Source organism: Desmodus rotundus, chromosome 12 (assembly GCF_022682495.2).
Source record: "Desmodus rotundus isolate HL8 chromosome 12, HLdesRot8A.1, whole genome shotgun sequence".
Lineage (NCBI taxonomy): Eukaryota > Metazoa > Chordata > Mammalia > Chiroptera > Phyllostomidae > Desmodus > Desmodus rotundus.
The window spans coordinates 99,525,959-99,664,615 of record NC_071398.1 but is presented as its reverse complement, the minus strand read 5'-3'; the positions used below and the strand labels follow the sequence as shown (position 1 = coordinate 99,664,615).

Below are 138,657 nucleotides of genomic sequence, written 5' to 3'. Positions count from 1 at the left end.
GGGACAGGAGGGATTCATCCGCCACCGTCTGAGCTCCTCCTGCCGACGGTGGCCGTGGCCAGCAGAAGCCCAAGGGAAGGGAGCTGAGCAAGGCAGCCACCGGGCAGGGCAGAGGAGAGTGGACAGTGGACGTGGGAGCGAGGCGGCTGCTGGCAGAGAGTGACCAGCACGAAGACTGTCCTCCGCAGAGCGTGGCACTTCACCGAGCCGAGGCCTCGGCGAAAACGTGCGTGGTAGGCAGGAACGTGGACTTGGAGGACTGCTCCTCCATGAGCCTTCCTGTTCAGAGTGTCTTTTCCGCTTTGGCCTGAGTGGCTCGGGGGTGAGCTGGCCGTCCGGCGGGCCCCTGGGCTCTACCTGCGAGGCAGAGTTTGAGGCCGTTGCTTCAGCTCCTGGACCACGCCAGGGGCTGGGAGGAGAAAATACAAATGGCTTGCCAACTCCCAGGTTCCTGTTCCTCATCTTCAAGCCTCTCCTTCCCCCGTTCTTCCTTCCTTTCCTTTTTCCTTTTTTTTTTCTCCCGAGATCGATCTTCTCCGTGGACTAATTGCTGGCGTGCAGCCTACCTCTCATGTCTCTGCTCGGTGACAGCCAGCCAGCGTGCTTCCCTCTCCAGCACCTCACATCCGAGCCGACACCACAGACGAGCTCATCAAAGAGCCAGTTGTCACCTGAAGCAAACACCTTCGGCTAATGAAGCCTGGCTTCTCCGTGGTCCGCCTGGGGCTGCCTGCGCTTAAGGGGAAAGCCCTGAAGGCAGCCAGATCACCCTGCCGAGGAGGATTCGGGAGACTGGTGCAGGCGGGCCCCCGTGGGGGACGCTGAGAAGGCAGGCTGGCAGGAGAAGCCGTCTGTGCATTCATTTTCCCATTCATTTGACAGCACCGGGCAGGGTGACGTGTACTGTGCTCGCTGCCGGGCTTGTGAGGGTGAAAAAGACCCCTCCCGGAGGTTTACATGGGCCACACACACACACACGTTAGCTGTAGGTATTTTGGTAGATTTTATTTATCAAGTGCAGGACATCCCCTTCCGTTCCTACTCTACCAAGAGTTTTCCCTGTGAACGGGGAATACATTCTTGCCGCGTGCTTTTTCTGCGTCTGTTGAGATGGCTTTTCTTCCTCCGTCTATAGGTGTGGAGGACTCGATTGCCTGATTTTTCAAAGGCTGACCCTGTTTTGCATTCCTGGGGCAAACGCCTCTCGATCGCTGTATAATGTCCTTTTCCTAGATCCCCGGAATTGATTTGCTAATATTTTGCTGAGGATTATTTTTGTGTCTGGTCATGAGGTATCTTAGCCTGTAGTTTCTTCTCTTATAATACTTTCGCCTGGTTTTGATGGCGATATACAGCTGGCCTCATGCCCTGAGTCCGACCGTTCCTGCTTCAGGTTTCTAAAAGAGGTTATTAATAAAGAGTTGTCATGAGGCTTTCACTGGCTGCGAGAACTCACCAAGTGGGCCGTCTGGTCTCGGGGCTTCTTGGTTGGAAAGGTGGTAACGAGACATCCAATTTCTTTCACAATGATAGGATCTGCTGGCTTTGGATGAGTTTTGGTAGTCTGCCTCCTTCAAATGCTTGGTTCCTTTCATCTAAGATTTCGAAGTGATGGGCATAAAGTTGTCACCGTTTCCCTCATCACCCTTTTAGGGTGCCCGGGATGCGGGGGGTGTACCCCGCCAACTCCCGACTGTTGGCAATTTGTGTTTCCTTTTTCATTGTGTTTGGTCGGTGTGGCTACAGGCTTGTCAGATTGATGGATTTTTTGAAAGAAAAATCAATCGTGTTCGGTCTCACTGATACTTTCTGTTGTTTTTCTCATTCCATTTCCTTTCATTTCTACTTTTATCTCTAATTTCCTCCCTTTCGCTTTGGATTCAGTTTGCTCTTTTTCTGGTTTCTTCAGGGGGAAGCATACATAACATGAGACTTTCCTTCTTTTCTATATGTGCGTTTAACACTTCAAGTTTCCCGGAAGCCTGGCTCTCAGCGCCTCGCACACATTTTGGTGGGTGGTTTCCTCCGCCAGCCTCTGCCATCGGCCCTCGCTGCCCCCTTCCGCGGTGGGGCCACCCCAGAGGTGCAGCCGACAGACAAACTTGGACAAATTTCCCAGAAGCTCTCCCAGCCTCTTCCAGGTGGTTCTTCACCTTCTGACCTCCGACCCAGTCTGGGTGCTGATGGGAGCTTGTCAGGGTCCTTGGGGCGCTGGCTTTGTGCTGTGCCCCGAGTTTTTATTGCCACTGGTCGGAGGGGCGGGCTCAGCTGGGCGACTTCCCCAGGGCCTGACATCCTGCCTGACCTCAGTAGGCCCCGGCCAGGACCTGAGAGGTGAAAGGGCTCATCCTCCTGGGTCGGAACCTCGCTTCTGCTTCCCCATTGCCTCTGCCGTGGCCCACCCCAGGATGGGAAATGAGTCTTGGGCCCTGTCCTCTGTTCCCAAAGGAAAGTACCTGCTGCTCCCACTCTCAAAAGGGACAGAAGTCCCCAGGCCACCTGCAGACGAGGACAATGACACGGTGCTGGCTTCTGCTGATGCTGGAGAAGCTCTGGCCCGAGAGTGAAGCAAGCTCCTCGGAGCAAGCGCGGCGTGACTGTGGACACCCCGCTCCCACAGAGAGCTCGCCTTTCCTCACTCTTTTCCTCTTGCTCTCTCCTTACTCCTCATGTTCCAGATAGCGGTCTCACAGCTCTTTAGGGCATGTCTCTATCGTTAAAAATAATTCTGAGCCCTGGCTGGTGTGGCTCAGTGGATTGAGCACTAGCCTGCAAACCAAAGGGTCACAGGTTTGACTCCCAGTCAGGGCACATGCCTGGGTTGCAGGCCAGGTCCCCAGTAGGGGGCTCATGAGAGGCAACCTCACATTGATGTTTCTCTCCCTGTCTTTCTCCCTCCTTTCCCCTCTCTCTAAAAATAAATAAATTAAATCTTTTAAAAAATAATAGATAATTTTGAGCACTCACCAAACACACATACACAATTACATAATTATAGCAAACCCATGTGTAAGGCTTACCGTGTGTGATGGGCATCCTTCTAGGCCTAGATGATGAGACGGATGAACTACTGTGAATCTATCACATAAATACGAATTAAGCTTAATTTCGTTCTTATTTTTAGGTAACAAGTACATGTCAATAGAAATTCTAGTCTTTCCTCTCTCACCCCTGGGAGGCTCTGTGCCCGCCAACTTCTGAGGCCTCTGATTCGTCCCCCCATTTGGCCCCCAGGGACAATCAGCCTTGTATTGTGTGTTGAGACGCTCCGAAGTGCCGGGTGCCCCTTTGGCACAGACAGAAACCGAGATTCAGGAAAAGACGGAGTGACACGCTATTAAATTACTGGACCGACGTGATCACCCTGGTAGGAAATGCCAGCCACCCAGTCATCCAATCCTCTTACCCAAATTCCCCAGAAATGGCATTTTCCACATCCAATCAGGGTCCTGTTAACAGAGACGTGGGGTGTGTGTGTTAAATGGTGGGGGGGGGGGCGGCAGGAATTCGGCTGGCGGCTCTCAGAGGGGGCAGCCGCTCCAGACCCGTCAGCGGCAGGAATGTCAGCTCTCTCTCCCTGAAGCCGACACCTCCGTCTCCCCTCCCCACGTGGACCCGAGGGACAGGTGGCCTCCTCTCCCCTTTCCTCCCTGCCAACACCTATCAGCTCCCAGCAGCCTCCCCAGCTCCAAGCTGTTCCTTGCAGCCCGCTAATGAAATCCCTGCCCCTTTTGTAATTGCATTTTGACATGGTTCATGCTCCAATACCAACCGCACATCCAGCTCTTTGCAGAAAGCCCATCACAGGGTGACAAGCTCCTTTCTGCGCGTCTCATTACCGATACATTTATTCGGGCTTCCTGGATGACGGGAACGTCTGCCTTCGAGCAAGCGATGACTTAATCCATGGCGACCAGAGGGTTTTAATTTCCTCTCCTGGTGCTGCCCCTGCAGCCCCTGCCCGACTTGCTTGCTCCCTTTCTGCGGATGCCCGGCTGTGGTGGGCTGCTGGGGCGTCACGTGGGCCCAGACGTGAGGAGACCTGTTCCAGCCTCAGGGCCTGGGGCACAGGCCCTGGGAGGAGCCTTGAGCCTGAACCCGAGTGGTCTGTCTTGCTGATTCCCGTCTGGCTGGTTTCCCATCATCGACCCGCCCTCTCCAAAGACAGCTAAACACACGATGGAAAAGAGAGCACTCAGAGAGAGGAGGCCGTGAGTGGCAGCTGCATCTCCCTGGGGGTCCACCCAAGGGACCTGCAGCCAGGACCTGTGTTCGGCAGTCCAGGAAGATGCTGGTCTCATCAGGGGGCTCAGACTTGAGGCCTGGGGGTGACACAGGAAATACAGAATTCTGGACCAAGCCTTCACACTGGTGTTTTTTTAAATCCTCACCTGAGGACATGTTTACTGACTTGAAAGAGGGAGAGAGGAAGGGAGAAAGAGAGAGAGAAACATCAATCAGTTGCCTACCGTAGGCACTTGGACTGGGAATCGAACCTGCAACCTTTGGGTGTACAGGACCACACTCCAACCAACTGAGCCACCCAGTCAGGGCAACGGTGGGTTTTTGAGAAGGGCACTTATCCAGAGATGATATAACACGACACCAAAGGGGACTTTTCTTTTCATTCTGGAATGAGCAAGTGGGACTCGAAGAAGGTGACAGAAGACCGAGTGTCCACACATTCTAAAAGGAGCCCCAAGCACCTGGACCAGACAGCTCTGAGGCGTCCTAAGAGGCAGACTGACCTTGCCCAAATGTTGCACATTTGCTGAATAATTTGAACTCAGAGACATAAAAACATCAAACAAATTTCTTCCTAATCATTGCCTCTAACTCGACTCTGTAGAGTCTCCCTTTCTTCCCCTTTATTGACCCCCCGCCCCGGGGAGAACCCAATAGTTTTCCAGTCCTTTTCAGGCCAGTCCAGGGTGAGACGCCCATCTCTCCTCCCGTCTGCAGCTCAGCCCTGACTACAGCCCCCGGAACCTGCAGGGGGAGGGGCCCTTTCGCTCTTCCATCCAGTGTAATCCGGATGGGCATCGGAATGAGGGAGTGGTTGCTGGTCACTGCGCACAGAATGACCCTGGAGGTGGTGACTATGGACAGACCAAGACATAAGAGATACCCAGAGTTCCACTGGATGGCAATGAATGAACTCATGTGATTATCTCTTATGGACGTTAAGAGTTTTATGGTCTAAGAAGAAGGCAGTCAGAAATGCCTAGAACTATCCTAAGGGCCAAAGAAACAGGAGCCCAGTCCAGCAAGGAAGCAGCCGTGGGGGGCAGGGGATTTGGGCTCCGGTGGGTGGCCGGGGCCCCGGGTGGTGGGGGCCCAGAGGCGACGTGTGCTTGCCTCGATCTGATCACCTTTCGACCGTAGCAGCTGAGAAGGGCTCGATGGTTGCAGCGGTGAGGAGATCCACGTGCAGCCCCAGAAGGCTTAGGACCCTACATACAACTGCATGATGGAATTGAACCCGTTGTATAAAATCTTTCTAAGGAGTCCGACGTAGCGACTGTGTGTTTTAAGTTTAAGCTGTCGAGTGATACATTTACATGTTGCAATACGATCAACGTGTATCATGTTGCATGATTATTGTTTCTTTTTTTGTAGTGGGAACAATTTAGAGCTAGTCTCTTAGCAACTTTGGCGTCTGTAATTGTGTAATTGTCGTATGTTGTATGTGAATTCTATTCTATTATATAAATTATATTAATCATAGTTATTAATTCTATGTTAGCTTTAATAATTGTCTTATCATTACAGTCAGCACTGTTGACTTTAACCGCCAGGCTGTGTACCAACTCTCTGGGAGGGAGTCCTCAACCTGAGCCCCTGGGCCCTTCCACTCGCTAGCTGTGATCATGGGCAAATTTCTTAACCCCTCTGCTTCTGTCTCCTTAGTTGTAAATTGTGGATCAACCCTTAGGGATGTTGGGAGGGCTCAGTATGCACATAAAGTACTTGGAACAGAGCCTGGCGTACAGTAAATAGTTTGTACTTAGGTTGCTTTTATTCTCGTTAAAATCACAGTGGTACGGCCTCTGAAAATCCTGATCTGTTCTGGAATCATCTGTCTGATAGTGCGGGCACGCGCTAAGGCTGATGTCGGAGTGTCCACTTCTGCTGGGAGACTTCAGACTTTTGGGGGGCTTCCGTCTCAGGGCCTCCGCAAGGCGAGGTTCAGAGACCAAACGCTCCCCCGATGCACTTGGTTACTCAAAGCTACGGCGCCCTCTAGTGGCCGAGGGGCGCGGATGCTCTCAGGTCTCCCAGCGTCTCAGAAAGTCTGCACATCCCCCGACCCGGGAAACCTTGTCCAGAATTGACCTCTTCAGATCCAGGCGGAGACCCCAGTGTGCGTCTAAGATCCTGAACTCTTCGCCGCTAGCCGTCGCTGTGGCTGGGTCTCAAAATGAGGGGCGAGGGGGAAATGGAGCGCTCAGGGGCTAGATTTGGAGGCCCCTGAGCTCAGCGCTTTGCTGGAACGGCCCAGCTGCACCAGCGTTTCTCTGGGCCCTGGAGCCCGGAGCCTAGAGCTTATTTTGGCGGCTGTCACCGCCATAGGCCGACAGGCTGAGGGCGTCCTCCTGGCTCCCCAGATGTGTTAAGCAGGCTGGCTTGTGAGCAGCCGTTTATTCTGCTCTGCACTGAAAGCTTGACGCGTGGCTGCCGTTGCCGGTGGCTGCACAAGGCGGAGCCAGATCGAGCACGGGGCTCGGGTGGCGCTTCGAGAAGAGAGGGGTCCTCACGGGCTGGACCGCGGAGACACCTGCTGGGGGTGAGTCCCCTGGCGCCCCCTTCTGCCGTCCCTCCTCCGGTCACATATCCCTTAGCCAGTACTGCTTCCTCCCGTCCCCAAGGTCTCTGCTTCCTTCCACGCCTCTTTCTACATTTAAAAAATAGTAACACCTAGGTGACCGTAACGATGAGGGGCTGAAAGCTGGGGTGCTGGTCTTCTGAGAACAAGACTCCGGGCCCCTCCGCGGGGACCTGGCATGGACTCACCGACTCTGCCACGTGCCCACGCACCCCCAGCGGACCTGGGCCTCACCCGCGCTTTTATTGATGTGATCTTCGTGGATGTGACCAAGGATGCTGACGGTCTCAAAAGTTGACTTCTAAAACGTGTTTCTCTTAAAGGTTCTTGAAACACACTTTTGAGAATTCAAGTGTTAGTCCAGGAAGAGATAGGATGTTTCTGTCTTACTGAGCCCAGTGTTTGATGCAGCTATGGGGGGGGGGGGGGCTCAAAAAAACAGAATTATTGTCTGGAGGGCAGGCCCTTTGCAGTTCAAGCTCCCCCGCCCCCCCCCCCCCCGCCAGGTGAGTGTTCTAGGAACCCATTGGGATCTGTGCGTCAGTTGGCGTTATTGTGAGAGGCTGCGTTTGGCTCCAGTGGGGGTTTTTTGTTTGGGGGGGTGTATTTTTTTTGAAGACCTTTTCAACGTGTTCACCCATTTCATGACGGGTGATTTATGAGCACACCTGCCCACCCTGTACCTAGTGTTGAGCAGTTTTTGACCAAAAATAGCACCCCCATGCCCCACCCTCCTGTTCACCCGATCTCACCCTGAGCGGCTTTTTTGTTGGCTTGTTTCCCAGAATGAAAACGTCCTCCAAGGGAAACATCTTGCCAATGTGGATGAGGAGACACAAAAACGGCAGAAACACTAAGAGGCATCAAAGTCGCCGAGGTCAGAAACTGTTTTGAGGAGTGGAGAAAACTTCTCAACAGGTGTATTGCATCAGATGGCGAGTACCTTGAAGGTGACTGGAGTTTCAGCATGTAAGAATGAATAAACAATTTTTTTGTAAATAAATTCCGGGGCATTTTGGGGTCCCCCTTGTACGCTTGTGTGAAAATCAGGACACAGTGTGTTGTTCCCGTGACTCTCTGACCCTGAGGGGCTTCACTAGAGCGGCCATCGGGGTCCTTAGAAGGTCCCTTTGAAAATGGCTAATCCTAACATTGAGCTCATAGTTACATTTTTTTAAAGGAGGAAGAAGAAGAAAAATATTAGAAAGTTTCTTCTCTCTATGGCATCACGGTCTCAAATGCATCCAATTTGGGCAAATACCACACAGACGCCATCGTCCGTGCAACATTCCTTCCACAGCAGCCTTGTCCCCTCCCCTGGGGCCTGACCCCACCCCCAGCACGGGCTTCCCACCGGAGCGCCTTCCTCTGCTTTTCTCTCGGGCGCGTGGCCAGGACATGGGGCATCTTAAAGAAACATACTTGCTCTTGAGTGTAACTCCTGGGGTGGACATGTTCTGGGTCTCACTGGGGCGTTCTTGAAACCACGGTGGACACGGGATCCGCACTGGTACCTGGACAAGACATGGGGGTCGAGACACCAAGACCCTGAGTCTGGTCCTGGTGCCTCTTGTCGTGAGTGACATGCTTGTGGGTCAGTCACTTCGCTCCGTTGGCCTTTGGTTTCCCCCTTTGAAAACAGGGAAATCTCTGCCTGCCTTTCCTGACCTTTTCTGAGGGTCTCATGCAGTCCGTGAAAGCGACGTATAAACCGAAGTGGTAACCGAGTTAACGAGGGGCTTTCCGTGTTCTGTGGGCTTCTGCGCGCCCCCCCGCCAATGCCGCAGCTTCTTCACCTCGCTTCTGTCCCTGTCACTTCCTAGGGAGAGACACCCGTCACCTCTAGGAGCAAGCATGAGCATCCAGAAACTCCCACCTTAACCCGGGTCCTTTCAGCCTCTTTTATCAAGAGCAGATTTTAATTCTGAACAGCCCAGTCCCAGGGAGAAGAAAGGGTCTCGTGTGTCTCTGAGTCTCCTTTCTGGAGAGTTGAGACTCAGCTGCCCCGAAGTGGGAATTTAGGACCTGAGATCTCAGAGTCTCAGCCTCCCTGGAGGGACGACCCCCTGTCCCTTCCCCGGGGCCCCCTGGCCTCCACGACCGGAGGGACTGAAAATGAGCCTGCGTGAGGTACTTGCCGAGCGGGGTTCTCTGAACCGTCAGGGCCGGAGGTTCCCCGTTCAGCGTGCCGGGAGCTACTGTGATGTAACATTTATTTTAATGGCCCCAGAGACACACGGAGCAAGAGGGCAGAGAGCTAACAGCGGCTCCCTGTCCGCCTGAGACCGTCGGGCCCTTCGAGCTACATTTGGTCGTTACAATTGTTTTGGGAGCCAACTTGCTGCAACCACTGTCGAGTAAGGAGAGGGCACACGGACCCTAACGCGCCTGATCCTTTCGAGACGCCCAGCTTACCTCCCTGCTCCCTGGAGGGAGAAGAGGAGGAATATTTATCTGACTGTCTCTTCTTCTTCTTTTTTGTTTTGACTCTCTTTCGACTACCGGGGAAAGTGGCAAATTCAGGAGGGTGAACAAGAAATAAGAGAGATTCTGCTATTCTGGAACAAAAGCTCACTGTAGAGACGGAGGCTCCCTTTGGTCGTTGGGGCTTGTAAGCACTTCACCCACTGCAGACTGCACTTGACCTTCCAAAGCCTTAGAACACCTGAAGTCCATCCCAGCCCAGCCTGAGAGGGGGAGCTGCCTTCTGAGGGGGTTAAACCCTCAGCAGCTTCCCTTGGGGAGATGGCACCAGGAAAATGAAAAATAACAGAGGACCCGTTCCCCTTCCCACACTTCTGCCTGCGCCCTGCCCACCACTCACTTCCAGTGTTGGTGTGATTGAACCCCTCTGCAGAGAAGCCCCCAGTTTGCCATGAAGATCTCGTCCTGTGGACACTACTCACATCCCTTCTGAATGCTGGCGCAGAACCTCCCTCATAGAGAAGAGCCAGAGCGGCTAATGTTGCTGGGCGCTCACTCTGTGTCAGGGGCTTGGCTACGCGCGCTCCCTGGGTGGCTGATGGATTCAGTCCCAACCAGGAGCCTGCGGGGAGGTCCCGCCACTGTCTCCACCTCACAGATCCCGGGACCGGGGCTCAGAGACGTTAGGCTCCGCACTCAAGGTCACTTGGCCAGCGGGTCATATGTAGAACCAGGATGTGAACCCAGTTCTGTCCTCAAAGCCACTGTGTTTAAAAAAAAAAAAAAAAAAAAAAAAAAGGTTAGCATGTGAAAAAACAAACCAAAAAATTACTAGCACACAGACGTTGCCCCCACAAAGCCGCTCGCTGCTGCAGGGTGTATAATGGCGAAGGGCGCAAATAATACGCCCAGTCCTCCAGGAGGGGTCGAGCCCGTTGTGTGAAACTCAGGGCCACCCAAGTCCTTGAGTAAGGGACATCTCAGCATGCAGTCCAGGAGAGCAGGGTAGCTCCTGTGTCTGGTGTCGGGCAGCGAGCGTCTCTGAGACATCCGTACCTGTGTGCGCCTTGATCGGGGAAGGACAGGTCCCAAAATCTCCACAGAGCTCCATGCCCCAGTGGTGGGGCGGTGGGTGACTGTGCCGTCTCTTTTCCCATCTGTAATTTCCCAGCTTGCACAGCGGCCGTCCACACAGTGAGCCCCTGCCACATGCACGGGCCGATGTGATGCGTGCTCTGTCCGGGGTACCCCTCCTATTGTCACTAGCATCCCCCAGGGGCGGGAGTGTGCTGCTAGCACCTCCCTGCCGTTCACTGTGGGTCCTGTTTCCCAGCAGGCGTCCTGGTTAACACCAGCCGGATGCTAATGAACAAGGAATGAGCCAGGCTGGCGTTCCCCCTAAGCCCGGGGCTCTGTCACTCGGACCCCACGCACACGGCCTGGCCCCTGCAGACAGTGGGAGCAAGGGGCTTGGGGTCCAGTCTTTAACCGTGCTCGTGGCCTCTAATCCCAGCTGACACTGGGTGTCACCCATGGAACCCCAGGACAGTGACAAGGCTGTCAGGCTTTTCCGGGGGGCAATTGTTCAGGCTCTCCTGGGGGTGATTGGCCCTCTCCAAATCTGGCTTTTCCCCTCCTGTTGCTCAACAGCTGTCTCCACAAGCAGGGGTGTCTGCGACTTGCCTGAAGCTCTCGTTACCATTTTGGGTGGTGCAAATGGGTGACACTAACATGGGGGCCCCCAGGACCTGACTCTGTCACATGAGGTACCCCCTTGTTGGCTGTGGAGAGCCCTATCACCCTGTAATTTCTACAAGCCAGGATCGTAACGAAGCGTTAGAATATGCTTTCCTCGGGTTAGTTAGATTTTTTTGCTTCTGTCCAAAGTCCGCTGAGACAAATAAATGGGCGAAGTGTGACGTCTGGAATAAGGAGCAGACAGACCATAGCGAGTTCCTTCGCGTGGAGACACCTGGTGTCTCCGAAGGAGTTACATCAGAGGAAGCAGCTGCTGAACACGCAGCTCTGCTGGCACAATGGCAGAAGCTAGAAGTGATTTCAGCTTTTACTTCTCAAACACCCCATTTTAATGATGTCATAACCTTGGTGGCATGTTCAGCAGCAAGCTTTGCTGGACTGTATTTAAGTCGTCAGGCACTTCCCGAGCCCTGTGATGGGCACGGTGCTCTGCTGAGCGTTGCAGGGGGTACAATGCGGGAGTAAGAAGGGATCCCGCCCTTGGGAGGGGCGGTCACAGAACAGTGACCTGCACTCACAGGTTTATAAGCAGCTGTAGGTCAAGGCTGAAACTGTTAAACCCTGTAACAGCAAAAAATGTAAAGTGCAGGGGAAGCAGAGAGGAGGGCGGCGAGATCTGCACTGCGCTAGGACTCTGTGGGGGGCAGGCGTTCATAGCCCCCGTGTGCGTGGCAGGAGGCAGACAGGAGGGAACAGTGGGACGTGTCCCTCAAGTAGCGAGGAGCCGGTTAGACCAGAGCAGCTGCCTTGAGTGGGCAGAGAAAGCAACACATCTGGAAGGGCGCATTAAAGCAAGACTGTTGAGAGCTTTAAACACGCAGTAAGGAATCTAAACTTTTCCATAGGCATAGCCTGTGGATTGGGGTGGGAGGGGGAGTTTTTCAACAAAAGTAAGGGCAGAGAAATTCTCTCCCCAAATGGATAGAAATCAGCAGGTGATTACAGTGGGTGAAGGTAAAGGCATGAGACTGGACTGGGAGGAAGCTCTGAAGGCAAAGGGACATTGGCAAGGGCACAGTCCCCAACGAGAGCTGCTAGAATTACCCCAAAACCTTCTGGCATGAGCCCCAAACCCAGGTGGTCCTGCAGACAGATCGGCAGCTTAGAAAACACGGGCTCTGGAACCAGAGCCCACTGGGCGGGATGCACTTCCGTGCCAAGGGTTTTCCACAGCAGAGATGAGGAAAGGAGTGCTCTTCTTTTCAGAAATGAGAACAGAAATAATATCAACTGGGCAAACAGAAAATTATCTTTCTCGGTTTCACTGAGTAAGCAGATCACCCCAGAAGCAAGGACCCTTCCCCTGCAGCTCCCACCCGCACCCCCAGCGGGACCTCCCCCCAAAAGGAGTTAAAAACAGGGAAGAGACAGGATGTCACACTTTCTTTTGAGCCTAAGACAATGTGTCTCTGACCACAGCAGCCTTTGAAACAAATTACTTTGTTAACCTGAATTAGTGAGGTTATTTGCCCCTAAATGTTTTGAGAGCATCTTCAACAATAACCCACAGGAAAATTGCTTTAGCAAAAATCGAGCATGTGGATTCAAGAAAACAAGACTTGCTCTCTGAAAAAACAAAACAAAACAAAACAAAAAACCATAAAACTGTGTGTCTGTGTGTGTGAGCATCCCAGAATCCCCAGAATCACCGAAGCTGGGGAAGTCGTGCCCTGGGGAGAGAATAATCTCCCGAGGTCTGCACCTTCAGACCGGCGACTGAGGGTGGACTCGGCATAGCACCTCGGTGAAGGCTTCTTTTCATCATTGTAGCTATTGTCTACTTTTTCCAGAGCAAGCATTTACTGTCTTCTGTGAACCTGTATCTCACGGTGTGGTCTCCTAGTCAGGAAAAAATACATGTGTGGCTCGGTAGGTGGGACAGCGACCCAGCTTTGGGTGATGCATCTCACGACTGCATGCATTCCTAGCAATGGTTTCTCGGCTTGCCTTGACTTTGAAACCTGCAGACTGTTCCAGGGGAAAGTTTCCGCAGCTGACGGGGAGGTGAGATCTGTCCATCACCCACTGGCTGCCATCACAGTGGTGCACCCGCGTCACTCCCCACAGCTGGTGGCTCACCGTCGCTCACCCCCACACACTCTTTCCTGACCGGTTTCCTGCACATACGCCCTGCTGCGATGGGCCTCTGCCCCCCATCCCCCCAGCTGGGTCTGCGGCCCTAAAGGTGCTGGATCAATAGGAGGCTGTTAATGTACTTTTCCTGACTGTTTCATTAAAGGTTTGCAGCCACAGTGTGAAGACGAGGTGGGACGTAATCTCTTCCCAGGGTTTGTTCTGGGGGAAGTGCTTCCAGGGGAGGGCGAGGATCTGCACCAGCGCAGGTGGGGAGGGGGGTTTCATGAAATAAAGGAGCTTCAGTTCCAGAGGTTTTTAGGGGGCGCTTTCTTTCTCGGGGGTGAGCAGTAGCGAGGCAGGGGTTGATAGCCTCCGCAGGGGTTGATAGCCTCCGCCAGGCGCCATGTACCTGGGGAAGCCTGGTCCGCACCTGAGCAGTGACTTCTCTGCGTGAGGCGAGGCTGAGATCCGCGAGTGCGTGCCCAGGCACGTCACTGGTGTGCGCCTTGTCCAGTTTCAGGGAGGTGCACAAAATGTTAACCGCAGTGGCTTCTCTGGGGATGAGGGGTGTGTGTGTGTGTGTGTGTGTGTAAATGCAGTGAAATAAAATAGGCAGCAGCTCGAGTCGTTAATTCAGACCATCGCTCTGCGAGCCCGGCAGGCGTGATTTAGAAGTGTCTCTACGACCTGCAAAGATTTAGGGGGATTCGCCGTGTTTGGATGGGAGACTTAAATGCTGCAAAATTTCCAGTTATTTAATGCGCCACTCACTTTGAGGTCTGTGAACATCTGTACATGTGTGGAGCTGTGCCTATTTAGGGTGATCGACAAGGCGTAAATAGATCATTTGTTGGAAATTGCATCGTAATCAAGTCATGCTCGGAGGGGGAAGCAAACACACCGGGGAGGTCAGGTTCGCCAATGTCCAGTCTTGCCCTCTGCTGGCCATTCTGGGAAAATCGCAGCTGTTTTAAAACAATTGTATCCACTGCGGTCCAGGTCATTCACTCATTCATTTCCAGAGTATTTCTTCATCACCTGCCATGTGACAAGTGCATATATGTATCATCATACATGACACTGTATATCTGTTGTATGATTTTGGTTTACTTTTTGTACGTTTAACACATTTCCTCATTAAAAATATCCAATGTAGACAGGGAAAATGTCAGAAAAATAATATGATAAACCAATTTTCTACTTTAAAGAAATTCCGATAGTTCTTTGGGCCAATTAAATGAGGGAAAAGCATGTCATAGATAAAGTACCATGAATTTTAGGACTGGGGATGGCTTTAATTCAACCCTTTTGTTTTAGAACCAAGAAAACTTGGGTTCAGAGAGAGCCAGTGTGAAGGCGAGCAGGAAATTAGGGGGAAAGGCCAGCACTAAAATTCAGATCGCCTTCCTAGTGGATTTGCCACATTTTCAATCTAAGAATAAAGTTGTGTGTGTGTGTGGGGGGTTAATCTATGATGACGGGTTTCACAAAGGAAACATGTAGGACCTAACTTAGACTGTTTGGGTAGAGCTGTATATTTAGGGTTCATCCACTATGACGTCAGAGAATGGATGAGAAGGCCTGGGATTGAAGGAGGAAGTAAAAACGAAGAGAACTGATGTTTTTCTGGAGTTTACATACTGGAGTATTTAAAGCCCTACCAGTGTAACATGAATTTTCTTTACTGCTGATTGCTGGCTGAAGCAAGCAGATCGTTACCCCGGACGTAGGCGGAAGATGTGCTTTCTCTAACAGCGCCGATAAATATTTAAACAGAATGCCTTGTAATAGTTTCTTCCTTCCGGATCGTTTACAAATTGCATATTACAATGATGTGAAGCCAGAAACATTTTCAATCAGACTGTGTTTTCTCACATGGAAATGTTTATCATCTCAGTCCATTTAAACTATTTGAGTAAAAGACTGTATATTTTAAAGAATTTTCCATTGGAAGCCTTTCCTTGGATGATTAGTATGGTATATATCATCAACTCCCAATTTCTGGATTGAATTTCCTTGCCCCCTTTGAAATTAGGCCCGGCCACGTGACTTGCTTTGGCCAAATGAATGCAAGTAGAGTGATATATTTAACTCCCGGGCAGAATCTTCAAGACCTGTGCCAACCGCATCTTTCCTGTGCTGAGGCCCAGATCGCTGAAGAAGCAGGCGGGGAGACGGCCCCTCCTCCAGCCTGGGCCCCTGCGTGGTGACGGGGAGCATGCTTCCTGATCACGTAGCAGGGCTGCTGTGTGAGTCACTGACTGGCAGGGATGGTCTGTGACTGTAGCAAAACTGAGCTTATCTGACTCACACGCGGCGATGGTTTCCGTTTCGTGCTGTTCCCATCACGCTTTATCTACACACATGCGCAGAATCGCAGCACGCAGATACTTCCCTTCGTTCAGCGCTTTCCCAAACACCTGGTAAACGTTTTCTCAGCTTTTTCGTGATTATCAAATTTATAATCGTAAGAGCTGTGTAATAGCCTGTCATAGCAACATGTAACAGTGTATCAACTGGTGCCGTAGGATTCAAGCTGTTCCTGTGTTTTCCCATCACAAATAATTCAGATATAAGTATCTTTGCACATACAGTTTTTCATTTGCTCAAAATTATTTTCTTGGGTAAAGAAAAGAGTTGTTTCTTTTCTGTCTCGTGGTAAGTATTTTACAGTCCAACTCACAGTACCTTTTCTTACAATCGGTGCAGGAATTTCAGTACAGATGAAATGGAGGAAATGGGTGGCCGCGTTTTGCCCTTTATTCTGCCACGCGTTGAAATTATAGTGCTAATCGGTTCAAGAAATGATGCCCAAGACATTCTGAAACCATGTCCAAAAAGAGATCCCTTTGAAACACCAGGATTATCTAACCCTGACACCCTGATAAAATAAACTACCGATCATACAATCTCCTACTTACTGTAACTGGCCTGAAGGCTTAGGAGTTCGCCCTACGGCCCTGAATTTCTCTGCCGAGATTGCATCGGCCACGTTTCTTCCCGCTGCTGCAGCAGGGAAGCGGTATTTCCACACACTCTTTCTTTCGTGGCAAACTTGTCCACCCGGCATTAATCCTTCAGAAACCCAGACAGCTCACCCTGCCGGGAAGCGAAAAACCCTGCTCTCCTCCCTCCACACGGATCATTTTGATGAATAAAGCAATTTGCTGTTTTCTAAGGCATAGGCCGTATATCTGAGATTTTCAGGAGTTTACAATCTGAGATTGTCTTCCCCTGTTACGTCCCCAGGGTTTTATATTTCTCTAACGGTGTTTCCAAGGCATTCCGAGGGCTTCTGAGACACTGCCCGCGAACCCTGTGCAGAATGACGACGTCAGCTCCTTACACGCACGCGGAAAACCTGCAGAGCAACGGTGTGTGAAACTGTCCAAGTGGCTGAGGTTTCTCCTCCTTCGCACCTCCTCTTTCCTTTCTCTCCTCTCACCACGTGCCTCCTTTTTCGTCTTCTCTTCCGTTACCGAGGCGAAGAGATAAAAACCCCATAAACGACACCGACAGGAAGGGTGAGGGCCACACGGAGAGGTGGCAGGCCGTCACTGCCTGAAACCTGCTGGTTTCACTTCGTGGAAGAGAGGATCGGCGTGGTCGGCGTGGGAAACTCCGCCGTGGACATCGCGGTGGAGCCCAGCCACAAGGCAGAGCAGGTGTGTCTGTTAGAAAACCGCCACTTTCCCTAGTGGGAGCCTCGGCAGTGTGGGGGGGGCATGCGGACCGCAGGAGGGGCCGGAAAAGGAAGCGAAGCCTGGGGCCCTGGCCTCGACATGCTTAAATTCGTGGCAAGCAGAGAAGTGGGAATGAAATGCCTCATATTCACTGTGGAAAACACATGCCAACAAACTATACCTCACCGAGCTGATGAAGTAAAACAGGAGCTAAAACCACAGGTAAATAATTAATCTGACTTTTCTTGCTACCGCCATAGCTCCTGGTTCCCGAAACAACTTCAAATGGTGATAAAAACAAGAAGCTGGGGGCCCATCTGGGATCAGTAGGTTTTCGTGGTAGAATTAAAGAACAGGAAAAAGTAGAGAATCGTAATAAAGATCATAAGTAATAGGATCCTCTTTCACTGGGAGTACTGAAATGTATCTATACTGATGGAGGAAGGTAGGGGGGAATACCTCCTGTTGTAGGCACATTTCATGTCATAAAAAAGCAAGTTATTCAAGAACTTTTTCTGCTTAATTAGCAGACAAAGCCAGCTGAAACACAACCCTACTCGGAACACCAAAGAAGTGCTTCTGTTTCAACACAGTGTAGCAGAATTTCCCATTCAGGGAATTTCTCTCATTCATTTATTCATTTATTCATCGGGGCAACAAAGGCAGCCTGAGCCCCAGGCACAGCAGGGAGCAAGCAAGCCACTTCCCGCCCCTGCGGAGCCACCTCGTCTCGGGCAGGCCGATACTCAACCGATATAAACAGCCAAGAAAGAAAGGGAGTAGAAAGTGTGTTTGTGCATGAATACCCAAACAATTTTCTGCAAAAAACGGGAACAAACCATATCTACTTGGTTGTAAATTCCATCCTTTATTTCGGTAACCCACCAACTGTTGGAATTCAGTTTGTTTCAACAGATCGGAACTTAGAAACATAACTGACCAAAAAAAAGCGACAGATAAGGTGGTAATAAGGAAGACTTTCCGTCACTGCAAAGCCAACCGGGGGGAAGGTGTCCACGGTTCATCCCCTGACCTGTTTTCTCCGAGCCAGTCACTGCGGGTCGCTCAGAACCCTCACAGTGACCTCGGGTCCCTCAGGACCTCCCCGCACCTGCAGGCCCCGCCATCACCTCCACAGTCGGTCCTTACCTGGAGAGGCTACCAGCCCGCCCGACACGCAGGAACTCATGCAAAGCTGTTCTTGGCCTCGGGAGCGAGAAGGGCCATCTGAGCAAGAAACACGACCAGCCTCCCTCTTTAAACGGATCCCTCGCTGACCACAGCCCCTTCCTAACTCCCCGGGCACTCTGCCTCTACGTACCTCTTCCTCCACGGGGGTCTACCCTGCCCACGCGCTCGCTGCGCCCCAGCCTTGCCAAGGAGAGGGCGACCCAGACAGGTGGCAGGAGGGTACGAATTCCTGCGGGAACACAGCCCACGGATTCCTGAGATGATGGGAGAGCATGAGCTGCAGAAAGACCCCGGGGCCCAGCCACGGCATCGCCGCCCCCCACCCCCGGCCCCGGCCCAGGGGTTCCGGGCTCTTCAGAGGAGCCGGGCCCTGAGGAGCGCGCCTCTCCACACGCCGTCCGTCCCCAGGTCTCAGCCTCTGCCACGCGTGTTCCTTGACCCTCGCGTACAGCCCCGAGCCCGTGTGCGGTTTCCTTAGGCGCCCTCCGGTTCGGGTGCCCTTCAAACCCTCCTGGTTATTTCGAACACTCGCTTTCTAGCAAAGTTTTATTCTGTTCATTCATCCCCACCCCCCGCAAAAAAAAAAAAAAAAAGCTCAAAACTTCATAAAATACAGCTTTCTGAGTCGTTTTAGGTAGGGATGGGCAGCCGAAAGGTCAACTAAACATATAAACCTTTTCAAAGTTTAAAATAAACTTACAAACAATATAAACCAGAACGTAATTGTTCGATTTAAACATATCTGAGAATCGATTTCTGTAGGTGTGCTGAATACGAATCGTTAAATTCAAGTAATCTGGATAAAAAGCGTTTTCCTTTTTTTCCCAGAATGGGGACGTCTGTGACCTGGGAAGCTGAAGACTTCATTCCAAGTTGGAAAGAGCTGGAAAGAGAAAACCAGGGAGGCAGCAGATAGGAGGAACGGCCCTGTAGGAATCATTCTGGAAACTCGGTTGCACTGCTAAGGCGCGCACACCACCGCCACCTGGCGGCAGAATTCTGACTCGCAGAGGCAGTTTTACAAAGTAACAAAGTCCCTTTGATAACTGTATCTGCAAAATTCAGGTTATGAGATGAACCCTCTTCATGCCATCTAATTACATCTCCTAGGAGAAATCTAGGGCGGATGAGTAACAGCAAACCATACGGACAGAAACTGGGACGAGACACAGCCGACTTAGAACTTCCTGAGATGACAGAACGCCATCAACCCAGCCTCCGAGTTATCCACTCGCACGTGTCCGTCTGTGCTCCGGGCACACGCCGACCCCAGAGTGGCCCGCGGGACTGGAGCAACACGGCCGGGCAACGCGCACATCTGCGTGGCCGCGTCCAGTAAAATCCTCACTCCAGACACGTGACTGAGTGGACTTCAGATAAACAATAAATTACATAATCTCCAAAAAGAGCCTAATTTTTTCCAGCTATTCTTAGGATGAACAAACAATAGTAATAAACCAGGACTGCAACCAGGAACTGATACAAACATGATGGAATGAGGTCTCTCTAACACCGCCGCCAGGCAATGCTCTTAGATGACGTCATGAAGGGAGGTGAGTGACGTAAGCCTGGTAACCTCAGGCTTCTGGGCACGCGGGAACTGCCAGCATCACCGCTCCAATGCTTTGGGGCCCCTGAGACGTGAGGCCGTGGTGACTGGAGCCCAAGCCCCGTGACGCTGCCTCCTTCCAGCTGACGCCAGAGGCTCTTTTGTGACCGCGGGGCGGGGCGTCCAGAGCCGGAGACAGACAGGGGAGGGGTCACGTCCGGGCGGGAGCAGGACTGGCAGGATTTCCCCTCCGCTCAGCACGCGGGACCTCGGGTCAGTGGTTTATTGCTGGGGTTCTGTGTGGTGTTCTCGGACCCTGGCTGACCAGCGTCACTGAAACTGTGGAAAGCAAAGTCACAGGTAAATCACCCAGAAAAGTAGGCCCCACGTAGCAGGTGCTCTATAGATATTTTCTTGGTGAATGAAAAATAATCATTCCAAGCACAAAGGGCTGGTATAATAAGAAGCAGGGCTGCCATCACTAGTGGAAGGAGAGGCGAGGCCCGCCGAGTGAAGGCCCCTCCGGGACGCATTGTTTGAAGCGCTCTCTGAGCCACGCGTAATTACCCGGCCCTGAGCCCTCTCTGGCTGCGCGATTGCTTAGAAATAATGTGGTCATCTGGGTGTTTCTGCAACGTGACGAGAATATTTCCTTCCATTTCCTTCCACTGCTGACAACTGTTTACAGTTTTCCTCCGTGAGATTCACCTGATCGCGCACCTTGTCATTTCCTCTCGCCTGCAGAGGTAAAATCCCGCGGACAAATGAGCTTCCCATGCCTGATGTGAACCGCATGAGCTTCCCAAAGACAGCCTGACGCTTTTCCCGGCCTCACTTTACACAGAAGAGCTCAGGGGGTAGCTGACAAAGAAGGAATTACAAGAAAACAGATTGCACAAGCCGAGAGAGAGCCTTCCCACCCCACCATTGGCTGACTACCAAGGCAGGGCTTAAATCTGGAGACAAATGTTAGAGCTCATTTGCTCCTGGGCCTTCCCCAAAACAAGCTACCCATAAACCGAAGCTTCAGCGCACTGGGTGTAATTAATGTCAGTGAAATTTCAGTGGCCTGGCTTCTAGGTTTTTGTAATTTTAGAGAAGCTGGCATGAAAAGATAATGTTGCAGAAAATGTTGCAGTGTGTTTAAAGCATTGAATTCTTTCCATACTTAACGACGGCGGGCCTGTGCCCGGCACTGTCCTTGGCCGCGTGGTGCCAACTGAGGCTCTGCTCTGCTCTCAAGACACTTACAGTTCAGGGCGGATGCGCTTGTGATTCTATTTTTAGAATAACTGTTCAAAGTTATTATAAAGAAGAACGTCATAGACCTTGTTTGGAGATTCGGTATGGTTTGCGGAAGTGTGACCTGACCTTGACCCCAGTGCTGTCCCACCTGCCCCCACTCCCTGCCCAGATTCTGCTTCAACTGACAATTCAGCTCTTTCCTGGAACTTCTTTTCCAGTTTTGCAGCCAGAGCCCACCCGGTGCTTTCTGGAGCTCAGTTTTCCTCCGCCCACTGGGTGGAGTTTAAGGATTTTCCGCCAGTTTTTTTGTTTTTTCTTTCTTTCCAGAGCTGCCATTAAAGCCGATTTCTATTCTACTGAGACCCTCTTCTGACTTTTTATGCGGAAAGTTTACAAAGGCGTTTTGAAAAATTGGATTAATTGCGTCCACCGATTTGCCCGAAGTCTGTTTTCCCACCTGCAGAAACCTGAAAACGGCCGTGCCTGCCAGAGTGTGGAGCGTCTGCCTCGCACGCGCCTCCGTACCGACGGCCTCGCAGTGCGGGAGGAAGAACGCAACTTCCCACACCGGGAGTTATTATTCAATAGCCGGCAAGGACAATGACAAAGGTGTTGGGACCACGGGGAGAGGGGCTCTTCCAGCTCCAGTTCCAGCTGCCACGTTAACAAATCTACAGCCAGAACTTCCGAGTTTCGTGCTTCGACTGGGAACAGTCTGACGGCGGGGCCATACCCTCCAGGGCGAATAGGGGCCACGAGAGGCTGTTGAACTCCTCCATGCCCTGCAGGGTGACAGTTATGATCTGTGGCTGTCTCTTGTTTGCGATCCCAGAATCCCACTGGACGAGGACAGAGGCTTATTTTGATATGAAAGGCATTCCTTCTTAGAATTTCCTTCTTTATAATCCTCTAAGTATAAGTTTCTGCTTTTGGCCAATCCAGTAATGGATGTTCTGTATCCATATGCCCCCCGCCTTTTAAATTTAGGAGGGTACTCTATTTATTTTGTTCTGTAGTTATTTGCTATTAATATTTAAACATATTCTTAACAGCCTATCCCTAATGAGTAATACTTTTACAAAAGACATTATCCCTTAGCTATTTACTCCATAAAGAAAATATACATTGTATAAATTACTCTGAATGACGTGAGAAATCGCAACCTTCAGCCACCCAGTAAATGGCAACACGTCTCCCTTATTTTAAACAATGTTATTGGTTCTCGGTCGCCTCTCTACCCTTGAAATCATCGAAGACTCCAAAAGGATTCTTCCTGTGAGTGACCTCCACTGATATGCACCATATTAGAAATTAAAACCAAGACACTTAAAATAGTTATTGTTTGTTTATGAAGAACAACTATAAACCCAAGGCCTATTAACAGAACATGCTTTATGAAGAACAATGCTCTTTTCCAGAACGAAGACATCTCAGTGAAGAATGACATTGTTTGTTTTTGATTTTGCCCGTCTCGTCAGGGTCTGGCTTGACGGAAGACAGCTGGACTCCGGTACCTCTTTCCGGAGTCCCTCTGCTCCGACGTGCTGTTTTCTAGCCCGAGGGAACAGGACCTCTGTGGGGGAGAGGTGGGTTCGGGGAAGACAGCAAAGGGTAGAACAATATGACACGCGTCACGTGCAGGTTCCAAGAGCACAGAAGCAAGAGCGTCAGGTCTGAGGTCTGTAGTAGCTGGAGTCGCACCTGACCGCGCCAGCTGGCGTGAGTGAGGCCCAGAAAAAGCCTCATTTCTGGGTGAGTCTTGTCCTGAAACTTGCGATGGTTGACTTCACAGATACAAAGCTTCAAGGAGCGCCCGCGGAATCTGCCCCCCACGTGTTCATGTATTAACACAGTCACTCTAATGGCTGTAATAATGGGCCATGGATGTGTGACATCATTACCAAGCTATTTGTATTAGCTAACAATAGCGCCTTGAAGCTTTCATCAGGTTGTAACTGTTCTGAGTTCCCATGAATTATAAATGTAATTATCCCACCAGATAGCCTCTTTCTCTAGGCATCTCTTGAAACCTCCTTTCAGCTTCCCCTCCCTTAGGGTCCACCAGCCTCTGATGCCTCTGCAGATTGCCAGGCCCCCGAAGGGCGGGCTGAGGTACGTTCACTACCTTCCCTCAAGTTCCTGCCAAGCTCAGACACTGGTGGGAAGCAGGAACTCAGGGGTTAAAGAAAGGCTTTTGGCCTTTGATTGCATCGTTTTGATTCATGTCCCAGGAACAGAGCTTTTCCTCTTTGGCAGGAGGGCGCCTTTTCTCCTGGTGGCTGTGGAATTGAGCAGGCAACTACTTTTAAGGGCAAGTTCACGCACATTCCATAATTGATACATGTCTAAAAAGTAGCAAGAGCCTGGAACAGATCTACAAAGTGCTTAACAAAGTAACAATATTTGAAGTGGAATGTGGCTTTCCATGGAGGTGGTCTACTGTCCGGTATTTTCATGCGCACTGGGTCTCTGTGTCCTCTCTACCCGCCTTTTTCACTTCTCCACCCAACGTCCACTGGGGGGCGTCCTTGTCCCACAGCTCACTTTGCAAGGAAGGAGAAAGTGAGGCTTGGAGAAGGGAGGGGTAATTTCCCCAAGGTCAAAGAGCGGATCAGTGACAGAGTTGGGATTAGACTCTGGCTGTGTCTCATCTCAAAGCCCAGGATCTTTGTAATGTGAATAATACATGTTTTTACAGACAGGATTCTAATGACTTTTAATAGTCCCACCTGAATTTCCAAAATCGTCACAGTATTTTATTTTTTCTGGTGATGCTGCAAATGATGAGCATGGAAAAGGAATTCTTCCAGAGCTTGCTTCCTTGTTGATCATTGGAATTGTTTCACAGTATCCGTTTGGGGGAGCAATTCTGGGACTGAGACCTTCCCCTGGACACCCGGCCTTTGTTCAGAGCCCCGGCCCTACCTGGAGTGGCCAGCAGAGGGCGACCTCAGCCTGACCTCCCCACTTCCCTCTGCAAGGCTGGAGAGGTTAAGTACCTGGGCTTGTTTTTGTCAGGGCAGAGGACAAAAGCTCCCAGGGGCGCAAAGGACCGGGACCGGTGAGTCAATCTACCTCAGTCCCCGCGGAGCCCTACCGGAGGTCACAAATGTGCGCTCGCTACAGTTCCCTGGGATGGATCTTCCTTCCATCCCTGTGGCTGGGTGCTGCACTAATTCAAGAGGCCCTCCTCTTGAAGAGGGAGTCAGGCCACCAGCTCCAATAGAGAACTAAGAGGTCGATTCCTCGCGTGTCCTCATATTTATTTACTAACCACCCACCCACGCACAGAAATGCATCCTACCAGCCTACTTCAAGGGCCGGGCCGGTCACTCCCCGTTCAGACAAAGATGAAGTCTGATCTTATGGAGCTTGGAATCTCTGAGTGACAAGGCGGAGCCAGAGCTTGGACATCTGGTGGACTCCGCACTTCAAGATGAGGAGGCCCAGGCACAGACCTGTGACCCGACTTAACAAAGCCACTTACACAGGGGTGCGCTCAGCGTCTTGTCCTTGTCCAGCCCGCTGTCCCTCCTTGTGGACAATCACAGACTTGTGCAAAGGGGGGTCCCATGACCATAACTGAGCCCATGGGGAGGAGGGTTCAAAGTCCAGAATTCAGGAAGGTCCCCGCTGGTTGGGTCCCTTCTGAAGAGTTAGACCAATCTCTCTCCTTCACCAAGTTGTAGTCAGGCCCCTCCGAGCTCTCCTCCACCAGGCCTCCACCTTGAGCGCCCCACCCCGCCTCCTGTCCTTGTCCTTGACGGACCCAGCCTGGTTTTAGCAAGAATCTCGCTGAGTCATCCCAGAGGCGCCCCCACGGGTGCTTATCTGTCTGATTGATCTCGACAGCCATCTGCAGGAATCCTGATAAATCGGTTTAGCAAGAACCCCGCAACCCTCCCGCCTCCTCTTGGTAAACCCCTACCCGCTGACCCCTCACTCTGTTGGGTTGTTACTCCCCGACCTGTCTTCGCTGAGTTCTGAACTGAGTGGGTGGCTCTCCCCGACTTTCGATAGTCTGGACCCCTATCTCAATAATCCCCGGAAAAGTCTTCCTTTCCATTTTAACAAGTGTCAGAATAGTTTTTCTCCCCAATGCGTTCCCAACAAAACCCAAGTCCAGAAGCTCCTTCTGGGCTTCGGGCTTCTCCACTCCCTTTAGCTGTGCTGTCCAGGGGAAAACATACTTTTTTAACATCTCGGGGAGGATTCCTTTAGACACTTTCTCCGTCCACGAGATTCCTTGTTTGGGGTTTAACAGGCAACCAATAGACAAATCAGGAAGTTCCTTCTCCTTGTATATTAACAAGTTCTGCACACATGCCTGCTAGGATACAGCAGGAGGGTCCCCGAATATTGTGCACACGCACCCCACCAGCCTCCTGCAGCCCCCCAGCTGGGCTGCTCTGCGCAACGCATTTCTTGAAGCAGAAGAGGGTGCCCGGGTGCAAACCACGGGTGAGTGCCCAGGAGCACTTGTTAAAAGGCAGACCCGGTCGGTTCCCGCCACCTCCACCGGAGGTCGCGCGCAGCCCACGGGAGGCCGAGTGCCCCCGGGCGCGCGGGGCGGCCGGAAGCCGCGGGACGAGGGTGGGAGCGGGCGCGTCCCCGGGCGCAGCGCCTGGTGACATCAGCGCGCTCCGCCCCTCGCCTCCCAACACCCTCAGCTCGCGGCCGGACCCTCCCTCTCCCACCACGTGTCGTCGCGCTCCCTCCCGAGGGGCCGCGCGTTCGGGCCGCCGGAGAGACGGCCGGGATGGCGCTGTGACAGCCGGGCCGGAGCTCTCGGCGCCTCCCGCGTCCCGGCTTGCGCCACGGCGGTCGGCCCGGAGGTGAGCGTGCGCGGCGGCGCCGAGCGCGCGCGTGGGGCGGGGGCGGGGGGGCGGGGACCCTCCCGGGGCCGGGGCTGCAGCTGCACGGCCGCCGCCTTTGTTGCGGGCCGACGGGAGGCGGGCGGCGCCGGCGCTCGGCAGGTGCGCGGGGCCGGACTGGGCCGGCCGCGCGGGGGCCGCGGAGAAGGGAACTGGGACAAGATGGCTGGAGGGACCCGAGCGGCCCCGGGCGCGGCCGGCGGCCGGGCCGCGGGCACCCCGCCTCCCGCCGCCAACCCCACTGCCCGGGAGCCGGCGGGCAGGCCGTGGCCAAGTTGGGGCCCCCGCTCGAGGATCTGAAGCCTGTTCCGCGCGCCCCAGACCCCTCCCTGCCGCATTCGTGCGTCCTTTCCGGAAATATGGAAGAAGCCGACTTTGAACTCGAGAGCGATGTTTTCTCCGGCCGCCGGGGAGGACGCGGCCCCCAAGACGCGCCCTCACCGCGCAGCTAGTGACTGTAGGCCCCCAGAGGGCGGGAGCGCGGCCCTCTTTGCTCGCCGCCCAGCTCCGCAGAAGAGGGCACTTGTGCCCAGCGGCAGCGAGGCAGCTCCCCGGGGGCCGGGCCCCAGTAGAATTGCGCACCCCGTTGTATCCCGGCGTCACCCCTCACTATGTGTCGCTGGCTCCAGAATGACCTGAGTGGTGGCGGTTCTGAGCCAAACCACCCCCTGGTGCGTGAGCGGCCTGCCGGAGCGACCCAGCCCAGCGAGCGGCCTGTCTGCGCTCCGACACCTTCAGTGATTGGAAGCCAACCACTCTCTGGACCGCGTCCAGTTTGGGTGGCGCTGGCCGGGAGCATCCTGCCTGCCCCTGCACTCTTCCGGGATGTCTACTCATGCCGATTGTGCCCTTGGATCTCTACAGAACCAGTCTGGTCTCTTCACAGAGTGCTTTTTAAATTTTTTACTTATTGACTTTAGAGAGGGAGAGGAAGGGCGAGAGACAGAGAAATATCGAATTGTGGTTCCGCTCATTTGTGCATCCATTGGTTGAGTCTCGCACGTGCCCTGACGGGGGGTGGAACCCGCAACCTTGACACGTGGGGAGGACCCTCTAACCAGCTGAGCTACCTGGCCCGGGAGAGCTTGTTAAATATTTGAAGGCCTCTACTATGCTCTCTGCTTGCAGCCTTTCCTTACACCATGATTAAAGGTGCCCCTTCTAGCCTCAGGGTGCCTGCCGCACTTCCTCCCAGGCCTGGCTATTCCCTTCCTTCATCCCAGCCCAGCAGAGCTCAGAGCTAAGAGGTTGCGTAGGCAGACCCCCGCCATCCCCACCCCTTCAGGCCGGGAAGAGTTCACACTGGTCTGATTTCTCCCAACGCATCTTGCTTGCAGACATGGAGTCCACAGCCTTCCCTCTGAATCTGACCCTGAAAGTGGAGGAAGGGGAAGAAGAGATTCAGAGCCCAGAGCTGGAGGATGGCCCCACAGACACGCAGAAGGTCCGCATCTGCTCCGAGAGCGCGTGGGTAAGTCAAGGTGTGGGGGGCCACGCAGCCGAGCAGCAGGGCCCAGGAGCTGGGCTTTGTGTGAAGCTCCCCCGTCTAGGACTGACACGGGATGTAAAAGTAGCCCAGCCCCATGCAGGTGTTTGCGTTCCTGAGAAAACAGTGCTGTGGCTTTAAAAGGCGCTGTGGAAACCCAGCTGGTTACCTGAGTGGCCTGCCCACCTGCCTGCCCGCCCAGGAGGCCAGGCAGGCCCAGCCTCTCCTGGACCCTGTGTTCCCTGCATCCCGCTCATGGCCAGCCACGTGGTCGATGCCACTGAGTGTTTGCTGACTGACGTTGAAGAAAAAGTGGTCTGACGTTTGTTAGGGTGGTAAGGAAGGCTCTGTTCAGGACAGCTGAGAAAGGTGTCGGTGTCACAGTCGGGGACAGGGATCTGGCTGCATCCCGAATAGAATAACGACAGTGGGGCCTTTGAGCCAGGAGGCAGCGTGGGGGCTCCGTGGATGAAGAAGTACCTGGGGTGGGGGCTCTTGCTGAAGGCAGCCCAGGGCGCTCGGGTATCCAGGGTCGGGGGGGGTGGGTTTCTAAACTGACTTAGGAGGATTCTTGCTAAAACTGAACTGGCCAGCTGAGGGCAGGAGGGGACCTCACAGGGAAGAGGGCTCGGAGCCACCTGACGCAAGTTCGGGCGAGGAGAGAGCCTGTCACCTGCTGCTGGTGGACGGGAGCCACCTACGACAAGACCTGGCTCCTCGGGGCTGGCGTGGGGAAGCTGCACTCCCGACGGGCCCGGGCGGAGCGGTGGGGGGCGGCAGCTGGGCGTGTGAAGCACCCCCGACAGAACAGTGGGTGAGAATGTGGGTCCCCTCGCAGACATGTCAGTGTGACGGACAGTTACAGTTCGGTCTAAGTGTTCACGGTGAACGCTGACCATTTTCGGTGGCAACAAGCCGATGTTCCTTCCCTCTGCTTAGTCCCGCTTTGCTTCTGGGTGTCACCAGCATCATCACCTGTGGGGCCTGTGACGTCTGTAGCCAGAGAGTCGTGATGTTGCCGGGTCAGCGGCCCCCTTCCCACCTGAGGGGGTGGGGTGTAGGGAGCTGATCCTTTGCCCCAAGGGTGCACGCGCTCCCTTGGTCTTAAAATGCCTGCTGAGCTGGACCCTTCCAGGTTGGGCGTTTCGCTGCGTGTGTCCTGTCTCAACAACGTGGACTAAAACTGCAACGTTCCCCGCAGGCTGTGGTTCCCCGTCCCAGCAGTGGAGGCTGCACCTGTGCTTGCCTCTTCCGTGTTCCCTGCCCACCTGTCCTCCTCCTGGCTCTGATTCCCTGCAGCTGGGGACACCCAGGAGGACCAGTGGAGCCCGGAGCAAGACCGAGGCCACAGGAGCCCTGGGCTTTGAGGCTGAATCAGCCCACCCAGCGCATCTGGGTAGAGTGGCGGACCTTGGAGACAGGTGCGGGAAAGTGGCCGCTGGAGGCTGTCGGGACAGTGATAAGGGTGCAGCGTGAAGACCGGGCTCCCCTGGGAAAGGAGGAGGGAAATAGCGAGCACCGTGCTGGGTGCTGTTGATGAGACAAGACCTCCGGGGTCGTGGAGTCAGGGGTCAGGTGAGGAAGACAGGGACGTCAGCAGAGGGCAGCGTTGGGGGTGTGGTGCTGGCAGCCAGCTCCTGGGGCGGGGGGTCACGCTCTGGCAGCACAGCTCAGGAAGCTTCCTGGAGAAGGCAAGCCTGGGCCTGGGCCCGATCCACTGGCCGCCCTGCCCCCAGCTGCCTGTGCTCCTGGGGACGTCTGTGGTTGGCGTGGCGTGGGGTGGGGTTGGGGAGTGGGAGAGCCTATTGGCGGTGTCTCCTGGGTAGAGGCCCACGTCCTTGCCGAGCGTCTTCAGTGCCCAGCACAGCCCCCAACAGAGAACCGTCTGGGTGGAAATGCCGGTTGTGCCCAATTGCAAAAGCCCTGCTCTAGGGCGTTAAAACTGGGGGCTTGTGTTCCAGGCCCGCGGAGGCCCCAGCGCTCCAGTGGAAGCCGCCAGGGCAGCGCTGGGGGCAGGTCCAGGATCCAGTGGGGAAAGGGGAGAGAGAAGTGGGCGGGGCGGGGCCCAGAGGGCGGGGGACCGGGTTGCCTGCATCTCTGCAGCTGCCACCCAGGGGAGGCCAGCTCGTGTGCCTGGGCGCTGGAGGCGCTGGCCCTGCGGATAAGCCCTGGGGTGCCAGCTGCTGGGCGGCGGCGGCGGGGCTGCAGGAAGAGCGTCTGGCTGGCTCCAGTGGAGGGAGCGGGGGGTGAGGCCAGGAAGGGCGGCTGGGGTGGACCGAGGGCTGGGCTGAGTCTCACCCAGGGCTAGCTCCGTTATGCTCAGCCAGATAAAAGGGCTCTGTGGAGGGAGGGGCCATCACAGAAGGGCCTGGTGGGAGTCCAGCTTGGTGACTGTCACCGAGGGCAGCTGTGAAGGGACTGTCTGAGCCCCCTCTGTGTGCCCTGGAGCATAATGTGCACTTGTGTGAAGCTGCTCTGCGGCTCGGTCGCCGGCCTCTGGCCGCCTCCCCACGGCGCAGGGCCCGGATGGATGGATGGATGCATGCATGTCACCTGGCCCAGAGCGCCCTGCGTGGGAATGGACCACCCCTCTGAAATGGCAGGACAGCCAGCTCTGCGTCCCCTGTTACCAGCGAAGGGAAGGGACTATAAATAGGTACGGTCCAGATCTGGAATTTCCTTGGGAGAGCGCAGGCCACAGGGACTTAGAGGAAAAGCCTGGAAGGGACGGGGGGTGGGGATGCGGAAATCGCTGGCCGGAGGTCCAGATGGATGAAGTCTCAGGACTGCCCGAGGCCCAGCTGCGTGGCCTCCCCGGGGTCTCACACGTAGGGGGTTTTGTCCACTCGCACTCCAAAGTCGAGGCTCGCTTCTGTGTCCTGTAAAACATCACTGTCACTTGAGACTAGTGCAGGTGGAGCAAGAGAAGGGGGGGCAGAGTATTTGCCAGTAAGGTGTGGAGGTGAGGGAAACAAATCAGGAGGAGCCCAGGCTCTGCCCTCGGTGAGCTGGTGTCCTGGTGGGAGAGGTGGACACGAGCTCACGTTCTCCCCGGTGGGCGAGAGGACGTTCACTGGGCTAAGTGCCACCGTGGAGGTGAGTCAGGGCACGGCGGGGAATGGGACATCTGGGCCGAGTCCCTGACGCAGGGTGGGTGTTGGCCGGGCCGGGAATAGGGGATCCTCCGAGGCAGAGCAGGAGACGTGTGTGTGGGGGCGCGGAGGGTGGAGGCTGGGGTGCTGGGGTGCAGCTGGGCTCAGAGGCGGGGGACAGTGGAGGCCTGGTCACTGAGGCGGCCGCTGGGCTCTGCAGAACTGGACTGTGGAGGCCAGAGAGTGCCCAGTCCCATGTCTTGGCTGTGTGTCTTTGCTCAGAAAGAAGCCCTCTCTGAGTGTTGCCTCCTTGATGAATTGAAGTGGTTTGGGGGGACAGTGAGTGAGCTCCAGGGCACTCCTGGGGTGCTCCCTGCATGTGGGTTGTGGGTGTGGGGAGGGAATGCCTGGACTTGGGGAGTGAGGAGGAGAGGCCCGTGTGTCTGTGTGACTGATGACCAGGTGCCCGGGGCAGCCGTTGGTTCTGCACACAGCTCATTTTCTGGGCTGGCGAGAATGTCGCCCTCGTCACCACCTGGGCCCTAGATGCAGCCGAGGAACAGCTTTGGAAGCAGCAATCAAGGGAGCCAGCCTGCAGGAAGGGGCCCGGTAGTTCCTCGCTGCCAAATGCAGTGACCTTTGGAGGAGGATTTTTAGTGATCACAAGAAACAAGTGTAGTTAAAAGAAAAGAAAATAGTTAAGTAAACAGGAGGAGGTTGGTGTGGGTGGCATGGCTGCCTTTAGCTGCCGGGCATCCTTCCCCACTGGGGGACAAGAGGGACAGTCCTCCATCCTTAGCGCCTCTGTTCCTGGGTCCCTCTGACGAGTGTGCTCTGGAATGTCCTTACACAGAGCCCTCTGTCCTTCTGCTCGTGCGCCTGGGACAGGCCGGTGGCCCGCGGTGGCTGGCTCCTCACTGGCTGCTTTGGGTTCAGGGTCGGACACGAGGGCCGGTGAGAAACGCAGACCAGTGCCCGGGAACCTCTGAGGTCAGGTGGGGCAGGGATTTCTTGAACTCACACCAAACCCAGCCCTGGCAGAGGGTCGCGACCGAGGGACAGAGCAGGCCGGTGTGTCCCTGTCCAGCTCTGGAGTGAGGGAGGATTAGCAATCCCTGGTGTGTAGGAGCCGGTCCCCAGCTGGAGCTTGGTGACTGGGGGCTTCTCCAGGGGCTGCCATCCCTGCCTGAGAGCCAGTGGGGGTGTGAAGTCTGCAGGGCACGGGGACCTGGGCTTGGGTCCTTTTTTGCCTCTAGTGGCCACTGTGCAGGTGGACAGATGATTCCCCTGGGACAAGGCCCCTCCCGCGGAGACGAAGGTGTGAGCTGCCCGCACGTGCCCATTAGCCCCTGAGAAAGGCCCGCTCTGCCCCAGGTGCCAGCCCTCTTTGATGAGGTGGCCATCTACTTCTCGGACGAGGAGTGGGAAGTGCTGACCGAGCCGCAGAAGGCCCTGTACCGGGAGGTCATGAGGATGAACTACGAGACCGTGCTGTCCCTGGGTAAGGCTTCGTGGCCCCCTGTCCCCTAGAGGCTCTGAGCCCAGAGAATGATTGCTGAGTCCCCTGGGTGACGGAACCAACATCCCTGTCTCCTGAACTTGGCCTCTGTGCCCATTTAGTTCCCCGTGTTGGACTCAGCCAGGGGTATGAGTATTGTGTCCCTCTCCTCGGTGACCTGTGCTGCTTGGGTCAGTCCTCATTCCACCCAGGCGTCCCCATCAAAAAACACAAGATGTCACCTCAGAGATGTCAGTACAGGTCTGGGCCTCGTTATCACTCCTGCTGGCCTCAGAAGCTTGGGGACACACCCTCACAGAGCCTCGGCCTGCGCCCAGCTGACAGTGCCAGGCCACCAGAATGTAACTGCAGGAACCTCCCAGATGGAAGGTTCGCTGGATCGCTGGCTGCTAAAGGCCCCTATTTTTGTGGCCCCCAGGTCCAGCCCTCGTTAGCAGAGAGCTGTGAACTCCCTTGGAGAGGCCTGTTGACCGTCAGACTTTTCTCTAAGGATCCCGAGCCCCTTTCCCTGTCTTCCATAAATATCCACAGTGGGAGGACTGGGGTTGGGGAGAGTTATCCTAAAGGACCGGCCTTGGCGGCGGTTCGAACCTGTGTTACTTTATCTGGACAGAATTCCCATTCCCGAAGCCAGACATGATCTCTCGGCTGGACGGGGAGGAGGAGTCTCAGAGTTCAGACCCGTGGCAGCTCCAGGGAGGAAGCTTCGCAGGTACCGCCACTAAACCGGCAACTAACCCAGTCCAGCGCCTGTCACGAGCGGAGGGGGCTTCATGGGGCGGGGACTTAAGTTTCCGTGTTTGTTCTATGGGGTGTGTGAGAGGGATGCAGGGTGGCGAGGCAGGAAGATTTTGGGCTTCAGAGTTGTTTAAAAACCTCCTTTCCCATGCTGTGTGGCGTCAGGCAACTTCCTTGACCTCTCTGAGGCTCACGTCCTCCTCTGTCCACTGTGGGTTAGACGTGTCAAAGCGTGAGCTCGAGGAAGCAAACGGAGGAACGCCAGACTGGATTCGTTTGCCTTCCCTCGTGCGGGAAGAGTTGCAGATGCCACGTTATGCTGATTCTAAGACACGTCCCCCTGCATCTCTGAAATTGAGAATGCCTCTTAAACGTAGGGCTCCTGTCGCAGCTGGTGACATCGTAGTTTCGGGGCGATGTGGTCATTTCCCTGAATTGTATTCAGTCTCTGTGACCCCCTCCCCCTGTGAACACACAGTGAGACCCAGTTCTCGCACGCATTGGGGTGCGAGAACCGCTCCTCTGCCTCAGAAGCTGCAGCTGCTAGGTGAGATCTCTGCGGTAGGTGTTCCTGGTCCAAGAGCGGTGGTTCAGCCCATGACACCGCCGCATTCTGTACTGCGATGGTGGTATGCGTTTTATTGTGCTTCTCATCCATGTGAGAGTTATTTCAACCCAAACATGGCCCCCAGGTTTCGATGTGACCCCAGCTTGGTGCCTGGGCTTGGTTCTCAGCTCTGCCTCCTTCTAGCTCAGCTCCCTCGACGCCCTTAACTGCTGTCACCGCCTCTGCGAAGCGGGGGTAGTGACACGCAGCGACTGTGTCACGGTGACCCCTTCAGCGGTGGCATCTGTTACTCCGGGGGACCTCAGGTGAAGGTGTTCTTGGCCGTCCCACCGAGTCAGGGAACGAGCCAGACGTCACTGTACTTACCGGTGCTGTTCTCGCCCCTCCCTGTTTGTCTCCCAGAACACGAAGAAGCTGACGTCAAGCCCCCGGACTGGGCCAGCCCCATGCACACCGCATCCCCGTTCCCCCCACCGCAGCCCCTGGACGGCTTCAGCCTCCGCCTGCCTCGGGACATCACCGACCTGCCCGAGTGGGGTGAGGGGTACCCCTTCTACATGGCCGTGGGCTTCCCGGGCTACGACCTCTCGGCTGACGACCTGGCCGCCAAGTTCCAGTTCAGCCGGGGCATGCGCCGCAGCTACGACGCGGGCTTCAAGCTGATGGTGGTGGAGTTCGCCGAGAGCACCAACAACTGCCAGGCAGCCAAGCAGTTCGGCGTGCTGGAGAAGAACGTGCGCGACTGGCGCAAGGTCAAGCCGCAGCTGCAGAGCGCGCACGCCATGCGGCGGGCCTTCCGGGGCCCCAAGAACGGGCGCTTCGCCCTGGTGGACCAGCGCGTGGCCGAGTACGTGCGCTACATGCAGGCCAAGGGGGACCCCATCACCAGGGAGGCCATGCAGCTGAAAGCCCTCGAGATCGCCCAGGAGATGAACATCCCGGAGAAAGGGTTCAAGGCCAGCTTGGGCTGGTGTCGGAGGATGATGCGGAGGTATGACCTGTCGCTGAGGCACAAGGTGCCCGTGCCCCAGCAGCTGCCCGAGGACCTGACCGAGAAGCTCGTCACCTACCAGCGCAGCGTGCTGGCGCTGCGCAGGGCGCACGACTACCAGGTGGCCCAGATGGGGAACGCAGACGAGACGCCCATCTGTTTGGAGGTGCCGTCCAGGGTGACTGTGGACAACCAGGGGGAAAAGCCCGTCCTGGTCAAGACGCCAGGCCGGGAGAAGCTGAAGATCACCGCCATGCTTGGCGTCCTGGCCGACGGCAGGAAACTGCCCCCCTACATCATTCTGAGGGGCACGTACATCCCGCCCGGGAAGTTCCCCAGCGGGATGGAGATCCGCTGCCACCGCTACGGCTGGATGACAGAGGACCTGATGCAGGACTGGCTGGAGGTGGTGTGGAGGCGGCGGACGGGAGCTGTGCCCAAGCAGCGCGGCATGCTGATCCTGAACGGCTTCCGGGGCCACGCCACCGACTCGGTGAAGAGCTCCATGGAGAGCATGAACACCGACATGGTCATCATCCCGGGGGGGCTGACCTCGCAGCTGCAGGTGCTGGACGTGGTGGTCTACAAGCCGCTCAACGACAGTGTGCGTGCCCAGTACTCCAACTGGCTGCTGGCGGGGAACCTGGCGCTCAGCCCCACCGGCAACGCCAAGAAGCCGCCCCTTGGCCTCTTCCTGGAGTGGGTCATGGTGGCGTGGAACAGCATCTCCAGCGAGTCCATCGTCCAGGGCTTCAAGAAGTGCCACATCTCTAGCAAGCTGGAGGACGAAGACGACGTCCTGTGGGAAATCGAGGGCGAGCTGCCGGGCGGAGGGGAGATGCCCGTGGAGAGCAGAGCCGAGAGCCACTGAACGCACGCACGGCTGAGGTAAGCTTCGGGGGTGGGCGCTTGGTGCCCCGGCGGGCACCAGGCCTCGGGGAGCCCACGCGCCGTGCCGTAGGTGCTAACAGGCGGTGGTGTCGGCTCCTTCCTGGGGAACTCCTGTGGGTGCTGTGGTCTGTGGCCAGGACCTTCCACAACAGCGCTGCGCTGCCGAAACTGCTCGGCCCTGAAGGAGCGTAGTCTGCCTGCTGGGTTAACGCGGTTTTGTGGGAGAAGTGCACGTTTTGTTCCCGTTGTGAATCGGGATGGTCCTCCTGGAGCAGACGTGCCGTCAGACCCCGTCCTTGGGGCTCACTCCTCCTGGGTGGCCTCAGTCCTGGGAAATGGGGCTGTCGCTCGCGCTCGTCTTTCCCCGTGTTTTCAAACATCGCCGTGCTCTTCATCTTGACCTTCGCGTGGAGCGAGCAGTGAGCATAATTGCTTGCAGCCCTGGGTTGTCTGAAGGAAGGTGTTTTTAAACTGCATCTTTGTTCCCGAGTAATAACAACACAGGGATGCATGTCTGGGACTGGCGGGCAAAGGTGGAGGGTGGGGACTGGCCTGCCGAGCTCGCAGTCGAGTAGAGAAGGGAAACAGCTGAAACGGAGGAGGGGTCAGGGGTTCTCCCGGGGAGGACAGCAGGCGCCCCCCCCACCTTGAGAGAGAGTGGCCCGGATAGCAGGAGACACGTCCACAGAGAAGAGGAGACTCACGTCACCTTCTCGTTCTTGTCCCTCCAAACAGTGTTTGTTTAGCAGGGAGGGGCCGCTCCTCCTCGGACTGGGGGCCGAGAGCTGCCTTGACCCGGCTTCCTGTTAAAGTGTGGTCGGGCTCCATCACTTGGCTCCTTCCTCCAAAGGACACACTAAAGGAAGTCTTGTCACCCCCACTGCATGCTGTCCAGAGGGCCTCGTGTCTCCTGCCCCGCCCCCAGGTCACGTCGAGCTCCGGTCGCTGAGCCCTGTGCCATCGCAGAGTCCCTAGAGTGGCAGAGGGCCAAGGAGTTCGTACCAGGACAGTAGAAATCACCAAAGTTGCTTTTTTTTTTTTGTCCCTCATGCCCCGCCCCCCCCCCCCCCCCCGGATTTGGCCTCCCTCCCTCCCAGCACTCGCTGCCACCGTGGGGGTTGGACTGTGACTCCAGTGAGTCTGACCCATTTCTCACTTCACCGTTTGTCTCTCCTTGTTAGATACCATTTTTGTGCATTTTTAATTTCCAAGCTCCCTGCTGCCTTTCAGAGGATTGGGTCAGACACTGCTTAGTGGTAGAGAGGCAGCAGAGCAGTGCTTAGCCGCCCCGACGCACGGAGGTGGCCCTGACGGATGTCACCCGCCCGCTCTGCTCGTCTGGATGCCCGGCGCTCTGTGCAGCTGACCCTTTCTGAGCTGAGGAGGCAGAGCCGTAGGCAGGGCCTCCAGGGGATCGAGGAGACCGGTGGGCATTGACCGGCCCCTTCTCATCATTGGAAATTGGACCGATGGAAAAACTACGCTCGTGCAAAGCCAGGCGTTATCTAAAATCCCAGGGTTCATTCACACCTAGGTTCTCTCTGTTTTCCAGCACAGGCCACTGTGTTTGAAACGGTTGGGAAGGAAAGTCCTCGAGAAGACTGCCGAAGTGTAGATGCCCCGGGAGTGGCGGGAGAGCCAGGAGCGGCCTGTCTGGACAGCGCCTTGCTCCCCTGGGCGCCCAGCCCCACACCCGTGGGCTGCCGTGAGTCTAGGACCCTTCATTTCGTCAGAGACACGATTAGGAAAAGAAACTGCTCTGCCCCATTTTTCATCGCGGCGACCCATGTGTCCGCCAGAAGAAACCTGTAAATACGAGGAACGAAGGTATTTCCTGGAGAAGAGACCATTCGTTCTACACCAACAGGAAGCTCGTCGTGCGGGCTTTACTCCACGCCACGCCACGGGCACCCTTCCTGCGGAGAAAACCTCAAGTCGTGGTTTTCTTCTGCCTTTAAAAAGCTTCCAGGGCCAGAGCCTCTCTGTCCCCAGCAGGTCAAGACTGCGGAGGCCACATCGAAACACGTCCTGTATGCACTTCACCCGTTCGCTCTTTCAGAAAAAGGAGGTGCCGGTGATAACGGAGTCCAGACTTCTTGGCCGGTGCCAGCTGGTGGCTTTTCTGTGGACAAGCTAGGTTAGTGGGGGGGACTCGGGGTGGCGTGAACGGTGCCGTTTCATTTATCTTCCCAATCAGGTTGGCAGCTAGACTTTTCCAGGGCCTCGTTGAATGGCCCCGGTTTTCATTACGATTCTGTTTAAGGACCAGGCAGTACTCTCGGCACACGGGTGCTGCTGTTTCTCAGAGGTCAGCATATGTGGCCCGCTGTCCACGTGGTACGAGGCTCCTCGCCTCATCCGACGTTTGTTTTCCTCGTTCCTTTAGTATTTTTATCACAAGGGCGGGGAGACGGTTTGGGCCTGTAGCCACAGCCATTTCGAGCCCTGAACCTCTACCCTCAGGAGAGGCGGAGGCCTCTGTTTCTACACTGTAGCCATCTGCCTTCCCGCCTGGATCGAGTGTCACGAAAACATTCCTCTGAAGCTACCCGCGCTACAGAAGACAGGCCAGAACCTCCCAAAGCCATTGCTAGAAATGCCATTCCAGTGCCAGCTCTGGGGACAGGCCTCCGCTGTCTTTCCTGTGCACCCTGCCCGTGCGTGTGCAGCGCCGTTCTCGGCATCTCGACACACCTATTTCTACTCAGGTACTCATTTTCCTGTCGCTGAAACACCTCTCTCCTTTTTTAAAACCGGTTTCCCTCCACGCGGGGAAATGTCACTTCCTTTCTGGTATCGGAGTAACTGTCAACATTCGAACTGTTTCTTCCCACACTGGACTGCGGGCTTTGTCATCTCGAGTGGCATGTAAACCCAGCTACTTGGCATTCCAGAAGTTTCCATTCCTTCCAGTTCCACTTAAGTTATCCTCCATGTTCCTGGCTATCCCCTGCTGCTGTCCTATTCAACTTGCTTTGGGAGCGTAACGGACTTTGTGAGACCTGATGCTGGGTGCCGGCCCTGGAGCTGCAGTGGTCTGGCAGAGACCAGAAGGAAGAGGGTTCAACTCCTGACATGTTCCGTCAACACCTCACACCTGGTGGCCACTGGTAGGTGGCACCGTGCAGGCTTCCCGGCGCTGGGACGTCCCTGGAGGGGTGGCTCTGCTCTCTGGCTCCCTAGGCGCCTGCTTCCACTGACTCCATTCCAACCTCTGCCCAGCAGCCCTGCTCCGGCCGCTCTGCAGAGCGGTGGTGGCCCCAGACTGACACTAGCGCACGTGGAGACATAGCCGCGCTCCCCAGTAGGTAGGCGCTGACCCCGACAATAAACTTTGATAATCGAGACCACAGGCTGTGGCAGTTTTATTATTAACACTTAACCGGCTCGTGGTGAAAAGTCACGTCAAACTCTTCCATTCCCCCGATTGTCCGTGGCGCCAGCACATTACCTACCCCCTGGAGTCAGAAAGCGTCTGCTCGAGGGGCGGGGGACCGGGGAGGAAGGCTTGTCCCTCCCTCGGTCACGGTTGGGTGGCGTGGGGAGCGGCACGTTACTGGAGTCACACGAAGGGCATCGCAAAGGGACAGTGACTGTGAGGGAGTGAAGACGTTTCTAGCCGACAAATGGAAAACGTAGAGATCCATCCGTTCTGTTCATTTCTTCCGGAAGGAAAGCGTGATGCGCCCCCATCCGTGCGCCCTTCCACGGCACGCTTTAGGGGAAACGAGTCCCCGGACAGGTCGCCGTGCCCGTAGAGCTGGTAAGCAGTGGTCTGCTTTCCGAGAGTGGCCTCGCCAAGATTTTCCCCCTTATAAGCCATCAGAATTAAATTCCGATCCAACCTGTTGGCCGCAGCACCTGCTTACCTCCTGGAGGCTTTCTGGTCAGGGGTCCAAGCCGTGCTGGGACAGGCCTTGGCCGGCAGAGGATAGGGTCCCCCTGCACGTCACTGTGAAATCCCATCCCGGCCACTAAGGCGATGGGGAGCGTGTTAGGAGAATGGCGTTTGGTTGACTGCAGGCATGGGTGGCCAGGGTGACAGGGAGGTGCTGAGCCAGCGCTTGGGGCTCCTGCGATGAAGCAGGGTGGGCCTGAGCACACCTGGTTTTGCAGAGCGAACCTGCAGCTCAGATGGTGGGGCAGGTTCCTGCAGGAGAAAAGCAGCTCAATTCTGTCCAGGGCTACCCGGGGCCTCACGGCATTGCTCCCCATCGAGTGTTCTCTACACTGTGCTCGGTACAGAGGCCTCGGGCTCCCTCAGCTGGCCTGGGGCCAGCAGTGGCGCCAGCCTGGGCTGGACCGGGTGCCTGAGCCTCAGGGGCTCTCCAAAAACCGTCCAACGTGTCATACTTCCTGCCTCCCTGCCCTTGGAGTGTGGCCCCAAACGAGAGGTGAAGGGAGTCCGCCGGGGGCCTGCGGACCCACAGAGCAGATGGCTGGCTGACCATAGGGATGTAGGTCGGGTCCCAGAGAGGAACTTCGCTGTTAGCATGTGGGTGGAGCCTGCCCTGGTGACCCCCATGGAGTCTGCACCCAGGACGTGTGAAATTTCATGCGCACTTAGCCAGGAGGCGTGGGTGTGAGTTGTCCAAACGAAACCCGTGTCTGGTGAGATGCTGACTCAAACCCCTCTGAACCCCAGCTGCACCCACAGCACCACCTAGGTGTCCGAAGGGCTTTTCAGGCTCGCGCCAGCAACGGAAACTCAGCGGTTCGTTTTTCCTTTGTCTTACGTGATCTACCGAGCCAGAAGGAAGAGATGGCATACCTCCATTGGAACCTGCTTTTTAATCTTTCTCATCTAGAACATTCTTTCGAAACGTCTTGCTGAAGTCTCATTGCCCAGGGCTTTTTGGAGGTTTCTGTAGACGGCAACATCCCTTATCTGTTTAAAAAAACAAACAGTTTTCTCCCAAAAGGTTTATTATTTGTCACATTTAAGGTACAAAATCAAATACGCGGATCCAGAACCTGACCGGTCTGTACCTGTTCATACGAACACTACTGACCCAGAGTCCCATTCTACCGCGGCCGACCCCTGACCAGCGAGGGCTGGAACTACAGGCCACGTACACACGGACCTTCTGCAAATGCCCCCACCGCCGCCGACCGCAGCCGGGAGTCCAGACACTTTCACGCCGTGTCATGTCGGGGGCTGGGGCACCTGCGGGGGTGGGTATCAGCGGGGGGTGCCGGACAGCTAAGTGTTGGGGAGTCACAAATTATAGGCAGATCTGTGGCTGCGTCGTGATCTGCGCCCCTCATGCCCTCACTGTTCAGGGCCAACTGTACGTCCAGCAGCCTTCTCGAGTAAAAAGCGACGCATCTCTGAAAAAGACTCAGTTCTCAGCAACACTGCCAAATGCAAGTTGTTTTCACTTTATCGTTTGAAAGGGTAGAAACACATTTCGTAGGAACAGGGGAAGGACCAACTAGAAATGCAACACGTCCACATGGACCACTTGAAACATTCTATGGGAATAATGAACAGGCGGACTGGTCCCTCAGTCTTCAGGCACATCAACCACGTGAAGGAAGCGTGAGTTAGAAGACAGTTCAGGAGGTTCTCCCAGGGTGCCTGACGCCTCGGGCTGAGCGCCCCCTGCAGGCTCTGCTGGGGACTGGTGCGCACAGACGTGGTACTTCGCGCAGACTTACAGCGTCTGCTTCACGGCCGCAATGCGATGCCCTGTGCACTCCATGCCGCGCCTCGGTAGGAAAAGTCCTGTTTGCACGGTCTCTGTCAGTCTGGGAGTGTCAGTCTGGGAGTGCTGACGGGCTCCAAAACCGCCCGTGCTCGGTCATCTGTGCAGGTGAGGGGTGCGCCCGCGGGTGGGCAGGGAGCGCCGCATGGGCAGAGCTCAGCAGAGCAGCAGCCCCTCCTTGGCAGCCAGGCGCTGCCTGTGCACCCGGTCCTGCTGCAGCTCCTCGTGGTTCGGGTGCCAGAGCTTCGTGATGACCCTCTCGATGTTGAGGGCGTACACGGTGTGCGTGGGGATGACCTCCCGGTGCACCTGGGGCAACAGGAGCGCACCCTCAGTCATACTTAGAGAGCCACAGACCGCCCCCACAGAAGACACACTAACCGGTGACCTTGAAGCCAGCACCCAGCGAATCCCAAAGCTGCTAACAACCCAGGAAACACCCAGGTTCGGAAACGGGAATGAGGGAGCGAGGGGTGGGGGGGTGGGACAGGGATTAGCAGGGACCCCTGGGCCCAGGGTTTGAATGAGTTGGGATGAGTAGCTTTCACAGCGAGCAGTCCAAACCGGAAAACAGAAGGCCAGGAAAGTTACCTGCAAAGCTTCGAAAAGGTCGTACATGTTCACGGGAGGCAGGGACACTGGGAGGGTGTCCCCCGAGCAGGCCAGCAGCAGCGCGGCCTGCTGCTCCGCGTCGTCGGGGTGCGGGTGGGAAGCTGGGTTCTGGCCGGCACAAGGAGCGGAGAAGGCTGGGGGGCTGAGCACAGAGCGTTTCAGAAATAGCCCCGAGAGTTCGGAGGAGACGCCCGAACAATGGGAGGGGAGACTGGGACTCACTCGTTAACAAGCTCTTCCAGGGAGGTAGGGGCCCAATTATTCTTCAGCTGGTGCGGAAAGGAAGAATCTGGGGTTTTCGTGTTTAAAGGCAGCCTATCCGTCAGGCGGGAAAGAAACTGGAGCGCGACTATTGCCCCCTCCCGCCACCACGGGAAAGCATTCACTACGCTTAGCATGCAAGCCAGCTCTGCCCCCGAAATGCTTCTGCCTGGAAAACCATAATGGACCTTAACTCAAGGACACTGCAAACAGCGGTGAGGAGGAAGTGGCTGGTACCGAACCAACCGGGTCACAGAGAAGACGCCGGAGGCCGCGGCCCCACACGCGGGAGGCCACAGGTACAAATGCAGAGTTGGGGGAGGAACCCAGGTCTGGCCAGGCCCCGAAACCTGCCCCAGACACACTCAGCGGGGAGGTGAGCCCAGTTCCTGCACCTTCACACTCGACAGAACCTGCGCGACGGTGAGGGTCACAGAGCAGGTACAGCCACGCTGAGGAGGGGCGCACCTGGGCGCCCAGACGCGGCAGGTTGGGGACACCGTCCCTGGCTTTCACCACCACAGGGAGCCCCTTTCTTGGTTTGTTGTTCTCTGCAAGAGTGACTTACAAAGGAGAACGAATGCTCCCCAGATGCAGGCCCGCAGGAGTCAGGCCCGCAGGAGACGGAGAACATGGGTCCTCACCTGTGTAACCTACGTGGTGAGCCCAGGTTGGGGAGGGCCCAAGGGCACGGGCCCCGCCCCTCCACGCACCGCTCAGCCTCCCCAGGCCCCTGCCTGTTACTCTGCACCAGCACCCCCTCTGCACTGCCTCCCTGTCCCCGTGACCAGACACACTGAGTCCAGCATGTGGGGAAATGCAGTCACTTCAGCTACCACGAGCAAACCCCCACTACTGTTCTTTCCCAAAGGCTTAAAATTTGGACAACGTATTCTGGGAAGTGGCAGGGTGGGCACAGGGATGCAGGTATCCCGGGTGGTCTCAGGGCACCAGGGAGACCTGGGGGCCCAGATCTGCACTGCAGCTGCCAGGGGCCAGGGGGCGCTGCCCAGCTCAGGCCACTCCTCCGAGCTACTGCCTCACCCACCAAGAAACCCCACCCCCACCCAATAATCACTAGCCACAGGTCCCACAGACAGGGGGTCCCCTCCACCACCAGCCAGGGGCTGCCCCGCGGGAGCCTCAGAAAGTGGGGGCCCCTCAATTAAACCTCACGCGGCAGCCAAACTGCAGCTTTACTTCCAACAGGAAGAGCATCACAACCCACCAGTGACCACGCGAGGCGCTGCGCCCGGCAGCACAACGCCCCACGTGCCGGGCTCCCCCAGGCTCCCGAATCCAAAGCCCGACCCTTCACAGTGGCCTGTTACCCAGAGCAGTGCGGCCGCCCGGGACGGATGGGTGCCGGCCACAGACCCCTCGGTGGTACCTTTCTATCAGGCTGTTGTACACCACGACGCTGTTCTTCAGGTAGGGCTGCGGGGTCACGTTACTGCCAAAGGCGTACTTGAAGTGGCCGTCTCGTAACCGGTAGGCCTTCCTTCTCGACACAACTGAAGCCAATATGTCTTTTAAGTGGTTCTGTAGACGAGAAAGGGCAAATAGCATGAAGTCCTGCCTAAAAGCAAATCCTAACCCTTCCACTGATCCACTCACAGCCCCTGGCGTTGTGTGGCTGGAGATGGGGACAGGCTGGCAGCGCTGGGACCATGTGGAGGGCCCCAGGAAGAGCCAGACCTGGGAGGGAGGGGAGTGTGCTGCTTCCGTCTGTTCTACTTAAGATGAGCTTGTCCTTCAGGAAATTTATTCTAAAAGGCTTTATGTCTCTAAATTGACTCCTCTCTCTCAAAAATAATTTTCAGATGGCTTTAATAAGAGCATAAAAATAAGTGAATAATTTTCTAAAAAACAGGCAATCCACCTTGAAACTCGCTTTAAAATGGGACAGAAAGTTTCAAGATCTGGGATTTATTGGTTGTGGTGCCCAATCCACTGAAACCCTTCCCTGTGGCTCTCTCAGAAGCCCCGTGGACAAGGGACTCACAGGACAAAACAAAACACCAGGCATTCAACATCTCTTCGCCTTAGTGGCAGCCAAGCATGTAAGGGAGGGCTGGCGAAGGGGACAGCAGACTCACGCTCAGCCGCCACTGCCCCTGGGGCCAGGGATGACGTCTCCATCACCCAGTGCGGGCGTCTCCCCCTAGGACTTCATGGCACGCGGCGTGACTTCCACACACAGAAGTCACGTGAAGTTTATAACAGGATCTTTGAGGCGCAGCCGAGGAAGGGGGGCCCCAGGACCCTGGAGCGCCTGTGCCTGCAGACCCCCACGGGTATTCTGTCTACCGACTAAATGGAAACACCGAGCAGGCGAACGCAAGTGTGCTGAGCCGAGAGCCCACCGCGCAGACGCCCAGCCTGCTGCTCTCCCAGTGCCGGGGTGCGGCTGCACCCCGAGATGTTCACCCTTAGGAGCCTCGATCTCGGTTTTTACCCTGGGTGACTGTCACACATCGAATCAAACCTAAGTAACCTCCTGAAAGCTTCCTCTGCTAAGCGAAGGCACTTGTCCTGAACGGGCTGTGCCTTTCCCTCTGGAGAATCCACAGTGCACGACAATTCTGCGATCAGAGGGACTTCGGGGGTCTTTTCTTTTAGCAGCAGCACCCAACAACACACGCAACTCGCCCCCGCACACTGACCTCCACGGCGTAGACCACGGCCGACACGGCCTCCTCGGTGACGTTGTCCAGGCCGTGCTCGTACGCCGTCACGATCATCCTGCCCTCCAGCTGACCCCGTGTGGGCAGCATCATGGTGTGGGAGCAGAGCTTCAAGTCGTCGTCATCTTGGGGGTCCTTCGCCACAAACTGCTGGGCCCCCGAGAGGGGGTTCTGAGGCTGGAACCTGTGCTGAGAGAGACAGGGTTTCAGGGTTACCCATCGCAGTGGCAAGGCGCGGGACGTGCCACGACTTCGTGCCACCGAGACCACGCCCCAGGGGTTAGAAAAACAAAAGTGACGTCGGCACAGTCACCGAGTCACACGTGTTCCCGGGGCACAATGGAGATGTGTTTCGGGTGGCGGTGGCAGTATTCTGACGTCCTAATCTCTGGCATCTCTGTGATCACAGAAGAGATGGCTCTGTGCTAAAAATAACCACTAGAGAGGAGGAGCAGGTTGAAAACTATTTCCAAACAAGCCGGCGCACGCTGAGTGCACTTCAGGGAGGCAGGTTCCGACGTGTGATCAGCCCTCCGTGAAGTCCCGAAACTGCCTGGCATCTGGCACGGGCCCCCGACCCCCGACGCGCCTGGCCGACGCTGCGCGGCGTCTGCGGAGCTGCTATTATCACCTAGGTGCAGTTCTCCTTCCAAGGCGTCATCATGCTAATTTATAAAACCCCTTTTCTCAATCTTTTCCTGCTCGTAAAACCTCTGCCTCCCCCGGGAGCTTCAGAGAGCCCGGCTCCGTTTCCCTCCGTCAGTGGGAGGTTCGCCCCGGCAGCTTTCGCCGGAGCCCAGCGCGCGGCACTTGTAGCGCGTGTGTTTGAGGTCTGAATTACTATACAAGCATCACTGGGGCGTTTTTCCATTTTCCAGGTGAAAAACTGCATTTTTACAAAAAATATGTCTGCTTGGACCGAGGAGCCTCTCTGGGGTAGCGTGAGCACCAGATCGAGTATTAGTAAGCACAGCAAAGGCAGAGATAAATGTTTCTTGACGCTAATCCATTAAGCTAACGACACCCCATCAAAGTCTATAAAAGGGGCACTTTGGGGAGACTTTGCTCCCTAGACAGAAACTGGGAAAAGCAAGTAACTCGGACATGCGCACATGTTTCGCAGCCAAGCGCCTCTGAGGCTCCTCTGCTGACCCGAAGGCTCGGGCTGCCGGGCGCCGGGAGACAGCAGGCCCCCCCGGCCCTGCGGACAGAAGTCACTCCAGAAAAACGTTTCGGGGGAGAAAGAACAGAGGCACGGCCATTGAATCATCGCAAAATCATTAGGTACTAAGGACGACGTTAACGTTTACGCAATAAAAAACCAGCATTATAAAAATTCAGGCACCTCGCTGACTTCCCAAACAGTAACGCCTTTCCCCCAACATGTGCCCCCTTTTCTCCCCGACTCTGTTACCAGTAACTTCATAGCCATTTAGAAATGCAAGCCAAGATCTGCCGAAGAGCAACCTACGTCAAATTTCTGACGAACAGACGAAAGCTTCTTCCTCCCCTTCGGTTTCCCGGGCTTGGCTGCAGGGGTCCCCGGCCAGGGCAGCGAGCCAGCCCCCTCTGGGACAGAAAACAAAAAGCGTGAGAGTAAATACAGGCAACGGGTAACCACCCCGTCTGTTTCCGTTTGGGGCTATAAAAAGTATGGCATGCTCAAGTAACGCGAATACATAATAGATACTTAAACTCCGACCTCCCCTACTTCCCTAGAGCAAGTCTACTCCCTCCGCAGCTTTTCCCAGCTGTGAGCAAAGCGGCTCTCTCTGGAAGACAGGTCTGTGGTCCGCACACCCTAGCTCGAGATGGTGGACTGAGCAGGCGCACTGCCCTCCGCTGCCCTCAGGGCCCTGCTGGAGATGACGGCAGGGAAAGTGAGGGCTGCGCCCGGCAGGGGTGACGGGGACAGTGAGTGGCAGACAAAACGGGCTCTCGACAAATTTCCAGGATGGGCTGAACAGGCGCTGAAGGAGCAGATACGTGCCGGCCACAACCCAGGCTGGCGAACGGACACAACGGGCCTAGTGGCAGGCTGGCCCGGGAGGCCGGAGAGCCCACCTGCCCAGGAGAGACCCAGGGGAACATGGATTTGGGGAAGGTGAGTCGTGGGCACAGGGAGGGCTCTGTAAACACACCCCTCCGCTCCCCAGAGGACAGGCTCAGCACAAAGCAGACAGGCAGGGTGGCCTGTTCAGCAGCCACTGACCCTGCAGGCCGCCTGCGACCCCAGGCACTCGGCCGGCCGTGAGGCCAGGCCTGCTCGCTGCCGCCCGCCCATGTGGACTGTGGTTGAAGGAACCACGTGCCTGGGTCTCACCGAGGTGGCTGGGCTGCGGGCTGGTGTCCGAGGAGCCCCAGTTTAATGGCTGTCCTCTTCCCACCCCCCAAGGAGAATGTCACTCTTCACTGTGAATCCCCAGATGTCTGACAATAATCTGTAGCACCTTAAGAAAGACCGAGCCACGCAAGCAAAAATAGAGGTCCTAGAGATAAAGGATCGGGATCACACACACAGGGGCTCGAATCCTTTCCAGCTGCCGTCCTCAGAGATGGCGGAGAGGACACGCACAGAGAAAACGAGGGGAGATTCTGTGGGAGCTGCCGAAGTAAAGGACGCATGGGACGGGGAAGCTGGACAGGAGCGGTGAGACCGGGAAACCTGTCTAAAACCACTAAATTGAGAGGTAAGCACGCAGGGCGGGCAAAAGTAGGCTGGCAGCTGTGACTATGCAAAACACAAGAGCCCGTCCTTGTATTATTATTGATCGGCGGCGTTACTTCCCGTGGGGACAACTGTCCACCTGCGCTTGCTCCACCCGGTGTGTGAGGAGCCAGCGAGGACCCCAGAAGACCAGAACAGTGGAAGTAGCTGTCTTTGAGAACAGGTGTAGAGTGGGAAGAATTCCTTATAAGACCTTCTGTGCTGTTCTTTTTAACCCTGAACATACGGTTTAGTGTTAACAGAGGAAAAAATCAAAGTAATACAAGCTCATTATAGTTCACTTGGAAAAAGTACCCCCCCAAATATTTTTAAGAAAGAAAGAAAAAAAAAAAAAAACCCCACCCATCATCCTAGCAAAATATTGTTTCCATTCTGATGTTTTCAGAAAGATGAGATTTTTAAAAAACACTCCAAGTTCCTCAGTTTTCTCTTTGCCAAGTCAGTTCCTCCCGCCCCCCACTGCAGGTGTCTCCGGCACCCAGACCCCCCGGGGGAGGTCTGCCAGCCTTAGAGGGTCTCCCACAGAGACCTCCTCTGGAGGAATGGAGCTGGACCTCAGGGGACGCTGCTGTCCTGTGGCCAGACACGTGGGTGAGGACCAACAGTGATGACGGGCAGGGCTTCCCGGCAGCAGCTGGGCTCTGGCTGGGAGCCAGCCCTGGGGCTTGCTGGATGGATGGGCCTCGGGTGTTTATGTTCTTCTGTTGTGAAGTCTGTGCCCTACTCTACAAAAGAGCCTTATTCCTCCCTGGAAAGGTGTTGTGAGGACCAACGTGATACAGGCGAAATGTCCAGTCCCTCAGTAAATATTATTAATAAAATCACCTTTTCTGCCCAGCTTAGAAAAATCGAAGAAAACCCACCGGCCATGGTTCTAAATATAAAGGCCGGCATTTCTATGTTTTACTTTTAAGAGAAATCATCTCTTGGTTGCCAGGCAACATTCAATAATTTCATCTTGAGAAAATATACTGTGGGTGTTGATGGAGAAACAATGTCAGATATCAGATGTTTCTTCATATATTTAAAAATAACCAATAATAACATTCAGCAGTATCACAGACTTATTTAAATAAAATCAACCAGCTTTAAAAAAAAGAGCCCCGTAGGGTCAATAGTGCTGTCTCTATTTTATGAATTAAAGCTAAGGCCACCCGGTAAGTCACTCCTTTCTCTAAGCTCACCCTGAACCCAGGTCTCTTGACATGTGTCCACCGGGCCTTTTATTTCCGGTCACATGCCTTTTGGGCGTGTGGCGCTTCAGAACACGCCTGCCTCGGAAAGTCAGATCTGCCCCTCGCACTGCTGGCTTCTCTGATCCATTCAAGGTGGACAGAACTCAAGGAACCTGACTCCGTGGAGCCTGCGCGGTGAGGGTTATATGTGCGGGTAGGTGAGGGTATGTGCGGGTAGGTGAGGGTCGGTGCGGGTGAGGGACGCACCCACGAGGACTTCTGGGAGCAGAGGAACTGGCCTGGGAAGCCCTTTTCTCAACTCTTTATTATCCAACAGAGGATTGCAGAGAGGGATGATCCAAAATACCAGCTATTTCTAGATAAACACGGGCTTTTAATAAATGCTCCTCAGAATCACCACACTCTTTTTTAAGAAAATTCAACTTAATCAACAGCAGGAGGTACCATGAATCCACTTTTTAACGAGAGCCCAGGATAAGTTTAATCAGGGGGCAAGTATTCAGTTGTTTGTCTTTGACAAATGGTTGCAAGAGGTGGCTCCGCCCATTTCATCTCCAAAAACCAGGGACCCCTGGGTGGGGGTTTCAGTTTACACCTATTTAGGTTGAAACGCGAGACTGAGCTTCCAGCTTCCTCCCATCTCCCAACAGGCTGCTGTCCACGACCTTTTGCTTTCCCTCAATAATCTGCCAAACACGCATGCAGAAGCTCTAACCTACCTCCCAGGTGCTAGCATCTCACTGGAGAACACACCTGGAAGCCCAGGTTCCCCACTCCCTCCACCTTCAAAACCCCTCCCGACACACGCTGCCCCCCCTACACTCGCCTCTGCGTCTACCTCCCCGTGCTCAGCCTTTCCCCACCTCTCAGGACTTCAGGATCTAAAATCCAGCCAGGTGGGGAGTCAAGAGCAAAAGTCAGTGTGAGTTCAGGAAGATGGAGATGGCCTGCTTTAACAAGGTTCTGTACCAGAATGTGTACCTACGTGACAACATTTTCTCCGAGCCCTTCAAAGAACATGGGGTTTACGAACACGTGTGTTACAGGAAGCCGAAGCCCAGTGCTTCCAGGCTTTGCTGCCTGAGGCCCTGCCAGCATGCTGCTCCCTTACCTGGAGCGGACACCAAGATCTGACACCGCGTGAGAATCGCCAGGAGGAACTCGTTGTGAGAATGCACTGAAACAGAAGCGGGACACAGGTCACACACACAAGATGTACATCCCCCGGAAACCACTTAGGTTAGCCCTGCTTTTCAGGACGTCGGCTATCCCCTGTTCTGCCATTTTTACACGTAATTTTAAATACATTGTATACACCACTAAAACCAAACTTTTGTTTATTTTTTTTAAGTGAAAAGGCCCTAATTTATTGTAAACCTGGGGAAACTCCAGAACAGTACAGTAATTCCCCAGGCGATTATTTTACCATTATCCTGCGTGAGAAGTCGATGAGCCTCAAGATCAAACTCTTCTTTGCTGATCTTCTGCTTGAACCACAGCTTTAAGTTGGCCCAGTATCTGCAGAGGTAGAAACAGTACTAAGAACCACAGACGTTGCTTCCTTCCCAAGTTCACCTCACCTGCTCTTAACTCCCAGGGAAGGACGTTTTACTCTCCCTAGTGTCCGTCTTCTCATCTATCAAGTGGGAATAATTGCACCTTGCGCACATCTCTCTTGCGAGGTTTCATGAAGCAGTGCATTCAGAGCGCTTCAAAGGTGTTCCGTAAGTGTCCGCTACTAATATTCAACCAGAGGGTCCGTGTGCTTTCTGAAATTGCCGCCCTTGCTCTCACCGAATGCGCCTGCGCCCACCCGAGCGCAAAGCCTCCGCCTCCAGAAAGCCCTCCTGGGGAGCCGCGCACCTCGCACCGGGCCTGCTCCCTCTCAGTGGGTCCTAGGGATAAAATGCACTTTTCCTGCCCACCCAGGGAAAAGCCCCGGTCCCCAGGGAGGCAGGGAAGCCTGATCTGCAGCACGACAGGCCCGGGGGCCCGCCCGGCGCAGAGGCCCGGCCACCCGCGACGCCACGCTGCCCAGGCCCGGGCGGCGGGGGCGTCCTCGGGCGGCCCAAGGTCCGGGAGCCCCGCGCGGAGGAGGCTCGGGCTGCGCCGCCAGCTCTTACTGTTTCACGTTGTCCCCCAGAGCCTCGCTCAGGTTCTTCTTGGCCGCCTCCAGCTCGCTCACAAAGGTCGCCATTGCTCCCAACTCACGGCCCGACCGCAGACCGCTCCGCCACCGCAACCAACAACCGAAAAGCCAACGCGCCAGAGGCCTGGCGCCCGAGGCCGCGCGCCCGAGGCCCTACCCGCTCCCTCCCGCCTCGCTCTGCCCCGCCCCCCGACGCTCGGAACAAGTTCGTTTGGTTGTCGGCTCCGCCCGCCTGTCTGAAGGGAAAGGGCGGAGCCAACCCCGCTGTGTGCTCGGCCCCGCCCCGCCCGGTCACGGGACTCCGCCGCACCGGGGTGCTGCAGCGCCGCCTGCTGGGCTGGCGCGTCCCGCCCTTTCAGTATTGTCACCTGATTGCCGTTCGGAATGCGTCCCCAAGTCCGCATCTCACCTGGATGAGAAGCTCACCCCCGGGGCCCAAAAGCCCAAGCAGCATCGATTGTATTGTTTCTCTGCTGTATTTTTCGCGGAGCACGAATCATCTGATGTGCCATTTACAGGCATTATCTTGTTTAATGTTGTCCCCTCCAACTGAAAAGTTGCGTGAGGCCAGAACCTGCTGCGGAGCCTGGCGCGCAGCACCCGTTGGCTGAGCGAGTAAAGTAACTGAGAAATGGGGGAAAATGCACAGAGGATAAGAAGAAAGGAAAGAAAGTGTTTTACCACCTCCCAAACTCAGCTGAGCTTTCTCCACCACGCCCCAAATTTAGAATCATACCCCATCATCAGCTGTGAATCTTGGTGAGCTTTTAAACTTAATGTAATAATATGAATAGTTTCCTCTGGTATTACATTGTTCTTTTAATTTTTAAAAAATTTTTATCCTCACTCAAGGACATTTTTTTTCTTGCTTTGAGACAGAGAGAGGGGAAAAAAACCCAGCGCTGTGAGAGAGAACCATTATCAGGAATCAAACCCGCGACCCTTCGGTTTCCAGGTCAAGGCTCCAATCAACTGAGACACACCAGCCAGGACTTACCCTAATTTTAATGACAGCATAATTAAGATTGCTTTCATTGTTCCTCTATTGGAAGTGATACAGTAATAGGCTTGATGCAGAAACCTTGTCCTCATTTAGACTTATACATCTGATTGTGTGCAAATACTATGCAGAGGAAAGCCGTCCCCGGCGTTTATTTTCATATGGCTATTTTACTTTTATATCCCTCAAATCTTGGCCCCAGCTTGATTAATTCTTCCCAACTCTGTCTTTAATGAAGTACTGGTGCTTTGGGGCAGTTGGATGTCGATGGAGTTGTGAGATGTCTCACTGTGGAGAGTGTTTTTACTCTTAATCCTATTATTTAGAAGTTTTATTGAAACACAGTCTATTCATTTCCACATTCCCAACCACCGACTCCCAACCAGGGATCGAAAGTGCTGTTCTCCATCTGCAATCGGTGGAACCCGGGCATTCGAAGGGTGGAGGGTAGAGTCAAAATTTAAACACGGATTTCTGAGGGCACGGGGGTGAGCGGCCCTAACTCCGTGTTGCTCAAGAGCCAGCTGTGCCTAGTTTACTCGGGATGCTTCAACAAAGCACCACAGGCCGGCGGCTTAAACAACAGACATTTATTTGCTCACAGTTCCGGAGGCTGGAAGTGTGAGATTAAGGTGGCAGCAAATGCGGACTCACAGGTCGATGGCCACATCTCTCTGTCCTCACATGGCCTTTCCTCACCACGGGCCACTAATTAGCTTCTGAGGAGCAGGGGAGGCAGCCACCTGTGGGCACCGCCCGGCAGGTCCCCCCAGGGTGTTTCGGTGCCTGGAAGGGAATCTCAGAAGCAGCTCCTCACATTCTGTTGCCTCTTCTCGCTCCAGGGGCCTGGCGGTGAAGCGCCCCTCGCTTCGGTGGCCGCAGCAAGAACGCTACAGTCTGTTAGCAGATGGCCGGAAGAGCTCCCCTCAAGGATGAAGCGAGCCCTGGGCATAAAAACATCAGAGGGATGTACGGGGCCAGCCTTTACGCTTTCCAACACGCAAGCTGTTAAACTGCATTTGTCGGAGAAGCCCCCCTTCCAGCCCCTGGGAGCAGCCAGCCAAACGGCAAGTTGGAAAGCTGGGCAGAAGCCTTTGGCCCTACTCAGAATGTGGGTGGGACTTCTCCCAGGGGCCGGAAACCACTTCCATATAGAGATGGAAGTCAGGCACAGGAGGGATCTTTGGCACTTGGGACAGCTGGCGATTCGAGACAGACACACTGTCACTGAGTCGCTAAGGACATAATGAGACCGTGTGGGATGGAGACGAGGCTACATGTCACCCTCTGGAGGGAGGGAAAGACAGGTGAAACCCAGCGGTTACAGCTGCAGTTGTACCAGCCAGTGCGCCTGGCCCCCTGCTGGAGCCTGTGGCCACGGTCAACCCTGGTCGGACGGTGCAAGGCGGGCTGGCAGCCGGTGCTTCCTCCAAGGTAAGGGGCCGTCTTGCATGTCTTTGGATTACGCCATGCCTCATTTCTCTTTAAAGTGGTATTGCTCTCGTAAAGACATCTTTTTCATATGTTCCTTGTCCCCCTATTATGTCCTCTGATTGGTGCTGTGGGTGCACTGGAAGGAAATGGAGACGGGAGAGCGTAGTGTGAAAGGCAAGCGCCAGCCAGCCCGTCAGCCTGAGATTTGCACGCTGGCCTTTCCCGTCCTGGCTCCGTGACTCTGGCAAGTCATCACCCTGCCCGAGTGTCCACGTCTGCAGGGCAGGGAGGATGCAGTTCTTCGCTGCTGTCACAAGAATTAAATTGTAACACGTCAGAGTGCAGAGGGCCCTTGGCACAGTGCCAGGCACCTAGTAAAAGCGTGAAATACGGCTTGTGCTACCCAGGAACTGAATCTTTAATGATACTTGAACACCCACCTGCAGCTAGTGGCAGCCAGACTGAAGAGCTCAAGGCCAGGCCCGCTATTCCAGGCGCGCTGCCCTGGCCCTGACGTTTTCACCACTAAGTCTGGCTTTGGCTGTGAACTTGGGAGTATGCCCTTTACTCCTCCGGGGCTGAGGGTTTCCCCCGTGAATTATCACGTGTGTTCATGTGTTTCTGCATCTATTCTTAGCACGGCCTGGTTTTCCTCGCTTACTTTTTTGATGTGTTGAATTACACAGATATTTTTCTGATGTTAAGCCACTCTTGTATTCCTGGGATAATCCTCCTTGGTTGGGATGCATTTTTAAAACACACCGCTGTATTTGATTTGTTAAGACTGTGTTTACGGTTCTGGCGTCTGGGGTCATAAGTAATGTTAGTCTCAAACTCTGGAGCACTTTTCCTTGTCTGGGTGTAAACATTCCGCCAGGGAATGAGTCCCGGGAGCTTTCCTACTTTTCCTGTTCCCTGAAAGTCTGCTTAAAAAGGGGAGGGGCTTCTTTGTTCTTTGAAATTTGGAGACAATTCTCCATGAATCCGTCTGAGCAGGCTGTGGTGGAGAGCAGGACAGGTTTTAAAGTTTTTTCCAATTCAAATCCCTGGTTATTTGGTGTCTCTTTTTTTTTCCCTTGAGTTATTTTTGTTTGTTGATGCATTTTTCTGCACAAGGCTCCATTCCCTTGTCCGTGCGCTCGTTTTGGCTGGTGAGGAGGCTCCTAGGGGGTGAGCCGCTCAGGATGATCAGTGCTGCGCTTCTTTGCACCCCAGACACAGTCACAATTTGCGGACACCTCGGAGGATGGCCTGATTCGAGGCGACCTGATTCCAAAGAAAACGCAGGACAGTCACGTGAAGAAGCGAGGGCTGGATTGCGGGTTCTCTCATTTTGGGTCCCAGCTTTCCCACCACTTCTTTCTAAAGAGTCGGTTTACGTTCCTGGATTGGAAGCCAGCGTGGGTGCCCGGCCTCCTTCGGGCAGCTCGAGCTGTCGCGGGTCTGGAAGTCTGGGTCCAGGCGCCCCAAAGCGTGCCCGCCGACGGGCTACAGAGCAGCCCCAGTAGTCTCTGTGCAGAGACAGTAGACCCCCATCCGGGACGGCGGCGACCTCGCGCAGGTGTCTGGAGTCCTCGCCGCCCACGCGCTGGTTGGGTCCCGGCACCCCTGGCTCACGTGGAATCTCGCGTAGCAACCCTCATGCGCCTGGGCTCCCTCAAATGTACGATCCCAGCAGTTCTGGCGGTGCAGGTGCCTCAAGCCCGGTGGGGGGACCTTGGTGCCAGCACCTGGCTTCCAGGGGCGGCTTCGGGGAGATCTGGGTCCCCGCTCCTTGCGCCCCCGATTGCAAATGCTGCCCCCTGCAAGGAAACAGGGGTGGGTGGCTGCTTTGGGGAAGGAATCTTTCTGCGTGTTAGAGCCGGGCCGTGCGCAGCGCTAGACAAGCTGTCTCAGAGAAACTATGCAAAGGTGCGGAGCTGGTCCCTGCCACCACCGAGTGGTCCCTGCAGCACCTGGAGGAAGAGAAGCTGCCTGGGCTGGGCGCGCAGCTCCGCCTCGCCGGCTGCCGTCTGCTCGACCGCCACCAGGGGGCGATACGCCCTTGTCCTGTGTCCGGGGGCTTCGAGGTCTGGGGTGAGCGGGTGCGCATCCCTCCTCCGGCTTAAAAGGGGCTCTGGGGACCCCAGCCTTCGGACTCACACTCCCAGGCCGTCCACTGGTGAGGGTTCTCAGACCCTCCAGGAATGTCGGAGGAGGGTGCCCACTCCAGTGGGCATTAGGCCACCCTAAGTTCCCCAGCAGTGGTGGGCTCAAAATCATTGCCAGATTCCAGCCGGGGTTGTGACGTCCAGGAAGAAGGTGGTGAACTGCCGCGTTTGGGAACACTCCGGGAGCTCAGGACCCAGCGGCCTCGGAGCGGTGAGTGGTGTGCTGAAGGCAGAGTCCCCAGCTCTGAGAGCCCCGCCCAGGAGAGAGAGCAGGAAGCCCACTGTGAGGTCACTTCCCTGTCAGGCCCTGGTCAGTAATGAAGGACATGTCACGGCCTGCCTGCCCACTGGTGGGGCAGCTGGAGCTCCCACATTGCTGCCCGGAGTTTACAGGGTAACCGAGTGAGGCTGGAACTCGGCCTGATCTCACCCCAGCTGGTGGCCGTGGGGGCCCAGGGGCCTTTGGAAGATGAGGGGTGTCTGCTCTCCATTTCGGGGACTTGATGTGGCCAAAGATGGCTGGACGGTCGCTCTACCAGAGAAAAATTTCTGTTTAATCTGTCCCATTGTAACTTTGAGAAGAGAAGTTTCTCACCTTTGGTGAGAGTCACCTGGGGAAATTTGATCTCCACACCCAGGCCACCCTCCAGACTGGTTGAATCAAAATGTCTGGGGAAGGAAACGCAGGTGCCGGCATTTCCCACAGACTTGCAGGTGATTCCAAGGTGCAGCCAATCCTCGTAGTTTCCCTGAAACCCCAGCAGGCGCTTCACAGTGCAAGGCCCCTACGTCCCCCGCCCGGGCCGAGGCCTGTGGGCTGGCAACCCCTGGCGTTCCTGCAGAGGCCGCGGGCTCACCTGGCTGAGTTAAGGGAGGCAAGTTCTGCTCGCCTCAGACATTAATTTTGCAGGTTCGCTTCATGAAAAGGAATACAGGTGTGTCAGGGCATTCCCGTGTGGAGGTCAGCTGGCCTCTGTTACGCAGAGGAGGTTGAGCCTGGGCCTGTTCACCTTCCCCATTCACAGCAAAGCCCCACCCCCACCCCTGCGTATGTGTCTCTTTGGCCTTGGGTGTCGTGCAGAGGTCTCAGTGACTGCTGCAGGGAGGACAGCGCCTGAGCAGCCTGGGGCTGGGAGGCCCAGGATGCCAGGACACTTTGTACATGGCGCACGTCCCTTTGGGCAGTAGCGTCTTTGAGTGAAAGGCTCTTCCCCGACTGGCGCCCGTGTGAGCAGCACTGAGTGAATGGAGCGTGTGCCTGGGTTAATCTCTGCCGTCTTCCTGTCTTCAGACTGTCCGGTCTGCGGCCTCCTGCAAACAGAACCCAGGGAAGAAGCGAGGCCATAGCCCCAACCAGTGTCGCTGGGAAACATCTGTGACATGGCTCTTTCCCTTTCTCCGAATCCACCCCAAGAGGCCCACAAGGCCCCTCACAGTCACAGTTGCAAGCACTGGGTCACCATAGAGATGATTTGGGCTCCGGTTGCCATGGTGACCGTTCTGTGCACTAAACAGTTCCATCAATCCTTCCCCTCCTTGCTACTGCCATAGGAGGTAAGCATCATATATGTCATCAATCAAGTATTTTTTTGGTCAACAAATGTCCCATCAAGCATTCGTGGTTTAAGGTGGCGTAGTCCTGTGCTCTGTGACGGAGGCCACATACCTATACATATGAAGACCACAAGCCACATGTGAGCTCCAAGGAACAAGTGGCTGCCAAATGCAGGTTCCCAGGAACTGTGTGAGAGGACGCAGCTCCGTCTGAGGCCCAGGGGCATAGGGACAATGCTACTCACGTGCGCCCTCTTGGGAGAGGAAGTGCAAAAGTGCCGGCCGCCCCAAGAATGGGAATGACAAGAGGTCGTGGGACCAGAAGGGACCGTGTGCGATGTGTGAGCACTCACCTTTACACCGGGAGGTGCGGCAGCGTGAACTTCAGGCGCTGGCGAGCCCAGTGAGTTCTGTCCGGCTCACACAGAAAAGGATGAAGAGGGGGAGGGGGAGGCCGGAAGCCCCCGGGTCTGTGGGACTTGGGAAAGAAGGCACCTCGCCCAACATCGAGTGTTTTTCTTGAAACTCTCTGGAACTTGTGGCAGCAAAGTGGAAGGGGAATTATTAGGGACAAGCCTGGGGGTGGGGGAAGAAGGAGGGTGTCAGGAGACCCCAGGACAGAGGTCAGAGACCTCACAAAGGCGGTGAGAGAGGGATTCCTGAATTCAGAATGAGTGGGGCGTAACCAGGGCGGTGCTGGGTATGCGGCAGGCTCCAGCGGGGTTTCCCAGGAAATGCGGTGAAAACAGTCTCCCTGGTGCCCTGGGCCAGGGCCCCTGGATTCTTGGGTAAGAACCTCTTGGGATGTAGGGCTTGGCTGGCGTGGATTCTGTGTTTCTGCTTCTGGTGACAACACTGCCCCCTCTGCTTTGGGAACACAGGCTGAGCCACTGTCCAGTCCAGCACAGGATCTCACCCTCCTGGGCAGAAGTGGACTCGCCACCTCTCGGCCACAATTGGCTCGCAGGTGGGGGCACAACCAAGGTGGGTCACCCGCCACCTTTCCCAGGATAGCGCCCACGAGTAAGGCCCTTCGTGGGTCTGGAAAATGGCGTCTCTTGGGGACTGCAAGTGGTGGAGGAGGTCTGTCCCCCAGGGGGACAATGTAAATACAAGAAGACATGGACGAGGGTGATGGACAGAGGATCTGACTCCAGCAAGGCCCGAATTTTCGTCAGCTCCTGCAGCTTTTCCTCCAGCCCTAAGCTGTCCCGGGATCTTTCTTTTCCCTCAGCTAGCCTGAGCTGCCTTTCCCTGCTTGGCAATCATGATTTTTTCCTAACACCACCGCAAAGGAACGGCATCTCAGTGCGACTTCCCTGGCTGTCCCCCTGGCGATAGCCAGGGAACCAGGAGGAGCCAGCGGCTTGGATCACGGCACCCACACAGAGAGGCTGGGGGCGGGGTGGGTGGCAGTGTGTCCCTTCTGCAGGAATTCCATCAGGGTGGACAAAGAGAGGCCTTTTACAAGGACAGGGCTAAACCGAAGTCGGCATACGCGTGTCATCTGTCCGCCTTCGCTCTGGAAAAAGCAAAATGCGCCAGGAGAGTACGCTGGCGCTGCCCAGACAGGTAAACACAATATAAGAAAACATCCTCTGAAAGCAAGGACTGTTTTGTTTTTTTTTTTTAAGTGTTTTAATATCAGAGACTATGGAACCTTCTCTGCTTGTTATTAAAGACAGTGAGCGAGAACGAGAGAGAAAGAGAGGGAGAGGGAGAGAGAGAGAGGGAGAGGGAGAGGGAGAGAGAGGGGGAGAGGGAGAGAGAGGGAGAGGGAGAGGCTGAGATTGGATTCATCTTTTTACAAAAAGTTGGAGACTGGACTATCTGGTCGCCCAGTTTAATGACATAATTTTCTTGTTCACGAGCCCTTGCTTCCCTGTAATCCCGTAGCATCAGACTCTTGGCTAACTTCACAAAACGCTTGTATCGCAAAGGTGTTAAAAGCAAATAGCTTTCCCTCAAGGGAGGCACGTGCCTCATTCCCACTTGGTCCCAAACAAGAAACGTGAGATTTTCCCCACGGGGCACCCACAGATTGCTGTCCTGGAAACATAACATAGCAAGGTCTAAAACTTCAAAACATACAGAGAAATTCATCACTTCTGAATAAAGGACTCCTAACGCACTTACTCGATTTGTCCAAAGTCGATTTATCCAAGACTTTTTTGAGAATACATCAACAATTCAACTCAATACCTGAGCCCCGCCTGGCAAGTACACACTGGAACCGTGCCTTCTGAGGGCTGCCACTAGGTGGCGCCGCAGGCTAACTCCCCTTCTCTGAGCCCTGCTGGCTACCTGGCTGCCCCGGCAACCTGGACTCCTCCTGCCCGCGCAACAGAAAACATAATTCACCTGAACAGAGTGATGAGCGTTATTAGGGTGTCTCTGCCAAGCCTCCTCAGAATCTGAAATCAGCCTACTTCTTTATTCCTTGAACGTGTGTAAAAATGACTTTTACAGTAAACAGAGGGGAATAAACAAGGGGTAGACATAACATTGTTTTTCCCCACAATTGTCTACTTCTAATCCAGCCCGTGGGTCTAGTCCTTCCTTGCTTCATGAATGATATCTAGATTCATAATTTCTTCTATTTACTTTGAACCCTCCCCAAATGTCTTACTTCTGTGATTAGAACAGGGATTCTTTCATAAGGAACCAACTCTGAACCATCCGGAAAGGTAGAGCTCCTTACTCTTCCCCTCTCTTTTGGGCTCACGGTAGAGGTTTGCATTAGGGGGGCAATGCAAGTGCCTTCCAGATTTTCCCCCCCTTCGCCCTTCCGTCCCTCCTTCACTCAGTAACTCATTCCTCTCGGGCCCTCCGGGGTGGCTGTGTACCTGCGGCGTCTCATGCAGAGAGCAGCTAAGGGGCAAGAAAGGTCCTTCTTGGCTGGCCCCAACGTAAAATGGCCTTCTGCCAAACTCGGGTTCCGAATCCCAAACGACAAACCACCTAAGGAGACAAGGAAGGCTGATCGGAAGATAAAGTGCTATTTCTAGCAGGCACAGGTGTGTGCCCCCTCTTTTAAAAAAATGTTTTGAAGTCCTTACCGGAGGATATATTTCTTGATTTTAGAGAGAGGGAGAGAGACACATCAACCAGTTGCCTCCCGCACGCGCCCTACCTGGGGATCGAACCTGCAACCCTTTGGTGCCCAGGATGATGCTTCAACCAACCGAGCCACCCAGCCAGGGCACATGTGCCCTTTCTGAAAACATGCCAGGTGCCCCCGCCTCGTCCAGCTTTTGCACGTCTCACCTTCCCCGGAAAGTTCGGCCGTCTGTGCGGAGCAGCACAATGGAATTTACCCAGTGCGTGGCTTCTAGAACTCGGTGGGGGCCTGCCTGAGGCTCCATCAGACACAGTGTGTACTTACTCCCCCCACAGGTCAGCCGTGCGGTGTGTGACTTCTTGGGTTTCTGCTGGGGCCATTGAACCTCAGATCACGATCAGACAGGGTTGTGTTAACGGTGAGTTCTCGACAACAAACGGAGGTGAAAAATGCTTTATGGAAATTTAAAACATTACAACCCAATTCACTTTGTATGTTTGGCACCAAAAAACCCTAGGCAAGAGACATTTCAGCGTGGACGCCACAGGCAAGGCAGAAAAACGAACAGCGGGTGACTCTCGGGATGCACCTCCTCAGCCCCCACCTTTGTCCCTTTTCACCTTCCCACGAGGGAGGCTCTCACGGGGTATGTCTAAGCCCTTGGCTGAGGAGGTGAGCGAGAAGGTTTGTCCCTTTCGGCCGTCCCAGAAGAAATCGGTCCAGCCCCACCAGCAAACTCTCACGAGACGTCGACGTAAATGGCTTCACGATCTCCTCTGCACCGGCCGCTCTTAGCTCCACCGGAACCCCCAAAGGCAGACAAGATGCCAAGCAGTTCACTCCTAAGCAGGTCACTCCAAGGCCCAGAATTCCAAATCTAGATGAGCCTGGACTTTAGCTCAGAAATGCTTCTTCAGGAAGGGTTCTAACTTCTGAAGCACATGTTCCCAGGCCTGCCCCCCACGGCGCCGGGCCAGGCGGGGTCCCTGTCACGCCAGCCCTCGAGGGAGGATGGAGCAGCATGTCTGCGTTCACAGCTTCACTCCGCAGGTGACCTGTCGAGACCATCAAGCTCACCTGTGTCTGGCTGTGCCGGGGGTCAGCCAGACCCCAGTCCTTCAGGGAACTGGGGAGAGCCCTACACAGTCAGTAGGCCTGGCTCCAGGTTTTAAAGTCACTTGAGGACAGCAAGTCACTTTGACTTTCGTAACCTCACAGATCCAATGGGATACGCACATGGAAGTGGTGTGCAAATGTGCAAGTGTGAAAACCATGCAAGTGTGAGTGCTAACCTGCTTTCCACGCCCGGGCAGAGCGGAAGGCCGGCCGCTGCGGGTGGCAGCTCAGAGCCACTCTCGCCCCGCCCGGGTGTTCAGAGCCACGGACTTGGGGCCTCACTGACCAGCTTCCCAGCAGGTAGGAGGTAGGATGTGGCAGAAAGAAAGTAGGCACCTGGCGCACCCGGGCCCCTGATCGGGGAAGGTGGGTCTCTCCAGCCTGTCGGTCAGGATCAGACTCCTGTGAGATTCTGGCGGCGCTGACACCTGAGTTTGAAAGGGTCTGGAGTGTAGATTTTATTACTCTTGCCCGCCCCACACTGGCTTCTAAGGTGGGAGCGGGTGTTGACCAGCAGGCTGACAGTGTGACTGCTTCAGAAAATGACTCATTTTTGCCATTTCCCCAGCGGTCTCTTTTCTTCCTATTTGCAGCTGCTCAGCACAACAGGGGGGAATGAGGAAATTACCTGTGATCTCGGGGTCAGGTTAGGGGCTGTCACCACACTACCCTGGGGTGGGAGCGTCTAGGAGGGGCCTTGGGGGTGCTCCCAGCTTTCCTTTCTCTCTCCTCATTCTGCAGCTGGACCCCGTCACTGCTCAGCCACTGGCCCCATGAGAGTGGGAGGGACCTCGCCAGGACGTGGAGGAAGAGTTTCCAAGCCCAAGGAGGCCTCAGGTCCCACTGCTGGGGCCACACCATAGCCGGGATTGACTGGCATTTCCCGGTGCACCTGGTCCCGGGCTCTGCTGAAGGGCGTGTCACAGTGCAAGTCCCAGCCCCCACCCCACCCCCTCCATCTCCTAGGCAGGGCCCCAGGGGGCTCGTTTTTCACAGCAGTTGAGTCACTTGTGCTGTGGTCAGCAGCCTCGGGAAACACTGATCCAGCAGAACGGCCTATAGGCTTGGAGTCTAAAGACCTAATTAGGTCTGTGACTTCACTGATGGCAGCGACGGCTTCCTCCATCTCTAAAGGAAGGCTGGGTTGCAACCATATCTGGGCCCCGAGCCTCTAGCAAAGGCGGCCCAAGGTCTAATCAGACAGACGAGCTGTGTGAAGTCTTCGGGACTATTTCATAGCGTTGACAGGTGGGGCTAGGTGTTTTCAGCGTGGCGTACCTTGGGCTTGCATGGCGGTCCCCTCCCCGGTCCCAGTGGGCTCAGGCCTGTGCCAGGTGCAGAGTGAGGCTCCTGGGAAGGGAGGTAAGAGCCCATCATCTCTGAGACATTCTGTGTTTTGAGGGTGGCCGGTGACCCTCGGGGCTGCAGACCTGAGCCCGAGAGACAGAGGTCTCTGGGAGCGTGTTTGGTGGGACAGCTGGCAGGCACTGCCAGGCCCATGACGAATGTCCCCAGCTTCCTAATGAGCCTCTGCATGGCGCAGCAAAGCAGTTCCTCTACCAGGGGACGCCGCCTGCCACCTGCACCCACGCCCCCTCCTTCCGCTCGCTGCTGACTCACTGTGACTCACGGGCAGACACAGCAGCGCCCCATGGGGTCCTCCAACCCTCTCCCTAGCCTCATTCACCTCTTTCTTTTTTTAATATTGGCTCTTCAGATCACGGGCACATCTTTAAATAAGGGGGAAGCACAAATACATACAGCACTAAAATATCAAAACATACCCATTTAAATTAAAAAAAAAACACCTTTAATTCTCTGGGCTTGTTCTGGTTCACCCACAGCCGTGTTTCATCTCCTATGCAGAAAGCCTCCCGAGTCTTCTTCGGGTGTGTTGCTTCCCCAGTCCTGTTGCAGGGCCCAGGGGACAGAGCCCACACCTTACCCAGATGTGTTTTGTGCCCCAGTGGAACCTGGGAAGGGAGCTCTTCCTCTGAGGACACACACTCAGGAGAGAAGGGACAAGGGACATGTCCAGAAAAGCTGCAGTGCCGGCGGCCACCTCTGCCTTCCCTCGTCCACTCGGCCTCTCTCCTGTGCACGTACCCCGAAACGCCCGTCTTCTCTCTCGACTGAGGGCGTGTCAGTCTGAGTGACCCACGTCACTCTGCGGGGGATGACCCGGTCCCCTCCCTGCAGGTAACTTCATGAGCCCGTTACCATCTTTGTATTTTTGTTGTCTGTGGTTCCATCGCCTCCGGAATCACTGGTTTCCAGGGGAAATTGTTCTCTCCCCTGCAATCTTCGCCCTGCATCTAATCACACATGCCCCCAGCTGCGAGAAGCAGTTCCCATGGTCTCTGCGGCTGGTGGGCGGGACTCCTCGGGGCGGAGAAGCCCCACATGGGAGCTTGGAGGGAGAGACAAGGGCTCCTGCAGCACCCGTGTCTCCCGAAGCACCTGAGTGATGCTCCTTCGTCACCTTTTCCGTCTGAACTGGGGCCCGAGCAGGCAGGCTGGACCCAGGCTCTCTGACGCCAGGGATGCCCGCAGTTCTAACACTCAGCACCAGTCATGTGGCCTCCATCTTCAGCCCTTGGAAGCGCTGGCCCTGCGCTGAAGGTCCACCTGGCTCCTCCGGGATGGGCCAGAGCTGCTGAGGAGTCCTTGGCCAGGCCAGTTCTCCCCCAAACTGTGATGGCCACTGATCCACCTGCCCCTTCTCAGTTTCACTGCACATGGACGACTGATTTGGAAATGCCGTGATGGGCTTGGGGGGGTCGTCTGAGAATAGGGCATGGCATCCCTCGGAGAAGGCCAAGGAGATGCTGGAGAAGACACCATGGTCAGAGGTTGCCCAGGGATCCAAAGACAGAGAATGGACCAGGGTAGGAGGCGGGGACAGTGAGGCCGAGCATCCTCCAGTGGCTGGAGCCTACCACGATGGTGTGGGGTGAAAAGCTTTGACAAAAGCGTGTCTGAGAGACTGGAGACTGGGAGACGCTGTTGGCTGGAGTTGGGGAGTCAGGGCTGAAGAGTGAGACAAGAAAACGTTCTTCCTTGAAGACAAACGAAGGTGTAAAGCACATACCAACGTCTCACGCCTCGAGCGGGAGTCCGCAGTGTGGGCCGAGCTTAGCCGGGAGGTTCTTCTGTTGGTCTCAACGCACCCGTGTGCTGGCGAGCAGCTGGGTGTGGATGGGCTGTCAGAGAGGGTGGTGCGGGGATTGGGCCCCTTTCTGTCTTCACGCAGCGGGATGGCCTGGCTTGTTCACTGGCAGGTGACTGACTACAGGGTTCCCGAGAGCAGCGGGAGGGGACGAGAGCCCTATGCACGAGGATTTCTCACGTGTCTGGCGGTGACACACTTGTTTCGGGGCCACCGGCCAGATCAGATCACGTGGCCAATCCCAGGTTCAAGGGGTGGAGAAACGGACTGCACTTCCAGATGGGAAGGGAGGAGTGGCTGTTTTTTGCAATTTATACAAAATACCAAATCCAGAGGTCTAGCTTTGGGAGGCAAAACCTATCACTCAGACAAGAGTGGGCACAGGAAGTTCTCTTTCCTGAAAAGCAACATCCATCATCTCCCAAAGCATGGGAATGGCCGCCCGGTGAGGCTGAGACGCAGGGTCACATCTCCCGTTTGCCGGAATGGCGGAGCTCCGATGGTGGGGACGACACGTGCTAAATGTGGCACCAAACCCGGGGAAGATCACGTGGAGTTGGTGGGGAGGATGGCCCGCATTCCAGATGCAAGGAGAGCAGATTCTTTTCTCCTCAAGGGCGGCTGCTTCCTCTTCTTTTTCTCCCTCTTCCCTTCTGCATCTGTGCTGGAAGCACGTGTCACCTGATGAGAGCCTGATCAGAGTGGGGAGGGCGGCGGGCTCTGTGTGTGGCCCCAACCCATGGGGTGGCCCAGGCCGGGGGGAGGGGAGAGCCCTCATCGTCCGAGACTCAGGCGTGTGCCACAGAGAGAGGGAAAGCAGCCCCGTTCTCCGGACGGGAAAAGGAATACCACTGAGCCGGCTTCCCGGCAGGCACACTCTCTTCCCTTGAGTTCCCGCCCCTCGAGCACTGTCATTCAGAACCGCACACGAAGTCATTTCTGTGACTGTCCAGCAGGTCATTGTCACTGAGCTCGAGAAAGGCCTTCTGATTCTAGTGAAACAACAGCCGGTTGACTGTTGGCCAGGAGGTGGTGGGAATTAGAGGTGTGGTGAGCTGAAGCCATCTCCGCGGTCTGCAGGCGGCCTCCAGGCAGTAGCAATGAACCCTCTCTCTTCTCTCGGCGCTGCTGCACAGGGGGTGTAGAAAGGCGTTCGGAGGCAGAGGCGTTTTCCGGAGCTCGCGCCCTGTCGGACTTGGAGAGGCGTCCTGGCTCGGCTCCGCAGACTGGGCAAGAGGAGCTCTGTGGCTGAGAACTTCCCACGTGTGGGAAGGTTCTCGTGCGTAGTCGTTTCCACGATGAGTTTCTCAAGCAAGTTAGCCGGGCATCGAGGTTTGGAGTCAGCCTCCCTCATGCGGCCCCCCCCGTCCCTGGCCAAGGCAAAGATCGGCAAACCTTCCGAGGTGGCGGCCGGAGAAGGTCCCGGGCCCGCTGGCTCTTGGATGTGTGTCTTGTCCCCGTCACCCACTTCCGATTTCTAGTCATCCAGAGATGTCTTAAACAAGCTTCAGACCACCAGGGACATCCTGGTCGGAAAGTCATTCTGGAGAAGAGCAGAAAGAACCCAGCGTGAAACCAAAGGCGGGTTAAAGAAACTGGGGTGGTTCTGCGGGCGGAGTCCCCAACCTGTTCACGCCCGGCCCAGCCCGCTCGGCTGGTAGCTACCGTCCCTAAGTCTGGCTTGGTGCCGAAGCCAGCAAACGTCTGGTAGAGCCGAGTTCCGTGGACACAGAATAACAAGAGCTTACAGCGTCATACCCGCTCTGGGGACAGGGCACCGAGGACCTGGCGTCCCCGGAAAGGCCCCTCCCTACTCACAGGACGTGGGTCACTACATCTTTCTCCTGGGAGAGCAGTGAAAGACCCTGGGCTGTTTCAGAGGGATTAATCATCACATCGAAACCTTTTTCCGTTCCCGTTCTCTCGTATACTCTCCCCTAAAGAAAACAGCTGGGTTGGAATCGGGGAGAGAGGACGGTGGGAGAGGCAGGGGGACTGAGGAGGAGGCTTGGAGAGGGGGCGCAGAGGCCCCGGCAGCCCACCGTGGACATCTGTGATTGTCCCCAACGCTGCTCTGAGGTCCCAAGCTCCTATCTGGGGCCTGAGGGAAACAAGGGGCCCTCCTTGGCCTTTAGAGAGAAGGCAGCAGGGTCTGTGTAAAGCCCCTCACACAAGAGAGTGAACTGGGCTGGAATGGGGCCTGCTTCCCACAGACGGGGCACCGGGCCTCTCCACTCAGCGGAACGTCGGAGGAGGAAAGAAGTCGCAAGTGGTCCTTCTCCAAGAGCCGCGGCCACTCACCTTCTCCGGGAAGCGGACTCCCGGGAACTGGATGCGCGGCACACCCGTCACCCCGGGGCGGGGCGGGGGCGCGGGGGGGGGGGGGGGGGGGGGGCACATAGAGGCATGCGCAGCACCTTCTGCATGCAGGCCTCCGACGCCCGCCTAAGGCCTGCAGTGGTGATGCACCTAGAATCCTCCTAAATGCCTCTTAAAGCCGGTCGCTAAGGATCCAACTCGCCACCTACACCCCGAGAGGCCTGCCTTTTCCTGCGCTCAGGCCGGGTGGCGCCATACTCACTTCGCCTGTCCCGGGTAGAGGGAGCTGGGGAACCAGCCTAAGCGTTGCTGGAAGCGAGCCACCCCGGCTCCTCCACTGGCCCTGGCCCCTCCTGCGTCAGGGGGCCACCTGCTCTGCTCCCCTCATCTGGCCACCCAGCCCCTGGACGTGGCCCTGGTCACGCGGCGCGCTGCCTCACCTGCTTCTTGGCAGGCTCCTTCTTCCGCCTCTTCTCCGAGGTGCTGTGGCCGGACAGGTCTCGGCCGCGGTGGGACGGTGCCCGGCTCAGCTCGTGCTCGCTGTAGGGCGGCAACGTGTCGTCGGGGGTGTCCTCGTCGTCACTGTGCGGAGCGCGCGCCCGGTATGTGGCTGGTGGGGACCAGGCGTAGTAGGGGGCGCCGCGCCGGGCGGGCGTCTCCAGGCTGCCCCCGCGGCTCGGGTGCTCACAGGCGGCCGGCAGGCTCACCAGCCGCGGCAGCGGGGCGTCCTCGGGGGCCCAGGCACGCTCGGCATTGGCAGGGGCCTCGCGGCTGTGGCTCCGCGCCCCGAAGTACCGCTCAGGCGAGTAGTCCTCTGGTGGGCCGTCCCCAAAGAGACCCCCGCGTGCCCGCGTCTCTGCGCGCTCGAAGCGGCCCCCGGGCCTGGCGTCCAGGCTGCCATCCGCTCGGCGGGACCGTGCGCCATAGGAGTCCGCGAAGGCGGCCAGTTCGTCCATGGACACGGCTGGCACGCCCGTGGCAAAGCTCTTCCGCGACAGCATCTCGGACTTGGAGCGCTGCTGGCTGCGGAGCCGGGGACACGGGTCAGGCGGCGGGGAAGGCAAGGGACAAGCCTGCCTGGGCCAGAGCCCTGGTCCGAGCCTCCCCCACCTCTCACCCGCAGGGTCTCCCACGGTGACGGGGAGGCAACCCGACCCCTCATGGGTGTTAGGCATCCGGATGGAGGGGACAAACACATGTTGTGGTCCCTATTCCAGGGACTCCTGACCCTTATCTGTGACCTCTGGTGGACAGCCCCGGGTCACTGCTCACCCTCAAGCCCCCACGGGAGGTGTGGCTTGCAAGTGGCGCAGCTGTGGCTGAGGAGGCCCTGGGACACTCGGTGATGCTCCGACAGGCCTTTCCCTCCCTCCGGGCTGACTGACGGCCAGGCCGCCTCTTGGGCGCAGGCCAGAGGCCCCCCACGTGGGAGGGTCTACAAGAAAGGCGGTGGCTCCCGTCCTCCAAGGCAGAGGCCAGGGGAGTGTGCGGGTGCTGTCTGGTGGGAAGCGGCCACACGGAAGCGGCCCCGCAGCCTGGGCTCCCACGTTCGCTGGCTCTGTGGCCCTGTAAGCTTCAGTGTCCCCAGCTTAAAACGGGGACACTTACAGGACCTGCTTTTCGGAGTTACGACAATCAAATGCAACCATATGACATGTCTGGCCTTTAACCTTTCCTGTGTAAACGATCAAACAGGATGACGACGACGTGTGGGATTTCGAGAGGCCATGGGGTGAAATATATGGCAAAGGCAGGGAGGGGTTAACGGGGTTCATTTAAGGGGTCTAGAGCGCCCACCCCAGAGGGCCTGGAATGCCGACTTCTACACACAGCATCACAAGCGGTCCCTTGCTTAATAAATGTGGGAAGGGGGTGTTGTCATAGAAAGGGGAGGTGGCAGGGTAACAGAGGTGCCACCAGGCAAGAACAGCCTTGGGTCCACCTTGCCTCCTGCTCTTGCCCCTCTCGCCCAGCCCGAGCTGCCCCCCACTGCCCCCTGCACCTGTGCCTGAAGCTGTCCCGGTCCTCTCTGTTGTACTCCACAGCCGAGGGCCCCCGGCTCGCCCCGCTGCCGCCCCCCACGACACTTGACCAGTAGTCTGCGTTGCTCTCCAGGTCCCCCGACACTGGGAGCTGCTTGCTCCGCATCGGATGGTAGGGCTGGCGGAAGCTGCCGTCCTCCTCGTGCAGGGAGCTGAGTTCTGAGATGGCGTTATTATCTGCGGGGACAAAACCAGGCAGGACAGGGCGTTCCACGTGCTGGTGGTGGCAGCTAAGACCAGGAGCCTCGGGGCCCTACTGCCCCAGGGCCCCGATCCGGTCCTGCCCGGGGCGGGTGTGAACCCGAACTAGTGGTGTTTGTGTTCTTAGCTCGGCAGGAGCTGGCTCCAGCCCCAGGCTCCCTTGCCGACCGAGTGGGAGGCTTCTCCGTTCCTGCCCTTGGAAAACAACCGTTACTGCCCCACCTGGGGCAGGCTCCCAGGGTTTGGGCTGTCCGCACCAGCCACCTTCTGGGGCGCCACCGTCCTCGTTCAGACGTCTGCCTTCTCCTTGCACGATTCTGTATGAGCCGTGCTGACCCGAGGCAGGACGAGCCACCGAGTGGAAGGAGGCAGAAGCCCCAGGTCACAGTGTGTTCCTTACTGTCAGCTGAGTCCTGAGATGGGCCTTCTAGGCCAGGGGATGGGCACACCTCGCCTGTGCCCGGCCACCCCTGTGCAAAGCTCGTCTGGGAGCCTGGAATGGCCTCTCCAAATGGCTCCCAAGTCCATTTCCAGGGCCACAGGAGCCCCCTGCCCCTCTCCAGAGAGTGTTCCAGGTGTCTGAGGCCAGGTGGCCAGGACACCTGTTTGCAGGTGTGGGAAGGAGTGGGGCTGGCTGCACCCTGGCCTCTGGCCTCCGGGTGTGGCCTGGCCCCAGCCCCAAAATGTAAGGGGCTGCTCACAGCTTTCTTATTTCCTAAGGTGGCCTAGGGGACTTGTGCAGAAGCACGTGGGGACAAAGGACCAGAATGGAGATCTGGGAAGAGGAAAAAAACCTATTTATTTATAGAACTTCGAAAGGGGTTGAATTTCATTTTACTTAAGAAATCTAGTGACTCTATTTGTAATGTAATTCAAGCCATTTGTTTTCTGAAATCCCTCGGTTAGAACTTCAAAATATTATGAAAATCAACATTTACAACACCTAAGGTCTGGCTGTTGAGCGAGAGGTAAGCCAAGCCCGGGTGTGGGAGGTGCACAAGTGAGTGGGCCCGAGCCTCCCTCCGCCGCTCTTCCTCTGTATCCCCAGCAGCCCGTGGAGAAGCAGAGGGTTTTTGCTGCTCTTCACCCACACAGGGGAGGGCGGCCCTGCCCACGGTGGAGACACGGCTCCTCTCGGGTCCCTGCAGCACACGGGGCCGGCCAGGGATGCCACACAGTGTGGTCATCCCTGGTTTTGAATTATACTCTGATTTTAAACCTTTCTTTCTTCCCAGAGACTCCTGATTGGTAAAACCTAGACCCTCGCTTTTCTCGTGATCCCAGCGAAGCCCCGCTCCCCGGGAATCACACAGAGAGAGCTTTGAGGTGACTGAGTGAGCGTGAGGATGGTCCAATCACGTGTGACTAATGAAAATTCGCACGAGTGGCTCAGAACTCTCCCGAAACTTCAGGGACTCGTGGAGACTTCGCTGCTCTCCAGACAGCGAGGGCTCTCGCTCCCCCACTCCGCGGGTGGGCTGGCCAGGGTATGTGCTCCACATCTCTGCCCCGCTGGACGTGAACGTCAACCTCCACTGCTTCACAGGTGCCCGCCTCTGGGCGTCTCGGACAGGACAGGCACACGCTTTCCACCACGGGCCACACAGCACCTACTTTAGCATCTGCCAGCAGTATTGTCACGACTATTCAGCTCTGCCAGTGTAGGGTGGGCGGAGTCACAGATAACGTACTCATGTCCGTGAATTGGCTTGGCTGTGCTCCAGTAAAATTTACTTGCTGGAAGGGGAGGCGGGACACGGGTGTGCTGGGATCCCAGACTAAACCCATCCCAAGAGCAACCCCTAATCACAAGGAGCGGGGCAAGTGGGGGTCGCACGGACTAGCGACCCTGTGAGCCTGACCCTGGAACCCCCACTTCTTACAGGATGGGCCCCTCCCTCGTTGCAGCCTGACACCACGAGGTCCACTCTGGCATGCGGTCTTCAGGACCGCCCGATTCCGTGCCCCACCCCAGGGCTGCTTTGCGCTTCAGGAATAGACCCTCTTCGAGTCCGGGGAGCTATCGCCCAGCCTCATCTCTGTGCCTTTGTCGTCATGACAACCGGCCAGTTCTGGGAGAGGGGGCTGCCGTTCTGGCATCAGCACCGAGTCCCGGCAGCGGCGACGCCCCTGCACCTCCTTCCGCTCGGTCCTCTGTAAAACGAGGGAGGGAGATTCAGACACCCGCCCGTCTCTTCCAGCTCCAGCTCCAGCTCCCTACAGTCCTAGGAGCCAGCAGGCTGTGCTCTCGGAGCAGAACGTGCCATGGAGCCGCCAGGCCGCCCACCGCCCGCTCAGCACTTCCTTGTGGGAAAGGTCCAGGACGGGAGTCGGGAGAGCTGGGTGCTAGTCTCACTCGGTCACTTCCACCCTCTGGCTTCTGTGTCCTCATCTTTGGGCCAGGCCATCACCAGTGCCCCCCAGACATGGAGATTCCCTGACCTTGTGACCCGCCAGGCCCTGGAGGCCATTTTCATCTGGTCAGACCGGAGACGCCACCTACTTTAGCTTCTTCTCCAAGCTGGGGCAGTCACAGGCTGCCTCCACGGCCCCTTCTCCTTGATCACCGACTAGCTCCCTGCCCCCCTCCAGGGATCCATGACAACAGGGTTACAACCAGCTTGTCAACTGCGGGGACATCTGCATTCTTGACATTCCAATCTGGAGTCGGTCTTTTTATAGCTTGCTCGGTGGGAGGAGGCGCCATGCATACGGCTCACACAGGATGGATTTAGAACCGCAACCCGGGCGGACTGTGTTGTCCTTCGTCTGAACGAAGCTGCTCGAGGCTGCGGCTCACGGTCTCACCCCAAACTCCATCACGTCCCTCGTCGGTTCCAGAGGGACAAGCACAGTGACCTCACGGCCACTCCTGGCCAGTGGTGGGCCAGTCCATGTCAGACCTGGCTGGAGCTGCGTGTCCCCACAGCGGGCCATTTGGAATCGGCCCCGGAGAGCCCGCCACATCAGCAGCCAAGTGTGCAAGGGCCGTGGTGAGCGAGGGCTGGGCCGTGTCCCCCACAGTCTCTGTCTTTAAAAAGGTTTTCTGACAAGTGGAGCGGCCTCTTGTCTTGCCTGTCCATCTCTGCTGGCGGGCACTTCAGAGGGACGAAGGCCTCTGTCTCATGAATTCCCTTGGCTGTGTGTTCCGTCCTATTCCCTGGGGCCGCCCCACTCGGCCAGTTGTTTGGTGTGGGGGCCTTTCCTGCTGGAAAAACCGGACCCTAAGCTTCCACATGTGAGTCATTCTCCCGGGTCCATCCGACAGGAGGTGGTAGGGAAAGACCGTTTCAATAAGACGTTTCCACCCCCAGGAGTGCCGAGCCTCCCCGGCGACATGGACCACCCCACAGAGACCCAGCAGGAACCCTGGGGGGGGACACACCATGGCCCTGTCCCTCCCGCCAGAGCCCCTGTGTCCCTCCCTCCTGCACACTGGAAGCCACTCTCTTCGGGGGGGCCTCACCAGCACCTCCGCCAGTTCTGACCCTGAACATCAAAAGCTGCCCGCATTCGGTGCCCCCCACCCACGTCCCCTTTTGCTATGAATTCCTGCAGGACCCCGTGAAACGCGACGCTCACAGCGGCCTCGCAGCCTTCTGGCCGGGTCGAACTGCGCCAGCTCCTTCTCCACATAGTACAGCACCTTCATGGAGTCCCGCTCCTTGTCAGCCTGGATCCGGTAGCCTTTGCGGACTGTGGAGGGAAGGACAAGACGGTGAGCCGGCACGTCGGGGGCCGGAGGCCCTCGTTTACTTCACCAAGTACCAAACACGGTTCCCACGCACACAGCCACCCAGACACCCGGGAGGTGCCCTTTGTCACTCAGTGGAATGAAGGCCCAGCGGGTCACCCACTGAGTCCTATCGTGGGGCGTTTTTAATTGTTTGTTAACCCCCGCTTCCTGTCTTCCCACCTCCAGCCGCTCCACTTAAAGTGTGTCCCCTCGAACCTCGGGACTGTCCAATGACGTAAATACACTAGAAAAAGAGCGCTTTCTAGACTGAGGACCCAGGTCACCGCCTAGCCTGAGCGTCACGCCTTCCCTTGGGAGTGCCTGCATCTACCACACAGACCCCTCAGCCTCAGCCTCCAGTGGCCTGGGAGACGGGGTACAGATTCCGTAACCGGGGGTGCGTAGGAGCTAATGGTTTCGTGGCAGATTACAGGCTGTGTACGCGTTGGTACAGAAACGAGATGCTAAGACCTGTGCATCACTCAGCGGGGGCCCATTTTCCCCTTCAGCCGTTTCCTTTTAGGAAAGCGAGCGCCGTATTTTGGGCGTGAGCAATCCAGCCTGCTGCTAAGTGGTCGCGAGCAGGTGTTATCTTCAGGGCTTACTAAACAGCAAAATTAAAGCCTCAGACATAATCCCTCCTCCTACCTTGCTGTCCCTCAGGCTGTCGGGACAAAGGCTGTCGGGCCCCGCAGCACTTAAGTATCGGTCCAGTCCCACACCAGCCCCGGCGGCAGGAGAGGGGGGAGGGGAGAGACGGGAGGAGAGGGATGGGGCACAGAACACGGACGGTGACAGACAACATCTGGGGACACTGAGCACGTGCTGGGTGCTCATGGAGGGCTGTGTGAGGGACAGGCTGCCCCACTGGACATCTCGCCTCTCTTGGAGTCTCAGGTCACCGTGCGGAGGACAGACAAAGAGGACGAGAAAGAAGAACCCGGAGTAGGAAGGGGCCTTTGGTGGCGAGGGCGCTGCGGCCTGAGGGGTGGTCCTGTCTTCCCGTCTCCCGTCGGGACTGTACCAAGATACGGGAGCAGGTGACCCGACTCCATCATCCCTGTCCCCAGTGTGAGGTTGACAGGGCTGCCAGTGCCCCTGGCTCTCTGGCCTTGCCACCCTGGCTGTGGACAAATCCCCCCGGATGAGCCGTGTACGTGGAAGATTAAAATAGAACATTCCGCAGCCCTGGCAGTGAAGACCGAGGGACGCCCACAGGCGCCTGGGCTGGGGCTCTGGTTTCTACGTGGGAGCATGCTAGGCAGTCCACACTCCTCTCAAACTGTGGCGTTACTTAAAAAAACAACAAAAAACGAATCTCAGCACATGCCCTTCAGTGCCTCCTCCTCCTCCTCCCCGAGGTGACATCTGTAATCCTTTCGCAGAGGCAATTATTAGCAGAAATGATTTTATTTACCGAGCCACGTGGCCTTCCACCTCTGCACAGGCAGTTCGACTAACACGCAGTGACCCCACGGAGCTGCTCCGTCTGTGCTGCAGAGCTCCGGCTGATGGGTGCGGCACAGGGCTGGGGGTGCGGGCTGGGTGCCCGTGGACAGGCCAGCGGTTGACTGGGGGACCCCAAGTCGATGGTGAGAAGTCAACAAAGTCCAAACCAGCGGCACTGTCTGAGTTCTTTGTGATCACTGGGGGCAGCGCAAACGTCACCTCCTCTAAGGGGCTTCGATTTTCATCACTAGGGAAGTTCTATCTCTTCTGTCTCTGTCTCACTCCTAACTCACAAATCACTCAGTTTGAGTTTTAATCATGACCCTTCGTATATTCTAGTTCACTTCAAGTTATTTGTGTAAATGTGTAATCTTTCCATGGATTCTTGAGGGACAGGAATCATCATTCTGGGGGGGGGGGAAACAAACCCTGGGCCCTTGATTGACACATAGTAACATGTGGTGTTTGCAGAGCGGACCTGCAGCCTGGGGTGAAGAGGGGCCAATGCGTTCTTCAGAACGAGCATTTTTGGCCAAGCTTCCCTCTCTAGACGGTGGACACCCAAGGACGGGCACCAGTTCTGTGTTTATTGCTGCATCCCCAGCACCCAGCACAGTGCCCGGCACTTGGCGGACGTTCAAAACAGGTGTGTTCGTGTGCGGGAAGGAGGGAGTGGACCAACGAACGGATGGAAAGGCAACCAGGAACAGAAACTGTATCACAAGCGATTACACGGCGAGGCAGGGGAGGCCATGCAGGTAGGTGGCCGGGTGGAGAATTCTGACCAGGAAGGAGAGGGCTCAGATGGGAGCTTGAGGGAGCAGCAAGGGTTCAGTAAATTGTGATGATGATGATGATGATGATGATGATGATGATGGTTATTAGTATTATCGATGATGATCATTTCCTAAGTAAAGCATGTTTGTAGGCTTCAGAGAAGGGGCCGATTCTACCTGTAGCTGAGGCTTTATCTCTAGGTATTCTTAATATGTGAAGTGCCGTTATGGGAAGCTGTCAGTAGTAAGTGCTGAGATGGGGGGTGGGCAGGGGGGCTGGTCGCCCTGCGGAACAGTGTTGATGTACCGACTGCCCCCTGGTGGCGAGAGGTGGCTGCCGCTGTGAGCAACAGCTGGAAACCTCTGGGTTAGCGGCAGCATGGACCGGAGCTCAGATGGGGCTGTGTCATGGTAACAAATTCCCCTCCTCGCCACCACGAGAAGGACTGGATTATGTTCGCACAGGCTCTCCGGTCCCGAAAAGTCACAGGCACTGTTTGCAGCCTTGGACGGAGACAGCGGTTTGATCCTGGCGGGGGAGGAGACTCCCCGAGAGACCTTCCACTTTGACGGCTTGGCCACGCAGGCCCGTGACTTCAGGCCCTTGACCTAAATCCCTGTCATTTGTCAGGAAAGGACAGAGGCAAAGTATCGATCTTGAGACTTTAGAGGCAGCATCATTTGGTTCCAGGAGCGAAAAGGCCAGGCGCCATTCCCTTGAAACGGTGTTGGGTATTTTTTTCATCGTCAGCTCTCAGCCCGCTGCGTGGCACACTGTAAGGAGTTTCATTGTGCTGAGCACACTGGGGACTGGCCGTGTCCCCAGCATGCTCAGGAGCAGACAGAACACCAGCAGGCCCGTCTCGGTCCCTCGGAGCGGATGGGCCCTCCTCTCTCTGAGCCGGCCCGGCGCACAGTTGCAGAAACGCTGCTTTGCAGTTTTTACTCGTTTTATCCTCACGAATGAGCCCCTGGCAGCCATGCTGCTGGGCCACAAATGCCTGCCGGGAAATTTACTGGCCTTCGTTACTTTTTGAAAAATAAACAGAGTGGTATCTGGTTGACTTTTACTGGTAATTTGTCCGAAGATCAGAGAACTCTGATGTGTGGTGATATTTCAGTAAGGAATGTCCCAGACCGTTGGCCAAAGTCCAGCGTTTTTTGGGAAAATGACTTTTTTTCATTCCCGGCACCATTTCAGTTTAGGGTGGACGGGCGATTTACTCCCTTCTCAAGTTCAGCCTGGTCCAAGACCATTAGATGGTGCGGCCTCCCATGCCAGCTTCTCCTAATTTATCAGCCTTGCCGACTTCGGTTTTCCCGGAGACGGAATATAGAGATGTTCATTCTCATGCCACAATATGATTTTTAAAAATTTCTTATCCTTAAAGGTTTTGAGCTAATACTTCTGGCCCTGTGAAGGCCCAACTATGTTTCAGGGCATTTCTCCATTACAGCCAGAGGAAACTTATAAAACTCACCAAAGACGCCCCTAAGGCAGGTGCCCACGGATGGAGCCCTGTCCTCCGTGGCCCCAGCGTAATGCGCTGAGGGAGGCTGTTTGTGGATGACGCGACAGCTGCCAGCTCCCGCCCCCAGCTGCCAGCAGCGCCGTCGTGGGAGAGGCGATGCTGAGAATTTGCATGTTCTCTGTGTGCACACAGTAGGCATATATATAGATACACATCCTTATTAGTTTGGAAAATGACATTTCAAAATCCTACCTGCCTACTCAATTTTTTTTTAAATTTTTTTCGAGAAGGATGGTGGATGTGATTGTCAAACAGAGGGGGGCGAGGGAGATGTGGGAGTAGATGTGGAAGACGGGGTAGGACCGGACTCCCTTCATCCGGGGGGAGGAGGGGCAGTGGGGACGAGGAGAGTGGCTGCAGAGATGCAGGACAGTCAATGGCTGCGAGGTTATTTGGAGCTGTGGTCTGAACGACGTGGCGACCACTTAGACGAGGGAAGTGGGGGAAGGGACAAGAGGAGGACTGAGTCCCCGCTTTTGCTCTGGGCTGGTAGGTGGCCCGTGGCGCCAGCCGCTGACTTGGGGTGTGGGTGAGCCGATGTCCACAGCAGCAGGTGGATTCGGTTTCCCAGAGGTCGAGTTTGAAACACCCACAGGACAGCCGGTGGAGATGCCCGGAACTGGACACGTGGGATGGAGGACAGAGGAGGTCCGAGTCACCAATGGCCACAGCCTGGGAGGCCGTACGGTGTCCCAGGGAGGGGGCGGTGGACCAAACGGGGCTGCCCACCTCTGGGTGACGTGCAAAAGTGGAGGAAATGTTGTGTAGTACAGCGTGGAGGAGTGGGTCGGGGTGGCAGAGGGTTTTGAGAAGTCCGGGGGGGCAAGGGTAGAGCAGGGTCCCTTCGACCTAGCAAGGTTTCTGGTGGGGACGGGGGCAGCAAGAGGGCAGTTCGCTGGGCCGTGGAGACATCAAACGTTCACACCTCTTTCAAGGAGCGTGGCAGTGAGCAGGCGGAAGGGCACAGGGAGGCAACATCAGAGGACTACAGGGTTGTTGCAAACTGTAGTTTAGTGGGAGGGGTTTGAGCACTTTCCTTTAGGGTTTTACTTATTTATTTTTAGAGAGAGAGGAAAGGAAGAAGAAAGAGGAGAGAAACATCAGCGTGGAAGAGAAACATTCATTAGCTGCCTCTCACGCCCTCAACCAGAGACCTGGCCCACAACCCAGGCATGTGCCCTGACCAAGAATTGAACTGGCGACCTTTCGGTTCGCAGGATGATGCCCTGCCCACTGAGCCACACTGGTCAGGGCTGAGCATGTGCTGAATGCTAACAGGAAGGCGCCACTAATCAAGCAAGGCTGGAGACGTGAGGTGGGAACAGGGTTCAGTGTGGACGTTCAGGAAGGACAGAACTCTGACAGAACAGAGGGGATGAACCCAGAGCCAGGGAGGAGCAGGTGGTCGTCCGTCATGGTAAGAGAGGTCTCCACCGGCCTCGATGAAGGATGGAAGAAGAAGCCGGTGCCCCTCGCCTCCCCCGACTCGGTGACTGGCTGCCCTGTACACAGCTCACCAAAGACGCCTGTCCAACTACACGGTGACCAGATGGAACCTGAAAAAGTACTGTTGCTAGGTAACTACCCCAATGCCGAGGTAGCACATCAGTACAAAATGGGCCAAATTTACATCTCCATAAATCCCCGTTTCTGAACATCTCCAGCGTGCGTCAGAGAACAATCTACACGGAACGCTGGCGTCATCAGTGATGGTGGCCGAGGGACCACAGGACAGAATGTGCCCGACGAGATCAGTCATGATCAGTCCATGCCAATCTGGTTTAGGAAGGGGCACGGGACGCGGTCCTGGCCGATAAGACCGCCAAGCGTCAGCGGGAAGCAGTGGAGCTTCTGTCTTCTGTCTCCGAGTGTGTGCTATCCCTGGACCGGCGGTGGGGGTCCCGGGATAATGGGAATGCTCGGGGGGACAGAACAGGATGGAAGGAACGAGGGCCTTTAGTGAGGCCACCTGAGCCGTCCCGTTAGCCGGCCCCAGGGCCACCTACCCTGGGGACTCTCACTATGTGAAATAGTAGATTTTCCTATTTTCGAGGCCACTTCTAACTGTAGCTGTCAGTGTGGCCAGATGGGCCCAAATGACAGCCCTGCAGAGAGCAGGCGCTGGGAGAGGTGGGGAACAGGAGAGGGAAGGGTCTGCCATTCTCGGTAGAGGAACCATTTGATGATGAGCCTCCCTAACTAAAAAGGACGGGGAGGGTCCTGCAGGAAGAAGGAGAAAGACTGGGGAGAAGGGGAGTGGCAGGCAGAGCAGGAGCCAGTTCCACCAGCGTTTCTCTGCCCCATCCCATCCTTTGGGGAAGTGGGCTTGTTGTCTTTCTCTCTCCAATTCCATGTGTCCCCATTGTTAGCTTTTACTGCTCAGTCTGTGACCCATTCGGGGTCTCAGGCGTGGGGGGCATTCTACACTAGTTCCAGGGTGAGAAAACCTACAGGTGCTGCCCACTCCCCAAGGACGCCCACCCCTCCCACGGGTGGCACCGATGGTTCATGGAACCGGCCGGGCCAGGAACCTCCAGGGCAGAAATGTCTGCTCTCCCCACCCCGGTGGCCCATCCACATCTCGGGATGTGGAAGTCACCGAAATCCAATACGGTTCCAACCCGACTGCTCTGTAACCCTGTTCGGGCATCTCCAGGAAGGCAACGGTCAAATGCCCCACCACCCCTGCACCCCAGCCAATAACCACAATTCCCTGTGTCCTGAAGGGGGCGCCTTCCCAACAAGTTCGCCTGCGAGTGTCTCACACACCACTGGAGACTGGGCGAGTCTCCAGGCCCCTCCCCTCCATTCCCCAAAGCCGTACTTTTGAGAAGCCGTATTTCTTCTCTCCCAGCGTCTGTCTGACTAACCACTGGTTTCAACTCCCATTGTCTCCATCCAGAGGCTCCCGTGTCCTCCCGAACGACTTCAGTCACATCTCAGTCGGGGGGTCCGACTCCACTCTCCCCCACTGACCACCTGCCTCATCAGCCGGTCACCTCCCCACTCAGGACTCTGTCTGCCGTGACTGTCACCTGCCACTGCACCAAGCCCCAGCTCTTCTTAGGGAAGGGGGTTCAAGGCTCCACAACACTGGGGAGCCAGACAGATGAGCTGGACGCCATCTGACACACACAGTGTGTTCCAGCTCTGGCTCCCGCCCTGCTGCCTCCTGGGGGTGCTCTGTGCCCCCCCCCTCCCGCCACTCAGCTCGCCCAATCCTCCCATTCCTCCAGGCCCAGCTTGGTCCCACCTCTTCCCTGAAGTTGGAGCTCACTCTCTTAGACTCTCCCAGTCCCGTGCTCATTAGCACCCAATTGTCTTAACAAAGGCCCATCCTTTCCCCCTGCCTGGGCCACACAGCCAAGACGCAAGCCATGTCCCACGCTTCTGGGGGCTCCTCATGGTGTCTGTTAGCTCTGCGCCTTGGGCAGGGATGAGGACAGGATTTTACTAAGTTCTGGAGAGGAGACAACTGTCCCCGAAGAGGCGTCCCTGAGCGCATGGCTGTCTTCAGCTAGGGACCAGCCTGTAGGGGGGGCGGGGCAGGGCGGTCTGGGACCACATTTACCACTGCGGCTTCCTCCAGTGGAGTCACTTGGAGCCAGGGGAGGTGGGTGCGGCTTGTCCATCAGCATGCTGGATGAAGGGGCTCCTCCCAAGGGGACAGGGGGGATGGAGTAGGGGCCGGGGACACGGGAGACAGAGGGAGTGTACCCGGCCTTTGCTGCTTTCCCTGCTGCGTACACTGTGGAGGGAGAGGAAGAGCGAGAGAGATTACACGGCCCCGCCCTCCACAACCCTCACGCCACACGCCCCTGAGGGTGCGCTCCAGGGAGCTCCTGGGTGTGTGCCTGTGCATGTGTGTGCGCTCATGCACACCCATGTGCACGTGTACACATGTGTGCTTCTGTGTGCAGCCATGTGCACGTGTGTTTGTGTGGGGCGCACACGTGCAGGTACCTGCGAGCATGCATGCACACACACACATCCACGTGTGCACGCACAGCACGTGCCAGCGCGCACGTTCATGTGCACGTATGCACCCCGTGTCTGCACTCGTGTGTGCACACACATGGACATGTGTTTGCATGTGTGCGCTTGTGTGTGCGTGTGTGGGCGCACGTGCCTGTGTTGTATGTGCGGGCATGTGTTTGTGTGTGTGCGCACTGTGCATGCGACGTGCGCACCTGTGGGTGTGTTCTCCTAGGCCTGAATCACCTCACGAAAGCACTCTCCCCCACTCCCTGGGACTCCTCCAGCTCCGTCAGGAGGCGGCGACATCAGAAATTACGGTCTTGAGTACCTGGCAACTGCGTCATCAGGCGGCACTGGGAGCTGTGGCAGCGGCCCGCCCCTAACCACACTGGCTGCGGGCAGCCTCTGCTGGGGCTGCCCGGGCTGCATGTAGGGCAGCGGTGCCTCTTCCAGAGAGGCGGGGCGAGCGGGGAGCTCCCTGCCCAGGGCCCACTGTGAGCCCGAGAGCAGAGCAGACCCCTGACTCCTCCGGAAAGTGCTTTATTCCTGGGGGCGCTAAACACACGTGTCGCTCTCCTACACGAGGTGGCGGGCTCCAAACTCCACGCCTACCTGGGCGTGGCCAGTCACGTGAGCACGTGAACTTGGGAACTGGTCTCTCCGCGCACCATCTGGGCACCAGAGTAAATGCACCCCATCCACGGCCAGATGGTGCCCGGCGGCGGTCTGCACGCTCTGCCTGGGGCATGACCAGAGGCGGCTCCCTCCCCTCGGGTTCGAATGCCCCAGAGAGAGGGCAGAGGCCTCACCCGCAACCTCGCCATCCTGAACCTGCCCTTCCTGTCGTCATTAGTGTCAACAAACACCCCGAACGCCGGGTGACAGGCGTGGACAAGAAGCATGGAGAGGTGAATGGTGGCGAAAGGCAAACAAGGACGGTGAGCTCCGGGAGGTGGGGCTCCCCGCAGGGGGCTGGATCTGGAATGAGTGACATGGGGAGGGGGGGCGGGCGGGAGGGAAGGAGGCCAAGGAGGGAGTGGGGGTGCACAGCCACGGCTCCGTACTCACAGGCCTGCGGGCAGCAGCAGGAGTCGGGGCAGCACGGGCAGCGGACGTAGCAGCAGCAGCTGTGCGGGCAGCACTGGCACCAGCAGATGCCCACCAGGACGAAGAAGAGGAAGACTCCCAGGATCACCAGGCCGACGAACACCCACTCTGGAAGGACGCAAAGAGAACGCCGCGTCAGGGCGGATGGGCACGCGCCTTGGCAACTCCCTGCCAATAGGCAGGAGCTGCGGGGGCCTGGGGAGGAAGGCACCTCGTCACCCGGCACAGAGCCTCCAAACTCAGGGGGCTCTCGGTGACTGAGATGTACAAACCTTCCCAGGGCTGGGGCACCAAGAAGACGAACGCCACCTCGCCTCGGTCCTATGGAGAACGTGTACTGGCCAGCACAGGGTCACCGGGTGGGGTTTCAGGGACCCCCCCCAGCGGAAAGGATTTACCGTGTTGACCACAGTGTCAGAACAAGCATGGGACAAGGGCAGAAGGACTCGTGCCTGGAGGAGGGGGACTTTGCTGAGCTACGAAGTGGTGGGTTCTGTGGACACACATTTTGGGGAGTCACATTAATCTTGTCACTAAAAGTGTAAGTCCTGAGAAAGATGTCTCCATGTCTATCCGGCCTAAATCAGAACACGTTTAGGTGGTCCAGGTCCTTATGTGTCATCCGTTTCCCTGCCCATTGCCCCTGGAATGCCTGTGCTGCGCTCAGCGTCAGGGCGTGTACCTGTCCAGCAAACCATGCTGACAGACAAGGAGGGACAGGGGTTTTAAATAGAGAAGACACTGTCCCCACCCCTCGCTTTTGGAACTTGCTATAGGGCCCGCCCCCCCCACCCCCCCCTCGGGGCCTGGGAGACTGCAGGGACCTCTGACCTCCCTTAACAGCTACAAGATTAGAGCCATTCATTTTGATAGAAAATCATCGACCAAAAAGCCCTCTGCAATGGACTTTAAGTACGCGTTGTTTTTCTTAAGTTTGGGTTATTCAATATTCCTTCAGTGAAAAGGACACTCAGTGGCATTTTTGTTATACAAAGGGTTGTGTGGTGATGGTAAAGCTAGGGGACCTTCATTGAGAATGTAATTTCCTCAGAGAGAAAGCAACTTCTGTTTCCTGAACGTCCCTCCTCGCTCATCCTGCTGAAATTCGTTCAAACTAACTGGTCACACTCTCTTCAGAGGGGATGAGAAGAACTCGTGCCTGGCTAGAGAGTGTCCTGCCAAGGACAACGTATGGCCAAGAGCTGTGCCCTGGGTCGTAGGAGTAATGTAGTCACAGCGTGCACCCTGAGATAGAGGGGGCCCTGCCCACGGCATGGGCCTGGGGGCCACAGCGTGGGTCCGGCAGTCAAGGGGAAGAGACTGACCGGTTACCTCTGACAAACAATGTTACCCACAAAAGGGTTCTCCAGTCAAAGGGCGGGGAATCCCGGCAGCCAGGACCAGATATGAAAAATACAGTAACTCTTTCTTGGGACTGGGGTATGTGGATGTCTAATTGGAAGTAGCGATGCAAGGTAACATTGTTTCTTTTGTGTGTGGGGAACGAGTGGTACAAACTGACCCAATTCTGGAGAAGGGGGCTCACAGAGAGACAGCTCTTTGTGTCCCTGGGCTCAGCATGAATAAGAGAATGTCTATATTTGGGCTGGTCAGCGAAGGGGAAAGAGCCCAAAGAATTCTGGGAAAAATAATGAGTGGAGTTCAACTGGGAAGACTCTGGATGTTTCTTAAACCTTGAATCGAGTCAAAAGCAATGGCCAGGAATGTTTTGTATCTCTCTGTAGCTCTTAACTATCAGGCAGCTCTTAAACCTTGGGCAAAACCCCTCCAAAGCAAGACAGAACCCGTCCCTACTCCCTGCAATTGGCTGTGCCCTCCCCCGTGGTTCCCTCTGGTCTGTCTCTGAGCCTTCTTCCTACATGGGCTACTGGGCCATGGCAAACTCACATTGGCTTGTCTAGGCTGGTGCATTCAACTCAAGCTGCGTAAAAAGTCAGAGGTGTGCATTTGGGACAAGTGTCCTTGACCTATGGTCCACAGACACTCCCCAAGGACTTAGGGGCCCCAGAAGGCCCTGAAGTGGTACACAAAGCAGAACAGGTATGTAGGTGCATCCCTCCAAGGAGGGAGGGGTGCAGAGCCGAAGTTATAAACAGCAGTTCAGAGTAACGTGGTTGCAGACTAACGAATGGGTAAACAGATAACTTAGGGCGTAAGGAATGCAGACAAATAATGACTCGGCTAAGGATGCGGAGAGCTCTGCGTGTGGCTGAGACACGGAGGTGGGCAGGGAGGGGGCTGAAGAGCCTGTGTGCCTGACTCGGAGGAACTGGGTCCCTGTCTCAGCCCATTTCGAATTCCCATTATTCTTTGAGGGTCTAATAACAGAAGATACACAATTCAAAGTCTCTCCCAACGGGCTTAGTTGTTCATCCTGGAAAAGACCACAGACACGTAGAGACACTGGTGTGAATACACTGAAGGGAGCAGTTAGTGACTAATGCAGAAGCCAGACAGATGGAGGGACAGCAAAGTAGGCAAATAAAAGAGTTCGGTGACTGAATACCTGGCATAATCTCCACAGCAAAACTGGGCAAGAGATCAGCAAGCAGCCCTGTCCTGCCTAGAAGAGGTGGAAGGGAAAGAGAAGGAAAGAGGTTACTCCCAGGGAAAACACAGCCCGCAGCCTGGCTGTGGTGGGCGCCGTCCCCACGCCGGGCACTGACCCACGCTCTTCGTGGCACATGGGGCCCATGGCAGCAGCGGCTGGGCTCGGTCCAAAGAGTGACCTTCCTGGTCCGTCTCTGGCAGCCATGTGAGGGAAGCCGGCGCCCTGCATCAGGTGGAAGCAGACACAGAACTTTTGCTCCAACTATTTATAGGCGGAGGAAATCTCTGCCTTAACTGGGAAAACCTGCTGGAGCAGACCACCACACACGTCTCCACTCACTTTACTTCCTTCTCTGCACGTTTTTTGGGAAAGTCCAACCCACCTACATCCAGACATTCAACCCACATTTCCAAACATCCACAGACACCCCTAAGTCCATATAAAAACAAAGCGCACGGCAGATTTTAACTCGGAATGTTCTCACTACATGATTCTATTTATGGCCTAGAGATCGTTCAACAATTAAAATCTTCAAAGGCAAGGAGGAAGGAAGCTGGGTCCGGCACACACTGCTTCCTCTACGCTCCTTCAGGCTTCGGAAATCCTCCGTGCATCTGCCGACAGTAGGGCGCGCCCACAGGGGGCGCTGTGTGGGCCCGGGTGCCCTGTGCCCGGTGTGGCAGAGAAGCTTGGGCGCTGGTGTCAGCGCAGGTGGCCCGAGGCTCCCGCTGGCCAGGAGCCCTGCAGGAAACGGGTCCCTGGAAGACCTGGGGAAGGAGGCCAGCCCTTCCCGAAACTAGCGTGCTTTGTAGACACCGCTCTCGCACGCTCTCCCATCCCTGGGAGTGTCAGGGGCCTGGTGGGACGTGCGCCCGCGCCAGACACCTGCGCCGCACCTCGGTCTTGCTGGTAAACAAGGAGCCCTGGGAAACCGCGAGTGAGCAGCCGCCTTCCGTGCTTGGGCTGGCAGAAGGTCCCTGCAGCCCCTGAATGCGGTGTCGTGTGTGTGCGTGACATGCTTCCAGAGCAGCAGAGTGACGGGTCATTCTGACTTTTCTAGTCGTCACATCGAAAGAGTAAAAAGCATGAATCGAATGGTATTTTTTACTTATACCAGTATAGCCCAAATATTGACACTTCAAAGGCTCGGTTGATCAGCTCCATCCCGCTGGTTCATGCGTGTGGAGGGGTTTGATTCCATTCCTGGTGAAGTTTGCAGGTGGGGCCCAGAGAGAAAGTCACTCGCGTGTGTGGTTTATACTTGGAACCGGAAGGTCATGGTTGGGCACTGTCCTCTCCTCTCTCAAGCTCCTCCGCCCGCCCCCACAGAAAAGCAGCTCTGAAGGGGGTCGGAGAAAGGGGAGTGGGTCCAGGCCATTGTTAGGGGGGCGATGCTGGACCAGGACAAGGTGTTAGGGACTCGGGAAAAAGGGATTTTTGCTCCCTCTGCTTTTCCTTGGTTCTCCTCGGCTATCCAAGGCCAGCGTGGTAAATGCGTCCCTGCAGGGGTGATGGTGCCGCATTCGAAAGTTTGTCAGGACCAGAGTTCATTCCAGGGACGGGAAGCACGCAGTGGGGGACACAGTGGGGGACCCAGTGGGGGACTCAGGCCAGCTCTGGTGTGGTTTGGGGCAAGAAGAGCTCCCTTCCGTCTGCAGTCCCTTGTGTGCGCGGCTGACATGCTCAGAAGGGTCTGCCGCCCACAAGGCCCCACGGGGGGACGCGTGAGAGCCATGGGAGGCGCTGGGAAAGGCATCCCCAGGGCGGGCCCCTTGCCAGGTTTCAGCCCGAGCCTTCACAAGAGGCTAAGAGGAGCTCACACGGGTCTGGTCCAGTGTTCTAGGATGGGAGGCCAGACTGGGGTTCGGGGCGGACGTCTGGGCAGTGATGAAGCGCGTCCATTGGTCTCATCTGGAGTGTTCTCTGTACAAACGTCTCTTGGAGACTCAGCAAAGCAATCGCCAGCCGGCTGAGGATTTGGGAACTTGGGATCTTGGCCCTCTCTTAAAGGCACAGTTAATATTAATTTCCAGCCAGGAGGCCATGATCAGGAAGTCAATACACAGTGTTTTCAGCAAGCCAGTTATCACATACTTACTTTAAAAATAAACAAAAATAAACCCCAAAAGCCCTGGACAATGAGCACTTCCCTTATTGTATCTAGTAAAAGAAGAAGTTTCTCTTGCTTTTACTCTCTGGTTCTCCAGCCTACCAGTGTTGAAGCCTCTGTGGATGTGAGACAGCCCAAGTCATTGGTTACACTCACAATAGAAATATTATCGATGACACAAGCTACCGATCTGTGTGTCCCCCAGGAAGTTAGCCGTGGCGGTAATTAACTGTAAGAACCCAGACGTTTATGGGGGAACGGTGCTCAGATGAGGCCTACGGAGCGAGTCATATTGGAGAGAGCCCTGGACTGGTGTTTCCATGGTGATTCCTACAGGCAAACGACTTCCTCTTCCTGGGCCTCAACGCTCTCGTGAGCCAAAGAAGTGGGCTGTAGGTGGGGAGACCATGGGGCTTGGTTTGCCGGGGACAGTCCTAGCTCACGCTGCCTGTCCTGGTGGAATTATTCACAGAACCCCTTTTTACTCCCGGTATAGGCAGCCCTGGCTAGGACATTTTTAGTTCTCAAATCTGAAACTCAGTGACTTGAGTTGCAGATGCAACTCTCTGGTCTGTAGGGACCAGCAGGGAATGCAAATCTGAGGGCAGCCCATGCAGTCTGGGGGCGTGGCAAACGGCAGGTCATGCATCTGGAGGGGCTGCCACTACCCACATCTGGCCAGCTGTTGCTCCAGACAAATGTGCCTTCACGATGAACCAGAGCCCAGATTGTTTGTGTGAAATATCCTGATGTCTGAATGTTTGCAACTGATTCAAGACTTTTAAAGAACACCAGATAAGCCATACAAACTGGGTCTGGGGCTGTCTGCAGCCCCGAGATCATGCACCGCCGAGCACGCATAAAGCACGAAAGCTGGATTCCTCCACAGGCTCTTTGGTGACCTCCACGGTCTTCTGATCCTGCTTCTACACCCGGAATGTTAGTGCACATACGTTCTTCACGCCTGGGACCCAAGCTGAAAGCATCACACACCACATTGCTGGCTCCTCCTACTTCCAGGGAGCTGGAAAGAGCACAGGGAAAGCACGCTGACGGGGCTTTCATTTTTCAGATTTTTTTTTTTACATTTGTCATTGAAAAAACTAAAATAAGGAGAGGCGGTGTCAGGAAGGCAGACAGGGGACTCACAAAGCTCGTCGCTCCAACAGAAAGGCTTCCCATGGTGCATCAGTGTGGCTGGCCCCTGGCTGGCCGGGTGATGCACTCTCCCGGTCCAGAGGGCAAAGTCAAAGGTCTTTGGAATCAAGACCAGTCAGAGTTTGGGGAGAGTGGACAGTGCCACGCCATCACGCCCACAGTGGACAGAGTGCAGGTTTCCAGCTTTCACACCGTGACTTACATTCCCCTGGATTAAAGGTGTTTTAAAGCGTGGGTTTCTGAAAAGCATTCTGCTTCCATCTTGTTGCCTAGCGATTCCGGAGAAATGCCATTGCCGGTGGAAATGCTCTCTCTTCCCTTCCTGTTCTAACCGGTCACGTCCAACGAAGGCCTGTCCGTGGAGCACTGCAACAGTCGCAGCAAACACACGCCTGCTTTCCCCAGCACTCTGCCAACACTGTGACTCATGCTCGCTCCTCCAGCGTCCGGCGCAAGAGCGGCGATTCCACGTCACTTGAATATCTGAGAAAGGGATGAGGGACAGACCCTGCCAGCAGAAGGCCCCGCTTTCTCTTTTCGCAGTTCAAACTATTAGTAGAAAATACAGTGTTCCTGCAAGCACTCAGTTTCCCCCGAACCTTGCAGAACCCAGTACTTTTAAGCAATTTCCCCACGAGTCAACTACACCACGCAGGCAGCGAATCGTTGGCACAAGCTCACAGGGGCGCCAGTTTCATACCAAAGCGCCACTAGCGTCATCGCCCAGAATATCCGCAGACCTCCGGTCGGACAACCAGGGCAGAAGCACGCACTGCGGATCGAACAACTTACACGTCGTCCCTCCACCGTCCCCTACGGCAGCAGCAACCTTATCCCCGCAGAACGTGGTCGTATTCCTGGGAACCATTACTTCTGGAGTGTCTCCAGCTCATTCATTCATCCGATCAACAGAGGGACGCGTGTTGCACCAGGCGGAGGCCCAGGGGGAACAGGACGAGATCCCCAGACTCGAGAGGCTCCGGTCTAGCCTGTGCCCCGTGTCCTCTGGCAGTGTGAGTGTAAGAACTCCGTGTCAGCCATTTGCTTTTCGTCCCAAGACTTAACTGAGGTCAAGGACGTTTTTCCTGCCAAAGGCAGTGGTTTCACGGGGCTTTCCTGCATTTTTGACCTTGGGTGCCACCTGGTCCCGGGGCCTTCCCCCAGAGACCTGGCATTAGCGCTGCACATTGCCCAGAAAACCCCGTCCTGGAGACATTTCCCCGAGATTCTAAGACTCCCTTCGTGGTGGGCCAGGTCCCCCAAGGCAGGACTTACTCCCCTTCTTTCCTTAGAGAACAGCTCACCCACGCCGGACTGTGCTGCCTTGTTCAGATCTGCACCTCACACAGCCTCCGAGACTGACCTGGGTCCGCGGCCCCGTAAGAAAGCTGCCCGGGGGAGGAGTGTCCGCCACGCTCAGAGGACCACTGGACACACCCGCAGGGCGCGTCTTCACACAGGGACAGAAACCCTCCGGGGCAGGGGCTGTGTTCGAGGCTTGGTGTCCCCAGCAGCCCTGCAAGTGGGGGCCCCTCCACCCCTCAGGCCCTTGCATTGTTTCCCGTAGCAAACTCCCACTGTGGGCTGTGCTGGCATCTGATCCGCTGTGCGTCCCGACGGAAACAGGCTCCTCATATGCACAGGAAGGAACCGTTCGTTCCCGCAGCGCTATTCCTGGCCCAGTGCCAGGAGCAGCCTCTAGGCATGGGACCATCCCCAAATGCCGTCTTACCATCCAGGGGGGCTGAAGTACCACCCCATAGCCCACAAGTTGTAAACCACCAGGCCACTTCAGAGATACAGTATGCTTACAAAGTTAAGCCATTTCAGAAGTTAAGCCATTTCAGAGATACAATATGCTTACAAAGTTAAGCCTGTCTCTACTCTTAAAAACCTAAATCCCAGCCCCGAACCCTTTGTCCTTATGAGGGCGCCATAGCTGGCAGCAGGGTTCTCTTCCTTCATTTCGCCAAACTTAGTAAGTTGGGATCTTCCTAGGGTTCGCCAATGTGCTGGTACAGGACCATGGGGGGTTATTCCCCTGCTCCCCGAGCTCCCTCTTCTCCCATCTAATATGTGGGCTTCCTCCCTCGGCCGGCTTTCCTGAGAGGGTACCCTCCCCCTGGATGTACCTGGATGTATGGTACCTCCCCCTTTATAGGGAGAGGGAGAAAGAGAATGAGAGAAACATGATCTGTTGCCTCTCACACTCCCCTGACCCAGCCCACAATCCAGGCATGTGTCCTGACTGGGAATCGAACTGTCGACCTTTGGGTTTGCAGGCTGGTGCTCATTCTGCTGAGCTATACCAGCCAGGGGCACAAGTGTTTCTTTTCTAGGTATTTGAGGAGAGTGGATGCCTTTCACTGGCGTTGGAAGCGTAAACTTGTTTCTTCGGCTATTTGGAATTTCAAATAGATCAGAAACTTCCCCAGGGGTCCCTGTTTTTCTTCTGTATTCCCATGGCAACCGTGCATTCAATAAGAGCGCATGACTCTCCATCACCAGGGGGGCGCCAGCCCCTCTCCTCTATGTATATATTGATAAGCTATGTCTGTAAGCCTTTCATGCGCATCCTCTTTCTTTCTGTATCTTTCACACTTCAGTTCGCTTAAATGTACGAGCAACTCTGACACTGAGTTCTCCCCATCAAAGGACTACCCTCAGCCCGTCTGCAGTTAACTGCTAACAAACTCTTTGGGCTTTGGGCAGTGATTGTAAGGTCGGCTCAAATCACTGACTCCTATTCACACAGAATTCTAGAGTCAGATTTGACAGGTCTGTTTTCAGGAACCCAAGGCTCAGAGAGGTTATGAACTTGACCCAAGTCTACACAGCTGACTCACGATCAAACTGAGAACAGAACCTGGACCTCTGCACCCCAATCCTGCATTTCCCCCCCAATACCTCACTTTCTCTCAAGACTGGCTTGTCCTTAATGTGGACACGTGCAGCAGCTGCTTCCGCATCTCCTGTCTTTGCAGCGAGCGCCCCTCACATGTGTCTGTGGCCTCATTGCCCCACAAACTAATACACAATGAGGAAAACCAACTGCAAAGCACTCTGCCTTTGCATGGTGCGGCACGATCCAGCGCCCTGCCCTGGGGAGTGGAGAGATATAAAATGTTACCAGTAATGTAACAGCTCCTGGTGGCCGGGGGTGAAAAACTGGTGTGGAGTAGGGTGGGGCTAATGGAAGAAGGAAGCTGAGCTGCTGGGTGTGATTCCTGGGGAATTTCCTGAGCCTGCTGGGCTGGGCTCCATGGTGAGACTGGAGCAGGTACCTTGGATACAAAGATGCCAAGAATGGCTAGATTTCTTAACCAACAAAGCCCCGGTGGTCACCAGGGGCAGACAGGGAGGGCACACCCCTTGCCATGGGGGCTGTCCGACCTCCAGGGCCAGCCCCCTCTCCGTGTGAACGCAAACTTGCACACTTGAATAGCGGCAGCTGGCTTCGGAGAAAAAAGGGGTGGCTGTCCCCTGACTGGCTTCCAAGGGCTGCCATTCTTTCTGTGTAGGGCTGAGCCGATTTTTCGGTGACACCCCCTCTCCTGCACACACAGGCCTCCAGCGTCTGCTGCCAGGGTCCACCGACCACAATGAGGCTGGTGGTTGACCCAGTGGCTCCAGCACGCTCGTCACCACGGCAACCAAGGCTGCAGGAATGTGCTGTAATTGAAGGCCAGCTTCCTCCCACCGCGATGAGCAACAAGTGAGGCGGGCTGAGGCTGCCACTGCAGCATGGGGGAGGCTGAGCGTACCGCAGCGCGCCTGGGGGCTGGGCATCCGGGACTGAGACCTGGGACGGGGCACTGCAAGACCCCCTTAATTCTCGTAACACCCCAGGCGTGGAAGAGTCTAAAGGGACGTCCTCTACCCTGCAGAAATCTTAGCACCCATCTCTCAATGAGCAGATATGCAAGCCACCATGTGTTGGCTGGCCCTGACTTGGAGACATGCACAGGGTAGGTTCTCCTGAATAAAATGAAAGGCCGGTGAGGGTGGAAGCTCCGCGGGGGCAGCTGAGCGACCCCAAGTTGCCCCCAGCTCCTCTGGAACTTCAGTTCATGCCAATCAAGGGCGGGGGGACCTTCACAGCGGTCATCTCTAAAGATGGGGCAACCACCATATCACTTGGCCTAGACGTTGCCAGTTGATGCAGATATCCTGACGAAAATTAGTAAGTGTCTCCCCTTCTCACCCTCACAGTCTCCTGGTTCAGACATAAATCACAAAGTCGCCCTATCTAGGCTTTCCGGGGCCACGCAGATCCTAACCCAAGTCTTAGGTGCTCCCCAAAGCCATCCAGACTTCCTCCAATGGCCTGGGTGTACGTACCCCTTGCCTTTAGGTAGTGACCACCCTGTAATTAACGGAGGACCATCCACTGAGAATTGGGGACCTCTCACAGCAGCCCAAACAGAGCAACCAAAGCACAGCATGCTGGGACAGAACATCCTAAAGTCCATGGGCTGGGAGACGCCCAGGGGCAGATGAGGGTCCTGCTGGCAGGGTACTACACAGCAGTCACCGGGAAAACGGGACTCTCTTAGTCCTGGGATTGCCAGTTCACAGCTGGCTCAGGAAGGCCCGTCTGTGGACCGGCTGAAGGAAAATTGGCTCTCTAGCAGGGGTCCTAGACGAAGAATCCCCTGCGGAGGGTCCCTTGCATTAGAGGTGGCACGCTGGCAAGGAGAAGTGGGGGGCTGGAGGGTGGGAGAGGGGAACAACGCATTCCTACTGCCTTCTGATTATGCGCCATTCCGTCCTCACAACGGTTCTCCCACGACACTTTTATTAACCGCTCCAGCCCCGTTGTTACGAGAAGGAAACCTGTCCGAGGCTATGCTGTCCACCGAGTCCTGGGGCATCGCACCCCAAAGCCTGCTCTTTGCGGGGCACCTCAAGCAGTACCCAGACTGACCTTTGTTTGGACAAGTCAGGATTTCGAGACCCTGGCACTGGGGACAGTTTGGGCCCCATATTTCTTTGCGGGGTGTAGGAGGCTGTCCTGTGCCCCCCCCCCGGGGGCAGCCAGTGGTGCTTCCGGACATTTCCCAACATCTCTCGGGGGCCAAACAGCCCCCTCTTGAGATGCGAGAACCTGGATATGTAATATCAAACGCAGTTATCACCTCTTTTTGTGTTTTCTAATTGTCTCAGAAATAGAATTTTTCTCTTTCCCAACAGGCAGTGGTCTTTGGAGGGACAAGACAGTGCTATTTGTTGACTTTGAACCCTCCCTGTGCCGGGCACCTAGCAGGCAGAAGTGGGGGTTGAATTTAAGTGAAAGAGCCAGGCAGCAGGCGTGCTATGGGGTGGTCTGCAGGGCCCAGCGGCCTCCTGAAAGGAGGAAGCAGCCTGGGCCCAGTCCTGGGAGACCCCACAGCTGTGCTCCTCTCTGGCCACGGTCCACGCTCATTGCCGACAGTCACGGACAGAATCAGGTTTTAGTTGACACCTGGCTAACTTTTTCCGGCGCTTCCTTCTCCTCCATCCCTTCAACTCCTTTTTCTGGTTCTTCTCAAAACCAGGACGAACAGAGGCAGCTAGGTCAGCTCAAGGCCAAGGCCAGGCTCCAGAAAGAGGGCTGGGAGGACAGGCACAGGGCTGATGGTTTCTCAATCTTCCGTCCCCACTGCCTCAGCTCTCGTAGAAATCTGAGGGCCCAGGTGTCCACGGAGGACAGAGAGGGGGCTTCCACCCCCTTCCAAGAATCAACCCCACTTTCGGTCTTTTGTGCCGGGCCGTCGTCTGAAGCGCTATCCCGTCTACAGAGGAGAACGTGGCCCCCAGCCAACTCCGAAGGTGCTCCACAGAAGGCACCCCGGTTTGCGGCCAGAGCGTGGCTCCCTAATTGCCGCCTGCTCTCCCTTCTGCCAGGAGAGGACTTTTCCTCCCTTCCCCGCCAACTCTAACCCCTTCTGTTTGTAAATCTTCCAGCGCTCCAGCAGCAGCCGCTCTCAGAGATCAAGGTTTGAGCCGCAACAAAGACCTCCGAGGAGGCTGTTGCCATGGGAACTCTGGGAGCCCTTTTAATTGGCAAACCTCCTTGGTTAGCAGTACGGGGCTGTGCTGGCAGAGAGGACCAGGGGGAGGGGAGCCCTGGCGACAAGTAGCCCTTTCTCAACAGCCAGCACGAGCGTCCTGGGGGTGGGGTGGGGGCGGGGTCCCAACAGCGGGGCTGGCACAGGGTGAGCGCCCGGAGCGTTTCTGCGCGGCCTGGGAAGCGAGTTCCCTCCACAACGCGGGAACAGCCAGTGATGCGGTAATAACTGCAGAATGACACATGGTGTTGGGTGGGTACTCAGCTCACCCGGGGGACCGTTTCATGCGTTATATAAATGTCTAATCGCTGCGTTGTACACCTGAAAGCTGTATCATAGTGTACACAATGGTCGCTGGGAAAAAACTTTTAATCCCTAGTGCCAGGTCTGAGATGTCCCTTCCAAGAATTCCCTCATTTCTTACTATGTTTTCAATACGCATGGGCAGGAAGGTTCATTTTCGACCAGAATAACAATCCTGGGCACAGGAAGGCGGGCAGCCTGACTTGAATTCACACACACCTGTCTCTAGGTGCTACATGCTGTAGTCCTGGGAGTCATGGGAGATGGAAGGAAACGGGGACAGCCGGGGAAACTGAGGTAGTCCCAGGGCTTGACCTTCGCAGGGAGGAAGCAGCCTCCCGAGGTGGAAGGTGCAGAAGGCTCTGGGGCCTGGGTCTGCCAGAGAGAGTGCGTCTGGGGACACGGAGGACACAGAGGGGACAAGGGTCTTTAAAACATGCCGCACGCTGGCACGTGCCAGGCTTGAAGCTGGGAAGACCCTGGGACCTCTCGGTTCCCTGAGCCGGAAAGTTCCCCCGACCCAGGTCTGCCCCTTGCAGTGAGGTTCTGCTGCGGTCGGTGAGATTTTAGGAGCTATTTTCTTCGTTTGTACTCTTCTGTTTTGTTTGAAACTTTTACAAGAAACATGCCTCATTTTCTTCTAAAACAGAACGAGACAGCAGGACTTCAGGCAGACATAGCCCTATATGGAGAATTAACTCCGCAACCTGTGGACTTTTAAATAAAGTCGAAAGCCCGGGCGGGACTCCGGGCCACCTTGACTGTCTCCATATCCTGTCGAAATCCCCCTGGAGCCGGAGTGCTTGTAAATTGCCTGTAAATTCCCTCAACCAACCCCCATTTCCAAAACCGTCACTTAGTGTTAGCAAAGTCTTCCTTAGCTTTGATCTGAACACTCCCGGGTTCACAGCCTCTTAGTCTATTCCTGGGCCAGAGGCAAGAATGTGCATCCGGCCATGTTTCCGCCTGCACCTCTCCCTCCTTTTTCTGCTTAAAGGCCCTTAAAAAAAAAAACAAAAAAACAAGCGACCACCGGCGACATCAGGCGGAAGAGATCAGTCCCTCATCCTGTGTATAGAAAGAAGGAAGAGCAAGGTGAACTGCTTTTAGATTTTGAAATAATAACCTCCCTGCTTGAGCCTTCCTGGACAGCGCAGCTCTCCCTGCCAGCCGGAGCTGCCCGAGGGGACTTTGTTCCTCCCAAACGGTGGCAGGGATCCAGGTTAGAAACAGCCTGTCCTGGACCCACGTCTAATCTCGGGGTGGCAGGTTTCTGGACACTCCCACTTCTGTGACTGTGCTGGCTGGGCCTTCCAGTCCCGCACGTCTGTCTGAATATTTCTAAGGTCTGTGCCCAGCTTCAGAATGGTCGTGCCGTCCGAATCGCCACAAAGACGTGGAAAGGCGCTCCGTAGGGTGGCAGTGTGCAGCGGCCCTCCGTTTCTCGGAATCACTTGTTTTCGGGTGTTTCCGAACCCATGAAAAGCAGCATCCGTAGGGGATTGCGGATGGTCCGGGTGTCTGGGGAGGGGAGGCCCATGCTCGTTGGAGCGGGAGCCATCTTTGCAGAAACAGCCGTGCCCTGAAGTGAGGGCCTCGGTCAACGGTTACCGGAAGTTTTACTAAGAACCACAGTGAAGTCCTAAAGCTGAGCTGGGACAAGGAAATGTCGTCCGTCCCCTGTGACTTGGAGCAGCAGCCACACTGTAAGAAGCGTGCTCCAGCTTCTTGACAGAGGCAGGTCGGGGGCCTTTGGGGAGGGGATGAGGCCAGGAACCCACACCCTAGGGTCTGACCGTGGACCCCGCTTCTTCACTGGGAGAGGAGTTACAAAGCCTGCACATTAAGTTCTTCACTTGGAGAATGAGGAAGATGGTCCCCGCTCCCCCACCCTAGGAGGTTAAAACAGGGCCATCTGGGGAGCGGCAGCCTGTTACCAGTGTACGTTAATATGCGCAGTAGACACAGTGATGGCGTCACTTTGGCGGCCATATAATAATCCGGGACATCTTACCTTCTGTCTCCTTTTTCTGTAAAAGAAAAACAAGTGCCCCCATTTACTTTGGGACATCAATTCTCTTTCATATCCTGAGAGATCAGCCTCCAAGAGCCCTTGATTTTCCAAGCTGGGCCAACTGGACTCTCTCTCCTGAGACTGATTCTTAAGTGAGAAAATGCAAGGTCAGGAAAAAAACCCAAAATGACTGAATTGATTCATTGGCCATCAATTCTCTCTGCATGGACCCTGGAGCACCTTGGGCAGGACAGGGACCATGCTGTGATCGTCAAAACATTCTGTCTCTCTGCGCACGTACAAAAGAGCAAGAAGAGACCTGTGTCTGTACCAGACCTGGCCTCTAAAAACTCCCCGTTCTCTCTGCGCAGCTGGGAGCAAAGGTCTCACCACAGCAGGGCCAAACCGCACAGACGCCAGGAGCCCTAGACCACTGCCCGGAAGGGAGTGACCGGGTGGGCCTCCTACCCACATCTCGGACGACATGCAGTAACCAGCTTCCGTGGGAGGTCCTTGAGGTTGGGGGGCTGCTTTTCCAGAAGATAACAAGTGTCCCCTAACATACTGCATCCTTTTCAGAGACTGATTTTCCGGTCTTCCTTGCAACGTTGATTTCCTTCCAATGAGTCCCTTTCTGCTTCAGTTAACCAGCATCTAACTCTGTTGCTTTCACAGCCCCTGATGGATTCTTCCACTCGTAGTAATTTAAATGCCGGGAAAGAGAATGAGGACCAATGAGACTAAACCACGTGAGCTCACCTTCAACTACAGACACTTATCGGTCAATAAACACAGGCTCAGCATTGATGAACATTTAAGAGGCACGAAGTGAGTATTAGTTACACGTTCTGCCTGTTTAGCATTTAAAACACATGCCCTTCAGCTTCTTTACAGTGGACATCCGGCTAGGCAGGGCTGACAGGAAGACCCACGAGAGTGGGCCCTCGCCTCCAGGTGCCCACTGTCCGGCGCTGCTGAGAAGCTTCCAGGGTTTCCAGGCAAGTCCACGTGTGGTGACCACGTTTCTACTCTCATGAAGTGAAAGCAGAACATGGGACCGACAGGTTCTGCCCTTGGCCCTCTTCACTTTGTAGAATCCTCCTGGGTGACTCACCTGGCCTTTCACGGTTCTGTCACTTGTGGTTCGCACATCATGGTCTCTCGTCCTCGTTTCTCCGCTGAGTCACACATTTCTAACTGGGACTCCACCTGGCGCCGCTCACAGTCAGCACGTCAAGAGCCAGACTCACCGTCCCGCCCCCCAGCCTGCTCTCCAGCCTGCGTTCTCTCCCTGAGTTGGTGAGCAGGTGGCTGCCCAGCTAGCCAGGAGGCACGGTGACCTTGTGAATCATCTCGCCATCCTCACCGCCGCCCCCCCAGTCAGTTCCTTTTATACATTAGTCACCGAGATCCAACACTGCCTTCTCAGAAAGGTTTCTGCTGTACATTGTCTCCTGTCCATCCACCTCTGGTTCAGGATCTCAGGACTTTTCATCCGTGTGACTCCGGCAGCTCCCCTAAGGGCCCCCTCTCTGCCAGCACTTCGTCTCCAGGGCTCTGTCTGCCCGGCGGCCTGTCACTGCTCTGGCCCTGAGGTCTGGTCTCATTCCCCAGCTAGGGTTTCTCCGCTGGCCCCGAGTCTTCGGGACAAAGTCCTTGGACCTCCACACGAGACACTTCACAACCCTGCTCCACCCCCTTGCCCGTCTTCGCCTTTGTTTGCGTTTCGTGAGGAAACGGAATTCCTAAGTTGGCCTCTGATTCGACCCTCCGAGTCCGCTCTCCTTACTAACTGGCCATCTGACTTTCCTGCCAGTTTCTGCGCCCTGTTTTGTGATCGTCCCCAAGCAGAGCCAAAGTTTCAGTGACCATCAGCAGTGGGATTGCCCCATCTAGCCCGGACCTACATGTGAAAGACCGCCGTGGATTCCCCTGGCTGCCTGGGCGTGAGCAGCACCCTGCGCAGCCTCACAGCCAGCCTGGAAGCCCTGTGCTCGGTGCCGTGCATCCCTGGGAGGCCAGGTCCTCGTTTATCCAAGGGAGTCGCGTCACTCACACTCTCCTACTTTCAACGGGAGAATTTCTGAACTGAAATGAAGCTCCAGGGGAACTCGGCTAAGGATGGTTTCCTGTGCATAGAAGCCTGCTCTCACTCACCAGGGGGTTGCCAGCCTCTGCAGGACAGAGAGGTCACTGCCCTCGAGAAGATGGTCTGTCTTCGGATGCTCCACTAGTTCACAGCTCCCGCTCCGCACCGGAATGACGCCCTGTGCCCACTTGCACTCCTGTTCTCCGTAAACTCCCAGTCCCTCTTCCACGCGATTTCTCTTTGGGAGACACTGCCCCCCATTCCCTGTTCCCAGCCGTCTTTCACTAGAGCGGACCCTCTGGGCATGCCTCGCGTGACATTCAATGGCTGAGCCAGGGGCTAGGGAGGCTGAAATCAGCACATCTGGCCCAGGCATCTTCCCACCGCCCAGCCCCCAGGTCTTCATCTGTGAGGCTGACCTCAGACATCAGCTTCCCTGGGGCTCACCTGAAAAGAATACCTAACACAGGCCCCACGGACAAAACCACCCCACACTTGGTACTTCTAAAACGGTAACAGTATTTTGAAACACTTGGTAAAGGGAGTCAAGACAATGGAGACTCAGAATTTTGCATTTGGGAAGTAAACCGGGTCCTTGACGCATGCGGCACGTCCTCGTAGGTTCCACACTAAACCCTTTAAATAGCTCACAGAGCTAGCGTTGCCTGGAAAAGTTTACAGGCCCACATCTGGTGCTCTGAACGACTCTGATGCGCGGGGGCACGCGTGAGTCCCCTCCCCCCAGCCCCGTCGCAGCCCGTTTATCTTGCTGCTGCTGCTGCTGCTGCTGCTGCTGCTGCTGCTGCTGGGCTGAGCTACTCTGCAGCCACCCCTGCCTCTCTGGTTTGTTTTAAGTTGCACTGATTTCTGTTCTTCATCGTGCGGCCCATGGCTGGCAACCACGTTCATCGGAGCCTCCCTTTCTCCACTTCTCTGTCCCCAGACGGTGTCTACGCCCGCGTTTTACTCTGTGTGTCTGGTCCAGGGGACTGCCCTTCACACGCTCCGCGCCTCCTCCCATGACGGACGCTCACTCTCTTCATTCCCCCAGGATCGCCGAGCTGGGGCCCAGTGACTGACGGGGCTTTACCTGTGGCCTCTCCTCCTGCCGGGCAATTACCTCCCACAGACGCAGACGCCTGCACTGGCCGAATAACCGTCCACAGTCAGCGGCCTGCAGGCCCGGTGCCCCTGTGTTTCCGACCTGGCCGTTAGTGATGTGTGATCGGGCAGAATCGACCTCGTGATCCCCTCCGAGGTACCAAGTCACAGCTGATCCCAAACCTGACATCCCTGGGTGTTTTTACAGCGTTGTCGGCAGGAGCCTTCTGCGTCTCCATTTCCTTTCAGTACCTGTCACGTTCCCCGGTCCCGTGCAGATCCCGGCAGGGATGGCTTTATTCCGTGTTAGACGCAAGGTGTATGTATTTGAATTAAGCCAAGGCCCTAATAAGGGTGGGTGATTAATAATTAAAGGTTTAATTATTCATAAATAATTATTCCCTTACTCCGTTTTGTGAGTTATAAAATGAAGGCAGCAGTACTGTTGATTTGCCAAAATCACAAGTCCTGGTGGAGTAAAATGAAAACTCTGACGTAGGAAATTCTCCTTTCCTCTGGGTGCTGAGTTACCCAGGGAAGCGATAATTAACTTTCAACCTCATTTGCCTTTAAAAGAAAGCACCTTAAATCCCCCCCAAATTGTCAATCATGTGGGGTCTTGAAAGCTACAAACCACTGTAATTTCTCTTAAAAGGTGGCTTCCGGTATTTATCTTTTCTCCTACAATTCACGTGGTTTGTCTTTCCATTCCCATGTTTTATTCTAATTTCCTCGTTCAACCAACGTCTACAGAACACGAAATATGTGTTCAATTTCCAGTTCGTAGGAGGAGACCATCTCCCACTGACATTCCTCCTACCATGAGAGAGGAACGGTACCCAGAAGTAATGAGTGTTCATTTGGGGGGCAATGAATATTAATAAGGATTAGATATATATTTGCTTTGAAGTTACTCAGGCACTTCGAGGTTTCAAGAAATTCACCTTTAGATGAAACACTGCCATGTCCCCGGTAGCTCCTCCCATCGGCACCGTTTGTTGTCGCACAGCCCAGTTCGCGCCTGTCTTTCCCGTAACTCTGCTACTTGGCGCTAACAAATGGGAAAGGGTTCCTGAGGTCCCTCCGTGGAGGTCCTCACTCACCGGTGGATGCCTAGCTCTCCCTGGTCTCTACCCTGCTTCAAAGGCTTCTGGAATTTTCTTCACAATTGGCAAATAAAAGAATAAGTGTAGTTTAGAGCAGAGAGCGGCCAGGGAGCCGGGGTTAATGGTACAAATGGAAGGAAGGAAAGAAGAAAACAACTAAGGAAACGGAAAAAAACACTCAGGGCAACACTACAAAGAGGGTCGCAGCTTTCAAGAAGCAAGATGGAAGAAATACAGCCGCTGCCCCGAAGACAGAGTCTGTGTGTGCACCCTGCTGGCACACGTGTGCACGCAGGGACGAGGAAGGAGAAGGGGCCGCTGCGAGCTGGCCGAGACCGGCACGTGGCGGACGGTCTGCACTTACCCAACACCAGCAGCTCCACCGAGTCCTCGTTCTTGCCCTCCAGGTCATCGGGGGTGGTGATGATGCAGTAGTAGAGTCCGCTGTCGCCCCACATGAGTTTCCCGATTTGCAGATCTGCATCTGTTAGCAGGAAAAGAAGAACCCAGTCCTGAAACCAGCCCCTGAGAGGACCGCGGGACCCCGCGGGCGGGAGGGGGCCCCTGGGGCGTGCCTGCAGCTGTCTGGTTCTTTACCTGGATGGTGGCTGACAAGATGTTTGCTTTATTGAAAACACAGGAAGGAACAAACCCTAGCATCCCTAAGGCGAGAGACATAGAACCGCCGCAGAATCTGGTCCTGTTCCCGGCCTGGTCCAAGTGGGCCGGCGCAGGACCCTGAGACACACACGCTCGAGAATGACCCTGGACTCCTGCCAAGCAGCCGGCTTCACAGGACGTCTTCAAAACTCAAATAATCCCACAGGTCACGTCAGACTCTCAGGACCTCGTCTTGGACAGAGTTTTGGGGACAAAGGGTGGAACTGAGACCAGACCACCTGGGGTGTGGGACCCACAGCTGCCTGGCTCAGGAACTCCCAGGGGAGCATCCCTCCCCCTCCCCCAGGGAGGGCGTCTGCTTCCTGAGCTTGGGGAAGGGCCCTCCAGACCGACGCCAAGGTGCACGGTAGCTACGTGGGGAAGTTCTTTCACCAGAACCTATTTCCTCCCGTTCTAACAACGAGCTCCTCAGACTGGAGGTCGGGCTCAGGAAGGGCTGTTTCTGAAGCTCCTCTCTAGATATTTCCCGCCCCACCCTCTCTCCCCTCACCACCCCACGAAAGCAGTGTGCGAGGCTTCGTGACACTCCCGTGCCCCATAAAACCCTCGTCTTGAGGGGTTGGAGGGCCGACAGACTGGCTAGCACCCCGTGTCTGGGAAGAACAGCGCTAAGGGCCCCCCCGCTGCCCAGCCTCCCAGCGGAGGCCGCATTACCGTGCACGATGGTGATCTCTCGGCCCCTGTAGAAATCGCCCAGGGTGACGGTCGAGCCCTGCTTGGAAGCGACCACTCGGACGGTCCTCCTGCTGTCCAAGCAGTCCAAGTAGGGGTCCCATTCCAGGTTCCTTTTGCTGAGAGACTGGGCCCGGGGAGAGGACAGAGCCAAGGACTCCCCCATGCGGTCCTGGCAGTAGGACTTGAACTTCCACTGCACGACCGCAGGCTGGTGGGAGGATGTGGAGAAGCGGCAGCGGAGCAGCGTGGGCTGGAAGAGCATGGCCACCTTCTTCTTGTCGGGCACCGTCACCTGGAGGCCTTCCGCCAGGGCTGCAACACAGAGCGAGCATGTGCGGTCGGCTTCTGCATCCCAGACGGCACCACGCACCATGGGGTCAGGCTGTCCCACCTCACCCGCTCGCCTGCCCCTCTCCATCACCGTGAATGGCCCCAGGATCCACCCAGCTGGCTTCTCCAGAAACCCACCATCATCCCCAGTGTCCAGTCAGTCGCTAAGTCATGTCACCAGTGTGGTCCCTTCACATCGTTAATTTGTCCACCTCTCCTCTTTGAAAGTGCCTTCTTCATTTCTTGCTTCTAATAGTGCGATTGCTTGTCTGGTCTCTTGCCTGCAGCTGCAGCGGGCAGCCCTTCTCTCTAGGTCAGGCGGTCTTTCTAATCTGACTGTTAGGGTTCTCCTTAAAACCCTTCACTCCTGCCCTGGCCGGTGTGGCTTCGTGGGTCGGGCATCGTCCCATCAACTGCCAGGTCGCTGGTTTGATTCCTGGTTGGAGCACACACCTGGGTTATGTGTTTGGTCCCCGGTCGGGGTGCGTACAAGGGGCAACTGATCAAAGTTTCTGTCCCTCTCTCCCTCCCTTCTCCTCTCTCTAGAATCAATAAGCATGTCCTCGAGTGAGGATTGAAAAAAAAACCAACCCTGCACTGCTCCTCCATGGCCTTCGACATTCTCGGCAAGACATTTACGGCTCCTCTGACACCCTCAGCCTCACTTCCCGCAGCGCCTCTGAGCGCCAGCCTCCAAATACCGGCTCCCCCGGGAGCTGCCTCACACCCTTAGCTCGCGCATGTGATGCCCCTAGTTCTGGAGCGCTTCGCCTCACTTCCTTCCCCGGGAAACGTCTTCCCCCTTCGCAAAACCCGGGTCACTTCCTCCCTCTGCTGTCAGTGCCTCCGGAGTTCTCCTTCAGACATTCCTCGTAATGACCTGGCAAGGGTCAGTTTCCACGCCTGGCACCCCCATCACACCTGTCGGGTGAGGAATGTGTCTCGTCTTATTGCCCTGGCTTGGGAAGCCCATGGGCACTCCACGTGTGTTTGATCAATACAGATGGTGAAGCCAGGGCGTGTGACTTCAGGGGGAAGTGACTTCCCTGGCAGCTGGTGACCCAACAAAGGGGACAGAGATGAAGGGGAAAGGAAGGCTTTGAGAGACACGGAGAATTTCCGATCAGAAGCAGTAGACTAAGTTCAAAAGCTCTGAAGGGCAAGCCAGACGGTGGGGGAGGCTGGAAAGCACATGAGACGTTTAAATGGACACCCGAGGCTGGCTGCCCAAGACAGAGGGAAATTACAGCGAATGAAAGACCGGGGGGAGTGTTGGAGAGGCTGAGGACCTCCGTGAGCGCAATGGTACGAGCTAGAAATCTCAGGCAAAGAGGACACAACGTCCTCGGTTGAGTGGGAGGAGAGTCGAGTTTCTAGCTTGACCTGAGGTTAGCAGCAGGTGCAGAACTATGATGAGAAGCAGAAAAAAGGAGTATGAATAGACAGGTTTGGAAGTGAATCCAGGAGCCCGCCAAGTCCGCTTCAGGCCGCCTGGGGCAGATTCACCGAGAACTGCAGGTGGCCTTGAGCCCACGCAGGAGAGGACTAGTCTCGTGCATGGGTGTCAACATTCACCCAGCACCTGCAAAGCAGTCACGGTCACAGCTCCAGCAAACACTTAGTGAGGGACGTCTTTACAGAAGCACCTTTGACATGGGCCAGGGACCCCATCAGGACCCACGTCTCCTGATTTTCTGGCCAGGGCCTATCTTCGGCGAGAGCGCTCTGAGGAACTGGGTTCGAACGCCTGTGGGGGCAAGAGGCTTTCTGGCCTCTGCCGGTCTGGGAAGGGAACACAACAGGGTACTTGCAGTTTAGCAAATCCTAAAGTCTGAGCCTACCAAGCGCTCAGCAACCACCTGTGGGGTCGCTGGAGGAAAGGGTCAGCATCTCAGGGACTCGTCGTGTGGGAATTTCCAGGGCTCTGCTGAGGAAACCAGTCCAATGCGTCGTGAATGGCATGGCATATGTAGCCAAATAGCATTGGCCCCAAAAGATAGGGCCCTGGCTGGGGTGGCTCAGTGGGTTGAGTGCTGTCCTGCAAACCAAAGGGTCACTGGTTCGATTCCCAGTCAGGGCACATGCCTGGGTTATGGGCCAGGCCCCCAGTAGGGGGCGCTCAAGAGGCAACAGATTGATGTTTCTTTCCCTCTCTTTCTCCTTCCCTTTCCCTTTCTCTAAAAATAATAAATATCTAAAAAAAAAAAGAGAGAGAGAGAGACAGGGCCTGGGATCTTATCTGACTGTATAGCAGACACAGCGAGGCCTCTCCGCCTGTAAAACAAGCCTCGTAATTCTTGCTCAGTGGGTTGCTAACCAAAGTTACCTCGTTAGTCACCTGTGGAGAGTGACCCTGTGACTGCGACCTGTAGCGGGACAGGTGGTTCTCAGATACTACTCTGTCCCCTGCCTGCAGTTCTGAACGTCCCGCCTCTTGATTACCACCCACCACCAGCAGACCAGACTGCGCAGCCCAGCCCAGCCAGGGGCTCCCTAGGGTCCCAGGGGCTCCCAGCCAGCCCCTGTCCCCAGGGTCCCCTGCTGCCCACCCGCAAGTGGGGACGTGGCTAATGCATTCTCCCCGACTCTTCACAGTTCCCCTCAAATTCTGGGGCATTAGTTCTTTTTAACCTCATCCTTCTCCTTCCTATTCAACTCCCAATTTCCCAGGCATCAACAATGGGACAGAGGCGAAGTGACTTCGATTAGCAGGGGCTGGAGTCGGATGACCGGTGACACTGTTCCCAGCACAATGCTGTACACTTGACCCCGCCACCTGTGAGCTCTGCTACCTGTTGGGGTGCACTTGGGAACTTGTGTGTCCTAGCCTTTCCAGGATAAATAGAACCAGCTAAGGAGGCAGGTACCGCGTGGAAGTGGTGGAGGGTTCTTTTTCCAGAGAGCAAAGTGCGGTGTTTTGTTTATTAGATGATTAGCAAGTACAACCTCCTTCCCAGCTCTGTTCTCTGCTAACGAGAGGTGAGCCATTGACCGAGCTGCTGGACTCCTTTACTTATTAATAGAGGTTACTCGGTTCTCAGCTTCTTCCACGACGTGGACGCGAACTCATGCCCCCGAGAAGAAGGAACGCGCTCTCAGAAGCATCTGCCCCCTACAGCGAGATAGCTGGAGGCATGGATCGTGGAGCCAGGCCTAAATTAGAATCCCAGCGCTACCCGCTCGTTTCGAGACCCCCAGGGAAGGACCGGTGGAGGAGCTCCGGGTCCCTCCGTAAGAGCAGAACAATGCTGACTGCTCCCTGGAGTTGTCTCGGAGGGTGAAATACCCTCCCATCCTGAGCACTTAGGGTCACATGGTATAGCGCAGGCACTCAGTAACTGCTGTGCTGCTCGCTGCCAGGGTCAGACGCCTTCTGTGCAGCCGTGAACGCAGCCGGGGGAGCGCAGCCAGGGGGTGTGCGATGCTGAGTCCATGCGGGAGGAAATGCCCCGGAAAGCCAGACTGGGAAGCCTGGCGCTCCACGGCGACGGTCCTGCTGCGCTAGTCCCGGCGCCGCCCACAGGCGCCCCCCGAAGTCAGCGACGGAGGGCGCCCCGACACGCGTCCGTGTGCACATGCGCAGGCTAATGGGACCCCGGGGACTCGAAGCTGCGGACAGATCTGGACAGCTGGAGAGGGTGGGACTAGGAATTACGAGGAAATGTCCGTTTACTGGGTTTGGGAGGGACAGGAGTGAAGGGTTAGAGGGGAAGCTGAAAACGCCGAGGCCTGCTTGAGCTCCCTGAGCGTCACGCCGTAGGACAGATGCCACCGATTCCCACGCCTGCCTGGCCAAGTCTGTTAGGGACCCCATTCCCACTGGGGGGGCCTCACCTGGATCCCAGGTGAAGGCTTGGGTCCCCTACACCCTCTGAGCAGCCTGCTTTTCCTCCATCCGTGTGTATCTTAGATTCACTGTGTTTCCACCTGACTTGTAACCGTTTGCCCCACCGGGATCCAAGCCTTGCTTGGAGCTCGGGCCGGCTCGCCTGGGCCCTGACGCCAGCCCCCATCCTAGAGCTCGGGTATTGTTTCCTCTGCCCCTCACGGGTGACTGATCCCACTCCGACCCTGTGATGCTGCTGCCCGCCCACCCCGCTGTGGAAAATACCTCCTACGGGACACCCGTCCTACCCCCAGAGCAGGCCCCTGGAGACAGGAGCCCGCCGGGGTGAGGACTGAGACTGGAAGGTCCCGTGGCCACGGCGGGCGAGCCCTGAGCCTGGGTCCCACCTCTCACCCGATCTTTGTTTTCTGTTTCACCAAAAACTTGGTGCTTCTCAGGCTGGAGTCTCCACAGGCTCAGAAGGATGTCTTTGAACGCCAGGAAAATAAACGCACAATTTCAGCCTCTGTGAAGTCATTCATTACTCAGCTGGCGTGCAGCCTAAGAAACCTACCTCTGCCCCGTGGTTCCAACCACCAGCTACGCCCCGGGCCTGCAACGCACGTGTGCCGTACCTGCACGTTTCACCGCTACTCTGAATTAAGCGTGTCTGCACCTCGTTCATCATCTCCTTTCCTCCTACCTCTTGCTCATGAGCTGGTTCATCCTCTCCCAGCTCTTCGCTCAGCTGCCCCCAACCTGCTGCCTCAGAGAGAAACTGTAACATGGGGAATTTCCTCTCGGGCCCTGACCACCGTTAGCTGGTCATTAAGGCTAAACTGCTCTCAAATCTGCCCCTTCTCTGTCATCCCTCATGTCAGATGGCCGTCCCCACTGCCCGGTGATAGTTACAGAAGGCTTCCCACGTGTTCCCAGAAATTGGGTTAAGCACTATCCAAGTAGTATCTCAAAGAATTCTCTTTAAAAAGCCTATAAAGTGGGTGTTATTATTATACCCCACTCAGAGGTGAAGAAACTGATTCTTAGAGAGCAGAGGTCTCTTCCCAACATCTCCGAGTTAGCAAGTGGCAGCTGGCTGGGCCCCCGGCTGACCGGCTCCGCAGCTCTGAGCCACCACACCACACAGGCCCGCGTCCACATCGCCCGCCCGCCTCTGTAACAGCTTCTTCCCGGGACCCTGCCTCCGGCCCAGCACTCACCCCACTTCTTTTCCGTCAAGAGAACTTTTAAAGACACATCTCATCACATCTGTCCCCTGCTGGAAGGCTTCGGTTCATTCCCATTTGTTCCACGATAGAACCGAATGCCTTGACGGGGCGCCTGAGGCCTTCTCCCTGAGCTGTCTCCAGGCACGCTCCAGACATACGAAAATATGGTTCACCCCTTAACTATAACCACGTTATTCCCCGCACCCAGGGAGGCATCGGGGCCTGCAAGAGTGCAGGTCCTGGGGGCGCACGGGGAGAGGGCCCGAGCATGGGGGCGGGGTGCACGCACACGAGCATGCGTGGGCGCAGCGCGAAGGCGGGGCTCTGGGTCCAGGTACCCGTGACACCGTCAGGGACTTCTGTTTCCAAGTCCTACAGAGAAACTGGCAGCGGTGCGGAAAGAATCTGTGTGTGTCCCACAAGCTAAAGCGTGCGTTCTGGGAAGCCGGAGCGAGATGGCGGACAGAAAACCAAGCGCAGTGAGGTGGGGGGCCAGACTGTCCAGGGCATGTCCGTCAAGGTAGGACCCTGAGCGCAGCGGCGGGAGAGGGCGCGCTGCAGGTTACAGGCGGTGCTCTGCACTTGCAGGGGAGGGCGCTGTCCTTCCGCGACCCCCAGACCATTCCCTCCGTTTCTATTGAGCCTCTTACCCATGGCAAACCTGCCCTAATTCAAATTCCATCCGAAACGTATGTCTTTCTGTCCTCACCTGAGGATACGTTTTTTAAATCATTTTTATTTTTTTAGAGAGTACAGGAAAGAGGGAGGGAGGGACAGTGGAAAGGAGGGAGGGAGGGAGAGGGAAACATACACCGATGTGACAGAGAAACGTCCACCAGCTGCCCCCTGTACACACCCGGAGCAGGGATCGGACCCATAACCTTTTGGTGTACGTGTGGACGACTCGCCTACCGAGCCATGGGGCCAGGGCCAGAAACATATTTGTAAAACCCTATGTTAAGTCCTGGAAAGACAGGTATAAAAAAGACCAGTCCTTGATCCTGAGAAATTCCACATAAACTCGGTTTCTGACTCGAAGGTCCCCGAGGCCAGGGACCAGGAAGAGGTAGATTCAGACCCCCATGTTCAGCACGGCCAGGGGACAGCGGTAGCGGAAGCTCACTTGTGTGGAAATGCATCAGGAAGCAAACGAACCAATGAAAGGGTGAGTCCCAGCGCAGAGACCGGGTTCTGGCCAATCTCCAGGACAGCCGCTTAAAGGAGAGGGGCGTGTGACAGCTCAGAACAGCAGCCCCATCTCAGCTCATCGCCCCAGGTACCTCCTCCCCAGGCTGGGTGGCCAAAGAAGGCCCTGGCCCGATTCCCATGTGCAGAGAAGGATTCTGTACATGAAAGCTGTGTTCTTGGAGGTGAACAAAAGCGGTATCTGAGGCAATGCTGTTCCTATTTTAGCACTTTCATTTTTTCAAAGCAAGTTCCTTTTCCCTGCAAGTAGTAAGCTATTCGTGCCAGCATCTTTGGGAGGCAGAGCGGGGAGCCCAGCCCCACTGTGGAGAACCGAAAATTGCTGCGAAAGGTCGTGGAAAATCAGCCCTGTTAGAGGCAGGCATTTTTAGAAGTCGTGTATACAGCTCACCCATCCCCAAACTCTTGAAGTCCCAGAAGTGGGATCGGACCTTAGAACTTCCCATTCCCCAAGCCCTGGCTGAGTAGCTTAGTTGGTTAGAGTGTTGTCCCAATATTCCAAAGTCGTGAGTTTGATCCCCAGTCAGGGCACATAAGAGAATCAACCAATGAATGCATAAGTAAGTGGAACCACAAATCAATGTTCCCCCTCCCCCACCTCTCTCTCTCAAGTGCAATGGAAAAAAAAGAGAAGTTTCCATCCCCAGCATGTCTTCACTTTCAGACGTGTAAGGTTTTTCCCCACTCACTCTGACAATACAAACCTCTGCCTTCACATGCTGAACACGTCCCGATTTCCTGAGACACTGTGTGAGGGGGAACTGACAGGCAGGTTTTCTACGAGTACGATGGTGTCCAAGCATCTCCTCCATGTTTGGTCCACAGTCCAGACAAGGAGCTTGTCCACCCTTAGCAGCGGTTCAGGATATGAGCACAGGCTCGAGATTTAAAGGCAAAGAAAGTGCAGCTTGAATCCCCCGCCCCCCAAAACAGCAACCATTCATCTTCTCGAAATACATGGGTGAAAAAATAAAATAAAATAATAAAGGGATGACAAAGAACAGTAGGCATTCCCTTGGTGTTTGCCTAGTATCTAAGCCCGATTCAGCAGCTTTCCCATTGATTCTGTAAGTTAATCAATTTCTTCCCAATAAATTCCCTTGCTGCTTAAATTGGCCAGAATCAGTCTCATCTGCCACCCTGATACCTGACTGCTTGATCACTTTAGAGTTGGGGTGACCAGATGTACCACGCGGGGATTTAAGAAACTACGACAGCGTTCTCACACATCTTCCCCAAGAGACCCCCGCACGAGCATCTCTCCCCTCCTCCGCGGGGCTGTGGTAAATGCCAGCACTGGCCTTGCCTGCGCCGATTCACTCATGGTCTACTTGTAATTTGCAGCCAGCACTCTGGTGCTTCGCACGCAGAGCGTGCCGCTCATTAAGCACATGTTCTGTGTGTCCAGGGGAGCGACACTTGCCTGTTCTCTGCTGCCGCCGTGCAAACGAAAGCCGGGAGGGGCATACATCCTCCCTGTCTGCGCTGCCTCATCTCCCAGAGATCTGAAGGGAGCTCCCAATTGGCTGGCTCACCTGCTGTTCCAGCGGGACCAAAGCTGTCCTAAAGAGATCCGTCTCTACCCTGCAGGACAGAGCCACTTTGGAAAACGTCTTATCCAGTTCATTCAGGTGGGTCAGCCTGCTAGGGTGGGCCAGCCATTTGCACGGAGAGAACTCCCGGAAAAAAGCTCTCGTCAACCTTTGCTAACTTTAAAAAAAAATTATTTATTTACTTTTAGAGAGAGGGGAAGGGAGGAAGAAAGAGAGAGAGAGATCCTTTGGTAACTTATCTGTGTTTCCAGTCTAGCTCTTTCACCTGAGCTCCATTTTATTCTCCATCTAGATGTTACAGAAGCTCTTCAAACTCATCACTCTGTAGAGGGAGATGCTAATGGTCCCCTTCTGTTGCTAACAGAACTGCCAGCGTTTCATCTGGCCCGCCAAGTACTCGCCTCCCTTGCAGCTAATTGTGGCCTTAAGACTAAGCTTCTGGGTCCTGTCTCTTAAGATGAGCTTCACTGAGTTTTTTCCATAAAAGACACATTTTTCATTTTCACCAATAACCTTATTGATTTGGGTATTCTGAGTATGCCGGCTGTCTCCCACGGGGTAGATGATTGATTGTTCTCAATGACTGTCTCGATTGGATCACTATCAACTTCACCTGGCCTACCCGACTGTGGACCTTCGTCCAGGGAGAAATCTCCAGCACGAAACTTCGCAAACCGCTTTTGACACATTGGATCAGTCACAGCACCTTCTCCACACACTGCACAAGTCTTTTTTGTCTTTCAGTTGCATTTTTACCTTTCTTGAAATAATAAAGCATACTAGGCCAAAAATGTTGTGTGTTTTCTTCCATCTTCAATATTAAAACGGCGACACAAAACTTCACCAATTTTAAAGTGTTTTTTTTTTTTAGAATGCACACTGATAGGACAGCTGTCACAATACAATCTAACAAAACTGTTTCGAATGAAGTTACAGACAACTAAGCGTGACCGGGGCCACTGTGCAGAAAAGAACCAACGAACTTTTTGGCCGGCCCAATACTAGCACCGCACTGCAGTGAGACCGCTACAGTAAGCCTTGCACTGGGTCTGTGCAAGCCGGCAGAATTGTGTGAGTCCGGAACCTAAGGAGTCACGGGGATGCAGAACGAAGCCCCTGACCTGGTCCAGAGAGAAGCGTCCTGGCTGGGGGAGGCTGGGGCGTGGGGAGAGCTGTGAGACGCTGCGGAAGGAAGATGCTGGGGGCTGAACAAGGTCCCTTCCGTGGGGGGCCGTAGAACAGAGGAGGGGGAGAAATGGAAAGGCACGCAGGATGGGAAAGGAGACAGCGGGAGTGAGGTGCCAGCAGTCTCTGAAATGGCCTCTTCCTTCTCCAGGGCTCACAGCACTTTATCTCTCCACACCCACATCTGTCCTCGCCCTGTCACCAGGCATGCTGGTCGGACCAGGTAACAGCCTGGACGCCTCCCTGCCCGCTGCTGTCTGGGTCAGCAGCCCCGCAGCACGCCTGCAGGTCCCCCTTACTGCTTCTGCACACGCTGGTCACGGTTTCATCACTGGTGTGTCCACCTCCCGGCTGCGAGCTCCCTGAAGGCAGGGGCTGCATCTGCTCCGTCTGTTCGCCCCACACAATGCCTGGACGTGGCAGGAGTTCAGCCGCTGACGGTGCAGGAATAAATAATGTCTCAACCGGGCCATCGCCTCTCCTGGGTCCCCCTCTGCCCCCAGGTGTGAGCTGGACGTGCGTCCCTCGCCCCTGTGTGGCTTCCTGGCTCCCATCACAGGAGCTTTCCCTCACTGTGCAGACTGACGACTCTTTGAGGGCAAGGGCTGTCTTTTACCTGTTGATTCTCAGAACCTGCCACAACCCTTCGAAACCCCAGGAACTTCATACACACTTGTAGGAAGAATGAATGAATGAATGAATGAATGAAACCAAGAGGGACCCAGAAGAAATGCTACTAGAGCAAGCAGTCTTCATCAGAACCGAAAAGAGGCACCAGGAAAACCCATCACCTGCCCCCGGAGCACGTTCCCCCCAGGGCCACAGCCCACGCCGTCCACATTAGGGGACAGATGTGGACAGAGACAGAGCCGAGCCTCATGCCCGTCTTCCTGCTCTGCCGCACCTGTTGCTACACTAGCAGCTGGTGAGCATCTTGTTTTGTTGGGAACAACAAGGACAACAACAGAACACAATCTCTGACAGGAAGCGACATCCCTATGACAATGAGGAAGCATCAGGCTGAATCTGCAGCAGACAGAGAGCCAGCATTTTAGCAATGAAAGACCAGGAAGGAGCTGCAAGAGCCCGAAGAAAACACTGAAGTGTTGATTAGAAATTGCTCAGCCTACGTTAAAGCAGAGAAGCGGGGGAGGGGGAGGGGAGGAAAGCCGGGGGAGGAGGCAGGAGAGTGCATGGTTTTTTGTTGTGTGTTTTTTTTCCTGGCTCTCTGACTCATTTTTAATCTGTCCTTTCCTCCCTCCCTTCCACCACCCCCACAAGAGAGAATTCATTGATTGGGCTGGACTGAAATGTCTTACCTTTCCTCCCATGGTTTCCCCGGGAGGATGAGTCTGAATCCATTCCCTCCATCTTTCCCCACCCCCTCCCCCACCGCCATTGTTGGTGCCTCCACTTTGCTCAGGGGCAGGGGGAGGCAGAAGCCAGGATCAGGGGATGGCAGCAGGATGCTCGGTGAGTCCCCAGGAGCCAGCCTCACCTGCAGAGCACAGAAGCCCAGGCGCTGACAGCTGGTGGCCCTGCTCACTAACCTGTTGCCAGCTTCCAGGCAGGGGCCGCCTCTCCAGGTGCAAAAGGACGAAGGCACAGATAAAGCAGCCCACCCCTCACAACACAAACGAAACAAACTCCCCCTTCAACGAGAACCTCAGAGAGGCAGCTCAGGAGTCAGCCAATCCCACTGGCCCGGGGTTTGAGAGAACTGGGCTCGGCCTCGGGCCCCTCAGGCATCTGCTCGTGGGTGTCCTTTCTGGGCCTCCATTTCTATGAAGTCACAGGGCTGGACTGGATGGCCTGGGTGCCTGCCAGCGATGTGACTGCATTTGGACAGAAGCTGTGAGCCATCTAGGCGGGCTCTTTCCCTTCTGCCCCCACTCCCTGCAGAGCTGGAGACCACCTGACTCTGGGACCCCTCCCCAGGTGCCTAGCTGACTTCAGGGAGGGTGTGATACAGGCTCAAGGCCAAGGCCGCCCTGGAATCTGATAACGGAGAAGAGGCAAGTTGAGGACATTCAGAATCAGTGAGGGGGAGTGGCAGGTCCCAGGAGGCCAGGGGAGGGGAGGCGTGGATCAACCCAACCCTGAAATTAGAGATGATTCACATTTGAATAATGTGGGAGGGAGACAGTCAGCTCCGGGGCCCCCCCAACTGGACCCAGCGGGGGGCCAGAGCCAGTCAGGGCCTCTGTGGAGCTGGAAACCGGGGGTAGTCAGAAGCCTGACTCTGAAGCCCAGGGAAACAGGGTTTGCCTTTCTGAGGTGTATCTTACCCTCTTTCGCCGACTTGCCTTAGATATTGTGAACATGTTCCCCCTTTCCCACTGACTTGCTCCTCCCAAGTCTTCTGGCCCCAGAAGGGGCACGACTTCATTTTTTGTTTTTTTGGTGGTATTTTACATTTTCTCTCCTGCCCTTCACTGTCCTCACCCCATCCTCACAACCTGTCTGGTCCCTTGTCCCTTCCCTCCATCACGCATTCTCCACGGTCATTGTCTTAGGCTACCCTAACCTTCCAAACACCCCAGCCCAAACAGGACTGCCCCGTGGCTCTCTCGGGGCTGGCCCCCCTGCCTGGCCCCCCATTCCTTAAACGTGCAGAATCATCCAGTGCAGACAACTTGTTAGGAACAAGAGCCTTTGCAGACCCCAGAAGGGTGGGAGAAAGTTCATGAGGAGGGACCCCCCCCCAACATGGGACCCCAAATGGCCTAAGTAAGAGACAGCAGGGCCCTAAACTCCAAACCCATGGGGCCTCCACCCCCATCCTTACCCCCACCCCCACCCCGCCCTGAGGCTGCCCGTGGTTCCCGGCTCCTCCAGGGAAGGAATTAGGAGACACTCCACCCCCACCCTCAGAAAACCGGCTTCCTTAATTAATCAGTCTGCTCCGAGCTTCCGTTTTGTCCAGCCAGGCTTCCCCCAGCGCTGCAAACTCAGGAAGCGCCGCTGTCTGGACGGGGAAATGCGCGCTCGGAAGGATGGACGGTCCCCTGTTTGCAACGAGTCAGACACCTGCCTCTCCATCGTCTCCCTTGTGTTGGGGCCCCCTACCTCGCCCCCCCCCCCGTCATGCTAACACACGGCCCCTCCCCCACTGACCGCCCGCCTGCTGGGCGTCCTTAAGCACACGCGGGGGCCGTGGGGGCGGCGGGGGCTGAGACCCCCCTGCGAGAATACCGGCAAAGTTCCCGGGGTCGGCGGGAAAGGCCGCTTACCCGTCAGCCAGAGGAGAGCGATCCACGCCAGCGAGACCCTGTCCATCTTCCCTAACTTCCCATCCAGACGAGCGAGGGCGCGAAGTGGGAAGCGGCACCGGCGCGGGGATCTGTCTGTGCCACCGGGAGGCAGAGGCGGCGGCGGCGGGCGGGCGCGAGCGGCTGTCCGCGTCCCTGGGCGCCGCCCCGGGCGGACCGCGCGGATGGGCCCGGGCGCGCTGCCGTTCGGGCTCCCGCACCCGCTCGGGCTCTGGCTCCGGCTCCCGCTCCCGCTCCGGCTCCCGCACGCCAGGAGCCCGGCGGAGATTCCCCGCCCCGCAGCGCAGCCCGCCGCCCGCCCCGCGGCCTCCAAAGTTTCTGGGTCACGTGCCGGCCCCGCGGCCAGCGCCGAGTCGCCAAGTGCACCGGGGGCACCGGGGGAGGGCGCGCGGGTTGCGCAGAGCGGGAGCCGGAACCGCGGTTGGGGACGCGAGCGGGGGCGGCGGGGCGTGCACAGGGCTCGGGCCACCGTGGGCTGCGGTCGGGGACCCGCTGGGACCTGGGGGAACTTATCAGAGAGCCCCCTAGGCAAAGGGGTGTGCTTGGGCTGGACCCCCGCCTCTCCATGTGGTGTGGGTTCTCCTCTGACGGGCGGTACAGCCAGAAGCTCCGCAGACCTGGAAAAGGAGGCCGGGAATCCCGCGTCCTAACTTCCTCCTGTTTAAACACGACTAAGGGCAGGCAGCTTGTTAAACAGAAAATATTGTAAAACTAGAGTGAAATAAACAATATGTCGGCTTCCATAGGCCCAACATGTGCGGCTTCTCAGCCTTTTGGCCAAGATCAAGGGCGTTTGCCCAACACGTTACAGGTTGCCGGGCACGTTCACACAGCTTATTTACATGTTGTTGACGGATCTGTGCTGTGTGTGTGAGAGAGAGAAAGCAGCTTGTGTATGCACAGGGATGTATGTTCACAAACATAGTGTAGCCTCTACTAGGCGCTAAGAAGCCGGGCCACAGCGATGAGGGAGTTGCACCTCCTGCCGTGCTGGGTCCTTGAACTAGGTGGTGGTAAAACCACCAGGCAGGTGGGCTCCTGGAGACACAGACCAGGCGCCCGCAGAGCTTAACAATGACTGTATGATGGGAATGGGGGAGGAGAAGCGCCACTGGGAAGTGATGAGCATCGGCTCTGCACGGTGGTCTTTAATGGCTGCTTGACCTCTGCAATGCCCTTATTTCTGAGGAGCACCGATGTGGAAGCCAAAACGTCCGCAGCCAACCCCAACCACCACGACCCGAGTGCGGGCCCAGGCCTGTGTGGCCAGGGATCCTCTGCTCTTTCTCTGAGTTTTTGAATCCCGGAGCAAGTGAGACAAGAAGAGAGACAGCAGAGGATGGTTTTGCCACTGCAGGGGTGGGGCAGTAGCATCTAGGACTCAGGTCAGCTGTGCGGAGGGCAGGCCGCCAGACTGTTCCAGGTGTGATTTTTGCCACATTCTTGGCTGTGAGGCCCCCTGGGTTCCAGCCAGCTTCTTGCACCTGGCTCTTCAGCCCCCTGGCAGCCCCTGGAGCTCCTGATAGGCTCTCATACATTCCCCCCTCGCTTGCTTCAGCCAGAGATGATTTCTGATGCTTGCAGTTAAGAACACAGGCTAATGCCCGGGCTGGTGTGGCTCAGTGGATTGAGCGCTGGTCTGTGAACCAAAGGGTCGCTGGTTCGATTCCCAGTCAGGGCACATGCCTGGGTTGTGGGCCAGGTCCCCAGTGGAGGGTGCGTGAGAGGCAACCACACATTGATGTTTCTCTCCCTCTCTTTCTCCCTCCCTTCCCCTCTCTCTAAAAATAAAATCTTAAAAAAGAACACCGGCTAATTTCCTTTCATACATGAAAAAAAATAAAATAGAAAGCGCCCAGTAGAGCTTGAATAGCCTTAAGGATTCTGTGCGTACAAAATAATGGCATTTTATGCAAAACTTAGGCAGAACGCTGAGGAAATGGACTGAGACAAAGAAAGTGGACTGGCTGTGTGGGGAAGCGGACAGTGACCGCCAACAGAAGAAGTGAGCTGTGACCGTGTGTTCGACGTGTGTGCCCACGTGTGCGTCCACACGGAGTCAGAGTGAGTCACAGGACGCAGGGCCTTGTCCATCCCTCGCCCCCACTCCCAGGGTTCCCTGAGTATCACCCGCTCTGCATGTCTCTCTTCTAGCCGGGAGGTCCAGTTGGTCTAGCCTGCCACCTCCCGAGCGGACGGGGCAGGACGGGGTCTCGGCGTGTGCCTCTCTATCACACGAATGCTTTTGGCAAGGTGGTGCAGGGTGCAGAGGAACTTCAAGGTCACGTCTAATGATTCTGAACGTGAACCTAAGGGATGGAGACAGGAGGAGGGGGGAACAGAGGGATTACTTTGCTGAATTGGTGGAGATGACAGGGTGACACCAGGATTGGGGTGCTCTTCCAAGGGTGGTTTTGGAACGCTGAGCATCGGGATCCCATTAGCGGGCACCCCGAATGCAGATTCCCAGGCTCTGCTAAAAGCTACGGATGAGAAACTCTGGGGGCGCCCTGCAATCTGCATGTTAACTGCCTTCCTCAAGTGCTTCTGAAACACGGGTGTTTGCGAAGCACAACCTAGTCACCTAGTCACGTGTGTGCCTGGGAAGCTGTCACGTTGTTCGCGGATGAGCCTCAGAGTCCGATCCAGTTGTCCATCGGTCCTGGGGCACAGGCCCGGACCCCAAGGTGCAGATGCATCTTCACGGCCCAGGGAGACTCCGGGTCCCCAGCCCTTCAGAATCGGCGCTGCAGCCAGAGACAGACAGGTAAGAACGTAGGCCTGTGTGGGACCAGGAAGCCCCTGTGTGACGGACAGGCGTGTGGACTCGCAGGCCTCTCTGTCAACGTGGCGTTTTGGAACGGAATGAGGACACGGAGAAGAGAGAAGTGAACCGGCGGGAGGAGACCTGCTGGTAGCCGGTAGCAACCACATGGTTATAAATATAACGCAGCTGAAGCCTCGCCAACACATGACTTCCCTGCCGGCGCCCGGGCGCGCACACACACGAATCCTGCTTACCGTAGGCCTTTGTGAAGCACACAGATAGCGTCGCGGCGCCTCTGCTGCGGGCTGATCTGACTTCCAGCAGGAGTCTGGGCCGTGTGACTTCAAAACCGATACCAGGTGTCCCCCCGCCTTCCTTCTGTACCATTAAAAAAAAAGGCTTATTGAGACATAATTCCCATGTCGTGCCATTCGCCCATTTAAAGTGTACGACTCAATAGTTTTAAATGTAGTTTCTGTGCCATGGTATCTATTTATGTTATTTTTTAAGTTTCCTGTCCTTTCTTAAGTTTTGTTCACCTTTCCTTCCCTGGCGCTACCTTGCTGGGTTTATCCTCCCCATCCCCCCATCTTCACGACCACCTGCAGGGAGTTAGAAATTTTGAAAAGTCTAAATTACAGCCAGAAATTAACCAACAACAATAACAAAAATACCAGAGGCCGTGGGCACCTGTACTGAAATCTGCACGTATTTCAACCTCGAAGCCCTTTCCTACTGAGGAATGAGTGGTTTCATTAAGAAAATGCGTCCCAGAAAGGAAATGCAAATGGAAAGGACAGGGTGCCAAAAAAATGTTAAAAGCTGTCCTGCCAAGAGCGTATAATAAGTAAAAGATTGGGAGAAGGTGCTGAAAATCCCACCTTCTCCAAGCAGATTTACAGCAAGTGCCTGCTGTCTCGGGCTTCACATCGAACTGTGGTGGCACTGGCGCCGAATTAGGTGGCATCCGGTTGCCCCACCCCGAGGCCAGACCCCAGTGGTGAGTGGCCACCCGCACAGGAGCTCTCGGATCACGCTGTCCCCGCAGACGTCCAGCCAAGGGAGGACGTGCAGACGAAAGAGCCTAAAGTCCTAGAAGAACAGGCAGTTCTATTTAGGGCGCGGACTCGAATATGGGAAACGCTTTTGAAAGCGGCAATGGAAGCATTAGAGGGCAACGGTTATTGCCAAGGAGGGTTGTCGTTCACCTCCAGTTTCTCTGTAGTTGTCTCTGTGCCCTGGAATCTCTCCAACGCAGGTAAAGTCGCTGGACAAAAGCTGTACCGCCGTTAGCTCAGTCTGCGGGACACCCCTGGAGAAAGGAGACAGGGGACAGGCCTGTATCTTCAGCTAGGTGCGGAGCCCCCAAACAGACACCTGCTGTCCTTCCATCTCAATCACTGGCAGTTAGTCAAGTTCCCCTCGAGCTGAATGGTGGGGCGGTCTGTCATTTCGCTGTGAGTTACAGAGGGAGGGAGGCTTCCTCTCTCCGAAGGAGCCCTGTCTCCAGTTTTCGGTTTTGTTTCCCGGTTAGCACTCTTTGGAGACCAGAACAGCATTGACCGCCCTGAGCCAAAGAGCAGATTCCCGTCTGGCTGCATCCTTCAGCCCAAAGGCGAAAGGTGAAAGGCAGTCTGTTTTCCTGTGTCTCGCCCAGGCCTTACTCGCTGGGTGAGTGATTCAGCGGGAGGACTGCATCTCGGTCCCAAGCGTTCGCCTAGAGGCCTTCTGCCCCGCACAGGTCAAAGACGGACCAGGCCGAAGGGAGGGAAGTGAGTCAGAGCAAGCATGTCATCCTATGACTTCACCCCTGGAAACCGAGCCAGAGAGGAAGCAGCTTGAACACGAGAAGGGGCTCGTGGGCTCTCAAAGCTGGAGTTAAGGACCGGCAGCCTTGACCTTTGCGTTGGGGTCATGGGCAAAGCTCTCCTACAAAAGCGTTACCTCTGTCCGCCTCCCCTGGGACTGAGTGGGATTTGTCTAATTACAAACTGTTCCAGGGTGTTCTTTTTCTTGCTGTTTCCTCCTCATCTCTTCTCGCTTCCCTGAATTCGTTATTCTATTCATGTTTCGTGAGCACCTACTATATTCCAGAAACCATGCTGTCTAGAAATTCAAGAGGAATAGGAATTTAAAGATGCGTTAGTCACTGTCCCTCATGTCACAGAGGGTCCCGCTGAGTGGTAGCCGTGTATGTGTTAGGGAGGAGGGGAGACAGACCTGTGGTCTTTAAATGTGGTAGTGTCGAAGGGCCGCTATTAGGACAGGTGCCGGGAATGGTGGGGGAACGAAGGGGGAGGGGCCTGTTACCCCTAAGGAGTGCTGGTCAGAGATGCCTTCATGAAAGGGTGACCCCTGAGCTAAGTCTAATTTTTTTTTAATCCTCACCCAAGGCTACGCTTACTGATTTGAGAGGGGGAGAGAGAAAGAAACAATGATGTGAGAGAGAAACATCGAGTGGTTGCCTCCCGTACACGCCCTGACCAGGGATTGAACCTGCAACCTTTTGGTATATGGCACAACACTCCAACCCACTGAGCCGCCCGGCTAGGGCCTTGAGCTAGGTTGTAAACGTGGTCTGGGCGGAATTTCTATCAGCAGACATGGAACTGGAGGTAGCGCAGACGCCCAGGCAGCAGCAGAGGGGACAGTGAGGTCTCCGCAGGAATCCGGCCTCGCGAAGGGCAGAGTCAGCAGCAAGGTGGGAAAGGTAGGCTGATGGCAGGCCGCGGGGAGCCAGGCCACCATGTCTGGGCCTAGTCCCACAGGCTGTGGACCACCCGCACGGATACTTCAGTGGAAGAACAAGAGCAGACTGCGTTTCAGCCAAATGCTGCAGCCCATGGGGTGGAGGATGGATTGGTGGGGAGGCAGGCAAGTAGAGGCCTTTCCCAGGTGAGGGCTCGTGACAGGAGCACCAGGAGGGACAAACGGAGCAGGCCAGCAAGACTGCAGGGCAGCAGGAAGGGAAGGCAACAGCAAGAGAGAGAGACACCTCAGGGAGACGCAGAGGCAGTACCCGCACCCCTAACCGGAGCCTGCAGGTGTGCAAACCAGCCCTGCAGGGCCAGCCAGACTCCGGGTGGAGTCACTCGGGAAGGAGGCTGGGTGTCCAGGCCCTACGTAGAGACAGTGGGGGGCTTGGAAACGCCCCTTGCGGTTTTGGCGAAGTGCCACATGCTGACCATGCCAGAGCATTTCTAATGACCAGCCTGGACCACAAGCAGTACTGCAGCGCCAGCCTCAGAGTGGTCAGAGCGCTTGCAGGCCGTGTGGCCGGGGAAGCCACTTCCCATGCTAAGCCTCAGTGTTCCAGTCTGCAAAATGGGGGCGTCGTAAGCCTGTTTGGCAGGTGGTTGTGGAGAGATGAGGTAACGCTGGTGCAGTGTTTAGCGGGGAGCCTGACACAGCAGCGTTCACGGTCGTTGGCTGTTACTGCTGCTATAATTAGCACAGGTTGAAGGGCGCCTTCGGCACAGTATCAGGGCCTTCACTTAAACTAGCAGGGAAAACGTGTTCCTAAAATGCTGGGTCTTCTTGGGTGGTTTTCACAACACTCACTCAGCTGAAAATCACACCTTCAGACAGACTCAGAGAGAAAGCAGGCTGGCAGCTCTGGGGGAGGGGGTTGGGGGGGCAGGGATTGAAAAAAATAGGAGAGAGAATTCATGGGCACAGACGATAGTGTGGTAAGTGCAGAGGGGTGGGGGTGGGTGGAGGTGGAAAAGGGTATAGAGGGGATAAATGGCGATGGACAAAAATTAAATTAAAATTTTTTTAAAAGTAGAAGCCATCCCAATCGCCAGTGGCATGTCACCCATTTAGATTCAAGTCCAAAGTCCTTACCGTGGCCTGTAAGCGCCACATGCCTGGGCCCTGGCCCCCTCTCCAATTCCCTCGCTCCTTGTCCCCTCCTCACTTTACCCCACAGATGTGCTTTGCCATTCCCATAGCAGGCCTGCACGGGCCCACCATGGCCTTCGCACCTGCACTTGCTCTTCCCTCTGCCTGGCATGCTCTTTGCCTGACCTCTTCCTGGTTTCCTTCCTCACTTCCTTCCAGGGTTTGCTAACATTCCATTTCCTCAAGTAGGGCCTTTTCTGACCTCCCTAAAATTGCACCGTCCCTTGGCTCCTATTCCCTTAACTTGCATCGTTTTTCTTCAGTGGACTTACTGTCCAACAGGACGTACGGACACCATATGTGTGTGTGTGTGTGTATCAAAAATAAAATGTTATTTTACATATATATATATATATATAAATATATATAATTGTTTACATCTTTACGGCCTTTCTTCCTCACTGTGTTAGAGGCTCTGTTCTACTCAACTCGTCATCATCTCAACAAAAGGGTCCGGTGCTCAGCAGACTTCCTCCCAGAACCACAGTGCTCTCTTGTTTTCCTGGTCTTCTCCCTGCTTTCTCAGACGTTCCTTCTTAGTCACCTTACTGGGCTCCCCTCTCCTCACTGACTTCTCAGGGCCCCATCCTCGATTCTACTTTTTGCCCCTTTCCACTCTCGCCCTACACAATCTCATCCAGTTCCGTGAATTCTCCATCTTTGCAGGGCTGACTTCCAAACTCCATCCAGCCCAGAGCCCCACACTTAGCCAACTGCCTGCTGGGTGTCTCCACTTGCATGTGACCTAGGTACTTCAAAATCAACGTGGTCCTAACTGAATTCTTGATCCCTCTCCCCCTGCCCGTCAGGTACCCCAAACCCAAACCTGCGACCCTCTAGAGTTCCTGCATGGGAAGATTGAGCTGGTTAGAAAGACAGAAGAGCTGTTTGGTGCATGTAGGACTTTCTTTAAGTGAGACTGAAAAAACCAGTTTTCTGAAGGAGAGGAGTGTTGGACCTTCTTTGTCACTGCACTGTCCTCCCTCCCCCTCGTCCTCTCGATTTCGGGAAGAGGCACCACTTGCCTCTGGGTTACTCGGACCCAAACCCTAGGACTCCCACTTTCTCTCACTTCAACTTCCACTCCGTCGGCTAGTTGTGTTTTTCCACAGGGTAAATCGGAAGGAGTCCTCTTTGCTCCCCGTCTACTGCTCCTTCTCTCTCTAGGCCCCCCTCTTCTCTCATCGAACTCACTCGCGAAGCTTCGAACCTCTTCTCCGGGCAGCACCAAGGCCGGTCTCCTTAAACTGCAAACCATATCACGTTCTTTTCAAACCCTTAAACGAGCACCCACGTACTCAGAGTGATATGTAAGCCCTGACACTGGCCACGCCCACAGCCTGCTCACTCCGTTCTCCACCTGACCGGTTATACCGCATCAATACCAACCAGTCTCCCGTCCGTTCTCAGGATACACCAGGCTCTTCATATGCTGTTCCCTCTGTCTGAAATGCTCTTCTTTTGGTTCTTCACATGACAAGCTCCGTTCCGAATGCATCTACCCAGCAGCCCGAGACAACTAAAAGACTGGTCAAAATACATGAAACAATGTATTCCAGACACTGGATTTGAGGGGGTAGAGGTGAGTAATCCCCGAAAGAACAGAAACCAACAAAGGTGAGCCCCGTGAGGGCCCAGGTTGCTCCCTGGGAAGAGTATCCAGGAGGCAGCACCGAGAGGGGGAACCGGATAGAGCCCCAAGGTCTTTCTGGGATAAGGAAGTGACGGTGGCTGTCGAGGCAGGCCGCAGTGGCCAGCATTCGCAGGGCAGAGCGCCAGAGGAGGGAGAGCAGCGCAGAGAGAGCTCTGGATATCAGCTGATGAGCTCCCTCAAATCTCCAGCTGGATACTGATGAGTACGAGTGTGGGAGGAGACCACACCACACCAGGGAAAGAACAACCGGAGAGCATTAGAGGACCAATCCTTGAAATTCACACAGGGCTAGACATAGTTTGTTTCCATCAGCCAAATTCAGGGGTTGTCAGGCAGAGTACTCAGAAGGGTGTTGCATCAGGAGAAGAGAAAATTAGTCCTGAAGGCGGCTCCTGTTCCAAACAACAAAGCAGAAAAACTAGCTGCGAAAGAAGGAAAAACTAGACACAAACTGTTTCCAAGCAACTCTGTCCCAGAGCAAAGCACAAAATACTTAGGAGACTACAAAAATACGCAGCTTTCAACATGGTGAAATTTACTTTGGTCATCCAATCAAATATCACCAAGCTTGTAAAGAAGTAGGACAATACAACCCATAATAAGGAGAAAAATCAATTAGTAGAAACAGATCCAGAAATGACACAGATGGTGGAATGAGTAGAGAAAGACATTAAATAATCGTAACTGTACTGCATATTATAACTATGTTATATAACATTCTATCCATGTTCAAGTAGAGGGAATACAGACCATGCCAAGTAGAAATCTGGAAGATACAAAAAAAAAAAAAGGCTCAAGTGAAATTCTAGAGATGAAAATTAAATGATCTAATATAAAAATACACTGGATGGGATTAATAGCAGATTAGGTATGGCAAACAAAGATTATTACTCATGAAATAGAAGTGGAAACTGCAAAATGAAACAGAATAAAGAGACCGAAGGAGAAAAATGAGCAGAGCCTCAGTGAATTGGGCCACTTCAAGTGGCCTATGGGGGTGGTAAGGAAACTTCGGGGCGGTGGGTATGTTCGTCACCCTGGTGGCAGTGGGTGGTTTCACGGTTGCGCACTTATGTTAAACCTTATCAAGTTGTATGCTTTAGATACATTCCACTTATTGTACTTCAATTATGTCTCAACACTGTCATAAAAAAAGGAAGGGGGAACTAAAATCCCAGATGTGATCAGGCCGGGAGATGGAAGCAGGGCGGTGGATGCCTGCTGTGCCTGCCTATCATTCCTACTCTGCTGACGCCTGCTACAGGTTGGGAGACCAAGTGGGGAGAAGCAATAATTGTCTAAGCTGCTTATCTACTAATATTTGGGAAGAGTGAATAAGAATCCCTATTAACTCTATAGCTTGTTATAAAAATGTATTAAAACAATGATGGGCAGCCGCTGACTGAAGCAAAACTTAATGTACTTGACACCAGTGGAAGGGAAAGTACAGAGTTCAGCAAGGCGGCTACACACACAAGACTTACACTAAAATCAATACCTTCTCTCCACACCAGCAGTAACGAATTAGAAAATATGATGGAAACAAGGAAGCTTTCATAGTAGTTCCAGATATGCTCTAGGAACAAAACTAACAAAAAATGAACCAGAACTTTAAGACTAAATCTACAATATTCAAAGACATTATTTTAGAGTTCCTAGATTTTTTTACAATTTTCACCAAGGATATGTTTATTGATTTGAGAGAGAGAGAGAAACATCAATGTGAGAGAGAAACATGCACCAGTCGCCTCCAGGACATACCCCAACCAGGGATTGAACCTGCAACCTAGGTAGGTGCCCTTGCCCAAGACCGAACCCGCAACCTTTTGGTGCATGGGATGATGCTCCAACCAACCGAACCACCTGGCCAGGGCTGCAAGGATTTTAAAATCTCAGCCTCTTACTGTTTCCTCCCTAACACTAAAAACTACATTAAAAAAAAAAACAACATATTCTTTGCGACAATGATGTTACTTAGGAAAGGGGGAAAACAGTATTGGTTGAGTCACTTGTTTTTGTACTTCTTGTAAGTTTCTTGAGGGAGAAGATACTGTTTGCCTGTTCCTCACTCTGCCCCCTACTGTGCCTTTCACAGTTGGCCCTTTACAACCAATCGCAAAACAGTACGGGCCTTAGCACTCGCCAGCCCTCTTCTCTCTCCTGCTGGGACTCACGTTACGCAATAATGCACACAAGTTGCTCCGTGCCTTCCACGTGACAACGCTCCCACCCACGACTCATCCCAGCCAATCAGAATGCTTCACACCCGCGGCCACGCTCCACCCCCATCGCCGCACGCGGAGGGATCTTTCCTCTCGGACCTTTTCTTTCACCCTGCGCAGCCAATGCGGCTGCGTGCCGGGTCCGGATTGGCTGAGAGCTGCGCGGCTGCGCGCGCAGGCGCCGCCTCGGTTACTAAGGGCGGGAGTCCGGCGAGGGCGCCGGGGAGTCGAGTCGTCCCACATCGGTCGAAGCCTGGCCGCACTCGCCATGCCTAACCGCAAGGCCAGCAGGAATGCTTACTACTTCTTCGTGCAGGAGAAGATCCCCGAGTTGCGGCGGCGGGGCCTGCCCGTGGCTCGTGTGGCGGATGCCGTCCCCTACTGCTCTGCCGACTGGGCGGTAAGGCTGGCGTCAGTGGGCCGGGCAGTTGGGAATTGGGAGGGCGAGGCGGAAGGTACAGCGACCCCGTGGCCCCTGCCGGGGTGGTGGGGGACCCCCTGCTCCCGGCTTGGGGTGAACCGACGCCTGAACCCCAGCCCACGACATCTAGGCGTCCGCTTGCAGGCCAGAGTTCTGGGCACTCATCGCTGCTTCTCTCTGTGTCTCCCCTGCCATGTCCCCAAGCTCCTGGGCCAGGATGAAAAAGAGAAATACGCAGACATGGCTCGAGCGTGGAGGGCCGCCCAGGGAAAGGAGTCTGGGCCTCCGGAGCAGCAGGTAAAGGTCGCCAGGGAGAAGCAACCACCTGCCTGGTGCCCGGGCACGTTCAGCAGGTGTCGGATGAGTGAGTGGGGCATGTCAGGGCGGCCCACCGGGCGGCCCGGGTTAGTTAGTGCAAAGCCGGTTTTCGTTTTCCTCCCTGGTATTGGGAGGCCTGCCTGTTATTAACCCAGCGGGAACCCGAATTGGGGCACATGCTGGTATCATTTGGCAGCGAAGGCCGGGAGATCTTGGGGGACCCACGCCCAGTGAGTGAACTCTGATCGGCAGCGGGCGTGGTGGCATTTAGAGCCATCGGAGGACCTTGAAGCGCCTCTTGCAACTCTTTATGATGAAAAAACCTTTTTATCCGGGTGTTTAAAAGTAGTTCGGACCAGTCTGTCTTTTTAAATGGCACCCGGAACCAGGCGCCTGTTTTGTTTAAAATAGTGACATAACAAGACAAGCAGATGTTGGCAAATATGTGCCTTACAGGTAAGCATTGGATAAAGTGTATTTGGGGGGATTTTTGCGTAGGTAGAACACAAAAATACTAAATAAGATTGGCCTTCTTTATTCGTGTTGAGAAAGTGCAGGGCAATTTCCCCCCTTCTGGGTTCTTTCCATTCTTACGTAGTGAAATGCCATTTTCCCTTCCAACTGCCAACGTGGATTGAAATTCTAGAGAGGTTTGCTTGTTTTGAGAGATTTTTATTGTAAGCATTTGTTTGAGTAGAAGCTCTAATCAGTTTAATTTGTACTTATGAGCCCAGATATTTTTTCTCCTTTTTACAATTCGTTCTAAGATGTTTCCCTTTGAAAAGTAAGCCGTGTTGGCTCTGCACCTCAGTGACACTCAGAGTCGGCTTGGTCTGGTTCCCACTCCCGGTGAAAAGCAGACAGTGTTGGAGACTCCATAAATGATGTTCCTTTGGCCACTGGGCTGGCACGTACCATGTGACTCAGTAGAATTCGGCAAGGGTCAAATTTGTTACCTACCACTCACCTGTGGGTATTGACAGATTTTATCTGCCTTTCCCGTTGTTGTCGTCCCCATTGCTGTCGTGGACACGTGTGTGTGTGTGTGTGTGTGTGTGTGTGTGTGTGTGTTTACCCAGTGGGCTTGTCAGCCTGGAAATGTTCCTGAAGTACCCGTGTGCTGCTTTGCAGCTGTTGTGCTAAATTTGAGTGCGTGGGGTAAAGAGCTCAGCAAGAGTGTGCATGGCCGTTCATTCTCTCCCCCTTCAGAAACCTGTTTGCACCCCGCTGTGGAAGCCGAGCCCCCTCGCACCGAAGCCCAGTGTTTCGCCCCCGGATGTGTCAGGCTTGTCTCTGAAGAGCGATCAAGGTAGAGTAGCCTTTGCTTGGATGCATCTGGGGGCTCGAGATGCTGCGATGTGTTGGACAGCAAATGTGTATTCCGCTTCGAACCTGCATTTCAGAGTGATCGATTGCAGGTGTCGAAGTGCAGTGCCAGAGCGAGCTGTAGGAAATCGGGTCATTTGTGTTTGTTGGCATAGCTCTGGAGAGTATTTTCTTGAACAAAAATCTGTTCTGCTGGTTTCTACTACTTCATGTGTTACTAAACATACATCATGGATCTGAGTCTTTATAACTAGGGACTTGAGTACACTTAGGTTATGAAGGTAAAGGTGAATTTTCTGCTCCAGCCCAGAGAAGAACAGAGCTGAGAAGAGTCACTGCTCTTCCTTCCGGCTGTCTTTATTCATTGTGGTCTGACTTCACTGAAGATTAATAAACTCCTAGCAGTCTTAAATGTAGCCAGCCCTGGTGAACAAGGCCCTTTTTACTTTTTTTCCCCCTTAATATGATTTATCCACAGTCTCGGGTGCATTGGTAAAAAGTAAAGGGTGAACTGAATCTTCCCTAGTTTGTCACAGAGACTTCCTGCATGGATTGCACTTGACTTTATCTCCCAGACCCTTTTTATTTGTCAGCCCCAGGTCTCAGCCTCCCTTACGGCGTCCCTGAGACTCAGGGCGTACGTTCAGCTAACTGACCTAGAGTGGGCTGCGGGTCTGAGTGCTTTTGTTGCTTCATGCAAAGAGCGGTTACTGCTTTAGTCCTTGGTGGGTGTAACTGGAAAACGTGATTCCTTCGCTGCGTGTGGCTGATGGGTCTTCTCTTTTCCAGCTCCTGCAGGATGTAGGAACCCGAGGAAAATGGTTCGACAGGGTTTGCTCTTGGACAAGGGGTAGACGGGAGACAACTCACCTGCTCATGTTGTGTTATGGTTTTTTTTTTAGCTCTCCTTGGAGGTGTCTTTTATTTTTTGAACATTTTCAGCCACGGCGAGCTGCCCCCGCACTGCGCGCAGCGCTTCCTGCCCTGCGAGATCGGCTGCGTGAGGTACTCCCTGCAGGAGGGCATCACCGCAGACTTCCACAGCTTCATCAACCCCGGTGAGGGGCCCGCGGGGCAGGTCTGGGCCGCAGAGCGTGCGGGCGTTATCGTGGCCTCCTTGGCTGTGCCGTGTGTTTTCTTCAGAGCTGATGCTCAGCTGAGTTCTGGAGGCTTCACAGTGCTTGGGTGAAAACTGCCGAGAACTGGGTGCTGCCACAGGGCTCTGGCTTCGGCTCCTGACCCCCTGTGAGCATGTGCGCTGGGCAGGGAGCGTGCCTGCTGAGACCGCGCAGCTCGCTGTGCGCCCGCTCACCCGCCTGCTGGAGTTTTCTGAAAGCTCCTTCTGCAGGTCTCTGCTCAGGAATGTCCTCACCCTGTCCTCCTCCTTGGCCGTGGAGTTTTTAACTGGCTGTTGCTCTGGAAGCCTGAGCAGAGTGCTGAACCCTCCCAACCTGTTAGCTCCTCTGTGAAGTGGGGACCGTACCAATCGGGGAGCTGCCCCGAGAAAGGGAGGGGAGCCCTGTAGCTGCAAGCTGTCAGACTTGGGGTCCCCAGCGTCTCTTCCTCCTGCTGCCCCACTCGTCACCAGCAGCTCATGACAAAGACATGGGGTGTGGGTCAGTTCCCACGAGGACAGGAGTGGAGGGAACACTGGACCTTCGATGGAAGCGGGGACCTGTGTTTGGAGAGGAGTAAAGGACCAGAGGGTGGGGACAGAAGAGTTGCTCTGGTTTTGTCCATTGCTTTAAGGCTTGTGAAGACGGCCCGCGTGCTTCCTTGTTTCCAGGTGACAGTGAGCTAGCCCTGCGCACACCGGGAGGGCTGCAGCTCAGGGCAAGCCAAGGAGCTGCTTGTGCTGTGTGGCTGGAAGGCGTTGGAAAGGCCGAGTTCAGAGGCTTTTTCCTCTGAGAGAGACCTGTACTGCAGACCTTGCTCTGTCAAGACCGCGGACCCCCGGGGCCCGTTCCTGGACCCCGAGCGGGGACCCCTGTAGCATGAAGGTTCTTTCCCTAACGTTTCTTTTTCTGCAAGCAGTAACTTGCCTTTGACAGTAGCTTAGACAGTACACTAGGATTCTTCGATGGTCGCCATACCTTTGGTTAAAGCACGCTATGAAATAGGGTTGACAGCGTGTATTTCCACGTGGCAGTAACAGGGACCTGCCTGCTCCAACGAGGTCATCCTGGGGGACGACCTGGGGGACGCGGTTGTTCCTGAGGGGCAACTGGAGGGCGGCCAGGGCTCTGCTGCTCTCAACAAAGCATTTTGTGTTGCAGGGGAAATTCCACGAGGGTTTCGGTTTCACTGTCAGGCTGCAAGTGAGTATAAAGATGGCGGGCGTTGTGTGCGTGCGCGGCCGGTTAGAGCTGCTGCTCTAACCAGATGCAGGGAGTGCCTGCTGAAAACACCCTGAGTTCGTTGTTGGAGACTGTTCGCAGAAGGGGTGGGTGGTGTGCAGGATCCTTAAAACCTTCCAAATTACATAGACTCGGGGTGACGCCCCGTTTCCTTTACGGGGATGGGGGTGGTATTTTTCCCATGTACCTTTTCGCTTCGAGATTGGCACTTTTCCTGGCCAGGTACATAGGTAAGTCTTCTAAGGGGTATCAGGTTATCTAGATTTAGGGCAATTTACAGGGGTGTCCTTTCAGAATTAAGGAGAAAAATGATGCCTCAAAAATGACAGTTTAAACATTTAAAGAAGCTCTGAATTAATTTTTGGGGTGAGGAAAACGGGCTTTCATTTTCAGTGTTTTGCAACCAAAGGACATGACTGTGTACCTAAGCTCTTGAGCTGAAGTCTTCCGTAGAAACTAGGTTTTAACCAGCTTCCTGTTTGATTAGAATGGAGATCATGGTAACAGGTACATTTTTAGGTTTGTATTGGGAGTCACGCCTGGGCTACAGAAGTGTTTGAAGTTGGAAATGAGTTTTCGGACCTGCCATGACCAACTGTTTGGTAACACTTAAGTGCCGTCGTGGTTCATTTTGGTCATGCCTTCGAGTTTTCCACACACAGCATGGTACAGACACCGAACGGCAAGCAGGTGGCAGAGAGAGCCGAGTGAGTGCACGTGTGTGATGCGGGCGGGGCCCCCTCTGGGAGAGCGAGGGGGTGACTCAGTGAGTGAGGCCGAGACGACTGCATGTCCGAGTCCGTTCCAGGTGGAAGGAGGGTTTGGCTATTGAAGAAACAAAACTCCGGAAGAAAACGAAGACTGCTTCCTGACCGCGTTCCCGTTAAAGGGCGAGATCAGTGAACCTTCCCTGATTTTGTTGTTGCGGTTGCTTTGTCGTCCTGCGGAATGTGTTCAATCTTTGGATTCACATTTGGTTCTTTGCCAATAGTTCTTCTGAAATTATTTCCTTGAACACAGTAGCCCGCGGTATTTTGGTGTCTTATGTTGGATAATCCTGATGTAGGGTTTCTTTGGGGCTGCTGTTACAGAGTGCCGGTTGTCCTGATGTCCAGTCGGGTTCGGCCTCTCTGTGTGTCCAGTTTTTTCTCACTGAGTGCTGAGCCGTGTGTAAGGAAACACGCCTTCCTCCCCAGAGGAGACATCGCTCCGGCACACAGCTGGGCCCGCGGGGTCGCTCAGTCCAAGTTCAGGTTAAAACTGGGCACAGGCCTGATGGAAGTCAGTCTGTGCTAGTTGAGCTTAAGTTTAAAAGGGGGGAAGCTGGACAGATGACCATCAAAATACCATCAGTAAAATTTATAATCGACTTCACAGCGTAAACAGTGGGAGCCAGAAGACTTTGAATATTTTTTATCACAAATGTTTTATATACACAATAATACCAGGGTATTGTTTTTAATTCTTACTGGCTCTTAAATCTCCTCCTCCAGAATTGGTCAATGCCCAAATTGTCGATGAACCCGAACCCCAGCTTTGGCCCAGGCTCTCCTCCCTTCCGAGACTCCGGCCCGTTTCCTCGCCGTGGTCCCCGCAGCGCTTGCACGCAGGCGCTGGACTGGTGCGGCTTCTCCCTTGTTTGCCCGCCAGCTGAGGTCGAACGCTCCCTGCATCGCTTTGCGTAGTTTAGAGTTTTACGCTGAACTTTGTACTTTGATCTTCTGAGATGTAGATGTGGTTGTTCAAAGTCCGTCCAGCGTCTCAGCATCTGGAGTGGTGTTTGTGGATCTGTTTCTGTCCGTGCTGGTTTTCATTCTTGTTTCGTTGTGCGCCTACTTACTCATGTGGAGTGTTGAAAAAATTATTTTAAAGCAACTTGAGGCTTATAGTGATGTTTCCTTCTTTTTTTATTGCTTTTTAGAGAGAGGAAGGGGGGAAGAGAGAGAGAAGGAAAGAAACAAACATCAAGTTTTCCCACTCATTCCTGCCTTCTTTGGTTGGTTCTTGCACGTGTCCTGAGCGGGGATGGGACGCTGCTCTTGCCAGACCAGCCGCCCAGCCAGGACACCCTGTCCCCTCTTTTCACAGAGGGTTTCTCTTTGCTTCTAGACACCCGAGGCCCAGCTAGCGCGCCAGGCCCCGGGCACTGGTAAAAGCACGTCTCTCACCCACTCCCCTTCCTCTTCCGGAATTGGCACGTGACCCCAGGGACAACTGCCCCCACGCCAGGCCTTGCTCTCTGGGTTTTATATTCACTCTGTTTTGAGATAATGTTTCCTGGCTACTCTGTGTTCTCTGGACGTCCCTAAGCATTTTAAATTTTTGTGGTAAGGTTGGTCTGAATTACCTGGTCCATTTTTTGCTGGAAGTGGAAGTCTTAAAACCTTTAAAAAGCAGGCATTGTTGCTGAGTTCTACGGCCTCACTAACAAAGCAGACACGTGAAAGGCAGCGTGGAAACAGAACGCCACAGGCTCGGTCACGTAAGCCTGGGTTTCGTCCCGACTCCCCTGATCACCAGCTGTTGACTTCCGACAGCTGACCCCCTGTCCGCAGGGGGCCGGACTGTGGGTAGTGCCGAATCCTGCGTGCCCTGTGCTTCCTCCAGTCCGGACAGACCCCTGCTAAAGCGTGACATGTCAGGCAGGCACACGCGGGGAGTAACGATGGCGGCAGGAAAATGGAACGGTCCCAACAGCACACTGCCACTGTGGAAGCGACGGGAACGTGGCTTCCCTCAAACCCCCTCTTGTACTGGACTTAGCGGCCTTCGCGATTGTCCTCTCTCTGCGACTTACGGATAGAAGATTCATTCTTGCGGTCTTGGCAGCCTTAGTGTACAGTGTTTCTTATTAAGTCGGGGGCTTTCACCTGTTCACTGGAGGGAAGGACCTTCTGGCTTCTCTGCGGCAGACCCGGGAAGCCGGCGTCGTTGCTCTGGCACTTGGGGCCATGCGTAGGTAAAACAAGGGCGCCCCACACGCCAGCACTGCGGCACTGTGCCAGGGGGTCTGGTGACGCAGACTACCCAGTGGCCACACGGCAGTTCGTGTGCACAGCGGGGTACGCCAGGCCCGGGGAGTTCTGTGTCCCGGCGGGACAGAGCGGGGCGCTGAGACGTCGTCACGCGACTTGGGCGGTGTGCGACGTCAGACTCCCGGACTGACTCAGGAGACAGCCCTCTCAGTACCGGCAGGCCGCAGCCGGAGCTAGCAGCAAGCCACGGAGGGGACCGCGGGTGGGGGGCTGCTGAGGCTGCGGGTGACGTGCGGGCCCTGACCCTGCTTGGTGCAGCGCTGGCATGCGAGTCCTTGCCGCCCTCGTCCAGTGTCCCTGCCCCGTCCTTGCTCCCTGATGCTGGTCTTGGTCAGACTGAACTCCAGCCTTCTCTTCAACTCCTTCAGGCGACTCTAGTCACAAGATCCCGATTTCGAACTTCGAGCGTGGGTGCGACCAAGCCACTGTGCTGCAGAACCTGTACGGGTTTATCCGCCCACACCCAGGGGGCTGGCCGCCCGTCTACTGCAAGGTAACTGCCGCGTCGGGCTTTCTGCTCAGGTGTCCCCTTAGGTGTCAGGAGATCCGTGACGGGTGCCCAGGGGGCGCCGTGCCTGTGCGTTCGCTGCGTGTGTTACCGAAACCCGTTCACCGTGAGCCGTTCCTGAGGTGGGGAGGTGTGATGCCCTTGCTCCTGCAGGTCTCCCGGATCGGAGCGGGTTTCTGCTCTGGCAGACCCGGGCTTTTGGTGCCTCCTCCTGGGACACCTTCAAGGCCTCCTCCCCCTGGAAAACTGGGGTGTGCTCTGTCCCTGCGCCCCACAGCAAGACTGCCCTTCGCGCAGAACTGTTCCGCAGCCGCCCCTCGGCTTGCGCTCTAGTCTTCAGAGTTTCTTTCTTTGTATTTGTCTAAATCCTTCTAGGCCAGGAGCTCAAGAACTGGGTTTTAGCCTCACCGTTTATTAGCGTGACCATGAATAGATTCTCTTATCTCTCTCTGAGCAGTGATTTCTTTATTTTCCTGCCCGAGCCTCACTTGCCTTTCACGAAGCTCACGCAGTCTGTGGGCGTGCCGGGGGGTTAATGGCGGCAGTCCTCTCTGGCACGTGTTGCCCTTCCTGTCACCGTGGCTCTCATCTAGTTGTCACAGCCTCGGCAGTCTCTCCCTCCCCCGCACCCGCCTCCCTGCCTGCCCCCGGCCCCAGCCCGAGGGGACCACGGTAGTCGGGGTGACTCGGGGCACTGTCTCTCCCCGCAGTCTGATGACAGAGCCCGCGTCAACTGGTGTCTGAAGCACATGCAGAGGGGCTCAGGTGAGTGGGCGGGCCCCGCCCGTGTTCCCACGCGGGTGGACATCCTCAGTCTGCGTGGCTGCGGGCACTGACCGTGCCTGTGTCCCTGTGTGCCGACGGAAGAAACCAGGCAGGACCTGGACCTGCTCACTGTCGAGGACCTTGTGGTGGGGATCTACCAGCAGAAATTCCTCAAGGAGCCGTCCAAGACCTGGGTGCGCAGCCTGCTGGATGTGGCCATGTGGGACTACTCGAGCAACACGAGGTGCCCAGGGGGCTCGGGGGTGGGGCTGGCCTCTGGGGGGTGGGAGTGGGGTGGCAGGGGGGCCAGTCTCTGCCTCCTAGGCCTTATTTTCGTGTGAAGCCCTGGAGTCGTTGCATTTCCGGGAGTGGAAGACCCCACTGATTCTGCGACACACAGTCGCTCTGTCTCCCACTAGATCGCGACCAACCACCAGCGAAACAGCCAGGGCGTGCTGTGTCCAGAATTTCCGTGACGGAAGAACGTATTTGTTGAGGTGTTTTGTTACCAGAGTGCTTGTATTCACATGTAGGGCATGTAGAAGTGAGATAAATCGGCAGGGGTATTTTTTCTGAAATAATCCCAGGCTTGAAGCTGTGAGAACAGCACAAAGTCCTGTGTGCTGTTTTCCCGGACTCGCTGACTGCTAGCTTGCCGGCGCACCTGCTGTGTAGCTCTCTCTGGAGACTTGGTGCCGCTGGAGGGGCGGGTGCCGCCATGCCTCTGTCCCCTGCCTGTCACACTGGTGTTCCTAGGAACAGGGACACGTTCATGTCACAGCAGGGCGTGGCCCCGACACAGTCCTGCTGTGCATCCTGAAAGCCACGTTCAAGTTGTGCTGACTGTTCCAGTGACGTCTTTCATAGAAAAAAAAAAAATCTAGGGTTCAACCCAGGACCACCTGTCACGTGCTCGTGTTGTGTTGCCGTGGGCTCCTCTGATCTGCGACAGTCCCTTGCGTGCTTTCAGGACCTGGCGTTGGGCAGCGCACAGACCGGTCACCCCGCTGGTCGCATTTCCCAGTTCGAGCTGCCGGCGTGTCCTTGTGACGTGGTCGAGGCTGTGTGTGTGTGTGTGTGTGTGTGTGTGAGAGAGAGAGAGAGAGAGACGTGACTTGGGTCACCTGTGGAAAGCAGCGTCTGCCAGATTTCCCCATGGGAAGTCCACAGTTTTCACCTTATGATGTGTTTGGGAGATGCTTTGGTAGTTCCTGAACCTTGAATCTGCCAGCTTCAGCATCCACTGGTGGGTTTTCCAGTCCTGCTGGGAGAGCCCCACTGCAGAGCCTTCCCCCGGAGGTTGGAGGGGAGCAGGGCGCAGGGACCTTCCAGGTGACAGGAGAGGCTGTGAGTCCAGGGCTTTGGGCTGTGTGTCCCTGGTGAGCAAGACGCTGGTGGGGCCTGGACAACAGCCTGCGAGCTTACTGAGAGGACAGGCTCGCTGTGACCTGAGGTCACGACTGCGGAGCAGTTTCATGAAAGGAACGAGTCAGAGGCACGTTAAAGCTGGAGCTGGATTTGTGGCCATGAAGTGGACGTTAATGGCCTAACAAGGCAGTTCTGAGTTTTAGACCCTTCTTTTACTGGAAGACACACCGACAGTGTCAGCAGGGCTGGTGGGGTGACGTGGAGAAAGAGAACCAGGAAGTGTGAGCACAGGCAGATCAGAACACGGTCGTCTGCAAGGGTGCAGCCAACCTTGGACAGCACGGTCGGCACGGTGCGGGGCTGCATGGACTCGATCCCTCTCAGTACACGCGTGGGCCGTCCTGATTCTGGTCCACCTGCACCGTGTAACGCAGGGACTTGAGCCCCCGCAGGCCTGAGCGGCGCCTGACATTCGGGGGCGGGGGTCACCGGCTACGCACAGATTTTCGGCACTGTCTTGTTCAGGGGTTGGCTGTATACTTGCAGGTTTGCAGGCATTGTTCCTGGGAACCGGACTTCTGTCGGGTTTTGTTTTGTTGTTTATTTAAGTCCTGGAATCCCTCGTTAGTCTCATTTGCTTTCAGGTCCAGTGCGGTCCGCAGTGGACATGTGTGTGCGCGGCCGGCACTCTTGGGGCTCAAGCTCCAGACGAGGAGCAGCCCTGACTGGAAATTGAGAATCGCTGGGTTCCGTGTGGGTGTGGGAGAGTGCAGGGTTAATTTTAGCCCGTGGCTTCATTTTAGAGTTTTATGAATCATATTTGTGAAATCACTTTCTGGAAAGGCAGTGGGAAATTCTTTATTTTACTTTTAGACAGTCTTCCCTTCGGTGAGATAGCTTCCCCTCGGTGCAGATAGCTGACTTTCCGCACTGAACGGTCCAGCCTGTGACGGGAAGCGGAGCTTCCTGCTGCGTCCGGGCAGGTCTGTCTGACGCGGGAGGTGCCGTCGGGGCCACAGGAGACCGCGCACTCGGGGCACAGACACACACGGGTCGAGGCTCCATCGTGAAAGCACGTCGTGGGCCCTCCCTGCCCAGCTCGCCCTCCTCAGCTGTGCCTCTCCTGCGGCCGGATCGGGCGGCCATGCCTCTCCGGCATTTCGGAGCCCTGGTCCGTCCTTTGTGTTCTTGCCTCGGAACTGACTTGTCAGGAGTTCACTGTCTATTAGGCCTGTGTTTCTTTGGTCTTCGTGCTACACAGTTTTGTGTGGGTAAGAGTTTCTGTGCTTCAGTGCTGTGCCCCCGGTGCCCAGGACAGTGCCCGGTGACCGACACTGTGTCCCCAGAGCCCAGGACGGTGCCCGGTGACTGATACTGTGCTCCCGGAGCCCAGGACGGTGCCCGGTGACCAACGCTGTGCCCCCGGAGCCCAGGACAGTGCCCGGGGACTGGTGCACCTGCAGCCGGTGTTGGTGGATGGGGGGCCTGCGGACCTCAGTCACTGATGTGTGTCTCAGACACTCGTTCTAGTTCAAGGTAAAACTGACCTGTTACGGTTTTGTGGGGCTCCCATAGCATCATGAACTTGCACCCGAGGAGGTGACGTAGAATTTGGGCACATGAAAGCCCGCGGGCAGGGCCCCCAGAACTGCCAGATAGTCAAGTCCTCTCTCTGCAGGTGCAAGTGGCATGAGGAGAACGACACCCTCTCCTGTGCGCTGGCCGTGTGCAAGAAGGTCGCGTAAGTCTTGGAGAGGCGCTGCGGTCCTGGCCCTCGCTCCCTGTGCAGGCAGTTGTGGTGGCTGACCGGTCACCTCTGTCCCCACAATTCTCTTTAAAACCCAAGCGGGTTTTTCTTTCACATTTCTTTCACCATTCCACCACGTCCCTCCGGGTCTGGCACAGTCGCTGCCTGCGTGGTTTGGGGGAGCCTCAGAGGCACTCGCGGAGTTGTCCTCCGGGCTCCTACTGGAGTGACCTGCTGCTGTCACTAAGGCCAGCCCTTCCCCAGAAGGTGCTGGAAGCACACGGCCTTTTTCCCTCATTCTGTGGCAGAAGCACCCAGACACCACTCTCCGGGTGCTCGGGGGTCCCTCCCATGCTGCCACTGTGGACCTGAGGGCAGACCCGTGTTTTAAACTGTAGTCTTGTTACTGGTGCCGCCACCTCCCAGCCCACGGCATTGGAGAGCCATGCGCACTTCTGCCCTCACTCACATTCCCGTCCGGTGAGGCCGACACTCTGGCAGTCGGAGCGCTGGGGTGAAAGTACAGTGCTGACCCAGACCTCCCAGCGGCTCCAGCCCCCCATACCGCCGGCGCTCCCACACCCCCAGAACCTCTGCAAGCGTTGTTTCCCAGTTTAGCGGCATCTCCCCCAGCCTTCGACTCTAGGGACGGTCGGGCCGAGTCTGTGACCGGCCTGTCCCCGCCCGCTGCAGGTACTGCATCAGCAACTCCCTGGCCACACTCTTCGGCATCCCGCTCACCGAGGCCCACGTGCCGCTGCAGGATTATGAGGCCAGCAGCAGGGTGACGCCCAAGATGGTCATCCTGGACGCCGGGCGGTACCAGGTGAGGGAGGGCTGGCGGGGGGAGCTGCCCCGTGCGGTCCCGCAGCAGCAGCAGCAGCCGGTCAGGCCTTTGGCTCTCCCTCTTCCCTGACACAGTTTTCCCAAGCGTGCGGAAGCGTCCAGCAGTTCTTAACCTGGGTGGGTCTTGCATGAAACCCTTTTCCTTCCTGGTATATTTTCCTACCCAAGTATTAAGAAAATTAAAATTGGCAACGTCTTTATACAAAACACATCCAAACATTTACTCCAAAGATTAACTATCCGGACGTAGACTGTACAACTTTAAAATGTGTACAAAGATGTGTAGCGCTGGATTCAGAGAGTGATCAAAAGCGCTCTCATCTCCCTGCCGCCTGCCTCCCCTCCGCACCCGGCAGCTGGCCACTGTGCCAGGAGCAGCCCCCACGCCCTGCAGGAGGAGCGCCGGCAGGCCCCTGGCTGTCCCTCGGGGCTTCGCGCCGTCCAGGCCGGAGTCACCTCTGCAGCCTCGCCCTTCACAAGTTGTTCAGACGCTGGAAAAGAGGAATTTGAAATTGGAGTCGATGGTCCAATAATGAGAAATAAGCATCTCTCCCCTTGGTATTTTTTCCTGTTTTTATAGAAGCTAAGGTGCGAAAGTCCAGGATTCTCTCATTTCAACTCTTCTCATCAGGAGCTGAGAGCACACGCAGCCACCGGTAAGCGGCCCTGTTCTGTGCAGATGTGCATCCAAGGGTCCCGGTCCCTGCCCAGCGAGGCCCCGGGCGCCGCCCGTGCCCGATGGAGGCTCGGCATCAGCCTTGGGAGCTGAGGGTCTGGTTGAGTTGGGGTTTTATTTGCCATCAGCACCTTCAACAACATGTTTGTTTTTAGTGTTATTGGAACAGTTTCAGTCGTTCTTCCGACGTGTTGAGGGCGTTTAAGAGGAAGCCGTTACTCTCGTGGCGGCTAGTTCTGTGGTTCTGATCCGACGGTGTCTGGGGGAGATGGGGGCCTGTGATGTGAAGTCTGGGTGCTTCCCGAAGGGCTGCAGTTGTGGTCTCCCCGGCCAAAAACAAACAAGTGCCCCGTCCGCCTCTGCTGTGACGTTGCAGCCCCGTCTCGGTCCTCTGGTGGCGTGGGGCCTGCCCACGGTAGAGTAGCAGCACGCGCCCACCGAGGGGTCGCTTCATGATGAGACTGTGAAGTAGTGGCTTTTCTTTTCCCGCGTGCCCCGTGTCCAGGTGGCCGCCCCGCGGGGGTGAAGATGGTGGGCCCCGCCAGACACGCGCGCGGGAGAGGGATCACGCGCTTGCTCGAGAGCATCTCCAGCTCCTCTGGCTACACGCCCCAGTTCTCCAGCTGCGAGGCCACCCTCTCCCCTCCCATGGCCCCGAAGGAGGGGTGCAGCCCTTTCCCGCCCCTGTCCCAGTGACGGCTCTTCCCCAGTCTCTGGAGAAACAGCAGGCCCAGCTGCCCTCCCGACTGCGGTCTGCTGGCCAGCGGGTCGTGTGGGTGGCAAAGGATGCCGCTCTGGAAACCACTTCACCCGTGAGGAAATGCTGTTTAACACACGAGACATCGCCGGGGCTGGAGGGGGCTCGGGCAGTTTGCTTTCTTCCCAAGCCTGTGTCCCCTTCTCGACTGCGTCGCAGAAGTGCCTGTGAAGGCTTGAGTCCCGTGAGAACAAAACTGGCTTTTCAGAGTGTGCTTTTGGGCATGTTGTATTTTCATCCGCTTTCCTCACAATAAAGGTATTGAATATCTGTTATGAAAGGTCTTAAGTAGTGTTAATGTATCTTTTCCCATTACGATGTGTAGAACCTTGCTCTCAAGACCTGCTGGCTGTTTTCATTGCAAATATCTAAGAAAATTAGCCGTTAACAAAAACAGAGTTTTGTTAAGTCTTTGAAACGTGCTGACTTTGGCAGAAGGAGTCGTTGGAAGGGTGAGAAGCCAAAGCGGGATTAGGTAACATCCCCCATCACGTGGCAGGTAGGGACCCAGTTCCAGCGGCCCTACTGGAGCGGCTCGCACACACCCCAGGCCGAGGTCACGCTGAGCCCAGCGGCTGCCCTGCTGGTGGCTGGCTCACACTGGCCCGTGTCCTCTGCCTGGGCTGGTATGCAGCCCCAGAGGAGGAAGAG

General features: G+C 55.6%; 4 protein-coding genes across 9 annotated transcripts; 2 read left to right on the top strand and 2 right to left on the bottom strand.

Annotated features, from left to right (window-relative positions):
* The first annotated feature begins 25,430 nt into the window (after positions 1-25,430).
* On the top strand, positions 25,431-36,959 carry POGK (pogo transposable element derived with KRAB domain). Of its 3 annotated transcripts, none has more exons than XM_053915096.2 (6): positions 25,431-25,587; positions 26,964-27,097; positions 31,579-31,705; positions 32,337-32,435; positions 33,432-34,908; positions 36,464-36,959. In XM_053915096.2, the coding sequence occupies exons 2-5, from the start codon at positions 26,966-26,968 to the stop codon at positions 34,889-34,891; spliced, it is 1,818 nt and encodes a 605-aa protein (XP_053771071.1). In that variant the 5' UTR covers positions 25,431-25,587; positions 26,964-26,965; the 3' UTR covers positions 34,892-34,908; positions 36,464-36,959. The 3 variants fall into 3 exon arrangements, with proteins under 3 accessions (XP_053771071.1, XP_045045914.2, XP_024409625.3); XM_045189979.3 differs by lacking the exon at positions 25,431-25,587 and adding an exon at positions 25,670-26,500; XM_024553857.4 differs by lacking the exon at positions 25,431-25,587 and adding an exon at positions 25,670-26,513.
* Positions 36,960-40,277: 3,318 nt separating this feature from the next.
* On the bottom strand, positions 40,278-50,416 carry TADA1 (transcriptional adaptor 1). Of its 3 annotated transcripts, none has more exons than XM_024553836.3 (8): positions 50,227-50,416; positions 49,530-49,621; positions 49,215-49,280; positions 45,651-45,748; positions 44,159-44,368; positions 42,883-43,034; positions 41,211-41,373; positions 40,278-40,928 (listed from the first exon to the last, which is right to left on the bottom strand). In XM_024553836.3, the coding sequence occupies exons 1-8, from the start codon at positions 50,298-50,300 to the stop codon at positions 40,776-40,778; spliced, it is 1,008 nt and encodes a 335-aa protein (XP_024409604.2). In that variant the 5' UTR covers positions 50,301-50,416; the 3' UTR covers positions 40,278-40,775. The 3 variants fall into 3 exon arrangements, with proteins under 3 accessions (XP_024409604.2, XP_053771073.1, XP_053771072.1); XM_053915098.2 differs by having other exon boundaries at positions 44,159-44,363; positions 50,255-50,411; XM_053915097.1 differs by having other exon boundaries at positions 44,159-44,363; positions 50,227-50,274.
* Positions 50,417-62,368: 11,952 nt separating this feature from the next.
* On the bottom strand, positions 62,369-113,605 carry ILDR2 (immunoglobulin like domain containing receptor 2). Of its 2 annotated transcripts, XM_053916119.2 has the most exons (10): positions 113,298-113,605; positions 100,715-101,047; positions 99,744-99,863; positions 83,404-83,460; positions 80,838-80,984; positions 79,363-79,539; positions 71,881-71,994; positions 68,058-68,274; positions 66,496-67,078; positions 62,369-65,279 (listed from the first exon to the last, which is right to left on the bottom strand). In XM_053916119.2, the coding sequence occupies exons 1-10, from the start codon at positions 113,341-113,343 to the stop codon at positions 65,244-65,246; spliced, it is 1,830 nt and encodes a 609-aa protein (XP_053772094.1). In that variant the 5' UTR covers positions 113,344-113,605; the 3' UTR covers positions 62,369-65,243. The 2 variants fall into 2 exon arrangements, with proteins under 2 accessions (XP_053772094.1, XP_053772095.1); XM_053916120.2 differs by lacking the exon at positions 83,404-83,460.
* A 10,545-nt stretch (positions 113,606-124,150) lies between these two features.
* MAEL (maelstrom spermatogenic transposon silencer) lies at positions 124,151-137,945 on the top strand. Its single transcript, XM_053915906.1, has 12 exons — positions 124,151-124,282; positions 124,508-124,600; positions 125,831-125,930; positions 126,850-127,005; positions 128,224-128,265; positions 131,708-131,832; positions 132,558-132,612; positions 132,715-132,856; positions 135,659-135,721; positions 136,421-136,553; positions 137,154-137,229; positions 137,755-137,945. The coding sequence occupies exons 1-12, from the start codon at positions 124,151-124,153 to the stop codon at positions 137,943-137,945; spliced, it is 1,308 nt and encodes a 435-aa protein (XP_053771881.1).
* The last annotated feature ends 712 nt before the right edge of the window (positions 137,946-138,657 follow it).

Coding starts and splice junctions, on each gene's coding strand:
- POGK (XM_024553857.4), top strand. CDS start 26,462: ATGCCGATTGTGCCCTTGGATCTCTACAGAACCAGTCTGGTCTCTTCA. Junction 26,514..26,963: donor CAGTCTGGTCTCTTCACAGA/GTGCTTTTTAAA, acceptor TCTTGCTTGCAG/ACATGGAGTCCACAGCCTTC. Junction 31,706..32,336: donor CGAGACCGTGCTGTCCCTGG/GTAAGGCTTCGT, acceptor TTATCTGGACAG/AATTCCCATTCCCGAAGCCA.
- TADA1 (XM_024553836.3), bottom strand. CDS start 50,300: ATGGCGACCTTTGTGAGCGAGCTGGAGGCGGCCAAGAAGAACCTGAGC. Junction 49,622..50,226: donor CTGGGGGACAACGTGAAACA/GTAAGAGCTGGC, acceptor CTACCTCTGCAG/ATACTGGGCCAACTTAAAGC. Junction 40,929..41,210: donor ACCTTTTCGAAGCTTTGCAG/GTAACTTTCCTG, acceptor CTGTTGCCCCAG/GTGCACCGGGAGGTCATCCC.
- ILDR2 (XM_053916119.2), bottom strand. CDS start 113,343: ATGGACAGGGTCTCGCTGGCGTGGATCGCTCTCCTCTGGCTGACGG. Junction 83,461..99,743: donor GGTGGAGCTGCTGGTGTTGG/GTAAGTGCAGAC, acceptor CACCTCTTCTAG/GCAGGACAGGGCTGCTTGCT. Junction 80,985..83,403: donor TGCTGTGGAGATTATGCCAG/GTATTCAGTCAC, acceptor GCGTCCTTCCAG/AGTGGGTGTTCGTCGGCCTG.
- MAEL (XM_053915906.1), top strand. CDS start 124,151: ATGCCTAACCGCAAGGCCAGCAGGAATGCTTACTACTTCTTCGTGCAG. Junction 136,554..137,153: donor TGGACGCCGGGCGGTACCAG/GTGAGGGAGGGC, acceptor CTGTTTTTATAG/AAGCTAAGGTGCGAAAGTCC. Junction 137,230..137,754: donor GAGAGCACACGCAGCCACCG/GTAAGCGGCCCT, acceptor CCCCGTGTCCAG/GTGGCCGCCCCGCGGGGGTG.